Raw genomic sequence first — 144179 nt, forward strand, 5'->3', positions numbered from 1 at the left:
CATGTACATGTACAATGTACAATGTTGCAGATTGACATAATTTACAAAACTACAGCACTTTGACTGCAGCATGGTGTTGACCAGGGTCCCATTTCATAAAACTTGTTATCAGTGACAAATGCCACATTTCTATGACAAATTTGCTCTTAGCCAATCAGATGCAAGGATTTCAGTAGCTTATAACAACCTCCGGTATGACAACTTGTCACTTCTGACAAGTTTTATGAAACGGGGCCCAGAATGCCTCCACTTTCTCAAGCAATCGCCGTATGTTGTTAGAAGTACACTGACCTTGACCACTGACCTCGAGAATTGACCATACCCCTCCACGCCTTTGTTTGTACAAAGGAATTATTTCTTAATTCCATTATCCATCATGCCAAATCTTTGGAATTTCTGTGCACAAATTATTGCCAGAAAATGACATTTATGCCTAAATTTAGTAAACCTTTGATCCTTTTCAGCCCTGCATCTGAAGACATCTCACTGTTAATGAACATCTCCTCAGCCTTCTTGCCAGATGACATCACCATTGACATTCCCAGCAGAAGCAATGGCTGGTGAATGACATTTTCAGTTACTATATAGCAATATTTGACCTGTCATGTCATGAAAACAATTGGCTATGTATTACTGAAGTTATTGCTGGGAAATTGCATTTTCAGCCAAAGGTCAATGATCCACCACCTTTGACCACAAGGGATTTTTTTATTTATTTTTTTTTAAGCTTCATAAAAAAATGTTTACCTAATGTTGAATACCTGGCCCAGGTTTTATGAAAATCTATCAAAGAGGTTTTCTTAATCATGCTAACAGTATCTGAGGAGCATGGAGGGATGGGTGTACAATGATGTATGCACCAAAATCAAGTCACTTTCATCACTCTTTATTGTGGAGGCATACAAAAAAAAAAAAATAGTGGCACATTGAAACAGATTATGAGGACTGATACCAGTATTCATATCTAAGCAATAGACACACACATGCAGAATATATGCCATACCACATAATACATATCATGTCCCTGGGACTAACCATGGAGCTACAGCACAAATCAAATAACTACATAATACCAGGGACATGCAGAAGAGAACAAGTTACAAAGCAAATACCCTGTGAGATACTACATACTCATCAACAAAGATACTCATGGGTATTGTAATGGCAGTTGGAACACCCCTTATAAGTAGCGCATGTTAGTTTGTCAGTGTTATTTTGGCTGCGAATGCACATCATTAGTGTATCTTGTAGTGTGCACCTCCACAAATCTGACTTGTGGTGCCTTACCACTTGAAATAAGCCTAGCATTCAAAATTTGGCACCCTATTGTTTACAACAATATGCATAACCTCTACACTTCCATTCTTCTGCCACCGTAGGTTGACAAAGGCAGTAATCAAAATTTGCTTTTATAATGAACTCATAAGGCCCAGATTTCCTACAACTGAAAGGAACTGTAAAAAGGTATCAGAAAAGCCCATGTCATTTTTTCTCTCTCTGAATTACAAATTACATAGCTGTAACTCCATGCAAAATGCAAATAAACAATCGTAAAAAGAAGAAATGAGAGAAGGTAATGTCTTTCAAAAGGACAATAAAAGTTGTTAAAATGTTTTGTGGGCCAGGGAATCACAGAGCTAACTTCTTATCCCACTCTAAGTTCTGATTGGAAATCTAGATGATAAGTGTCAGCATGAATTTAAACTCACTAATAAAGAATTCAGTGTAAACAGTGTTGACTGGAGATAGTCATAAGTAGGTTTACAAATGGATTTGAGCTTATCACAGGTAGTCTGTAATGGAGCGTAGGTACACCTATTTTCTCCTTGTCATTCTTGTTGTCTTTCTACTGATGGTGTAAATACATACCTGTCTGCCAAGCATAATTATCTGCTAAATTTGTTTAATGCTACTGTGTCTCCTCAAGATAATTAAAACATACCATTCAAAGGGCAGTGGCGGATCCAGGCGGGGGTGCACCAGGCACCCTCTTTTATTTTGTGCTAAAACAAAAGAAAAAAAAAATGGGGGGGGGAGGGTGGGGTGTGCGTGCCACCCTTTAATTTTGTAAAGGCGCCCCCCTCTTTACAGAATTCCTGGATCCGCCTCTGCAATGAGCCCAAATCATATCATGAAAAGGTTTTTGAAAAAGTTTTTGAAAAGGTCATGAAAAGGTTTTCCCATGCACTGCTAATGTATCTGCACCTTGTTACAAATCATTGATGAAGCAGAAGAGGTAAATCTCACTACAATGTGGCCTTGCTTTGGTCTGCTAGATAAAACAGAACAAACAAAACAGATGCTCAAAAAGCACAAAGCTACCAGCAAATATAAATGCAAATAATGGAAATAGTAACCTCTGTAATTCTTTTCAGACACTTTACAGCTTTATCTTTTCAGGACTAAATCAACTTTGTTTGAAGACAGACAAGTCTTACACATAACACTTCTTTACCTCAATATGAAAGTAGAGTGTGGTGGAAAGTAAAAAGCAACAGAACAAAACATAACAAAACAAAACAAAATATATATTTGGCAAAGCTGTAGGGATTAGAATTCTAATTGTTTTGGGTATTTGCTTGTCAGTGAAAAATTGGCCCCTATTACCCAATAATATGTTAGAAATAGGAATGAAAGTGAGTTAGTGATATTGTAACTAAGGCGTGAAATAGGAAAATGAGGGCGTGATAAGCGAGACGCAGAGAAGTGTAGAGTCCGCATCCTACCTTATTTAGACATTTTAACTTCTGTTTATTCTATCCAGCCATTATTTACCTGAACAGAAAGCAGCATGATGGATAAAAATGCAAAATGATATCATAATATGTGATTGCTACAAATTACTATTTTTTGTTTTGTTTTGTTTTGTTTTATCATCATTACTTCAGCATTTGAAAGGCCCTGGTATAATGATACAGAACACAATATGACGTACTTGCGTAGTATCCTACAAATACACTGCTTGGATTGGAACACATAAACATTGCTTAAGATAATCTTTGTTTTCCTGGATTTGGGGCAACATTTGAAATAGAAGAGTTACCTCCCTGCTACTGAAATGTGGTTCACTTATGCTGCTGATGCTGTAATTTTAGACCTGTAAACATACATTGTACGCTTGCATACATACATGTAATGAACAGAAATAGACATCTGGTGATTAAATTCAAAAGGAAATGTAACTGCTGAAGATCTCCGAATAAGAAACTCAAAACCAAACCAGAAGAACAAGTTGTTGCCCTGTGTTACCTAGGACTATAGGACAATAATCTGATCAATACATCAAATCACAATGGGTATTTTCCACCTTATCATGTGTCTCCAAAGACTAAAATTCTGTGTCATGCAGCTAAAATTCTGTATCATTTGTCTCCAAAGACTAATATTCTGTGTCATGCAGCTAAAATTCTGTATCATTTGTCTCCAAAGACTAAAATTCTGTGTCATGCAGTGAGTGCATCACAACAGACGACAAAACTATGACACTCGTCATCTCAGTAATATCAAACATTACCAACTACAATGACATAAAAATGACACCTTTTGAAATGAATCATTAACAATGGGTTAGTATGCTCTCATAAAGTGTCAAAAATACCTGTCACTTAACAATTTTATCCTTGTTTGATGCCAAAACATTTGTTCCAGGCTGACAAATTTGAAATTTAGTAAGAATCCACCATGAATCTTCCTAGGCTGGACTAGCAGTGATATCTGAACTTCTGACTATGAAATATTTAACCTGTGCAATAATGCAATATAATATGACCAGTGAACGTAGATGAGAGTGATCTATCACTGCGAAGAACTTACTCTAGATACTACAAGGGTTTTGCCCTGCTATGTGAAGAATATTCGTACAGCACTTGCAGGAACATCTTGCATTGGATAATGGTGTAATACAGTATACTAACAGTCACTTGTGTATGAAGACACGAATGAAATAACACTATCGCATGCATAATGTTGTCATGACTGTTTCACGTACAGACAATGAAGGTAGAAGCTACAAAGACAAACTATACAGATCAACAGAACTGAAATGAAGCACAGAAAGAAACAAGTGCAAAGGCTGGATGAATCAGTCCCAAGACAAGTCAGATATTCATCTTGAAAACACTCTTGGATTACTAGAAGCAAACATGGTATGGATTGCTCTGAAAGTCTCCAGTGGTAAGAGCAGACTTTGATGGGTTACTGTACGAGCTGAAATTTTTGCGAATAACTACATATCAGACATTTTCGCTTGTTGTTAATTTTGCGGTTGCGAGGGGTTGCTACTACACCTTTAACAAAATAAATAGAACTAAGTAACAAGTTAAAATACTAGTCTGAATGTTTTTACTTCAGTGATTCCTGTATGTAAAAAGCAATGAGTTCTGCATTTGAAGTACTGTACATGGCTTTATTCACAAATTTATCTTTTAGAGGATATGTTTTTGCACGTTGTTGTTTTGCCATGTTTTTACATTCGTGGGTTATTATTTTTGTGGTTCAAAGGCAATATGCAAAATTTGCAAAAATAAAACCACCACAAAAATTTCAGCTCATACTGTACTTTTCTGTGACAATGAAGCACTGGATGACATCTGACGGTAAAGAGAGCTATGCAAATAAAATCAAATTGATGCATTTCCTAACTTTTTCTAAAAACTTGCACCGCTGTCTCGAGGAAATAAAAAAAAATCAACACTTCCACAAGCTATTTTTGATTTATGAATTATCATTTCATACAGACAAAAAAAACCCAAAACAAACAAACAAACAAACAAACCAAAAGAATATTAGTATTTCAGACAAATTCATCTGCAAAGAGCCTACGGCAGAAAATCAAAATGCATTGTTCTAAACTGGGGGAGGGCAGTCATTTACATGCGAGACATATACACCATTAAACTCTTCAGAACCACATCACACAGACAAAAATTGGAACCTAGAAAAGAGCAGATAAAGACAATTGATATATTGTGTAATTGCACATTACTACTGCATAAATACATGTAGGTGGTAGGAGTAGTATCAACAATGGTGGTGGTGGTGGTGTGAAGTGGCAGGAATTCTGGCAGCAGGAGTGGTAATGATATGTGACCCACTACAACAAAAGGATCCGAAAGTTGGTTGATTTTCTGAAAATTGAATGACATTATTCCCTTACTCTTCCACTTCAATTTCATATATAACATGACTCATAAAAGTACTCAGTTGTGGAGATATTGATGATTTTATGAGAGTACGTCGAGTGAGTGGTCTTAAAGAAATGAGTGTTTCGAGAAAACCTTCAAAGTTATCTTTCCGATGCATCATGTTCAAGGGGTAGCAAGACATTTTTCACCTATTGACAATAGAAGGTATGCTCGTAGCAACCTCTGCAATGTTCATTCAAGCTTAGCACAAGCGCTCTATGCACAACCAATCAGTAACCAGGATGCCACGCACTAACCAGATCACTCCCTCATGGCTAGGGGTAGAGTCTATCTGCAGCCCTAAATCCAAATCTTTAGACACGTTTCTGTTCCGTTAAAAGTCGGAAAATCGCGGCCCAGAAAAATGCTAATTTCTTGCCTTTCCTTTGATCATTTAGCCCCGAAATTTCAGCAGATGATAGACAAAACATTACATTACCAAATTATGCCAAAAACAGAAATTCGATGGTTTTGACTGATTTTGATAATCTGACATTAAACTTGATTTTCTCAGCTCAGCCGTCAGTGACTTTCAGATCCTTTTGTTGTGGCGGGTCACATACAACAGACATGATAGTATTGGTAGCAGTGACATTGGTCAAGTGGTAATACAAGTAATTTGGTAGGGGTAGCAGTGGTAGTAGAAGCAGTTGGTAGTAATAGTAATAGTAAAAGTAGTGGTGGGAGTAGTAGATATAGTAATAGTAGGAGTCAATGTATGTGTGCTATCTCAATTGGGGTAGAACTGGGTCATTTTGATATCCCTATATTGTGTACGGGGTATCATCCTATTTCAAATAATGTGAATTTGTGCATTATTATTATCAAAGACTAATTTTGCATTTTGCACACAGCATCGACATTTAAATTTTGTGATGTACAACAGGATGTCATTGATTTGCTACTTTCTGTATTTTTAATTTATTGTTGTACTTTGTTATTCTGTTGCAGGGCTCCCAAGAATAACAGAGTATAAACCACTGAAGGGGTTACCGTGGGAAAGGAATAATGAATAAATAAATAGATAAATAAAGGCTGAGAGATGATGGTAGCAGACCCTGTAGAAGTAGCAGTGGTAATACCAGCGAGTGCAAAAAGAGAAAGCAATAAATTTCACTTATCTCGGATAGGTAGTTCATCAAACAGCAACATCAGACATGCTGATAATTAGCCTAGTTTATAATCAATTCAGCTAGCAATCGTAACAGAAGTCTCTAGCTGTGTTCAGACAGAGGCAGTTTTGGTCGGAGTAACTTCGGAGGATAGGTCGGAGTAGTGCCCGTCTGAACAAGGTCCTGGTAACTTCCTCCGATCGGAGGAACTTACCACGACATCTTCCTCCGAACGAGATACTCCTGAGTTTTCTCAGGAGTATCTCGCTACCACGATGAGCCGGTCGGAGTAAATTGCCCGTGCGGACAAGCCCTCGGAGTATCTATGAACTTACATGCCTTACGACCTAGGTAAAACTTCCTGGGTCAAGTCGCAATTTTGACATTTTGCGACTACACGTGCGCGTGTAGAGCAATTCTAACCTAGTCGATCGCGACGATGAAGCTAGCGCTCACGCAGAAATTTCCATCAACAAGAATGGAGAAGACAAATGCCACTGGTAAAAAACAATCGCATGGTCGACGAACGTGGCGCTACCACTTCCGGAAGTTACACCGACCCTTGCACATAAATTGGTTGGAGTTTCTTCCCACGACCATCGTGTGGACACAAGGTTCGTGGTAAGATATGCATTAATTTGAATATTTATTGCTGTGCCATAAATTTTTACTCCGACTAGAAATACATCTGAATATGGCTACTGTATTCAAAGTATGTAAACAGGTGGGACTAGCAAGCTGGTCCCACAAAAAGTCTTTAGCCAATCAGTATCTGAACACATTACTCCTATCTTGCACAGTCTCCACTGGTTGCCAGTATTGTCTTGTACCAAGTGTAAGGTTCTTACACTTGTACTAAAATGTTTTCATGGAAATGCACCTGCCTAACTCAGTGAACTCATCAAGCCATATCGGCCCAGTAGTAAATCTACTTTCAAAGTCAAGAAATCTCTTCCTTGAAATTAGTGTGAAATCCAAGATATTTGCTGATAGCACTTTTGAAAAATGGCACTATCATGGAACGATCTACCCTAAACCTTACACATATTACAGATTTCGATACATTTAAATTTGAGCTAAAAATTTATATTTTTTATAATTGTTGATTATGTTCCCGTTATACGAACATTTGAAATTTCGGTATGATTTTGTTTCCGTATATGCGCATACAGACTATCTCATGGTATTATGCGTGTCTGAGAATTGTGTCTGACAATTGAAATGTTATTATCATTAACCTGTTGAGGACAAGGTGATTTTGTTATAACACATGTTTCCCATAGACACCTGTCCTAGTATATTCGGGACTAGTCTTCAAGGGTTAATCTTTCACCTGCATTGTGGTGGCTGGGTGCAGCTGGTGGGGGCACAGAGGGCTGGTTGGCAAGGGACTGGGTCAGGTCACGGAGTAGCTCCTCCTTCTCCGTCTTACGGGCAAAGCACAGGTCAACGACCTTGCTCTGGAACTTGACCAGAATCTGGGTCAGGTCATTGTAGAACTGAGAAGAAGAAGCCAAGAAGAAGAATACAAATTCATTTTGTCATCTCCATTAAGAAACTGAGCACTTGGGGATAATTAGGGTCTGGTTATTGAAAAAGCACCACAAAGTATGGTAGGAAAAGAAAGCTTGCAATGATTACATCATGTATTATGCATTACTGTAAACGCAGAAATTTTCATGTTTTTCGCTCTACCTCCAGCTTTCGCAAATTCTAAAACCTGCGAAAATATCTTACCCGAGAATACCGGGTATGTTTTTGAGCCACTCAGCGCAAAAAATTAATCACATGAAAATATTGACACTTACAGTGTACATTATACAATACACATGCAAGCAAAGAATATAACAAAAATATGAGGAGTTATTCTAGTGGCTTCAAAGTGGTTTCAAAAGTCATTCTAGCACCAAGGTATGGCATTCTGCCTTCTTTGAATAGTGAGTTTGTGGATGCCATAGCAAATGTTACATCTATAGTTCCTTACTTGATGGAACATTATCAGCTATTAACACAGATTCTTTTCATAAGCATGTCACATATCATAACAACTGACAATCACAATGAAATCCTGAGTCCAAAATATCATACGACAACACATTGTACATGATATGGAGCACAGAATTAGAAAATTCTCAATATTAATCTCCTGATGTAAATAATTGTGTAGGAACAAACATACCATGACAAATATTCAACTATCTCTTTTTGCCAAGAATAGGTCTGTACAACACATTGCTAGATCAACTGCCTGTTAACTCTTTATGTGCCACGTTTGCAAGCCCGACTCAGTCGACGGCGTGCCAACTTCGCATATTCTGCTCAAACGCACAAACCTGCCCAAACCAGTAGATAAATCGCCAAATGCCACACTTCAATGAAAGCATTTCTCGCCATTCCGTTCCTCTCACATAAAGCTTCCATTTTATGTGGTGATTGACTAGCAAGCGATGTTCACTACTGGATTTGCCTGTGTTATTCTCAGTTTCTGTCAGTGCTTTGGTGCAAAAGTCACACCTTTACAGTAATGTAGTAACTGGTCATTTGAAAGAAAGACAATCATAGATATGTCATGCAATTTACTAAAGCAAAGCTTAACATTTTCTCTACAACATTGCCTACTACATGTCCAGCTTAACAGAAATCTAAAGAAGTTACTAGATTTGAAAAGCAGAATGTTTCCCCGAAGCATGACTACATTGCTTGAATCTCAGAATAATGTAGCGCACAGAGGGTTTACACCATGGCACATAAAGAGCTAAATAAGCTGATGGCAGCATCAGCACCTACTTTGTATCCCTACAAAAGTTATATGTTTCACAATGTTGCCTCTAATTTTTGAAATTTTTGAAAGACCCTACCTTTGTTCCCTCCTGTAAGTTGGAAGTCAGCTCCATGTAGCTGTCAAAGGCTGTTGCTAGGTTACGCAGCATCTCCTCGCGCTCCTGGCCGCCCGCCTTCGTCTCCTTGGCTGAACAAAACCTGGTGTTTGCGTCCTGTCATTACAGCACATGATCACAATATGTGAAGAAACTGTGTAATATTGTGACAGTTCAATATAAAAAAATGATAACACTTTGCACAAACAAATTGACCGCCACAGTAGGAAATTTATGTGATAACAGGTCAAATTTGTAGTAATGGCTTCTTTTTCTGTCAAATATTTTTGCTGAGCTAGATGCAGTGACTTACCAACCCACTCTTGTCTTTACAATTCAGTTCAATTTTATTTTTGTATTCTGCTTTCAATACAACAAAATAAAATTCAACAAAGTGTCCGCATAACAGTATGAACAAAATAGGATATTGATTGAACACATTAGTATCCATGACACAGGAAAGCAATATATTTGCCATGCACAATCCATGCACTATTCTGACACATGAAATTCAGCAAAACACCTGGGGAGAAGACTATGATTGAAAACACGACAGAGCACTGACCTGCACGTTATTCAGTACTGTCTCTTGGCGACGCAGACTCTCCTGCACCTGCTGTATGAGGGCGCCATACAGCTGGTCTAGGCTGGTGTTGGAGATTGATTCCTCATTGATTGCACCGTCGGCTGCCAGAGCTTGCATAAATTTGGGCCCTGAGAGGGGGAAATAAACAAATGGCATTCACACATCACTGTGGGTATGGTCCCCTTTGCTTACTATTAAACAGAGCATGGGAGCTGCAAAATGTCACTAAACCTGTTAAGGACATGCTGATATTGCTATACTGCAAAAGTGGAAATTGTCACGCATTTCCCGCAACCAGAAGCAACATGAAAAATAAAGGCATGCGAATATGTTTGGATGCCATATGTTCCAGTGGTTTATTTCCCGATTCCACAGAATTAAAAACACGCAAAATTCATCTTACCTGACCAAGAGTGAAAAGATATATCGCTACGGCTACTGATATGCCTCCGCCATAAGGCCAAAAAAAAAAATTGTTGCATTGGCGTAACCCGCCCGACCCTAAAAATTCCGCCGACCCCATGTTTTTTTATTATTTTTTTTTGCTATCGATATCAAATATCTTGTTGATTGCGATCGCGATCGCACAAACCCGGAAGTGGAAACGGCTCTGGGGATATCGGATGTACGTACGAGGGAGAGATCTAGCGCCTCGCATAAGCCTTCCTTGATCAGTACGTCATCTGTTTCCAACACGGACACGTACTCTAACAAGATTTATTCAGTGTATACGTAGCATTCAGACTGCGATGTATTGTGCACAGTTTCGCCATAGGTTTCTTGTGTGGAGAACTTACACGAATCTGTATATGTGGGACTGTAATAGAGATCGCCGTGTGCGATGAAAAGATCGTACATATGGGTCAATTTGCATCTATCTTATCTAAGTCAAAATAGTAAAATATGAAGTGAAAACATTCAGGATAGGGATTTCAACATCTTTAAATTCTGTGAAGGGGTATAATTCCAGTAATATCGGCCTCATAAATGATTTGTAGAATAGATGAACACAGCACATTCGGTGCAGCAGTTGTAACTGTTTACTGAGCTGAGCACGAGTTTTACACGTAAAATGCAGGTAGCAAAAAAAAAAAAAAAAAAAAAATCCGCCCGACCGACCCTAGTTGAAAATCTCATGTTACGCCAATGCAACAATTTTTTTTTTTTGGCCTAATGCATGGTTCTCCTAATAGGTCTATAGTACAATGTCTTGACAATGTGTGATGACAGTTTCACACAATTGGCAAAATATTAAAATGACAGGTTTGACACAAATGTGCTGAATGTTCACTTTCCTAGAACTAGGTTCAATTGGATGACTGATTAAAATGTCAGAGTGCAAGTATTTGGGGAACTGATGATTTTTACTTGACTTTTGACCCTTTTATAAGTTTATGCATTGAGTAATTTTCAAGGTATTGAGAAAAAGTATAATTTCAGTATCAAATGGGAAAATAGCATTTTATCTAAACCTGGCCTTTGACCTTTGACCTCACAGTTCCAAAGATAATCACTGTTAGGTTGAACATGCATAAATATGTAAGTTTCATGATGATACCTTGAGTTACTTTCGAGATATGGAGGAAAAAGTGCAATTTAGCACTTTCACTTGACCTTTTACCTTTTGACCTTTGACCTTTTGGCAAGAAACTTCCCAAAAAATATATATTGGGTAATACATGCCATACATCAAGTAAAAAAAAAAAAACCTTCAGGCATATTGCATTTTAAGGAAAGTAGTGATATTTTGAGGTATTGACCTTGACCTTTGACCCCCCTGACCTTTGACCCATGACCCCCAACTTCCCTAGATAATCACTGCCCATCGGTACAAGCATATATACTAAGTTCCATGAAGATACCTCGAACCATTTGCGAGATATGGAGAAAAACATGAAATTTCAAATTTTTTTTTCACAAAATAACCTGTGACCTTTGACCCTGTGACCCTAAAATCCACACAAAGTATTATCCCCCAAGGATATACCCTCATACCAAGTTTGATGTAAAACCACAACACGGTTCTTGAGATATCGACAAAAACAAAACGGGATGGACGGACGGACGACCCGAAAACATAATGCCTCCGACCACTTCGTTGCGGAGGCATAAAAATACCTGCGTGAAAATATCCACTTTTACAGTATCTCGAGTTTCCCGTAGACACTTGCCTGAGTATACTCAGGACTAGTCTTCAACGGCTTAATACCCTACTAGGGAGCCAAAATTTTGTCCAGGAATTGTTGGTAACAGGGATCATGTGAGCCTGACATTACCAAAGCCAGTTTAACCCTTCTACAACACTCCAAAGAGGAGTCCAAGTAATATCATATGTTATTGTAAAATCAAACAGTTAGAGTAATTAATCATATTAACTCCATTTCATACAGATGTGAATATTTTGATATGGAAGACAACAATAGCCTCAACAGCAATCGTTTTCGAAAGTAGTTTTGATGTACGCAAAACCCTTGTGAATGCCGTTTGCATTTTAACCACCAAATTAGCTCATTAAAACATTAAACAAAGTTTATATGATCACAACAAAATAATGCTTGTTTGCTCTTTTTCTTCATGGGTATGAGTTGACTTTAATTAAAGTGAGAGGAACAAGACAAAAGTGAATAAAATGTGGAAACTAGGAGCAAATGCTGTCAGAATTTCTGTTGCAAAAATGTTCTACACACATCGAAATCAGTTTGTGATTCATTGGTGAATATACAAGAAGTAAACTTACTGATGTCAACTGTGGCGCTCTTGATCTCATTTTCCAGAACTTCCCGCACAGTTTTGATCTCATCCACATCCCTCATGAGCTGACGAAGCTCCTGCACCACAGGAGTTCCCTGGAGGGCTGAAGCCCCACTCGCTGAGGGGAGATCGGCAGCTATCTCTGCCTGTAACAGGAAGTGGATACATTTATACATAATATGTCATTTCACATTGGAAGAGTTTGATTGCAAAACGAGTTAAGTCCACTTGTGCCAATTTTAGATATTTGCAATTGAAGCTGCTAAAATGAAAGAAAATAATAAGAAATATGGGGTATTGTTAATCATACTTTCAATATACAAATGATACATGGGTGTGAGTGTGTCATAGGAATTGTGTGCATGAGGTAACTATGGAATGCTTAAACTACGAGGTGAAGTCAGGTGGGCTTAGGCTAAATCCCATAGTTACCTGATAAAATAACTGTCCTGTTTTTCCATCAAGGTTTATCATCTTAGCCAACCTTTTGTCATTCAAGTATAAACATGTCTGGCTATCACATTATACTTAAGTTTATTCTTATGTTTTTGCACTGTGGAACAAAGAAACACTTTCGGGAAGAGCTGACTCAGGTATGCTGTTGACTTATGCCACGTCAGCTTATAAAGATTTGAGAGTATCACACAGAAAATGCTTCTAAAAGCATTCCTAGATGCAACACGGGTATGTTGGAGAACATACAGTTGCTCTAGTCTGAGTTCAAGTTCCCTCCTTGGTAAACTCTTTTGTTTTCCGATGAAAAGGCCACCAGGCGACCACCTTAGCACCTGGCGTTTGTTTGGTAAACAAACCCCTTTCTTATACCTGAGAGGTGAATGAACCTCATCTGGCGTGGGTCAGCACAAGTTCTTCACTTTGCAGAACTGTTTTGATCAAGCCAGATGTGCTCTTCCCCTGCTCTCTACAAGTGTCATATCTCACAAGGTTATAGGGACCTGTTCTTGCATCAGCTCCCCCTTCTCCCTTTTTTTGTTGAGTGAACGCCCCCTGCATCCCCTTACCCACCAGCAGGCTACGACTATACATTATAGGAGCAAGTGCGCATAAAATTGATTTTCTTTTCACAGTCTTTTCCTTTGTTACAATGTTGTATTGGTTTTGTGCAAGTATACAATGTATATCATGCAAATGCTTTTACTGTACATGTATGCATTTTTGTTGGAAACAAAAATAAATGAATGAAATGAGAGAAATGAATCTAAACCAAGGCCTACCTCACTCTTAGAGAGGATGATAATAAACGGCCGATTCTGGCTGTACTTCTCCTTCACGATGTGGTCAGCTTGGATGGCGTTGTTGAGGATAGTGCGGTACTTGCTGGCCTCCGTCCGCAGCGAGGTGGTCAGCTGGTCAGAAGGCACCCTGCTCCACTTCTCCTTGAAGCGTTCTCTCATCTGATTATCAGAATCCTTCTCCTCGTCCATTTGTCGCACCGCCTGGGCATGAAAAAACGATATCATCATAATGGTATTGGCACAATCATCTGTTGTTAGAGTTCAACTGTTCAAGAACTGTTTAGCTTATGCAAAAATTAGCTGAACATAATAATTTCATAACTAATTTTCATGCAATTTCAATCAAATTTTTCTACTTTTTGTTTCGCTCTTTTTTTAAACAGACTAAACTTTTAACTGAGCTAGAATCCCCCTTTAAGAAACATATTTTCTCCAGTTACCCCATTAGGCATCTGGATAACAGCCCAACACTTTTCACAGGCAAACGCCCATTCATTTCACTTGCTTCCCCAGCTTGATGTTTTGGGGGAAGGTCCGACAAATCTCAACAACAATGTTCACCTCATAAGCTCTTAAGCAGTCACGTCTGAACAGAAAATGTTGTTAAATAGGTATATATTCAATTCAAGACTAGAAATCAAAAGAAAATCTACTCTCACACCACACATATAAATTCTAATTTGTCCTCTATTTGCAAAAAAAACAAACAAAAAAAAACAACAACAACCCATGTGCTTCCTAAAAACAATGTATCCCCAACAGAATTCTGCTCTCAAACCACCAAAGTGGTCTCTGGTCTCATCGCTACCTAAATGAGAAGGAAAGACCTCTCACCTCGTCGAGGATCTCTCTATTTCTTGTGAGCAGATCGGGAAGCTCGTTGAAGAGCTGGTCGATGCTCTGTAGACCTCCCTTGTCCTTAATCGCCTGAGATTTCTCCAGGACAGACTGCGGCACGCTGTCTCCTTTCAGATCTTCGATTGATGCCGGCAAATTTAGCGATGCCAACACACTGATAAACGGGAAAAACAGAAGCGCAAACATTTAAATTCTACCCATCACCCTCTGGTGAGTTTGATAATTTGGTGACAACAAAAGAACAACAACAACAAAAATCACTTGCAATATCTTCACGATTGACAGGCTACGATTTGGATACAGCTACAAGTTGTACATTCCTCTTTCCTTGAAGTTTCATATGCGAATATGTTTTACTCCCTGGCGTATAACGATCATTGATTATAGGAACACAGTGGACTGAAAGTATTGTAGAAGGTTTCGAAATATGGCCTGAGACTTCATTTAAGACCACAAAAATACATATCACCCTGAATCCAGATCCTTTCTTTATTCATTCACTCCATAAAGATTGCAAGACTCCTCTCAGGATACTGACTGAAGAATACACTTTAATACAAAAGCTGATGTCGTACATGTCAAATGTACACCTCAGCTTTTTGATCACAGATTACATCATTATGGAGCAACTTGGAAAATATTTACAGGGTAAAAAAATTGAAATCTAATGTTTTGTGGACTAAAAGTGGCTCAATTTTCAAGAGTGGCTACATGAGTTTATACTATATCTCACCTGTTCATCAGTTGTGTCGCCTCCCGTAGCTTGCCCACTTCTCTGTTGACAGTCTCTGCTTTGCGGTTGTCGTAAGCAACTGCAGCATTGTGGACGCTAAGAGGGACTAACCTCTCAAACAGATCTGGACAGGATATGAATAAAGTCTCTCCATTTAGAACCCTGAAAACTTCCATCTCTACACAGAATTCTACACAGAACTGGATAATTTTATTTGTTTTACTTGTTGAAACTTTGGTAACTCAATACATTTATGCTACATTTTCTATTCTTTTACATGCACAAATCATCTCATAAATACTGTGCTAGATTCACACAGAAGGGTGCTAACATATTCTAATGTAAGCTCAGCAATACAACAGCAAATCAACAAAATTGAATGATCAAATACATGAATTAAATTCTCTGAAACATGTAAAGTATAGCACAACCATCAGCAAAATATAAAGAATTGGAACTAAACCAAAGACGAGCCCTGGAAACTTGTACAATCAAATTGACAAGATACTAGCACCTGTAAACAGGAAAGAAAAATCTAACCAACAGATCCTGATGACATGGGTAAGGATAATTCTGTGAGCTTGGCGATCGGGGCAGTGCCCGTCTTCGGGAGTTTCTCCAGGCTCGGGACGACATCATGGTAGATGAAGTCATTGTCCTTTTTAACAGCCGCGAGTTCTTGGGCGATGCGCTTGGCGAAGTCCTTGACATCGATCGTCTGTCCACCTTTCCTCTCAACCTCCTTCAACAGGTCACTGGCATGCTGGGAGGAGGGAGGGGTGAGTGGGAAAGACAGCAAAGAAATGCAATGACATGGTAAACACCAGCATATTCTAGTATAGAAAAGATACCAAGGAACAAGAAAATCAAACAGTGGTCGAGATTTACTTTATAATAATTATAATGACCACTTATAAGGTGAGATTATCCTACCCTCTGCCCTGACAAACTGTGATTAATCAGGTGTAAAAAAGTTTGTTTATGTTAACCCTATCTTAACCAGGGGGGGGGGGGGGGGAAGCTTCTTGACTCCCCCCCCCCCCCCCAGTAAAAACTTGGTCTCAAATAGCCCAGTTAAAATAGGGTTAAACTACTCTTCTTATTCTGACCTCCTGCTCTAGACCCATGACCTTCTACCTCACTCTTAAGTGTGGTATAGAAAGGGTCTGAACTTAAAACTCTTCTTCTTGTTTTGACCTCTTGCTCATGACCCATGACCTTCTACCTCGCTCTAAAGGTGTAGTATAAAAAGGGTCTGAACATGAAACTAATCTTCTTTTTCTAATCTCCTGCTCTTGACCCATGACCTCTCTCATCTCTCACTCACAAATCTTCTGAGTTTTTTCATTAGTGGGCCATCCCACACTCTACACTGACCACTGTACTACAAGCCAAAACAAAGGCTGTCCTATCCATACAGTCTCACAGTTGTCATATTGTCTTCAATTTCCACGCCATTCTGTATACTGTAAAACAGGACATTTTGGTGGTGTGGAAATTTCTGTGCATTGGCGCAACCAAAAACTGGTGCAAAAATGAAAACAAGCAGATATCTTCACTTGTTATATGTAACACTATTTAACGTCTCAATTATGCACAATTAAAAACATTGATCCTACCTGCATGAATGCAAAAAATAACTTTTACAATGTAAAGCAACCCTAACCCTCTTCTTCCTTGACCCGTTGAGGATGGACTGATTTTGTTACGATATGCATTTCCCATAGACACTTGCCCGAGAATTCTTGGGACTCGTCCTCAACGGGTTAAGATTATAGCAATGCAAGCTCTGGAGGATAACACTCCAGAGTCACACCTACCTGCAGTCTGGCGATCTCCGGGCCATATGACTTGGCACCTTTGCACACCATGGCCTGGTGGTACTCTGAGATGGCGTGCATGTAGTACTGTTTGCCCAGGACCGTCGGGATCCACTCCTTGGGCAACACCTCCTTCACGTGGGCCACCGCCATCTGCTTGGCAGCGTCGGCGTAGAACTCGCTGGCAGACATGGCCACTTTGGACACCACAGCATCCTTCATTTTGTCTGTCAGTAGTAGAAAGAAGTAAGTTCATGCATGAGTCTGCATCATACTGCCAATTAACAACCCAAAGGACATATACCGTACACTATAAGCACCTGCCCTCTCCAAAGGTTTGGGAGTTTATGGCATGCCCTTTTGATTCTCAACCAGATATGTGAACATACTGCAATGTAGACTGTTTACCCATCTCCTGGTGCAGTGGTCCGGAAAGACAACTTGTTTACTAACCTTTGCACTTCATTGATGTACAAATAAGAATTCACAAAAATATTTGTACACTGTAGCTTCTTGGTCCTAAAATCAACCAGTTTTAATTCAGTATTAAATGTATTATAGATTTCTGGGACAGTGTAGGTATGAAACTAAATCATTTTGATAGCTTCAGCTGTGGCACATCTACATGTGTGCCATTATATCAGAAAGTGAAATTATACTGCTTGTGATAATTTTCTGTAATTGTTAAATTAATGACCTTATCCGCAAAGTATGTAGGAAATAAATAACTTCTTGTTAGCATTTGTTGAGATAAAACTCTCTCTTGTTATCAAGTTACTGAATCACCCCAGATTACCAATGCTGTATGCATGACAATTATCAAATAATATACATTTGTATCACATCACATCACATCACATCACATCACATCACATCACATCTGATCACATCACATCACATCACATCACATCACATCACATCACATCACATCACATCACATCACATCACATCACATCACATCACATCACATCACATCACATCACATCACATCACATCACATCACATCACATCACATCACATCACATCACATCACATCACATCACATCACATCACATCACATCACATCACATCACATCACATCACATCACATATTAGCCACATCAACTGAGCAGACATGCAGCCCTATGTACCGCTGTACAGTGCTGCAGTGCTAGCTGCACACATCAAACTTAAATCCATCCCCAACCTCTCAGCCAGCATCAACCTCACCCACCTTGTCTGGCTTTCCTAAGGAAGCTCTCCTGGGCCTGGGCCAACATGAGGGCGCTCAGAGCTCCAAGGCAGTCGGGCTGCATGTCGTATGTTCGGATCTGCTGCACAGCTGAGTACACATTGCTCTTCACGTAGCTGAAGAGACCAGCTGCAGCCTGGGAAGTACAAGAAATTAAGACTTCGAGTCATATAGAGCCTTAGATTTTTTTTTTTTTTTGCAACCTACACAGATAGGGGAAGGTCTGAATAACTGTTAATCCTTCATATGCATATAGAGATATCCCAAACTTTCAAATCTGTTTATTGGCATGCTGTTAATGCCCCCCCCCCCCCCCCCCCGAACAAAAAAAAAAAAAAAATGGCTGTAAGTTCAAGACAAAACATAGTTTTTTTAATAAGGGCTCAAGCTTCATCTTCCACCATTTAGAGTCTGCTTCTAATATATCCAAAGGGTCTGCCAAGAAACTTGTCTGGCTGAAGCACTTTGCCAGGGTAATGATTTGTTGTGGAGTATTTAGAGATCAAAAGTGCAAAACATCTTGATCGTAGGAGATACACAGTATGGTAGTATGCAACTTTTATTCCTGAAAAGTCCTTAAAGTAAGAAGAACATGACGTGATGATCGATCACGATCACATCCTAGCGATTGTATTTCCCAACAAGCTGCATGTGATCAACCCTCGCGCAGAAGATCAACGAATACGGCTATTGCCTGATTACAAAACATTCTTTACAATGTAGCAACCATGATCGAATAGGTTCTCAGATTGCAATTCCATCCCCATCCCTTTTTTGGCCAATATTTCTCATTTTCATCATTACCCAACCAATATCACAGCATTATTTCAAACATTTCTTATACATATTTGTCCAATTCATAGCAACAATTGAAAGTCTCTGCAGACACAGGAGAGCTACATTTTGCCTTTAAGATAGTCAAACTCAAAGCCCCCATGTGGTATAACAATGAAACACTCCTGCACAAAGAGATAAAATACTACTGTATTCTTAGTTTGAAAGACTCTTTCTCACCTGAAATTGCTTTGCTGCATTTTTGAGGCCATCATCGTCATCTGCGCTCTGGAGGGCACCGACCTGGCTGTTCATGGCGGCGATGTTGAAGACAACGCAAACCTTCTCAAAAGCAGCAGAGGGAGCAGCTGCAAAAAGTGGAAGAAATAAATGCAGAATAATAACGTGTGAAGACAGTTTGGGAAAGAATGTCTCTCCACATCTACCATTGCTATCATTTCTTAGATAGATTCAGTTTCATTCAATTCAGTTATTCCACATGCTAAAAAAAACATAATTTCACCTACATGATGTATCACTTCACAGTTTTAAGAGAACAGATGAAAGAGAGAAAAAAAGTATAGCACCCAAATCCAACCAGTGAAGGACATAATACCTATTGAGCCTATTCCCTTACAAATTAGTAAGATGCAAATCACAGTCAACAGTGTTTACTTCTACAATTACATCTCAATACTGTTAGTCTGAAGGAGATACTTCCAAGGCATTACTTCACATAGCAAATTATTAAGTTCAAAGATATATATATTTTTTTCATTTTGGCCTTTATTTTCTCTTACTTTGTTTCCTTGCTCCTCCAAGGAAAGAACCTTTGTCAAAAGCATCTTGCCAGCCGAAGTTAACTGCAATCTAACGGAGACCAAAAAAGGACAAAAATATTTGTTAAATGTATCAATGAAAATATGTCAATCTTAACAGAACAAAAATCTTGACAAGATGCTAACACCTGTAAACAGGAAAGAAAAATCTAACCAACAGATCCTGATGACATGGGTAAGGATAACTCTGTGAGCTTGGCGATCGGGGCTGTGCCTGTCTTCGGGAGTTTCTCCAGGTTTGGGACGACATCATGGTAGATGAAGTCATTGTCCTTCTTAACCGCTGCGAGTTCTCGAGCGATGCGCTTGGTGAAGTCCTTGACATCGAATGGCAATCAGCACTTTGTATATCAGTCTCATTCATAAAGAACATTGACAACAATCTATGGGGCTGAGCAACCACAGACATGCATTTATCCTCAAGAGAAGATTTACATAGAAGTATCTTTATCTTGCATGGTGTCCAGTTGTGAAAATGTGTTGATGTTGTTACACATTATGCCATAATAAAGTACAAAAGACCCTTTACAAGACATCATTCTTTTATCACAGTTGATTACTAGTAATCTTCTTTTGCATGAAATTTTGCCTGAGAATAGTGCAATGAAGCAATCTTTTAAGCATGTAATATACATGTACATGTATTCACTGCTTGTTTTGGGATTATTTGTGTTTTTCTTTTAATATGAAGAAGTCATTCAAATGAAATACATGCATGTGCTTGTGATAATGTAATCTCTCTCTTTTTCTTTTAGCAGAATATGCATCTCTCATAGCTTTGCAGGTTAAACTACAGAAGTGGAGACAACTCGTCAATCACAAATTTAAAATGTTAGAAGATGCATAACCAAGCAAAAGAGATATGTTCTATAATCTACTTACCTCACCTTATTTGGCTAAAGAAATGATTATCTTAATGACCTATCACATGTCAACATTGTTGAAATATCATTAGTTTTACTCTGAAATCTCTAACTTAAAACAAACAAACAAACAATCTATCAATACTTGGTAGCAGATTTAATGGCCACCTTGGTACCCACTTTGTGTTGCTCATAACGAAAAGAAAATGTCAAATTAGGTCCAAATATTTGAAGTGAGGTTATTCTTTTATCTGTGCAGAGAGATGGTGTATTTGGGGGATGTCTCTTCAAATTCTGGAGCATGTATTTCTACAGTCAGGCAGCTTGTCAAAGATGGAATGTATTACCTGTCCTTCCATGATGGGTAGCTTCCCATCGATAGCCACAAGCTGGTCATAGTACCTGCATAAAGAAAGCAAAGACTGATCACTTAATAGGGTTAACAATGGATGCATATCAATTGGTTAATCATATTAAATAGCTCTACAAATATAGATCAATTATATCAGACTAAGAGTCCAAGACCTCCTTGTTTTAACCTCCTACTATCCCAATGTTGTAAATGGGAAGCACCAAAAGCAAGCCTCCCATAATTCGACCATAACACCATCCACCAGGATTCAATTGCCGGCTACATGTAAAACATATGCCTTTGCGTGGTCGAATTTTGGCATGGGAGGTTGAACCTTGGTCTGGTGCTGTTTTTGTTTTTGTTTTTACCTGTACATGCATAACTTATACTCTATCATCCAAAAAAGATATACAGCTCCCTCTCTTGAAAATGTACAAGTAGATTATCTAGTTTCATTTTGTAGATTTGTGTTTCTGACGAACACTTTTGAGGGCGACACTAACTACACGCAGCCGCTGTCGCTTCGCGACAGCGCTGCACCTCTATTCCTTCGCAGACTTTGTTATGGTTCACTGTTTCCTTCATGAATATCTTTATTAATCGTGGAAAACTAAAATATAAGGAATTATCGTAATCTATGACCATCAATCAATAATCGGTATGCGATTTTTTGTTTAATTACGTCAAAAACTTACCGAAATCTGTGGCTGAAATCAGGTCTGTAAACGTCCTTACTGCTTCACCCCTCATCTGCGTGTTATATGAATGGCATTCACTCTCGTATACTACAACGTAGGTAGTCGGGGCGGAAGTGATGAGATAGTCGGATGACCCCGACTAAAAAAGGTCAAATCATTGCCGGTGCAGCACGCGCGGATCTACTACAAGCTTTACGTATCACATGAAACGCACGGGCGCACGGGCGTACGTAAAAAGCAACCACTTCTGAATGCGCATGCGTGGTAGTTTGTTGATTTTGTGAAGCTCTCGAAGGAAAATATGCCACCGCACGATCTACTCCGAAAAATTCAACAATAAGGTCTGGATACCAACAAAACGCTGAATTCAACTCAACCATCAGGAAAATACGCTGTAGGTAAGTGTTGCAAATTATATTACTCTTAAAATCATACAAAATAAAAGGTATTTTATGTGATTTTGCCGTCAATAGTGACGGTCGTTTACAACGTTGAAACACTAACGCATGTCAGACCCTGTGCGCAGCACAGTGTCTGGTCAGGCTAAGGGCGACACTAGGTTTAAATCAAGCTCTCTAGACCAACCTTTGCAACATGGTTCTGCAAGCACGTGTCGTAGGTACTCTACTTGATAGAACCCTACTGAAGTACTGGGGCCAATAAGGCCAGGGGGTGGGTAGCGGTAGATGCAGCATGCATTAAATACGATCAGGTCAGGGCGCTAGGGCCAGGGCGGCAGCCGGCAGAGACAGACAGCGACGGGGATAAACTTCACCAAGAATCCCCCAGATTCCTGTCTTTCTTCTTCAAAGGATACATTTACAACTTTAGATGTTGCCAGCTAAATATTACTCCGGACTGAGAAGGGTCTAATACACTAGCTAACTGCAACGCAAAAATCAAAATGAAAATGGGAGTGGTGATGGTGTAACGTTATTTATTTACAACATATTATCCAGCATATGGGACTACACGATTACTTACTTTCCCAGTAGGTCGATAGAATTGGCATGTTTGTCCAGTTTTCTGCATACTGTGTTGGTCCTTTGCTTTGAAAATTCTTTCAGTTGTTGAGAAAAGTCTTCTCCTTCTGGCAGATCAGAATATGTGTTTTTAATAAAATTCTGAAGTGGTCTCTGAAGCTCCACTTCAGAACTATTCTTCAGCGGAACTGCCAAGAACGTCGCCATTTTGTAGTCTCCTTCCGTTCAGCCGTCGTATGGTACGTACGTGTTTGGATTTGGTTTACTATCAGCATCGACATCCGCGGCATTACATGCGCTATCACCGGAACTCTAAGTGTAATTCAGCCCTCGCTAGACTACCAACAGAGCTACTGCAATACCTTTGATGGCCATTGTTATTATGACAGGAGCGTTTGTGGAATATGACGTCATTTAGGCCATCACCGATCACGCGGGCTTTACTCAGCGCATACTGGAAACAAAACAGGGCCAAACAGACAAACGTCCCACCTTAAATACGAATGACATTTGTGAACGTGTTTGAGAATATAATGACACTCAGGCCATTTGTTATTTAATCACGCCGCATCAGTCAGGCCTACTAGTCTCCACTGTTCAATGGAAGCCAATATAACACACCCTCGTTGGGATTACTAAAAGTGCAACGCGTTTGATCTCGATCATGCTTTAAATAAAAGATAGGCCCTAAAATAACAAAACTGGTTGAACATATATATATTTTTTCTAACGCAACATTGACGATTTATCTACAATCTGAAGAGGTTATGCTTACACCGGAAGTAAAAACAAACAAACAAACACAAAAACATGGTTTGCAGGTGTGTTCGTAACATCTGGGACCCGTAGCATCTGACAACCAGGAACTACATGTAGATATCACGCAACGTTGCATCAATGTCAAACATAAATTCACACTTCAAAAATAACACAGTGCAAAAAAAAAAAGAAAAAAAAGAAGAAGATATCAACAAAAAACAAACAAACAAACAAACAAACAAACAAACAAACAAAAAACAAAATCAAAACGCCCCTTTATTGACCCACTGCAAATGACATTATCGATAAATGAATCAAGTGAATGAATAATGGCATACTCAGTAAACACATCACCAAATTAAGAAATAAATAGGCGAAACCAAGAAAACAAAATGAGTAGAAAAATACCCCCTTCCCTCCATACCTTTTGGCCGAACAAGATGCAGAAAATGATTATGCTCTATTGGGCCCAACAGGCCTACTTTATGTGGAAGAAGTTAACAAGTGTGGTGGTTCTGGGCGTCCCACACCCCACACTCTCTTCCGACCTACGTCAACATAAACCGGTCAGTCGCCTATCCCCCAAACACCACCCTCTGACCATGGAGGTGGGAAGTCATCTATGTCACATGCGCTACTCATTATTTAAAGATTCAGTTATATATCAGGGTCCTTATGCATGATATTCTATCGCTAGAGAAATTAAAGCATCAAAATCTATAAATGATTTCAAAATTAAATATAAACGATTTCTTTTGGAAGACTACACACAAAGCTAATTCAAGGCATATTTTGTTGTTGCTGTTTTTCGCGTTGTTATCGTCGATACCTCCGTAGTTTTGTTTTGTAATGATTGCATTGTTTGCATTTTTAAATCTGTCAAAGGTATGTATGTTGCAGTACATGGGTCAGCTACTCACAAGTTTTTTTTTTTTCCTTTCTTGCTGCTTCACCCACCAATGGCATTGTCTTTGTATGTAGTCATCATTATACCGCCACATTATTTCTAATTGTATGTTGTATGATTTATGACATATTTTTTATTTGTATCTCATCGTGTACCTTCTTGTTTTATTGTATGCTCTGTATACTTTTAATGCTTGGTGCAAAATAAACTAAATTGAAACTGAAACTGAAGTCTCTTCCTACAAACGAGTCCCTGGCCTGACATTGTTTGATAAGTATAGGCCTGCAACCCGTAGGCCTGCTAGAGTACTCCCCTACATTAATACTCAGTAACTAAATTATATGGGGGATGTAGTTTAGCAGTGATAGTACGATAATCAATCAGGGAAGTGTGAGGACATGCTAAGCAATACATGTGAATATGAATGTCGTTTTGGCGATGTATTGTGCAGATCTTAAAAAAAAAAAAGAAGGAGAAAAAAACCGTCTGCAATTTGATTCATGGCCGGCGTCACAGTCGATCCGTTCCGGGTTCCGGGGGAACCGATATACCGGCCGAATCCAGTCGATTAGTTCCGCGGAACGAATATACCGCACCATAGGCAGTACGCAAAAACGTTCCGCAACCGATCCTATCCGGGTTGTGCGAGTAGGCCTCATTAAAAACAAAATAATATCTGTTTATTGTGGATGCCTATACCAAACCCCCCAAAAAATCTAAGAAAGCTATTTCTTCATTTTTTAAATGATATTAAGGACAAACCTATTTTTACGTTCTGATAATTTCCCTTTAAATGAATCATATTATAACCTCGTACAAGTGGTGCGAAGAAATGAATTACTGTAGGGCCTATTAGCTAAATAGCATGCACAAATACGTACGAGTCGATCATCTGGAGCCGTTGCACAGACAGTGTACAATTAGCCTTTATTTATAGACAAAACTTCATTTTTAGTTGTTACAACTGAAAAAATAATGAACCAAACGAACATAATCATATGACATCGGCGATCATATTGGTCGTTATATCACACTAAAATGATTAGACTCTGTGCCCTGAAAATAGACATTAAAATGAAGGTGGACTATTGAGCTCATAGTATGTTTAATATGAAGCTCCTTGTATTACAGTAGTTAACATGAAGCATGCCGAACATCCCAATTACAGTTAGTCATTCGGTTATTCTGCTCAAAATAATTCAAATCAGAGAGAGGTTGGCATGACCAACGTCACATCGTGCAGAACTCTACAGAGCAGAGTTCTGTGACTGTACCATGGCCACCATGACGACGAAAGAGATAAGGGAGGGGAAAAAAAGGAATCGCTTTGTAGTCCTTGTTTCAAATTGGCAACTTTGTTTGGTTGGCTGGTCAGAGAGATTTGGAGAAGTTCATTGGCTGTAGAGGAAGACTGGAAGAGTACATTTTACTGAAGGGGTGTTTCCCCATTACCACTTTGTATACATTGTACGGTAGAGACCCGGATCGAATCGGCGGTGGGGGATCTTATCGGCGGTGAGGCAAAAATCCCGCCGATTGGATCAGGGGGATCTTATATACCGGCCACAGTCCGCCGATAAGTTCCGGCGGAACTTATCGACTGGCCGGAACGGATCGCCTGTGACACCGGCGCCACGTTTTCAATAGTGGGAGCAGGGAGGTGCACCTCCCTGGTGGAAGGTGGGGGGAGGGGGGGGGGGGGGGGGGGGAGGGGGAGGGCACTTGTGGGTTTCATCAGGTAACAAGCAAGCCGGCCCTGTTATTTATTTATATCACGTCGTTTCTTTTGCTCGTCTGGACGTGGATTGAATGCGCTAGTATTTAGAAATATTATGTGAAATGGCTGGTCTTTTCCATTTCTAATAACAGAGCAATCAGTAGTGGAACTTTGTTGTAAACGTCTGAAGTAAATCTTTTGTAGTACTTCTTGAGAAATACCTACAGATCAGGATAATAATAGTGAGGAAATGTTTGGGTCTATAACTCTAAACCATAACTCTTGTCGCGCGACTTACAGATCAGTATAGACAGGAAAGAATGCAGAGCGCACACTCATGATATACTCCATTTTGTTCATCGTGTGTTCATAGCAGTACGCTTGTAATGAATTTGAGTATCGATGTAAGTGACGGATGTAAGCACTTGAGGGCTATTCGAACTTGAAATCTCTTCAAGTTACTCTGGCATTATCTGGAGTTTCTACAATGTATCTATCTAAAAAGCGTAATGTTCCAAGATCTAAATCTGGAAAAAAAGAATGAGATAATGAAACAAATGAGAGGTTTTTGTGCCATTTCCTTTCATTTATCCCATGACTCTGTAATACATGCACAGTGGATGATAACAAATGCTGGTTTGATAATATTATCTTTTGAACGGAAATAACAATCTACTAATTCTCCATGACCTCCTAAGTAAACATAAATCAATTTTTTCCAATTTGTGAGCAATGGGAAAAGCAAAAGCTATTCAAGGAGAGGGATGGGGAGGGGTTGGGGGAGGGGATGTCGTTCCGATAATATTAATATTGCCCCAAATGAAAGAGACAATTTGATTACAATCTCACTTTGGTATAAGTGTATACGCATTATCGAATGCAGATCATTATTATATTGGTACAGTGTGAGCTTGTGTCTTGTGTAAAGAGCGCCACCCTGCGGCTGCTTACGCTGATATTCTACGTGGAATCTTCACCATGTCAGTAATCGGTCAGATTAACAAAATAACAAAACTGAGCAATATCTTTAAAAATCATGAAATGTGCAGACTGGTAATTTCTTTACGCAAACCTCCTTAACATCTGTGAGAAATATTTTTGACTTTTAATTTCCTGTTCTGCCAAATGCGAAACGTCGGATATGCAAGGATTTCCGATCATCTTTCACCACCGATAGTCTTGCCTGTAATATCCTTGTGAGCGTGTGAAAAGTCAATGTTAGTTCCTTTAGATAACACCATCTATGTTTATGGTGATGTTACAATGTCAGACTTGCTTCCGTTAATCTTTATCGTGCAGCGAGCTTTGATTTCTGTGTATTTAATTATGTATTATGTATTATACATCTGTATATATATTATATAATACATAATATAATAAACATATATAATATATATATATATATATATGTATTATATACATATATATATATATATATATATATATATATATATACACTGTATATATGTATATAATGCACACATATTATACATATATCTATACATATATAATATCTCTATGGGTTAAAGGAGTTTCATCTCTGTCTCACTTTATGTAACTGTATTCACACACGGGCAGACACACACACTCACACACACATACATGCATACTCATGCATACATGCATACACAGTATTATACGCATAATTTTATATGCATATCATATATACATACATGACGTATATATATGATATGCATGAGTATAATCAAATTATTAATGCTTATGTATGTATATATATATATATATATACATATCATTTCATGTTATAATGACGTTATAAAAAGCTGCAGACACTACATTGCGTTTCTTGAAATTACGGGAATAATTATCAGTCATTTTTTTCTATTTCAATGTTTGTATGAGGTCATTCGAAATCAAAGAGTACAACATTAAATACGCGTGAACCTGCAGTTCGATTATTCATTATTTCACTGAATGCATTGTTCTCAATTTTAGGGTGGATACACATCACCAAGCCCTTGCCAAACTCTACAACCTTTGAATGCTGAAGTTAAATTGTGGCTTACCTTCAGTTACCTTCCCAATTAAACGCAATGAACTTTCCTACCTCCCCATATAATGATTCCTTGTGTGATAATTTTGTTGTTGTTTCTATGATTATTTGACCTTTTCCTTGTTTGGTTGGTTTAATCTTTATCTGACGACGGCAAACGAGTACACGGGTTCAACTTCATCGACAGAACCGCTTGTCGAGATCAGCTGGTGGCGACTGCGGTTATGTGGCTGCTAACACAGGAAGGTAACATTAAAATGCCCTCCACCCAAACATGAAGGGAAGGACTCGCAGTGCAGCGATTCTCCTCTCTTTTATATGTTTTAATTGTTAAGTTTTCTCAAGGGCATCTACACTTTATACCAGTGGAAATAATTATGCACTGTATAAGAATATAGTAATAGTAAAAGCGAGCTTTAGACCTGCGACACGAACGCTAAGACGACGCAGCCTCCCGGGTTGGACAATGGGGACATCTGTCTCGAGCATGTTGTGCAGAACAACGCACACACACACTACACACACACTACACACACACACACACACACACACACACACACACACACACACACACACACACACACACACATATAAATATATAATATATATGGCTTATATAGGCCTAATATCATATTTCACAAAAGCGACTTCTGCAGTTTTATTAATATTGATAGCAATGACAATTGTGGTTATAATGAATATGATAAGAATTATCACATGCAACTATGATAAACGTTCAATTTATGTTGCACTCCGACTATCGTTTCTATACGATTAAAAAAAAAATCTCTCAGTCTTAGCACTGATGTCAAGTAACATCGACCCATTTCAATTTAAGTCTTTGAATACCAGAAAAACTTTGGGATCACGTGCTAATCTTTGATAAAGTTAAGGCTTAATGAAACCGATGATTGGATGATATTGTATGCCCTCTGATGCTGTTAGGTTAAAGCTTTTGTAGAAAAGACAAGAAACAAACCAACAACCTAAAATGTCAGTGATTCATGACCCTATACCTGATGAGCATCTTCGTGTGATAAACAAAGAGCCCACAAAAGTTGGATGAATCACCCGAGGTGTCTTAAAGGTCATTGAAACAAAAAAGAAAGAAGAAACAAGTTTTGCGGGACAGTACTTGGAAATGATGATTCGTGAGAAAAGGCAAGGGCTGTTCAAGTAATATTGACTCATGCTGCTTCCATTAACGTTTATGTTATAATACAGTACTTGATCATGGTATAGTATTTCATCACTGAAACTTACTCAGAGCCGGAAAGAATATACATTGCTCTGAACTTTCCTTTATGCCAGCGCCATCAACGGTGAGAGGGATGTTATTGACGCTCTGTTGGTAAAGCCATGTGACGTCAGACAATGTAACAATACCAAGGCGGAATCAACAACATTCACACCCACAGTAACTATGTTTGAACCATTTTCATAAACCATGCGACAAAAACTACACTTTTAAATGTCTGTTATGAATTTAGATATTCTAAAGATTTTACAAGGTAACCATAAATGTTGAAATGCTCCTTGTCGATAAGTGCCACATTATCAAAACACGACTTGGGTCAGTATGAGCTTAATTTTATCTATAATTTTTGTTGGTTTTTTTTTCAGGACTTTTTTTTTTCTAAAATGAAGCAATTAAAGAGCAAACAAGGTGGCATTAATGTTTAAATATAAACACCTTGGTATTTTCTTTTTATCTGTGTGACTACTTACCAGAGGACGATGTTTAATTTTCTTTAAAAATATTGCCATAATAAAGACGTAAGTATGGAAGCGATTCGATAAGAAAATATGGACTGACATATGGACTACAGCCAATATTGCTGATGCTCATGTATTGCTTATCTTTTGACATTGCGTTTCATGATAACCAAAGACAAGGAAGAAGAAGATCAGCAACAACCAAACAGGATATGTGAAATATGTACAAGTTTAATCAATCATTTTCAAATGGATGGACTATACAAAATAATACAACGTCATCAGATGGCTGTATAACTCGAGGCACAAACACTTGGATTTAGAACCGCAATCTTTTAATCTTACAGATAAGTATTCATCCTCAGAGATTGAGTACAAAACCGAAGAGTTAATGCAAGAAAACGTGATAAATCGCGACTAGTTTTTTTTTTTTTATGATGATGATACACCAATAAGCCTACACATAAACATTACGTCCTAATCCTGATCTAAAGGACCTTTTCTATCAGCACGGAGGATGTCAACAGATTATGTGACACTACCAAGGCAACAACAAGAGGTATGATGATTATTAAAAATACCTTTCAGCTGTCTTCAGACATGCTCTTTCTGTTGTCATCACTAGCAAGTTAGGCTTATTTACCCTATACATGGACGGCATAACTGCAGCTCTTGATGAAAGTCCTAGTTTTGCCCACGCTGATTTGACAACATTGTGCTATCATTATTAAGAGCAGATTGGTGTTCATCAAACTTGAATTAAACAGGGAGACACACGTTCGTTACAGTAAACAATACTGTTGACTTTTTTTTTAGCACTGCGCAGCAATTTGTTGCCGATTTAAAAAAAAAAAAAAAATTGAAAACATCTCTCCAATTCAGTTATCTCGGCTCTACACACGATATAACTCGATTGTGTCTGCCCTACGCAGGGTATAGCGCTTCCGCAAACTCCACGTGGGTTTGCGTGAGTGTGGTTGCATGGCTGTTACCTTTGCCTCTTTCCTGTTAGTGGCCATGAGCAATACCCAGATATCAGTGTCACCGGGTAGGTCCTACACGAGGTGAACAATATCACCAAGAGGCTTGTGAAATTTTATCAAATATTAATCACGTAGAGTCAGAAAACCTAGGATGAAATGACTTGTAATATTTACCACTTCCCTTACTTTGATAGCATAAAATCATTGTATGGATTCTTGTTATTCTTCCAAATTTATGCTGTGAATTAAAAAAAAAGATTAAAGAAAGAGAGAAAAAATATCATCCCTTATTTTTTACGTATTGCATCATACACGATACTGGTTAGTGGTGACCTTTTAAAAGGCACACACTGAACTCGATCTCCTGTTCTCTTTTATTTCACACTAAATATTGAATATTCGTCTTTCTTCTAACTTAGATTAGCTTACGCCCTGACATACTAGTACAAAACATACATATCATTTATAGCGTCTATCCTATCGATGCTGATATTCACTTCATTACCTTTATTTGGATCAGCCTGGCTGGCGAGGATGGTTTACTGAGACTTGTGAAATAATTATTACTGTAATAATATTTTCAAATGGATCGTGTCTGGGAGATATCTGTAGCCAAGCCATCCAAGAATGCTCATATTACAGGCCCATAGCACTCATAAATACACTTCATTTGATGAGGTAAGTGATAAACGGCCAGAAATGATACGTGATGTCAGCATTCATCTCCTTAATCAGTTTTTCCCTGCAACGAAACGGCCACCTATTTCATCATTCCCTCGACCCATGGCCATGACTTCAATTGCACTCCCACTTTTGGGTTGTTATTGTTTCCTATTCCTTGTTCTGATCTCTTTGATTCAATCCATGAACCCCTCGATGATACTGCGTCACTGTTCCTCTGAGTTGGGCGGCATGTAGGCGTGATCGAACGGCATACCGATCATAGGATCATGGGATGATTGTCTCTGGTTGTTTGCCACTCGACCTACCCCAAAGAAAGAAAAAAGAAACAAAGAGAGGGAGAGGAACGAAATAAAGGAAGAGAAGAAGAAGAAGAAGAAGAAGAAGAGAGAGAGAAAAAAACCTCATGAGTAAAACATACATAGACGAACGAGTGTTAATCTTGTGCGGTTTCTGTCGTTTGATCATGTTTTTCTTTCTACTCAACAAAGCAGGAAACATGCCGAACAATATCTAACGTCTCAGAAGAGACAAGTGCAATTTTAGTATTCATATTAGAGGGTATAAGGATGAATTACATTTCTTCAAAACGTGCCAAATCGTGAACTTATTGTCACTTATAGCGAGTTTAGTTGAGCGGTATAGCTTGAAATATGGTTGAATATATTGTTCATTTAGATTATGACCTTTTTCATGACTATGCTATATTGCTATCATATAAGTATGGGAACGTCAGGACCATTTCTTTAAAAATGCCACTAATATTACTTCTATATGCACAAACAGCTTGCGGATGGAAATGACAGAGTAATACGGTTGACAGCTTCCACACAAGTAAGAATCTTTATTTTTTTTCCGTCGATGTTTCAGAAATTGTTCAACCCTGTCTTAGCTCAGCATCGCTCACGATTATCTTGGCATCCTTGAGAAATTGCAATTTCCTTCTTTGAATGCTAGTGCCTCTGATATTCTCAAGGTTTGATGCCAAACTCGTCGCGAAAAGACTCAGTGTAGGGTGTCTATCTATAATTTACGATGAGTAATGAAGAAACCGCCACAAGATGACTTCTTTGAAGGAAGACTTGTTTGAAATTGAAATGGGTATTGTTGTGAAGTTTTTCAATGTTTGATATTGCATGTAACAATGCTTGACGCCGAAACAACAGCATCTCTTGAAATCTTGCTAAAAAATCCGAAAGGTGCAAAGTCATGTGAATGCGTCAGTCAGTGAATTAAAGTAAGTATCAAATACATTTTTAACAACCACCAATGTATTCTTATGTTACGTAGATAAAACAAAGTATCTTTTCTTCTTTTCTCTGTCCCATCTTTCCACCCCGCGCAATTAGTGAATAACAGATATAAAAAGACCTACGAAGTTTGCAAACTCTTATGACATGCGCTCTTAGGTAATTTTAATGCTATTTCAAGATCTATACGGGCTATTCATGTGCCGGTCAACTAAATCTATATTCACAATTGACAATGACCTTCTCGTTTTGGGAATGTACTTTGATATGTGCTGAATTATTAGGAATATAGCAGTTCTCTGTTGGTGGGTATGCGCAATAAAATTGTTTATCAAATTGATTACCATCGCGATAAAAGGCAAAGACTCGCCCAAGAACAGACAGACAGCCAGACAGACAGACACACAGACACACGCACAAACATACAAACACAAGTTTTATCAGATGAAAGAAGCAAGAGACATTTCGTAGGAAACTTATAGCAGCAGCTGCGACAAGGTTTTTCCAATGGAATCAGTTAAGACAGCTCCCTGACGGATATCAATACAGGAAATTGTACAATTCATCGGCCAAGCCATGTTGTCTGTCTGCGCTGGGGCTCGAACGCCAGGTACCGGCTGGAATCAAGCCAACCTGTCGCCAGGGGTGGCCCTATAGACTGCTGCGCATATCTCTCTGTGACCTTACAGCTTATCTCCCTCGTATGGTCAAGGTCATGGGGGCGCCCCTATTTCGCCAGGTACGTACTTCGAGTATGCTGACGGATCATGACCTCGTGAGAACACCTTTGGGGCGAAATGCTGCGGATTTCACGCCGCCGCAGTTCATATCATAAGCACATGCTATGCTAATAATCAGGTCGCACTATAATTTTTTTTTTTTTTTTTTTTAACAAGCGGGAAGGTTTGAGAACCTGAAGAAACGCAACTGAACCAAAGATGACAAGTTCTGAACAACATGGAAGCTTGTTATGTCAGATATCATACTCTACCTGGTCTTCTGTTGAAATTGTGATACCGTTGATCATATACTGTAACACACCGTTGATGTAAAGCAGAATATATTAGTATTATAACTGGTTACATTCAGGACTTAGCTGCAAGACAATCACTACAATTAAAGGCACAGTAAAAACATACTGGAACGAAATTCAACGAATGTTAATCCTCTCTTTCCACAGAAAGAAATTGATTTGATTTGTGGTAGGATATGTCGACGTTTCATAATTTGTTCTATCAAATTTGCCTCATTCGCTTTAATCACACCTCAATTTTCAGGCAATCAATGTTCTTTTGTTCGTTTATGTATGACTCACGAGGAAGCTCTCTTGGAAATTATGATGAGCTGCACATCTCGAGTCATATTTCCTGTACCTGTATTCATTCATTATAATCATTATCATTTTTTTTATTATTAAACGTATATCAAACGTATAAAGTCATTGAAAATGAAACTCTGCCTAATACTGTCTGGTTTCGTTCTCATTCGAGGGGGTCGAAAGTTTAGTTCAGTTGACGGAAAGAGGCTCAGAAATCGTCCTCGTTGACTGCAATCAGTTCTTCTCATTAACCTTGAGACTGAAAGGATATCACAGTTCGGCTAACCCACATGTCTTCCGCTGAATCTATTTTATCACATGAACCCTATTCCGTATCCAAGCAACAGAATATAAAAAAAAATAACGTTTATACAAACAGTATACCGCAACGCAAGGTGGTTATATCATGTACATGTACCTTGAATTGATATTAGTCATCAGTTACCTTCCAGAAAAAATGCAGGGGGATTTTCATATTCTAGACATAACAAGCTGCTGTTGGTTATTGTTTTTATTGTCGTTATATACAGCAAATATTGCATATAGTAACAAACCCTATCCAAATGACGACTGTAAAGGCTTATTATATTCTTGACCGGTTTAAAGTTAGTCTGGAAAGAAAGAATAAGATTTTATAAGCACAACCACTAAAATTTGACTCCCACCAAAAACAAACAAACAAACAAACAAACAAACAATTTCATAACTTTTTTGTTTTGGGTTATACGCATGAGTCAGCCTGGTGATTGGTGCCCATCTTATAAGAGTTCCTTCAAACAAACAAACAAACAAACAAACAAACAAACAAACAAACAAACAAACAAACAAACAAGCAACAACAAAACAAACGGTTTTTTTTCTTCTGCTATAAAAGTGCATGTGGGCCTATAACAAAATGTTATTCCGGCTAAATTACTTCAAAATATTGATCACTCTAATCAAGATATGAGACTGGGGCCTAATTACATTTGAACAAAAAATCTGGAAATACATCGCCATGCGTAGGAAACCTTATGGCAAAGTTTGTGACAATTAGATGTGACACCGTTAAAGGGGAATTCTACTGACTTCTTTTCCCCCACTGGTGAGTTAGAACAGTTCATTTGAGGGGTGTTGGGAGTAAGCAGACCTGAGAGACCTTTCTACGAACCCTTCTCGACAACATTGTTTGTGACAGGCGTTGTTCATAAAAACATGTTCTACACAGTCACGTGGTTTCATCATGTCATCATGTCACGTGACAACCTTTTTCTCATTGTTCCCTTAGTCACACCCTTTCGAGGAATGGTGCTTTATTCAGTGGATTTCCCCCGTTATAGTGTGAGATTATTAGATGGCGAAGCACTCAAGTTCAGTTATTTTTTCCCCTTGCTCTCCTAGGTGTGAACCATTTCTTTCACGTCACAATTTCGCTAAGTGAGCACATACCACGACTATGGTAACGGGGAGAATAACTCATAAAGTCAACGCAGGAATAAACGATCGATGAATAGGTCTATCCCCCTATCTCCTCCTCCCCCTGTCTATCTTCCAGTCCATCTATTCATATATCTGTCTATATCATCTACTTATCTTTCTATGTATCCATCTCCATCCTTCATAAAAATGACGATAAACAAAAAACCAAATCGTTGATGTACCTGATATATCTTTTTCATGCAAAGATTTGAAAAATACAGTTTTTTGCCCAATTTGAATAAAACTATTTCTCCACAATGGAAAAGTTAAGAAATCAGATCCTTCTGCACGATATAAAGGGACATGGCAGAAAATACATCTTTCCAAAGTAGATTTGCATTGTATAGCTTGGTGTTCATGATGTACTCATCGTGATCTTCAACGTGTCACTTTAGAACATCCTTCCCTGTAATTAGCGACATTAATCCACAGTAGCATATATATGAATATTCTATTTCAATTTCCCTTTTTAGTTAAAATTTCAATTATTCATAACACTTTTTTCAAGGAATACAATGAAAATACGAAAGCACATTAATGATGATTATGCTCCAAGATAACTCTGCGTTTACTAAACAGGCATTGCCAACTCTTTTTTTTTTTTACCTTTGGATTTCCATGAAATTCATGGGTGAACCATTTTGTCGAAGGAATGTACCATGCACGGAGCAGGATTCGAACAGGAGATCCCCTAGGTGAGAGTCCAAAGTCTCATACCACAGACTCCCCTACTTTCAAAAGTCTCGTAGCGGTATAGGCATAACACGAGAGAGTGTCAGAAATGATTATGGGTTATACGCATGAGTCAGCATGGTGCTTGGTGCCCGTTTTATAAGACTTCCTTCAGTATAGCAAATATCAAAATAATGTGATGACTTAGATGATTTTGCGAGCCCCACTGATTGACCTAAAAAGAAAAAGAAAAACCAAAAAGACAGGATGAACACAGACGAGCTCACATACATCGTCATGCGTAGGAAACTTTATGGCAACGTTTGTGACAATCAAATGTGACACCGTCTACTGTTCTAACTCACTAGTGGGGGAAAAGAAGTCAGTTTGCCAACTGCTGAACATTTTGTGAGTTAACATTCTGTTTAAGTTTTTTTTTTGTTAAAATAGCCTCCATGCCAAATATACGTCTTGCTTAATTCATCAACAGCTGCAGCTGTGACTTAAGCTGGGACTTCTAGGGACTGCTTTGGCCCCCACCCAAGAACCGCATCTTCATCGTCAGTGGGTGGGTCCCTTTCGAGCGCGCCCTCTAAACTGTGAATGTGAACATTCGCTTCATGTTTGAGTTGACTTTATAACATAGAATAAGTGACAAAAATCAAACAAAAATTGAATGGATGAAGACTATCATTAACAGGGGCGGATCCAGGAATTCCGGAAAGGGGAGGGGGCGCATGGTCCCCTTTCATTTTTTCCATTTACTTCTTTTATTTTTAACAAAAAAAAAAATAAAGCGGGGGCGTGCCTGGTGCGCCCCCTGGATCCGCCACAATCAGAGATAAGGAAAAAAGCTATGTCAAGTTTCATGTGTTTTCACTAATTGGTAGAATCATTGGTCGTACCCATAAAAGTACATATGAGATAACGATGCGCTGTCGTCCTTTGCACACCTTTTTGTCAATGAATTGTACAACCTTTGTCCCCATTCCCATGCACATGAATGTTGAATCATTTTACCTCTATAATAATTTGATGTGAACGATATAATTTCGCCTTCTTGAAGTGATGATTAAAAGACGATTTAGTGAAAATATGAGCCAAAGTATGTAGATAAGAGACTTTATTGGGAGATTGTGATATTTTCTCCTCATTGTTATTATCTCCTCATCTTTTCAGTTGATTGGGACCAGCGTCATCATTATTTTCGTGCAAAACATGCGCACTTTTCATATGCCATGAAATTTCGACAAAAGTTCTACCATTTTGTTTGCTTGATTTTACTTATTCAGAATGTTCGTGAAAGTCGCTTAAAGATGGAGGAGGTATAAGCCTGCTAATGGCACAGCTTGCTGTTATGTGTCGTATTGTTACGTTGCCTATTGTTAATGCAAGACACCCCCCCCCCCCCCCCCCCCCCGCGGCTACCGTGGATTTCACCCTCACGATCTGATATCACCATGGGGGATTCTTGCCATTGACTGGTCTTCGCACTGTGCAGCATAAAACGTGTCTGTTCCATAATTCAACTTCCTCCGCACTTAATATGAACGTTCAAAGACAACTTTTTCTCCTTGGCGGAAGAAGGGGAAGGAAAAAAAATGTTGGATGCCGTACAGCTTCACCTGGTGAAGACTGCTGACTCAACGTGCAAATCAAATTACGGTCATAATTCTAGTTTGTTTGACTTTAATGCATAATGATCAAGGAACAACGGGACCAGTATTTCTGCTTTGAAGGGAAAATCCAATCCAAAAAAGTTAGTCTGATAAAAAAGAGTAAAATTTTACGAATATTCAATGCTAAAAATCGGATGAAAAATAAGGAAGTTATGAAATTTTAAAATGTTGCTTATTTCTGCAAAACAGCTCTTTTACAGTGGATATGAATATGCAAATGAGTGAGCTGACCATGTCATAACCTCACAATTTTCCATTGATCGTGTACAAAAATGACGAAAATTCAATGTTTCTCTCACTGAAGTTTAAAACATGATGTTATTCCTGATTGAATAAATCAGAATAGTGATCAGTTAGATATATCAGGATTTGAGCCTCGGGCATAATTGCATTTGAATGAAAAACTGGAAATTTCAAAACTTTATGTACAAACTATATGGCAAGTTGTGAGGGTATGACAAGCTCACTTTGCTATTTGCACATTTATATCGACCGTTCAAGAACTGTTTCCTGAAAAATTAGCGAAACTTCAAAATATCATAACTTCCTTATTTTTCTGTTTTTCACCCGATTTCAGTCGAAAATTTTCCGTTGAACTTATAATATTTTGCTCTTTCTTATTAGACTAACTTATATTGGCCTGGATTTCCTCTTTAAGTCCCACGTGATGGATTATGCAATGATGCTTAATAAGCGCCTTGCGTATGGGCATTACCGTTGCTTCCAGCACTCGAACCACAGATTTCATATAATGAGAGTCTCGTTCTGTCTAGTTTTTTTTTTTTTCCTCGAAAGTCATAGTTTTACATTGATCACCGAAACAGGTATACATTATGTGGTAGAGGTGCGTTATAGGTACTTCACTAGAAAAGACGATTTGGCGCTCTGACAAGGGGGAAAAGAGAAGATGAGATTAGAGTTCGTTGGCATTTCGGAAGGTCATGTGGGACCTGAGCCAGCTGCAAAATGATGTATGGATCATCTCCACTTTGTGTTCCCTAACCTTTAAAAAGCCCCCAGTATTCCTTCCTCTTGTGTTTTCTTGCTTTATTTCTTCCTTCATATTATTATCTCTCACTGTACACCATATCCCCCTCTCTCCCCTCCCTTTTCTTCTACTTTTTTTCTTTTACACTGTCTGTTGCCATTCGTCAGACTGTCTGTCTGTTAGTCTGTCTGCACGCAGTTCTCTACCTCCCCATTCCCATCCCCTGTTCATGATATTTCTTGCGAGGCTCTTATTTCCTTATGAGAAAACAACATAACCGCATTCCAAGTAGCGGGCTCACCACGAACATAATCACGAGGACATATTTTTGTCCCTCAGGAGTGAGAAAAGAAAAAAAATATATATATATATCAGAGAGGGGAAGGGAAGGGAAAAAAAGGAGGGAGGAACAACTTTCAAACTCATCACAGATCTTGCTGGTGCGGGGCAGAGGAAGACTTTCCTTTCGATACGAACAATCAGCTGCCAAGATAGCTGAGCTCAATTTCCGCAAAGGAATATTGGGACGTCGCAACGGGTCCACTTCTCTTGCTCGATTTCACTTTTGAAATCAAATGCGACATGATTTCAAGGCCGCAGTCATGTTAACCTTAGTCGTCTGGCATTTCGCGCTGTATTCTGTATTCTTTCTCAGTACTGGTAAAAGTGATAGCCTTAACTCTTTTTTTAAATAAACAATAATAGTCATCCATATCAATGATGATATTATTCTGAATAAAATCAGCTATAATGGAAGTTAGTGAATAGCAAATGGTTTTCAGCACAGTCGGATAATCGTCTAGAAAATTAATATTTACACTGTTTGATTTTCTTTCAAATCACCGCTACGTCACCTGCAGCTTGTGGTGATGTAATTTTGTTTTAGGACTTTTTATTCATATTTTGATAATCCCATTGTTCAGCATATTTTAAAGATTTCAACAGTTCTCTCTGTTCAATATTATGCCAATTTGTGTCAATTTGTGTTATTATGTCAATTTGAAGAAGGTGGGATGGTATTTTTCCTGTTTATCGTTAAAGTCCCTTACCTCTTGATAATTGCAGTGTTCCCTCAGCTACGGCTTTATCAATGGATCGTTGGTAGAGCGGGTTCAGCTGCCCGCTCCGGACTCTGCCATAAGGATACCCCTGAGCTTGGTGCTGCTGCTGCTGCTGGTGGTGGTGCTGTTGTTGTTGCAGGTACCGTTGGTTTTGCTGTTGCTGCTGTTGTAGCATGTACTGCTGTAGTTGTCGCTGGTAGTTCTCCTGTTGTTGCATGTATTGCTGTCGCTGTCGCTCGTACTCCTCCTGCTCCCGCTCGTATTGCCGCTGCATCCGCCAGTTCGGCTGAGGCTGCTGGCGATACTGCTGTCCTGAGTAGGGCTGGTAGTATTGCTCCGTACTTTCATCCTGTCGCTGCTGCATCCTCTGCTCTTGCTCCTGCTTCTGTCGATGTCGACGACGAATCTGTTGTCGCCTTTTCTGTAGCAGGACTTCGACCTCGTTGGATGACAGTCCCGCTGCCAGAGCATTCTCCGACAGCGTCTTCCGTTTACTTCCCCGTCGTCCCGGCCGCCGGATGCTCTGGCTGCCCGACGAACCGCTAGAGCCACCCTGTCCTCTCTGACCTGTTCAGATGAGTAAACAGTGAGCTTTGAGTTGTGTTGATAATACATGTATTACAATTGAACTTCTCAAAAGAGCGTTTGTTTTGTAGTGAATAGAGTGCAGTGTTTTGTTCTTTTTTATATTTGTATCACCTCTATGTTTGAATTGATTTTGTTTCGTTCTATATCTTTGATTTGTTCTGTTTATGTCAAACACGTTGTTCACGGCCTCTCTGAAAAACAGCATGTTGGCTGATTGCGGGCGATTAGATAAAATCAACAAACAAACAAACAAAAAAAAACAAACAAACAAACAAGCAACAACTGCACGCAATAAGTCAATATTGTGCCAGTATTGTATAAAATGTTACACTGGCGCTATTTTTTCCATCGTTGTTCATTCAAATTTAGATGTAGACACAACATCCAGTTGTCTTTCTTGTTCATGAAACTGCGGTCCCTGATGATAGTGAGATTTGATGGCTCTCCAGAACTTCTTATGTCATACTTTCCAAAAAAAAAGAAAAAAAAAAGAGAGAAACTTTTGAGGGTATTAATGTCTCTATCTGAGGACACAGGTTTACAACCCGGAGGAAAGGAACGAGACTTCTGCTATCATAGATACAGGTGAACCAAAACTTTGGCAGACCATGAAAATATACACCTGTTATGTTGTCCTTTCGACAGTCCGCGTATCAGGAAGTCGACTAATAACCAGTTTTTGGTGTTCATGCGCACCTCGACACTGCAAATTACTGGAGCCTGTGCTAAGTATACGATTGTGTAATTTTATCACTCTCTACTCATTCAAAATAGGTTCACTGATTCCAGGAACATTTTGTGTGTTTTGATGTTAGCAAGTTTTACAACCAAACACATTTTGGAACATATTGTAGATATAAAAGCGTGTAAATTAAATCTGTTCGACTGGACTAAACTTATGAAAATAAGTAAGTCCAGCAAGTCCAGTCGAACAGATTTGATTTACACGCTTTCAGCATACTACCTGGATGAATCAAAATCTACATCGATATAAGATTCATGTATAGGTCATGGATGAATGCCATGAATCTTCTGTACCTATGTCATTCATGTCATTTCATCATTATTTTTCCTAATATTGCTGCCCTGTTGAGCAGTTCAAACCAGTGTTTGGTATGTTATAGACAAGATAGGGAAAGAGAGAACGTGAAATATGGATTTCAAAATATTTGCTGGTCATGTAGTTCCTCCAACACAATTCTACATCGATCAGCATAGAAACTTTTGAGTTGTCCACTCCGAAACTTTTATCGATATGTACACACCACTGCATACTTATCACACATTACACGCAGTTGACATGTTTCAAGTGAAATGCAGAAAAATATGATAAATATAATATTATATCATAATTATATAATAATAATCTTATGATGTAAGTAATATGATATAATATGATATAATATAATATGATATGATATAATATAATATAATATAATATAATATAATATAATATAATATAATATAATATAATATAATATTTATAAGATTATATAATGTGCAATGTCATGTAGATATGGAAATATGGAAAAAAATGGAAATATGTTGAATGTTCTTTATTCTTTCTTTATATCGTTGTGACATCACAAGCTATAGTAGCCTTTTCATCCAGCCGTGACTGAGCAGAAACTTCAAAAATTCATAACATTTTGACGGATTGTCCGATTTTGCTCAAACTCTCACTGATGTGTTCTACTAATATTGCTGCATTCACTCAGCCCACATGTCTATGAGGTGATCTTGTCCTTTAAATGATAATAATGATGATAATAATACTAATAAAATCATCATGTTTTGATGGTTATAGTCACCTCTCTGGTTCTGAGCCGTCTGGAGAGACTGGTGGACCACTTCGTTGGAGCCGGAATCCTGCGGCCATCCGCCCACGTACGACAGAGGCATTAATGTGACGAAACTCGACCTCATGGTGAAAGTATCACCGAACGGTTGTCGAGACGGTGGTTGTGTCACTTCTGGCCTCGATGTGGATTCAACATAGGATGGCCAATTCGTCAGCCTGAGTTTTGGTCTTCTCGTTGGCCGGGTCGTTGGCGCACTCGCCGTGGTGGCTGTCGGGGTCGCAGTCGCCGCGACAGTGGTTGTCGGAGTGGTGGTTGTTGGGGCGGTAGTGGTGGGACTTGGAGGTGCTAGCTTAGGTTTAAGCTCTTCAGAAATTACAAAGAAGGTATAAAAGTTATAACGTTAAAGTTGCAATATCCTGATGATATTAGCTATTACTTATTACATCACATGTAGGCCCTAGATAAGACACTTCAGCCTATCTCTCTGTATGCCTCTGGCTCTTCGTTTTCATATTATTTTCCATTTCACATCTCGAAAAAACCTAATGTGCATGGTTCTTATAACACCCACGCAAATATAGATATAGGGCTTTCGAAGTAAACGACGAGTTTTACACAAAAACAAAGAATACTATACAGCAAGCACATTGCACTCGCAAGAACACAGACAATTCAATAAATTTACATGTTGATTCCATCATTCTTTCATTTTTATGTGGAAGTGAAAAGAGAGTTGTGTATTCCGGTTATTTAGCTACAAGTAGCGAGAAACTATTTCTAAGCCCTTGCCACCAAAATACGTGTAAATAACAGTATGAAAATTATACTACTTTTTATGTAGATCAAACCCCGTTCCTCAAGAAGACGAGAAGACGTTGTCACGCCAAAGCAACAACAAAATAACCGCACTATAGGAAATCAAACAAGTTGTTATCAATTTTGACGGCACCGCTATGTGGCATTTTGAATTCAATGTATTAAACATAATGACTTCAATACACAGCTATTTCCCCCTCCAAACAAAATACTGTGGATTATTTTTCCTGGTTACCGTAGATGGTAACTGTTGTATATCCCCCGCGTGATCTTGTGTTTGGCATGGGGCTAGTTTGTAGCTCCATGTGTTTGGTAACAGGGATTGTGTAGTGGGGAACATCTGCTCTTGCACTGATGAGGAACGAAGGGAAATCGAGCTTCACAACACGTTTCCTACCATAAAGCGGCTCCTAACATGCCTACGCTTTCCCATTCTGTCAAGCCTTGAGCACTGAGGAGTGAGGAACGGCAATCGTGTGGGAAGGGTTGCCGCGAACAGATTAACTACTATAATTTACGGCTCAGACGATTGGACCGGGCGAAACATCAAATCGAATTTTCCCGACCGGAAGTCGATATGTTCACCGAGCCTTCTAAGCAGAAGCCTGCGTCATACAGGAATTCATGTCGTCATTTCCGGTGAAGTAAAAGGTTGTGGTAAAATGGCGGGAAACAGGGAGCAGACAACTGCCCCTCACATCATGTAGGTGCCTTGGAAAGGACCCTGGGATTCTAGTCTTGCTTCTATAAAGACTGAAAGGGGGACATGATGACCCCACTGAAATGAGAACTTTTGAGAGCGACATAGCTGGATGAGCTATATAGTATTAAATGCTAATCTACAGTCTGATCACAGCTCCATGGTCTGATGTTTCTGTACTCTCTTTGTACCCGAGATGGATGGAAACCCTTGATAGGGAATAATGATGTGGAGTTCCAATTTTAAATTGGAGATGACTGTAGGTAATTCCCACCTCCCTGCTGTAGGTATCAATCAACATACACTCGTCTGCTAGTGATGTAATAAATGATGTTTGTTTGTGATTGTGATGGCTTACACATTTTAAGACTTTACCAACGAGTACTTTACGGCTGTGGATTTCGTGCCAACTTCTCTTCCTTTAATGATGGGAAAAATCTGCAATCACGAGCCGGATTTGTATAGCACGATTCTTCCGTTTCAAATGAACTTTGATTTTTTTTTTTTTTTATCTCTCTCATTCAAAATATCATTGACAGAATCCCGCCAAAGAAATGTGCTGGTTAACTGCACTTTTGCACGGTAAAAACGAAAGCGATAGTCAGAGTCAAGTATCATTCTCTGTGTACTTTGTTTTGTTTCAGGTTGTCAGCATGTAGCCAATGGACTGTTCTTTTCATTATTAACTCCCACTTTGACCAGCGAGTATCTCGCCAGTTTTCACTGTCACAGATTGAAATACACAGTAAAACCAATGATACTGATCACTTCCACTTTTTCCATCATAATACACGATGGGTCCCCTAATTGCGGACTTGAAGAGGAAATCCACCCCCCCCCCCCAAAAAAAAAAAGAGAAAAATATTCCGTACAGAAAATGACAAATATCGGATAAGAAAGAAGATTATATTTTGAAATCACACATTTCTTTTTTCGCAAAACACTTCTTGACCAGTCCTTTATGTATATTCAAATGAGCGAGTTGATGATGTCATACCCTAACATTTTTCCATTGTCCCAGAAACCCGAAAAAAAAATGGTTTAATTAGAGAGCGACGCCAGTGCATAATCATATCATTGCGTGCTGCTCCATAAATGAGTCATTTGCTATTTACTTTCCTCTAAAGGTCTAAAAAGACATTAAACTTTTAATTGATTAGTATAACGACAGTTGTTTCCGTGAGTATTGTAAATATTTAGCCTCCCTTCCCCCTATAGCTCTTTAAAAATTGGGTTGTCTGTAAAATCATCCTTAAATGAAATGCGGTTGTCGTGTTAGTTTGCTGGAAAAAAAAAACACATTTTCCTTTCGTGATCTGCCATGCACTTCTCTGACAAATTCAGGGTCTTACTAATTCATTGTATCGCATGTGATGTAATTCTTATTTGTTATTTGTCGGGTTTAATGATACCAACTATTTCTTTCTCGAAAGTGAAAGGAAAATTCGGCAATCATTTCCCATTTTTCCTTGGAAGGAAATCATTTAAATCAACCTATAACAGTCCCATGGACGTTTGAGCAAAGTTAGACAAATCGCTACACTGGGCAAATTTTCTTTTCAAGTAGGTCTCTCCCAACATGGCACAATGACTGGTAATATCTCTGTCTCTGTCTCATACAAGTCGAGAACTCTTGCTTCCTTTTTTTTTTTTTTGAAAGATTGGCATTTTATTACACATGTATTAAAAAAGAGTATATACTCGAGTATTCATTGAATTTACATAAACACAGAAATTTCCTACTCTCATGAACATGATTGAAGATTTGTATCAATTGGACACTGCTTTCCCACTATCCATCATGACGAAAACATGTATTCGAGAAAATACGAAATCGGGACATTTCGAGGTCTAAAGCAAATAAGCAGTATACTGTGTTATCAAGCAGGCGTGGCAAACCTAATTTTCTGAACGTGCCCACTGACATGACTGATTTTTTTTTTTTTTTTTTTTTGTCGAGATGAATTCATAGTCACTGCATTCTTATGCATCGTAGAAGTATATTATGTGTGTAAGCAAGGAAGTGAGACGAAACGCAACTCCCTGGTGTAAGTATAGATATAAGTTGATCAACCATAAGTATTTGTTAAACTTGAAACTTTGCTTGAAATGTGTATGTATGCTTTCCCTTTTCCCTTTTACTGATGAACACAGGTGGGTCGGGATAATCAATCTATCACGGAATTGCTTTGTTCTGAAAATGAAAGGGAAAAATCCTGGCAGAAGTAAAGCTTACTTTTGCATCTTGGTGCTGAAACGCATCCGGTGAGCGAGTAATCGTCCGGGTATCCGCCGAAGAAGAAGGGGACGTACTCGTAGTTTTCATGCCTCGGCTTATCCGCTTGGTCAAAACGCACGCAGATGAACCGCATGTCATCGCAGGTTAGCCCCGTGGCGTCGAGGTTGAACGGAATGTTCTTGAACTTTGGGAACGGCTTTCCCTTCCGGTACTTCTGGGCTCGCTGGTCTGATGTCAAGACATTCTTGGTCACGCTGTAGGCGAAACCTTCGCCCTGTCGGTTTTCGCTGGCCCATACCGTCATGTTCCAAAGGTTGTGGCCATGCACACCGGTGGTTCTCTTGTTTTCCTTGAAAATCATGGAAACGTTAAGGCTGAGTTTGTTCGTTCGCCCCGGAAGTATTTTAGGGGTCGACAATATCTTTACCGTGGGGGACACGCGGCTTACATTGACATCTGAGAGAAAAAAAGAGGGAAAAGGAAACATGATAATAAAATGCACAAAGCTATTTCATCAGCAAATTCAGAACAATGTTGGTGCAGTAGTACGTTACTGTATATCTAATTACCGTTGTCGACGTAGATCGGTCCAACCTCACCTAAAGGGAATCAATCAGCAACATGATAATAAAATGCACAAAGCTATTTCATCAGCAAATTCAGAACAATGTTGGTGCAGCAGTACGTTACTGTATATCTAATTACCGTTATCGACCTAGATCGGTCCAACCTCACCTAAAGGGAATCAATCAGCAACATGATGATAAAATGCACAAAGCTATTTCATCTGCAAATTCAGAACAATGTTGGTGCAGTAGTACGTTACTGTATATCTAATTACCGTTGTCGACCTAGATCGGTCCAACCTCACCTAAAGGGAATCAATCAGCAACATAAAAAAACGGATGAGAGGAAACCAAACGTGCTTATATAATAGTGATAAACTGAATTCATCATTGAATTTGTAATAATGCAATGAACTAAAGCAAATATGTGGCTATCCTTCCCATGAATCATGACACAGAAAATACCTGAACTTATCAGTATATCTCTGTACAGTTATGAATGCATTATTGACGCAATGGCCAAATCTATGATCGCATGAAACCAAAACAGTGACTTGATTTTATATATCTACCTACGTGTATGAAAAAGAATATTCAGATTGGACAATAAAGATAAAATTGAAAAATGAAATTGATAATTTAGAAGCTCTCCTCAATGAGCAAAAGTATTAATGTTATTTTTGGAGGATGATACTTTCTTGGATCGCCTCGAATCTACTGATACAGTATGTACATTTATGCTGGTTTGCTCATTTACGCGATCATTTAAAAGTAGAAACGCTCATGAGTACGGATATTGGCAGTCAGGAAACAAATCATGTGATCGGATGCTGCTCTGAAAGTGTGAAATATGATGATAACATCAGAGAGAAGTTATTACGTATGTCACGAATGTGTATTCATTAAGGAGAACATCATAAGCAGCATGCTAACGCAGGACTTACGTACAAGCATGTCCGCGAAGAGGAAGAAAAAACTTCTTTTATCAGAGCTGAACCGAATGGCTGTGACATTTAAAAGTGTGTCTTCCTCAAAGACTAATATCAAACTGTGCCTTTAACCTGAGACATGCCGAATTCTGAAATTTCCATAGATTTAATACACAGACAGTCAGGTCCCCGTAGGGAATGGGTTCAGTCTGATAGAAGGTACAGGGAATACAGCGGCACGTTCCACATAAAATTTATTGATGAATGCAGTTGGTCTCTAGACAATGGGTATGACCAATTAACAGTGATGACACAAGAAAGCTGATGAGAACAGGTCCTAACAATACACATGTACTTCAACAAGTCCATTTCTTGTACGCACGCACTGATCCTTTAGCTCTTTTATGATGTTTGTTGTAAGCAGACAAATAGCCAGAACTCACAGTAAAATCTCAAAGACGTTAGAAAATTCAAAAAGATTTTCTTTGACAGTGCATTTATGCGTTAATTCAACTTCAGTTGTTACCTTACTTATCTGTAAGTTATGTTACTGTACTTGTGTTCTTTCTTCACCATTTTTTTTTACCTTGGCTCTATAGAGCGACATTGTCTATGACGATCGCGGTAGAATTTGAGAAATGATAGGATCAAAAAGTTATGATTTTTTTCCTTTGTAGATCTAAGCATGAATCAGGATTATTGATTAAATTATGTATTCACTCACTTATCTGTTCGTGTATAATGCTCATCTGCCCATCGATTCATTCATTTATTCATTCATTCATTCGTTTATACATTCATTAATGCTTCTATGCATTCATTCATTCTTTCTTTCATTCATTCATTCATTCATTCATTCATTCATTCATTCATTCATTCATTCATTCATTCATTCATTCATTCATTCATTCATTCATTCATTCATTCAGTCATTCAGTCAGTCAGTCAGTCAGTCAGTCCGTCCCTATTGCCGAGATTTTACGCGCTGAAATGGAGGTTCTCACGACAACGATTCTGGGGTGGTTGCCAACGAATGCTCCAGCGGGGAACAATGACTTCGCGAAGCCAGAGGAAACGAGGATTCAAAGTGGCGAAGAAGAAAACTGGCCAGGTATGAGAGAAGACGTCGCGCATTCCGGATCAAGCGGTGTCCAGGACAGGCCGTATTAACCCAGATTATGATCGAAACCTCGTGCGTTTTGGCACAGATCCGTCCGTCATGGTTTCGCAAAGGATTCGACTAGAACGAGTTGAAAGAATGAGGCCGCCTAATTCCGACACCGGTCACAACTTTCTTTCAGCGTGACTCGTGTGTCGAGCAAAATTCCCTAAGAAGCGCAGATTCATGGCTATTTGCTGACTTACCACAATTTGACTTCATACTTTTATTTCCTCCTTGGAAGAAACAAGATTAACTCTGTCTGACCACCTGCAACTGTACGGCATAAGATTCCATTGGAAATTTGACGATAATCTAGTCTAGACTTGAGGCAAAAGTAGGTTGCTGCTTAAGGTAGTCAGCAGCTTGACTGATAAAACTGGGCAATCAAGACAACGTGCATGATACTTATACAACGTGCGTTTGCATGGATTGTTTGAAAAGGAAAATATAAATTTTGCCAAAAAGTTTTATACTTTCATTTTTCACTTCAGGCACACTATATCAAACAGAATTGGTTCCATTTCACATAGTCTCCGAGTAAGTAGGTCCCCACTCCTTCTTTATCTCGTCTTATCGCAATTGCTACTCATTTTTTCGTTTTTGTTTTCTCTTTTAATCACCCACAATAAAGTACGCTGATAAGAAAAAATGATGTTGATACTAATGACAGGAACAATTTCGACAACAACAATGAAGTAGTAATGATATCGAGCATTGATAAATCTCAATGAAGATAGATTGAATAATAAAACTCATAATCATTTTAATAACAATGAAAGCAATATCATTTTACAAAGATAATGGATCAACTCTAATTTCCTATACAGTATACTATTACGGCTTTAGGAGAAGGTGGAAATACTTACTCAAGTGTACTTATGTGTTTGAAGAGTTTAATCGCAAAACGTGTTAAGCGCCATTTCTTGACAATCTAAAGTAAGTCCACCATCAGAGAACAAAATTATAACCTTCCCAATGATATACTTCACTTTTTGTACGGCAAGGACTATTCTTGAAGTAATGCTTAATATTCCATATTTTCTTATTATCATCTCCGTTATTGTAAGCAAGTTTAATCGCACATATCTCAAATTGACCATAATGGAGTTAACTCGTTTTGCAACGAAACTCTTCGTTCGTGTCTGCGTGATTGTATACGTGTTTGGGATGACGAACGACGGATGACGATGCAGTGGCAGCTGAGAACATACTGCAGTGGATCTCATTTTAGAGTCACGATTGACCAGGCGCGTGCACGTAAAAGTGGCAGATCGTGATAACATAAATTTTTTTGATTGGATAATATGAGACTACGTGATAAGGCTCACCTCCAATTCATCTGCACGTAAATCAATCAGGGATATGCAACCACATAAATTGTGACTCAAACCTTTAACATATCCTGTTCATGAAGAAAGAAAAAAAAAAATCAAGCTTCGGAGTCATTTTCTGCCTTCCCATCTCTCTATGATCCCCCCGAGTCTTTTTAGCTTTTTAGCTATCTATAAACCTATCTCCCCCTTATCCCACCCTCTTCCTCTCTCTCTCTGTCTTTCTTCATTTCGGTATTCTCCTTATGTCTCTTTAATTCCTGCAGTCTGTCTGTCTGTTTGCCCCCCTCTCTCTATATATGTATCTTTCTATACCCATTCTATCTATTTATGTATATATCTATCTACATGTTGTACCTATATTTTTACCTATCTATCTACGTATATCTATACCTATCTATCTATCTATCTCTATCTATCTATCTATCTATCTATCTATCTATCTATCTATCTATCTATCTATCTATCTATCTATTTATTTATTTATCTGTCTATCTATCTATCATCTATCTATCTATCTATCTGTCTATATCTATCTATCTATTTATTTATTTATTTATTTATCTATCTATCTATATTATCATCTATCTATCTATCTATTTATCTATCTTTCTATCTATCTATCTATCATCTATCTATCTATCCGTCTCTATCTATCTATCTATCTATCTATCTATCTATCTATCTATCTATCTATTTATTTATCTATCTATCTATCTATCATCTATCTATCTGTCTATATCTATCTATCTATTTATTTATTTATTTATCTATCTATCTATCTATATTATCATCTATCTATCTATTTATCTATCTTTCTTTCTATCTATCTATCATCTATCTATCTATCCGTCTCTATCTATCTATCTATCTATCTATCTATCTATCTATCTATCTATCTAAATATCTATCTATCTATTTATTTATTTATTTATTTATCTATCTATCTATCTATCTATCATCTATCTATCTATCTATCTATCTATCTATCTGTCTATATCTATCTATCTATTCATTTATTTATTTATCTATCTATCTATCTATCTATATTATCATCTATCTATCTATCTATTTATCTATCTTTCTTTCTATCTATCTATCATCTATCTATCTATCCGTCTCTATCTATCTATCTATCTATCTATCTATCTATCTACCTATCTATCATCTATCTATCCGTATCTTCAAAGCTGTCTGTCATGCTGTCTGTATATTAATGTCTCTCCCACGTTTGATGCGATCCGGATCGTGAGGGAGAAGGATCCATGATTTTACACCCAAACAACTCCTCGTGTCCCGGATGTTCGAATTACGACCCCTCCCTCTTAAATAATGTGCGACCTTAACGCTAGATGTCACTTGATGTGTCGCCCGTCCTTTAAAGTTTAAACCTTCAGAGTATGATGTTACTCAGAGGAGGGAAGGGGGAGGGAGATGAGGGAAGTTATATTTAAGACACCCTTTGATCTTCTGCTCTATTCAAACATGTTACAGGGCCTATATTGGCATGCAGTAACCATGGGGATGAAGCTCGTACATACTAAGATTGTTCAATAAGTACACACGTACTCGTGTAGTAATGTGCAATTTGTTATATCAAGATTAATTGGTTGAAGTTGTATAAAAAAAAGGGGGACAGAAGTGAACGCGAAGAGCGTTTGTATATTAAAAGGGGTTTAAAAAAGGACTTGTTCTGGTAAGAACAAGTTGAAATATTATAGGCACAGCAGTGACAATTTGATAGAAATTAGGTAAAAAGTAACGAAGTTATAAAACTGTGAAGTTTTACTAATATTCACAAAAACAGTTCTTGAACAGCCAATATTAATGTGCAAATGACTAATATGATGCTCGATCGCATTACAACTGCCATATACAGTAGTTTGTTTATAAGGTCTTGACATTTCTATTTTTTTTTTATTATCACCCTGTATCAAATCATTATAATGTTTGACTGATAATGATTTTGAAATTGTTTAGACATGAATAACATTATAAATATGCTATGCAACAAGTTAATATTTTTCAATGTTTTGTCCACGATCAGTGGAGGTCCCATATCGTACAAGCTTTGCTTTTTAGTGAGACCCTCCATTTCTAATTCCCATCCTTAAAAAAAAGGAAAATTGTGAGGAAACGACATTATCAGTTCACTCTTTGCAGATCCATATAAACTGCTGGAGAACTGGTTTGGCAGATATCTATAAGTGAAATTATACAATACTTATAATTTCCCCATTTTTATCGGATTCTGATCAGATTTTCACTGTTGAGCTTATGAAATTTTATTCTTTCTTTTCAGACTACTTTTAACTGGTCCGAAATTCCCCTCTTTACCACTATCTTTACTACTCTTCGTATTTGACTTTAGTTCTACTATATTTATGAATATTCCACTGTTTCGCCCCTCCCCCTTTCAATTCAACCCTCCAGTCCCCCCCCCCCCCACCATTGACGTCTCTAAACCCCATAGCGGACATCCTTTTGGGATATAGAAATACATAGTTTCATAGTTTGATCTTTCACGGCTTGCACTTGCAAGATAGATAACGAGGAACGCAGCTGTCCGTTCTAAACCATGTAACATGCAGCACGTGTACACACGTGAGTCAGAGTACACCAAGCTTTCCAAACGCTTTCCCCTAACAATCCTAAAATTGGCAATACTTCTATATAGACAGAGCAGCTAGTGGCCAAAAAAAAAAATGTATTTCACGTAATAAAACAAAATTACATGGTATTCATTCTCCACATAGGACCACTCGGCACTTTCCTGGCTACTTATGAAACCCTGTATGATAGATTTATATGAAAATATTATCATATTATCATCATATCATATATTATCATCTGCCAGCACACAGTTATCTCTACTAATACATACATATATATCATCTTTTCCAACTACAGGCAAACTCTTTCCGTAAGCTCACTCTTGCTGATTTCTGTCTTTGCCATTTAAGTTTAGCGTGGGGCCTACCACGGAGAACCGAGGAGATATACAGTCCTGGGTTAATATTTAAAGAGGAAATCCACTTAAAAGATAAATAAACTTCAAAAGAAAGAGAAAAAATTTCCTTCCAGAACGATACAAAAATGACTAAAATCAGATAAAAAACAGTTCTTGACCAGTTTCTATGAATATTCAAATGAGTAAGTTGATGATGTCATTATAATACCCTCACTATTTTTCATGTATGTTATATATGAAATCAGGATAAAAAAGTTATTTTAGCTAGAACAAGTAAAAGCATTTACTCATACTAAGATATAGCGAAGTTAACATTTATTCTTTTTTATTTTGGGTGGTTTTAAGGCAAGTTTTGCATTAATAAGCCTACAGCTAAAATGTGAGATTTTTTTTCATTTCTGTATACGAAATGAATAGGAAATTGTGACTGCATGACATCTTCAACTTGCTCATTTGAATATTCACAAGGACTGATGGTCAAGAAATGCTTTCCGAAAAAAAAAATGTGAAATTTCAAAATGTCATATATACCTTCCTCATTTCTATCCGATTTTTGTCAATTTGGTATACATCGTTCTCTTTCTTTTTAAATTTATTCATTTTTGGGGTGGATTTCCTCTTTATGGACTATAAGATGTGTTTCGTCTCTATTTCTTGTATTTGGAAGAACAATTATTTTGTTGGGTTTTTTTTTTTTTGTCATGCTGTCCTCGCATATTGACATTACCTTAATTTTAACACTTGCACGCATTCAGTGTGAAAATAGCAAGGGGCCATTGTAATGAAGTCTCATTATCCCCAACCCTATAAGATTAGATATAAAATGCCATGAGCTGATAGCATTTAGAAATCCATACTTTTAAAGATGCGATCTCGTGTTCAGATGTCAGCCTTGATCGTCGATAAACTTGTCTTATCTACACGATCTCCAAATTACTAAATTTAATGAGTGGGCCTACCACGAGACGAGCCGAGACGGGCTCTATGGTCGACATGTGTAGTTTATTTGTATGCTATCATTGGAGATATCAATCTGATGTTGTTTAAATGTGGGGCGACATGCAGGAAGACAGAGGGAAAATATGACTCAACTTTTTTATATTTCTTCCGCAAGCGTCTGCCAATAATTTTCCCCGTAGCGGCCGGACTGGGCTGCGCTTTGGTCAGACACGGAGCAGCTGCGGCTGCCAAATCGAGCTTCGACCCCTCGTCTACAGGAAGGGGTGGAATCATCTCCATCTTAACATTTTCTTTAAAGTATCTGCCGGACATTTCCTCCTATGAAATTCCCTTGACAATCCTGTCCTCTGTAGCGATACTTTAAGATTTGAATTCTTCTGGAAGACGTTTTTAGGCGAGCTATAAAAGATCTCCAGATTATCAAAAGGTCAAAGTATGTCCCAACTCAGAGGACACTCGAGGAGGGGGTTATAGAATCTAAAGTCAACAGACTGGATGACTAGGAGGTTTTAAAATACGATGATAAAGGGCACAGGATGGAGTTAACCTGAACCCATCGTTCCTTGTCTATGCTTGGGTACTCATTCAGTTTAAACTCACGTTCAAGTTTACTCCATTTACGGCAAAACATGATCACAGAATGACATTAAAGAAGTATAATTGTGTAACACTCTTATTTTTGGATCGTTGTTGATGGTAAAGCGTGGACTTGTAGGCGAGTGTTACTATGCAGTTGCCACCACTTGTAACACTTTTAAACTGAGTGTTACACTGAAGTATAAGTATAGTATCCGGATCAGTCCACAATGGTAATAATGCGAAGTGACGCGAATGAAGTCCAGCCAGAATGTATATTTCATTTTTCGAAATACAGAAAAATACGTGGTGGAAGTACAATTATTGATATAAACACTTGGCACTCCATGTCGAGCTCCCAATCGGGGCTGGAGTGTATCACAGATGAACCCTCTGCCGGGTGGTAAGAGGACTGGCAGCACCAGTGGTTCGGCTGAACTAGAACCAAGAACATGGGTTTACAGGAACATTTATACTTAAACTTGTGAATATATTATCTTTGGTACTTTTTCATAAAATGAAAGAGGAGATTATTATTTACTAATGTATATGCTGGATATTTCTAAGAAGGGCCATCCAAATTTGGGAAGGGGAAAGTTCTTATACCATTATTTGGTCATAAGATTTTATGAATGAAGTCACTACTCTGTTGTAGTGGTCGTCAGCACAGTGGAATGTACTGGTCTAGGAAGAAGTCAAAAACAAAGGGGTACATGGTGGGTGGAATGGGTCAGTGGGGACTGACCACTTTCCGAATAAACCAGTGCGTCATGCGTCATAATGCACTGCAAGGACGTTTGAAGGAGGCAAGTGAGGAGTGGGGAAAAGGACACAATTTTGGGTCTTACAATAATTGTATCAAAGAACAAAGTTAATAACAGTCGTAAAAATGTAACGATGCTAGTGATGATTACCAAAAGAAAATTGAACAGCAAAGTGATATGTTCTAGAGTAATCCTCCATTTCTACCTTTTTAATTCCTTGTAAAATCTCACTGTCACAACACTTATATACGGATAAGATGGCATACCTCTGTGTATATCTCTTCATGTCCACGGAAGTGCTAGTTTGTATAAAGTTATGTGCGGTTCGGCTGAATCTTATTGCAGACTAATATACGGTGGTATGATAGAGAAATCTATCATGATTATCACGCTGCATCGCCACGCTCCTGGTTCAGGTGATGTGTCAAGGGATAGCTATATCACCTTGGGCCTGTTTCATGAAGAGTTGCGATTGATCTTATCCTTGATCTTTTGAGCGTAACTCAGCGAATCGAACGTAAGATCAAGCCTGATCGTAAGTCTGCTTCATGAAGATACTTACATTTGATTTAAAGCACAGATTTAATTGCAGATTGAGCGTAATATAATATAATATATATATATATATATATATATATATATATATATATATATATATATATTATATTATATTTGGTATCAAACGCGCGAAAAGTTTGTTATTCCGAAGGTTTTAGTTATTCCGAAAATGAAACAAGGTTTGCTATTCAAAAGATTTGTTAATCAAAAAAACTTTCTTTGATCGTCTGATACACACTTCTCTCGTTGATATTTTATCAATGCCAGCTTGAGCATATAGTGTGGTTGCTACTATGGTTTGGTGATTAGCCCTATCCACCACACCGTGACATAATCGTGGTGTTGACTGTGTGATCGGTAGACCTCATGTGTCAGGTGGGTTGCCGATGATGACTTGCCCGGGAACAGAAGCCTGGTGTACCGTACAACTGTAAGTATTGTCTGTTCGTTAACCCTTTCACTCTCAAAGGCAGGAGCTGCAGCTTGTTAAACACTGCTTTGATTTCAAGAAAGGACCCTGCGAGTTGATGAGGTCACGAAACAGATAGCAGACAACAGAAAGAAGTGTGTTCAGGAACACACACGCAAACACGTTTTGACAATGCCCACTTCGTATGACTCATGACAGATTGTATGAAATACAAAAGGCTTACCTGGATAGAAGAGTGCATTGTTCTGAATGTGTCGCCAAGAAAATGAGAGAAGACTTTAAATTTAATCATTGTTAATATGACTAAGCAGAACTTCACAAGAGAATACAGACCAACAAAAACAGTCGGGAGTGTGTTTGAGTGATGCAACACACAGATGCCGCGGAACGTATCCCCCCCCCCCCCCCCACCCGCGCGGGGGCGTAGTAGTAGTACTTGTGGTTGAGTGGGTCAAGGGTTCAACGTTCAGTTAATCGTTATGCCATTCTCCTGATATTACTGCCAGTAGGCCTAATTGCCAGCAGTTGCGCCCAGTGCGCCCCCCTTAATTTCCAAAGCGAAAAAGTATAGCTACAAACGGCAGTTTTGGGACTGTAAAATGTCCAAATTTTCAAGTTCGCTCGCTCCGCTCGCTCGCATTTAATCGTTATGTCATTCTCCTTATGTTGCTGCCAGTAATTGCCAGTAGTTGCGCCCGGTGCGCCCCCTTAAATTCCAAAGCGAAAAAAAAAAAATACAGCTACAAACGACAGTTTTTTGGACTGTACGTCAAACCTTTCAAGCTCGCTCGCTCGCTCGCATTTAATTGTTATGCAATTCTCCTGATGTTGCTGCCAGTAATTTGTCGTTTCACACCGTCATTCCATAATCCATGTAAGGAAAACTTACAATGTTGCTCAATGACTGCGCTGTGGAATGTATCACATTCCGTTATGTATTGTAGTCCCCATTAAGTTTGCAGACTGACAGCGCACGCACACACGCGCACACACACATACACACGCACGCACGCACAAGCATACACACCCTCAAAATTACTTTTCCACGAAGTGCCCCCCCCCCCAATGTCTTGACCCACGGTACGCCACTAGACATAAATATCACAAACTTAAAAGAAACCAAGAGAAATGTGGATTGAGTGAAAGCAGCAACATTAGTAGAACACATCAGTGAAAGTTTGAGGAAAATCGGACAATCGATGGAAAAGTTATGCATTTTTAAAGTTTAAACATTTTTCATGAAAATTACACATTCCATCAGCTTGATACGTAAGGGTAGCAATTATTCCCCTGCTTTCTGAAAGCGGTTAGTCAAGTGCTCTTTTATGCTGTCATTATCCTAGAAAAGTGATTTTTGTGGAATTCTCTTTATTTTTTCTTTATTGTCCACAAATGACGTCATAATCTCTATTAGTCTCCTCACCCAGCAGTTCCAAAACCAAAACTTAAAAATTCATACCTTTTGCATCGATTGTCCGATTTTCCTCAAACTTTTACTGATGTGTTCTACTTATGTTGCTACTTTCACTTAATCCACATTTCTCTTTGGGTTTGGGTTCCCTTTAAAACTGTGCATCATCCGCTTTTTGCTCAGAGAGCTATTTCTCAGCTGTTAAAGTAGTCTCATGGGCACAATGGGCAACACATTCATGTACTGTACAATGTCAGTAGCATTCTAGAATGGTGGTTCTGGGAGGGTTCAAACCAAATAGATCTGACAGCAATAGTAAAACAGTCCATCCGTCGCACACTACGACAATGTAATGATTCAGTGTACAATCGATCATGACAATATCACCTCATTTGATTAGCAACTGCTTAGCTCTCTCTAATCAACTACCACCTCAACCCCCCTTCTCTCCATTTCTTTTTCTCTGTCATGTTTCTCATCAGGGGGGGACAATGATCAAGCTAAAACATGAAGAATATCGACACGAGTCTATATAACAAAGGAGTGAAGCAAAGCAGGCCTACATCGTATCGATTCGTCATTCACCATTGTTCACGGAAAGGGATATTGGAATGATTCGTTACCCAAGAAAGGTGCATATCGTATTGGTTCGACACTCGGGAAAGAAACATCGTATTGATTCGGTGCTCACGAAAAGAGCACATCGTATCTATGGGTCGCTACTCGGGAAAGAAACATCGTATTGATTCGGTATTTACGAGAAGGGCACATCGTATTGGGTCGCTACTCGGGAAAGAAACATCGTATTGATTGATTCGGTATTAACGACAGGGGCACATCGTATTGTTAGCTACTCGGGAAAGAAATGTCGTATATTCGGTACTACTCATGAAAGGGGCACATCCTATATTGCAGGGGCGGATCCAGGAATTCCGTTAAGGGGGGGGGAGCGCACGTGCCCCCTTTTATTTTCTTTTTATTTCTTTTGTTTGAACAAAAATTAAAGGGGGCCCCCGGTGAATCGGTATTCACGAAAGGGGCGTATCGTTTTACTTCGTTACTCGGGACAGAGACATCGTATCACTGTTTGATTGGGTACTCACGAAAGGGGCACATCGGACAACAGGCTCCCGGCGGGTGAATGGCGTCTTCACACTCGTGCGGCGGGCATCCCTTGATGACGCACTCGATGGTAGCGTTGGTACATACACATGTACTGCAGTCATTGATGACCCATTCTTCCCCGTGCTCGTGGGGGATGCCCCGGTAGACGCAGGGAAGCAGATAGCCTTCCGAACTCATGAAACTCACGCTGGAATAGTCCTCTGTGTTGAGATATTAGGAAAGATACGATGCCAGTAAGCCAGTTCACAGTTAGCACTAGCCGGCAATGACCTCTGGAACCACAGACTTAATTGAATAATCTTTTAGAAGAGCATTTGCAAAAAGCCTTGCAGAAAGTGTTAATTTAGTACAAGTATTACGTACTGCATGAAATTATGTTGTTAATTTTGTTGAAAACATTACACATTCATTTGTATATTAAGACATAGTACACCTGCTTCATACATGAATATTCATAACATAATTTTCATGAAGACCTATGCACTATTGAAAACTCAGTTACGCTTGGAAATAAGTCAATTTCGAGAATGGTCTGCGATAAGCTTTATGAACACATGCTCAGATTATATTCAGCTATGTGAAATGGTTTACTGCAGTCTGCGTTTCAATGATGAGCTTGATGCAGTGCTACTGCTCAGACTGTTCCCACTTGGCCGAGTTGGAGTCTCGAGTTGTGCCGAGCTGCGCGAGCTTGAACTCGCGTGAAATTTGTCAATTCAATGAGCTGCGCATGAGTGATCTACGAGGCAACATCGAGTTTACTACGATAGCTGTACGAGTGATACGAGTCACACCGATCTTGGTGTGAGTTGTGATGACCTGTGTACGACTTAAACCGAACTTTCATCGAGTTATAAAGAGCTTGTTACGAGCCCGTTACGAGCCCGTTATGAGTTCGCGCAATCCTTGCTGTTTGGTTTGGCCTCCAGTGGGGTCTTTTCTCCCATTTTCTTCTACTGGGATCTGGTCTTGTGGGTCTTGTTTAGAGGCTTGGTCTTCTGACTGCCTCTGTAGCTCATCAAGGATGATCTCTTTTGTTTCTACTGTCTCTTCCTGCTCTTCTACCTCTACTTCTACCATTGCTTGATTGATCTCCATTTCCTTCTTCGGTTTTTTCTTGGATTTCTTGAGCCGAGGCATGTTTTTTGTCTTAATTTTTAAGTATAGCCTAAGTTCTATAGAAATGTAATGGCAATGACCTATTTGTGCACGTGCACGTGCGTTTAGGGTTGAATGAATGTCTCCTGTCTCGAAAACGCTGGCAAAATGTGAATAATTCCATATTAATAGGTCAGTGTAATGCACTCTGAATAAGCTAATACAAAACTCGTAAGTCGCAGAGCTCGATCTAAACTCGCGCTTAGCTCGAGGGCAATTCCCCCTTACACATACTGGTAGTAGAGTCGTAGTGCTCGTATGGCACTCTTCAAAACTCGAGCAGAACTCGCCGATACACTTGATGGTGGCGAGTTACGAAGAGTTCATCGCGAGCTTCGTACGAGTATTGAGAGTTTGTTACGAGTAGTACGAGTATATTACGAGTTTAAAAGAGTTCAGCACGAGTTACTTCGACAGTACTGCTCGAGTTAAGGAAAATTTTGAACATGTTCAAAATTTTTGAAACCACTCGCGAGTTCACGGGGAGTTTTGCAGATTCACTACGAGTTACGCGAGTTTTCGCGAGTTATCCCGAGTTACATGAAGAGCTTTACGCGAGTTATGCCCCTTTGAGGCAACTCGCCACAACTCGCCAAAGCTCGGCACTGTAACTCGGCTAAGTGGGAACCCTGCTTAAATTTCAATAGCCATCACTAGCTATTACAACTAATATCCACAACACATATAACAGCAAGTATCACACTCGACTGCTGCTACTATATACTATGATACAAGTTAAGCTACTAATGAAAATAATGCTGCTGGAGAAATGATATGGCATTAATGACGATATCAATCGTAAGGCTAATATCACATTTAATGACATGTCACTGCTTTCCAACAATACAATTTGCTTTCCTTTGTGACGATTTGCAACAGATCAAACATGCAGAGAGGAAATATAGATAATAATTCCTTTGCATCACATTGGCACAGTGATATTTAGAAGCTGTATGTTTCTATCGTGATAGAAATAGCCCCCCCCCCCCCAGAAAAAAAAAAATCCAAACACAAGCAGGTAAGAGTAACTCAAGGACATGCAGTGAACGCGGTAGAAGTTTCCATGTAACAACGTTACAGCCATCGATGTTATATTCACAAATTTCACCTGCAGTTAATGATTCGTACCAGACAGGCATGAGCCAAATTTATGATATATTCTCCCTCGGGCCCTTGAACATCGATCATTTCCAACATGTGTCATTGTAAGTATTACTGTCGCCATACCAACACACAGTTGTCTGCCAGCAACTAATGTACTATTTTCGGATGTAGAATCATTTTGACACACAACATTTTCATCATTTATCGTAAACAAACACGGATCTAGTTTGGCGTTGACAGGTGGTTTTCTTCCATAAAGTTCCTTTCTTTTATTTCGAGGCCCATACTGCCGGAAAGGGTTATGTTTCGTTTCTTCTGTAAATTGCGTCCCATTTTGTTTGCTATTCTTTCACTTTCATTCAAGCTAACGGCATTGTCATTTGTCCTATTTGATTTGTATATTTCACGAAATGAGATTCTGTCTCATTTATAATTTTATGTGATCAAAAAGGGATTAGTCATAGACGCTGTGAAGAATAAACAAGATATAGTACCACAAATTTAGTATTCAATTTGATTTCCCATTCTAAATGATTGTACAAACTTTGATAGTTTGTACTATTTGGACGAAATCGTTATCTTTACGCGGAATTAAATGGGGATTTAAAGGGCTGGTGCAAAAGAGGAAAAGCAATCTTTAACGCGCTTTACGGACAGATGAAGTGTTGGATTGATTTTGACGTTATATTACACATATGCTAATGTTGCTTTTGGTATCACTTAGGGAGAGTAATTACTTTGAACACTGAGTAGCTTTATGCGTAGTAAAAAAAATCATAAAAGTGGGGTTATTGTCACGAGAGCCCGAGTTGGCTGCTGTGGTTCTGCTGGTAAATCACTCTAAAACGAACGATTTCCTCCCTTCGACAACAACTGGGTTCTCGTATGTCTTCATCATCACATACCTAGGACTTAGAATTCCCCTAATTAAAAAAAAAGAATGTCTATTAGACGTAGAGAATGACTCTATAGGAAGTGTGTTAGCAATCTAGGTTCATCAGTCGACGCTCTCATTTTATTCACGGCCAACTATGTGGTGATGGAATGGTGTGTTGGAAGAGCTGATACTGTTTAGTGTGTTTTAGTGCGCTAGGCGATCGAGCGAGAGTATTTGTACTCAACAAGACTGTGTAAAGCTTTACACATTTTTAATACATAGTGATCAGGAACTGGGTCTAACGTCATGTGTAAGCATATTTGTTTTGTTTTATGTTTCCTTCATAAAGTGCCACAGAGCATCCACTATTTCCCTCATTATGTGAAGATGTAATTTGTGAAAGTATTTTTTTAAACTATATGATGTGCATTGTATGCGTTGCCAGAGAGTCTATCATCAATATAAAAAAGGTTGTGGAACACAGGGTCAACACTGGTCAATGGTTTAACGACAAGTTGAAAAAGTATAATTGTATTTTTTTTTTATTATTATTCTCAGAAACGGTTCAAAATATTTCATGTTACGTTTCAGCCTTTTGGTGTTTTTTATTACGTGAGATCAAATTTTGGTGCAAAAATGTGCAATAATATGATACAGAGTGTTGGTTAGATACAATAGTGTATATTTGCCGGTTAGATATACGAGAGAGTGTGCGTATTAGTGGAATGACAGTTAGAAGAGAGAGAGAGGGGGGGGGGGAGAAAGTGAGAGAGATAGATGTGCAAATATCAGACGCTATTTTCGTATATACATGAGTGTTATAATAATTCGAATATATAGTATTTAATTATTGATTGATACAGTTCATGTGCAATACTGTGTGCATAGGACTTTATAATCAATATGTAAATGAGCGTATTTCCACAAGTCATAGAATGCAAGTTTACATAATATAGATTGACGCGCTACAGTAGCACAAGACAAAACTGAATTTCGGAAATAAAAGTAATTTAGAAATAAGAAAAGAAAGGAAACTTTAAAGAAAATGTAGATGTCATGGCTCAACACAAAATTTGTCTCCTTGTGAGCATTTTGTATTTCGAATGTGGCGAGAGCAATAGAAGGTTCTATAAGCAATTAGCATGTAGGTTAATTCTTTATTCCAAGGGGATTGTTTACACTGGTAAATTACCAAGTAAGAGGTATCAAACTTGTCGGGTAATCAGGGAATTGAAGTAGGGTCTACATATTATTTGATAATCATTTTTCAATATCCAGGTAAATAAATTGTACTTGTATTTGTATAAGTGGTTTCTTTCGCGGTGGTTTTATTTTCGCGCTTTTCGCGCTTTGAGGTTGAACCGCGAATTTAACATCACGCGAAAATGTTTTGAAACCGTGGGTTGTTACAACGACATCATTACCGATCGCGAATTTAAACACACGCGAAAAAGTCGGCACCGATGGAAACCGCGAAAGTTTCTGTACGCGAAAGAAACCACTTTTACAGTATTAGAAAGCTATTTCTTATGATTATATGAGGTTCCAACTTAAAAACACATATGAGACTTCATTCTAATGTAATAACTAAGTACATCTGTGTTTCAAGGAATGATATAGTATATTGGTGGAGATGAAGATTGGGCTTTTGACTTTTTGTGAGATACCAAGAAACCACTCATGAATAGTATAGAACATACTATTCTCATAGGACTTTAAAGTTTATTTGATGGAAATCGGTTTTGGAATGGTTGAAACATCCGAAAACGAAGTAAAACAAAGCAATCGTAATAAAAGGTGGGTCCCACCTTTTATTAGGATCGGTCTTTTGGAATATCTTAGCCATTTCAAAAACCAATTTTCATCAAGTAAACATTGCTTTCCTCTTGAAATTACATGCTCTTTCATATTTCTAAGAGCTTTCTCATTATCTCTCCAAAAATGATAGAAACCTGAACTTAGGTTTCAACCATATAAAACTATACAATCCCTTTAAAGGACATAAATTATGGATGAAAATAGATAGATGAATTTGAATTTGATATCAAGTAATAAAACCCAGCGTTATTCGCCTTCTGGAGGACTGAACTGACGAAGCATCAAGACAGATCTGTAGAAGGTAATTGAAAATTAGTCGTGGTATTCTCTAATCAGTAGATTGAAAAGGTGAGTTTTCAGTCCAGTGTGATTATCTGAAAGCTATGGTCGTAGGCAGGGCTTGCGACGATCTTTTCAGAAATTGTTTTATTTTATTGAAGATATCCATATCCAAACAAAGGACTGTCATTTAGTACTTTCACTTACCGTCCTGAGCCTGGCACACAGAAATAAAGAAGAAAACTGTAACCAATGCTCCGATGATCTTGAGGACTCGGAGGCTCTTGTCGCCATGGTAACTCCTCATACTCCTCCCTGCCGCCATTTCCAAGTATTTCCTCTCGTAGGCTTCTCTTGAGTCGCCGTAGCGAAATCAGTCTAAATGTACTTGCTCCTTACTAAGCCTGTTATCCTGTAATTATCATCCTCGGATTCCTCCCTTCGCTGTTCACAGAACCTCTCTTCATCACCTCACGGTGCGATCTGGCGGTGGTGTTGCCTACAGTCCCCGTGACACCCTACGCGCCGTGGTAACTCTAATCCTCTGCACAACATCCCGCACGTAAAAATGGGAAAAAACGGTTATCCGTGCGCTGAAAAAATACATGGCAGCTGGCAAGAATCCAGGGACCAGTGTTTGTGTCCCTGCTTACTCTGAAAAGTTTTCTAAACTAAACTGCACTAAGTCACAAATAAGAGGCATCCTGTTTTGGATCTTTGAGGTGTTAGCTGGAATTCTTCCCTTCTGTCTATTTTTTAATCCATCTACCTATCCATCTATCTGTCTCTATGTCAATCTGTCTTTCCATCTCAGTCTGTCAGTAGTTATGTTAAGATGATGTGAGTGATTGTGATACCATGTGTACATAGACTGTTCCACCCGCAATTTTTTCACAATAGGCCTACTTCAAATTACATCAAACCAAAAATAAGATTTTTATCCTCGAACCGGATTTTTCGTCGCGTTTCAATTAGATATATACTGTAAAACCAGACATTTTCGCGTGCTTGAAACTTTCTCGAACCTTGGGAGGAGCCAAAATTCGCGAAATTAAAATGCATGCGAATGTTCTTATCTACACTATACTTGTCTGCATTGAATGCCTACGGCAATTCGCGAAATTTTCATGCAGCAAAAAAGGTCGTTCGTTCTAATTCGCGAAAATTTCATACCGCGATTATTTCTGGCTTTACAAATAGCGAAGATGACTGTGAAAGGGAAAATTCGCAGTCGCTATTTTTATTCATTCATTTTTTTTCTTTTTTTTTTAAAACCAAAAGCGTTATCATTATGACGTAGGGCCTACTTACCCACAAATCAATAGGAGAGTCGCAAATTGATGAAATCCCCTCAGGTGAAATAATTACTGGACTATCTCGACCATTGTTACTACCAGATGAAACATCTGAATCTCTCTGTAGTTTTTTGGCTCTTTGAATTTTTATCTTCATGGATTATTCGTATACTACTGTCTGATCTTACACTTCTTTGCACTTTATATGAAAGTTCAAGAGGTTGCAGTATCGTACATAAGGTTAGCTTGGTTTATCTTAGATTAAATAAGTTATTTTTCACTAGGTTTTCGTCGTATTTGTTGTTGGTTTTGATTTACAACACTTCTGAATCATCTTATTTCGGTTTTATTTCAAAGGTTGTGATGTGGTTTAAGGCTGAACTGAATCTAAATTTTGGTGCCAATAATGTTTAGATCTTTGTAAGTGAGATGTAATCGAAGTTATGGCCCGGTCTTATTCATTTCCCGTTTGTGATTGTTTATTTGTTTGCTTGTTTATTGTGTCATCAGAACCAAAAGGGTGGTACGTAATTAACTGACTTCTTCTTCTTTTTTTTTCTTTTTTTTTTTTGTTTACGATTCTGGCAACACTCTGGGTTAAGCATTACGTCATAATCATGATTATCATTCAAGGCGAACAACAATGTACCGAAATGCGCACATTGTTCCACGTGACACATATTTTTTGTCTCTATTCATTCACCAAACTAAACATAGATAGCCTCGGCTATATCGGGATAAGGTATAAAAACATTTTAAAACTATTTCAGTAACCGCACTACATCACTTCTTACTTTGTTTAGTCGACGCCGGAGTATATTAGCTTTGATAAAAACCGGAGTACATTAGCTTTGATAATTATTAATCGTTTATCTAATGTGTGACTGGACTGACATCGCGACGTCTGCGAAGATATGCGTCACCTGACAACAGAAACGTATACTCCTAGAAACATCACATCATAAAAGTTGGTCTTTTTTCCTTTTTATCCCTCCACATGGCATTTATTGACATATTTGTATACTCACCTAGTCTAGTATTAATCAATACAATGATAACAGTTAACAAATGAATAAGAATCAATAAATGACAAACAAACTCGTCACGTGTGTAAAACTAATGATGACCAATTTCATATCTGCCGTAAATAGATAGAAATCACATCATGCCAATAATGCACACAGTAATATTATTCATTTTGTACACGAAACATACTTGACAGCTTAACCTTACCTTTTTCTTCCTCTATTTTTGCTTTCTTTTTAATTTTTTTTTCTTTTTTGGAATGCTCTGCTCATGGTACAGTCATACGTAATTCATTGACAGGAAGTCAAAATGTTCGATGTTTAAAACAGGGCTACTCATAACCTTCATTTGTAAAGTTTTAACAGACATTCTCCCGCTCCTGAACTTAAAAGGAGGAAAATACGTCAGGAAAGTGGAAGTGGCTACGACTAGGAAAAAATGTGAAAAGCAGATGAATGGCACAATTCACCTCAGTGCCTGTATCAATCCCTTTAAAGGGCATAATTTTCTGATTTCACAAAGTTTGACAATTTTGAAGGGTATCCATGAGTACAGTATGTAAGATATCATTTGGATATTTAAGTATGTAGGGCCTACACATTCACAAAACACACACAGTCATACACGCCTAGACACACACACAAACACACACACACACACACACACGCACACACACACACTTGCACACGCACACACACACACACACACATAACATATACCAATAATTCGGGTATGTAAAGGTCCTTTATGCAAAAGTATCTCCGTAGGGACTTCCGGAATGCAGGAATAAAGGTAATGTACTTGCTACTCCCTGCCCTAACTTCATGAGTGGCTCACGAGAATCGGTTTCCAGGATTTTAGCTGTTATTTTGCCGCAGCGATCTGTGTGGTTTGAGATAATCCCTGTGGCAAATGAGAAGTATCCTGTTCTTCCTCCCCATGCACTGCTAGCCAAAGAGACGATGAGGGCGCACTTTGACTTTCTGTAAAGCAGAATCAATTCTGTTAGCAGAAGATGTTGAAGAAGTGACTATAATACTTTCAATATGCATAACCAAATGAATTAACCTTACAACTTGCAGTGTATAAACAAATGATATTATTTGCCGGATATCCGACATTTTCAATCTATTTCTTACCAACTCTATTTTTTTCCCGTGAAAGTGCTCAAAGCGTTCGTATCAACTATTTATAGACCACAAACTGAAGTATAAAACTCGTCATAATTCATCAATACTAAGTGTTGAAAAGTTTTACCACACAAGGTAAATTATAAAAGGCTATCAAGATTAAGGTTCAATGAGTGCCTTATTGGACTTCTGGGAGAAAAATGGAATTCATGCCCCATCCCGGTTCAACAATGTATACATTGAAAGCAGAAGAATCATCTCAGTAAAACACAATTCATGTCAATTATTATTCAACGTAAAATTTAGTAGTGTCCACTTTGAGCCATCATAGTTTAATCAAGAAATGATTGCATACAACGAAAGATAGGCCTACAAAGTATAATGCACTAGTCATGCCGTTCACAGGAAATCAATTTAAGAGCATCAATGGCTCTGATTGAATAGTTTACTATGAAACTTAATCTTTCACCGGATGTTCTGATAGAGTAATAGATATATCAATACCTCAAAGAATATTCAGTCTTTTCTACACAGTAGGATATTTCATTTTTTTTGACAATGTATGAAGATAGACTGCCCAATCTGAGGCACAGTTAAAATGAAATGTTCAAGATTAATGTGTCCATGACCCTTCACATTGATTCTCACTTTGTAATAGCATTCGAACACCATATTATAATCCATGATGGGTATTATTCGTCTGCCTGTTTCGGAGTATGTATGAAACGAGATGACAATAATGACCGATCTATTCAAGGAGATGATCTCGGCAGGCATACTAATGTCTGTTCTAACACCAGTCACTGCATATTTGGTCATTTTCTCCCAGTAGGAATGCTTTCTTTCTCATTTAATACCGGAAAATACGTTGTAAATGTTTACAAGGTAATTTTGTGTGCAAGATTCTGTGCTTTTTGTTCTGTCAATTCATTTCAATTCAGATCAAACCTCATTTCCAATATCACATTTTTCCGATGCCATATGGATGCAGTTGAAAATTATAAACTTTATAGGAAACTATTTGTTGAAAATCATTGTATCATTAGAAAAGAGAGGCCCCTGTAAAAGACATCAATCTTATAGAGATATGGGCGTTGATATACTTTCACTTTGGTATAGCTTACACAACTCATGTATTTCGCCGATTCATAAGGAATGTGCTAATTGTTGTGAATCTCATTCGTCTTCTATATACTGACAGGTGCATTGCACCTGTTTGTAGAGACAGGTGCGATGCACCTGTTTGAAGACAACAGTTTTTGATTTCGATTTGATTTATTTGTTCCTGCAATATCGTTGTACATGCACATTCATGTACATGTGTGTATACATACACATTGTTAGTACCATACTGTTCACAAAGTACTTTTCTCTCCACTGGCTTTACAATGTGTAACAGCGGGTATCAGCGATAGTATACAAATAATGATTAACCCAGAAGGGCTATAGCTTAAGCGTAGCTTGATTTGCTTGCAGCCCTCATTATAAAATTATATACAATAGGCTTACATACAGAAAAGAAAAGATAGAAGGGAGGGATTTACTTTCGTAGAGATATGATAGAAGAATGAAAAAAAAAAGGAAAAGAGAGGTATGTTTGCTTTCATCAAGGTTTACACAAAGTTGTATGCCCCGGATCACTGATCAGCAAGGCATGACAAAATATTTTCTCCCCCAGGTACATTTATCGTTCATTGTTATTGCTGTGTATAGTTTGGAAACATAAAAATGTACTGTATTTATTAGAGTTAAGAGATTTAATGTCTATGCAAGTACCTCTTTAAATGATTATGAAATTCAAGAACAGATTAGTTGATTACATTGAGTCATGATATAATCAGTCTATGGCAATTTTTTTTAATTCTCAACTTGCTGATCAAGGAACGATAATCTTTACCCAGGAAATACCCTTCATTGGTGTCAGACTATTGTCTGGAGGCCTGTTGTGCGTTAATATGTACTTTTAATGTGTTAGAATTCATATTTAGAAGATGCAGTCTGCACAGGAAATGTCATGGTGAGGTTGAAAGACTCATTGATTATGACCTTCGTCAGGCCGTCATTCAACTTTCTGCAAAGGTCGAACACTGGGAACGTGAGGAGCTCTTGCCGTAGGAGGCGCCCTTCAGAAAGAAAAGAGATGGGGGGGGGGGGGTTGGTGGTTCCTGTCATGCCTTCGTAAATGAGAAATCCCCCAAACATCCGTCCTTCCCTCATCGCGATTGAACAAATGACATGGTGATTTGGGAGTGACGCTCATTTGACCCGGAAAGAAAGGAAGAGTGAGGGGAGGAAGTGACGTCACAGCGTTCACCATTCAAGGATTAAAGATAATACTTTACGTCATGTTCACGTCGATTTTAATGAAATGAGTAAAATAAAGCAAATTGGATAGTTAACCCGTTCCATACAGGAACCTGGGTGCCTGTGTATTAAGTCTATGGAGATTTCAGAATTTAGTATGGAATGGGTTAAGATTCCATACATCATATATGAAATATAAAAGACAATTTTCCCTTTTATTAACTTTGTACAACTTAATAGAAACGACGACACGCCATCATTTTGCTATTGGTTTTTGCATAAAAGTATAAACAGACATGACATTTGTCGAAAGGTTCCCAAAAGTCATCTGCTTAGTTACATTTCATATATTAACATTTTTTTCCTTTTATGTGTTTCAAGATATATTCTACTTCATTATCATAACCCAAATCTACTAAGAATTTGTGTGCAGGTGAAAGTATGTCTTATGAATTTAAATGGAATTGTGGATTTTACTTTTTTTTCCAAATACAAAATATGAAATAACAGAACATATAGGAGACATTGACATGTCATACTTCCTAATAATAAAGCCAAAATCTTTATATTGTGTTTTCAGGGGAAATTGTGTGACAAAAAGAAAAGCAAGGACAATCGTCCTTTGTTTACATTTTGTCCGTGGTTACACCGTCAGCATGACGCTTATTTCTCCTCGGTCATGTCTGTTAATACTCGAAGCTATGCGGCAAGGTAGTACCCATATACGACGAAAAGAAAGCAGTTTCCATTCTTACACACACACACACACACACACACAAACACACACACACACACACACACACTCACACACACACACACACGCACACACACACGCACACACACACACACACAAGCATCATAATCACGATTATCTCTTTTGACCTCGGGACTGTACATGAAAATTAGATGTCAACGTGGCGAGATATAGAATAAATGAATTTTGTGAATAATCATTACTTACGACTTAGTAATCATTAATCTTCTCTTATACGTGAATACTCGCAATTTTCATGAGAATACATTGAAAAAAGAAAAATAACTGCACACTTTCTGAACTCTCATTCGTTGCCAAGGCATCCAATTCAATTAATGAGGAGGTGCACTTACACAGATGAAATGAAGTAATTCTGCATTTTATATAGAAGTTAGAATTCTCTATGCCATAATAGTATGTCTCTAGATCTGCATTCAATCGCCATGAATTGCCATCCTCGGGCTCAACGATTTAATCATGAGCGATTCTCAACTGTACGAATTTATGCACACAGACGTCGAATAGTACGACGTCGAAGAGTACGTGGAAGGTGATTAATGAGGCGCTCAAACATAAAAACAATACTGATCCTCCTAAATATATTTCAGTGGACGGCCGCCAGATTAACGACCCGGTCAATATGGCGTAATCTTTCAATGATTATTTTGCAACTCTTGGTCCACATCTTGCCAGTAAAATCCCGAAATCATCAACTGAATTTTATAGATACTTAGGTAATAGGAATTCTCTATCAATATTTTTTGAACCTATTGCTGAAGAAGAAATTATAGATATTATTAAGAATTTGAACGATAAAAAAAGTTCAGGATATGATGGAATTACAAATTTTCTTTTAAAAAATGTTTTAAACGAAATCATTACTCCTCTTACATACATTTTCAATCAATCCTTATTTAATGGCAAAGTCCCCAATAAGATGAAGGTCGCAAAAGCTGTCCCTATCTTTAAGAAGGGACAGAAAGATTTGGTGAATAATTATCGACCAATTTCTTTGTTGACTTCAATCTCTAAAATTCTCGAAAGGGTGGTTTACACACGATTATTAAAATTTCTCACAAATCATAACATTCTGTCGGATTCTCAGTTTGGTTTTAGAAAACATTACAAGCACAACCCATGCTTTACTTACTTTTATAGACAAGGTAGCTCATGCTATAGATAGTTTTGAACATACAATTGGAGTTTTTCTTGATTTTTCTAAAGCTTTCGACACGATCGATCATGAAATCTTGTTTTATAAATTGTGTCACTATGGAATCCGCGGTACCCCCTTAGAATGGTTTAAGAGTTATTCAACAGAAAGAAAGCGATTTGTTAATATCAATAGCCATGATTCGCAATTAAAGCCTATTTCATGTGGAGTCCCGCAGGGCTCCCTCTTGGGCCCACTTTTATTTATAGTATACATAAACGATCTTCCAAAATCATCGCAAATTTTGTCATTCATTTGTTTCGCCGATGACACAAGCTTGTTTTTTTCACATCGAGACCCTAATGCATTAATAAATATGATGAATACTGAGCTCAGGTCCGTGCAATCCTGGATTTATGCGAACAAATTGTCCTTGAACATAGAAAAAACTCATTATATGGTATTTAGTAATTCTTTGAATGTTGTTCCATATGATATCAAAATAAATGATTTATGTTTAAAGCAGGTTAATAACACAAAGTTTTTAGGGCTTTGGATTGACCAAGAATTATCCTGAAAAACTCATGTTAATTTTGTAAGTAAAATTTTGTCTAGAAATATTGGGATTTTGAATAAGCTAAAACATTTCTTTCCTGTTCATATTTTGCAGAGTATATATTCTTGTTTAATATCTCCACACTTCAATTTATGGAATTTTGGCGTGGGGAAATGCAATTCACTCATTACTAGATTCCCTTCTCCGTATTCAAAAGCGTGCAATAAGAATCATAAACCACGCCGGATATTTTGCCCATACCAATTGTTTTTTCCATCAAAACAGAATTCTGAAAATTTCAGACTTATTTTATTATAATCTCGGAATTTTCATGTATAAACTAACAACTAATGAATTACCATCTGTTTTTATCCACATGTTCAAAAGGAATCGTTCTATCCACTGTTATCCCACTCGCCAGAGTGACGCCTGTCACCTTCCCCGTACTCGCACTATTTTTGCAAAGAAGACAATTATATTTACTGGACCCAGATATTGGAATGATCTCCCTCTAGATATCACTTCTTCCTTATCTTTATTCACCTTCAAACGCAAATTAAAACAGTTATTACTTAGTGGATACACACTACCAAGCCTTTAGCAACCTTTTTATGCTCCCATTTGTCCTTGTCCGCAGCACGAAGTTACTTAAGTGATTTCATGGTACCGATACATCTTTTAATAATACAGCATTTTTGTTATTCAAACACTGCGAGATTTGTATGCAGTCTGGTTTGTGCGATATCTATGTGGTTCATTAGTTTATTACTCATCTATTTTTTTGTACTGGTGTAATTTTAGTTGGTCAAGACAAACATATCCGTTCTCCGTGTAAAATTATATGCCTATGAACTCGGGAACCTACTTTTTTACAAGCTTTAAAGCTTTTATGTAGGCCCCATCATATTTCTTATACTTACTAGTGACATTTTCATACGATGTGACCATGTACATTTGTGTCAAGTATATTTTCTTTTTCTTTTTCTTCTACAATCAAAAGACATGATTGTATATATTTTGTACTCTTGTTTTGTTGTCAATAATTTTGTAATGTCATCATTGAGAAAATGGAAATATGAAATAAATTTGAACTGATTTGATTTGAATATACGCATGATCATTTGAACATTTTGACAGCAGCTCATTCATAAATTCTTAACTTTGCGATGGATTCTTCGATTTTCTATAAAATTCATTGATTCGTTTTAGTAATAGTTTCGCATTTGAATCCTTGTTGATTATGGGTTTGAAGCGAACTCCCCCCTTAGGCAATGAAAATCCAAGCGCGGTTTCTTTTCTCGTATGAATTCTATACATAATAGATTATGAACACCTCCAATGACAAATACAATAGGCAAATGCAATATACAATAACATATATAATATTATGTACTCAGATATAGTCAAATTAGTTGTATATGTGAGTTTTTTGCGTGTGTCAGTCCTCATCATTTCGAATACTCGTATTCATCGTAATCATGTACTCAAAACGTTTTCATGCATCATTCTGACAATATTTTATGTAATTCTTATATCTCTAGCAATCAAGTAACCTTCTTAACCATCGGTTTATTACAGTATTATGCGAATGCGTGCACTGATGGTGTAATATGACTAGTATCGCTCTGGATACAGACAATAAAATTTACCGGTATCATCAATATCATGACAGATCTTTTTTTTTAACACACAATCATCAACACAGTATGTATACACGCTTCGTATCTAACCAGAGAGAAAGAGAAAAAGACAAATATGGCGAAGTATACTACTGTAGTGTTTGCATGTTGAATACAGAAATTGGTTATGATTATACATATTATTCCTTATAATTTATACTAGATACAGCATTTGATTTTGTGACTTATTGTGAAGCGCAGAAGGAAATAGCCAGAGCGAGTTCATTATTACGACATGTGAATGAGATATTATCATGAACGTTGATAAACATACAAATGAAAACGAGAAAGGAGAGATGAATATGCATGTACATTGTATATGATAATCATGTACACATATGTATACAATATGAACAAGTCTTAGAATATTCATCTAATTAAAACCCCAGGAAAACGGCATAGAGATAACAAGTAGGTTAATTGGAGATACAATCGCAGTCTCCCAGGTTGCATCCTGACATGTCTGAGATATTTGTTTGCAGATTATCTCTCGAAAGAGAAAAAAGCATTGTCAGAATGTGTCTAGAAATCGAAATTTTCTATCATTAGATCCACCCTCTCACCTCAATGAAAAGACGTCAATGTCAGCAATAAATTCGAGCAGCTATATTAATGAAAAGTAGCAGCTACAATTCGTCATTTTGATACACAGACTCATAATAGCTACATCCTGGGTCAACCTCGAAATTTCCAGGGCCATCGTCTTTCGTACCGCTGTTCAGCTCGCATACATCAGCTTTATAGTTGAAAGATGAAAATTTGGAATTCTTTAAGCATTCTCCGGCGCATCATAAAGACTTGATCTCGTCCGGGTTGGAGGTATCGGTTCCGCTTAAGAAGTTATAGAAATGAGGCAAAGAAATATTTTGTTTAATTCAATTTTGTGTATCAAAACTAAACATTTAGACTATGGCTATGTCACTTTAATCACAGGAAGTTAAGCGATTTTAACAAGCTTTTTTTTTTTTTCGCGTTTCTGTATCCTATGTTTTCCACACGAGCATCGATAACAAGGCGTGCAATCAATGATACATGATGGAATTTTCAAATGAAGTTTCAGAGTCCCCTCGCTTTAACTAACATGATTTTCTTTTTTATCACAAGGCCGATGCGGACTTTTTTCAGTCAGTTAGGGGCACTTCACTCGTTTTCAGAGCAACATAATTATGCATAAGCTCTACGTAACAAATGGGATTCATTAACTCTGTTCAAACAAAGAATCGATTTGCGTATCAGACCAGATGACCAGAATGATCCGTAAATTAATGGCTATATGGGACTAACTATGATAAGTCGCTTCAGAACCGGATGTGACGTTACTGTCAGAGCAAAGGTGTTGGAGGACTGTGGCTTAGATACGTTTCTTGTTTTTGTTTTTGTTTTACAACCACTCTTGAACATTCTGTAAGGATCTCCAACCTCTAGGTTCCAGAGCTTTACCACACACCCTGACTTACTGTCTATTTTTTTGTTTTGTTTGTTAGTTTGTTCATTTCCATCTGAGAAGATGGCTGGATAGCCCATATTCAGCTATGCTCAGCTGGTCTTCCATGGGGTCCAGTTGGATGTGAGGTGGGACCACTTCACCGGGTTAAACACCCTGCTCTTTGCGATGAATGAATGAAGCGGGATCGTAAACTTGCATGAGTTGTGACTCTCTCATACACGGGACCTCCATTTTATGTCCTATCCGAGGGACAGAGTGCTTTGCCTCTTGCTAGAGGGGACGGTATGATTATACACACAAAATCGCTCAGTCCATACTCGGGTTCGAAGCCGAGTCCTCGGGATCGTGAGGCAGACGCGCTACCGACTTAGCCATGTCACCGCCCTTATACAAAATGTATTGTTTGTAATGTCTATGTGCATTACCTCATTTCTAAGAACTTCCAACAAAGAACACTTGGCCACAAAATCATGACAATAAATCTGTGCTTTACAATGTATGTATCAACTTCATTTCATTTCATTATTTATCTATTTTCATTTTAACACAGAATATAGGGCTAGGCCCTATACAGTATAAATCATACTATTAAGAGATGCCAAGATAAATATTCTACAAATCGAAATTTTAAAATATTGACATAGTAAATTCAGATGTTTAGATATTAGATATTTATAACATAACGTTGAAAATGTTGAAAATGTTGGAAATGGGGGGGGGGGGGAGGAGCTAGAAAGCAGAAATTAAAAACCCTATACAAAGTCCTTTTGATACACGCTTCCAGTGTGTCTTGAAAACATACATGATACATAATACAAAGGAAGTATCATACACACAAATGAGTCATAGACACATACATGTGTGACGGGAACCCTCCCCCCCCCCCGTAACATCAATGCATTTTGTATAAAGAATATGTTGTAGTTGTTAGGATGTTAGGATTTATGAGAAGGGTGTGATTTTATTTGCAAGCTATCTTTTTTTTTGTAGTACATTGACTAATGAAGGTCATCGACCAGTTCTGCACTTACTTTCACAGAGAGCGTTTATAGGTGAACAAAAAGTCAGGCGTACACGGAATGTTATTTGGGACTTGCAAAGGGAAAGCAGGAGACTTGGTAGCGCAGTTTCGACTTGTGTCGGGGCTCCATCCTCCATTCCAGTCAACTGTCAATGAGAGAATTAAGATTAAACATGGATTATCATACTACAATCACCACTGGTATAGACAGCACAGGGAACATGCATACCGCACACACACACACACACACACACACACACACACACGCGCGCGCGCGCGCGCACACACACACACACACACGCACACACACACACACACACACTTTTTTATTTGTCTTAATAACGCTGTTATGTGTTTACTATATACCAGTCCTTCTCACGCGTATACCTGTTACATTTCATAATATTGATTTTAATTTTTTTAGTTCTCTTTATCTTCTTTTAACACAAAATGGTCCGTTGTTTACGAAACCTCTGCCTACATCTGTATAATGACATTATGTTGTTACAATAATTGAGCCATTATGGTGGGATATTGGCAAACACGTGATTGGCCCTCGCACCCCTACCCCGAAGTTTACAGGAGGGAAGGACGTACGTATCACGGAGCGCACCTTCAATCGGAAATTATTGCCGTGTTCTTTTGTGTGTGCGGTTTTTTTTTTTTTTTTTATAGCTAAAGCATCACCTTGTGCAGAATTTAATTACGTGGGGAATTCAAAAGACGGGTGAAAAAAAGTGTATATTCATTGCAAAATTTGCACAGTATATCTGTTGTACTACGCGTATATACATTTCACTTTTTTTGTCGTAGTATACAGAATGCAGCAGGGGCATCAATGGAGGGGGCAATGAAAATATTGAGTGGGCAAACATACCGTTTTGCTCCCTCCTCCCCCCCAACAATTACCTAGATGTATAAATGTTTCTCCTCCCCCTTTTTTTAAATAGAAAACTGTTCAAATATTTCATCTATAACAGTCTGCGATCGCACGACGTCAGAGGATACGTAAATAACGCTGGACGAGTCCTGAAAGGTGTAGGAATATATTATGATCATTATCGCGCCTAATTTAAAGGAACTCTACTGGTTTCCTGTGTCAAGAAGAATCGAATAAAAGAATCTGACACTGGTCCATAAAGTTCTCCATAATGCAGCCCCTACGTATGTCAGGGATTTTCTTATGATGAGGCAGAACAACTATCCATCAAGATCATCGTCATCAGCTCGCTGTGTTTGCCCCCTCGAAGCCGAACAACCCATGTTGGAGGACATGCTTTTACCTATGTACCACCAAACATGCGGAACAGACTGCCTGGTAGTATGGGGAACATCGGGTTGGAACATACAAAACTTCAAGACTTTGTAGTCAACCTGATGTTTCCAAAGGAGTACGGGACATCCTCATTTACATCGTACCCTACATGTGTGGTTCTGCTACTTTTCTTAGATTATTTAACTTACTTATCTTATTATGTTTTGATCTAATGTTGTTGACAGGTTGAGCAATCATGTATCATCGTAGCGCTTTGGGTGACAAATTGTCAGAAAGTGCACATTAGAAATATTTATTGTCATTATCATTACATGTATCATCCAAAGAGTGCAACGGCTCTGTCACTTCATTTCTAAAAATGGAAATTTTCTCTCACGTTGAAGGGGATACACCCTTTTAGTCAACCATTTTCTCGCTTGGTTCCCTTCCATCGTGTCCATTTATAGATTTTATACACTTTTGACATTCTGTTCTGTTGGGGATTGGCAATTACCCAAAGTCCATTAAAAATGTGTTTATGAGATTTTTCATTTTAACTTTAATATGCTAAAGCTATCTCGTATATATGCAGGAGCGTCGATCCAAGAGGGCAAGGAGGCAAACATTATCATATTGCTCCCAAAAAATTTTTCCTGAGATGAGGAAAATTTTAGTGCATTTTTTTTTTGATAAACAACTGTCCAAATATTTTACGTGCAGAAAGCATCCGAGAATTTCAATTTTAAAAATGCGAAATGTCCTTTGCATGGGAGGGGATACCAGTTCCCCGCACGTATACACCTACTGTTATGCCCCCTTCCATATACTTATTAAATGACATGTGGATTGAGTGAATGCAGCAATCTATATCAGTAGAACACACTGGTGAAAATTTGAAGAAAATCGGACAATCTGTTCAAATGGTATGAATTTTCAAAGTTTCTGTCCAGTCACTGCTGGATCAGAAGACTACTGCAGTTTATGCTGTCACATGCGGAGAACGATATAAAGAAAATAATACAGAGAATTCTATTTTTTTTTTGAAGTACACATTATTTTCCTCGACTTGTTACGGACGCATGTTAAGGTTAATATTCCTCTGCTTCTGAAAAGGCCAAGTCTTAAATATAATGAGCAAAGTGAAAATATGTTGAATTTTCTGTATATTTTCTCTTTATCATTCTAAACATGTGACATCACAAGCTATGTAGTAGTCTTCTCATGCAGCGATGCCGGTACCGAAACTTTAACTAGAAATGTCGCTACAGCGACTGGTTATACCCCCGCCAAACAACATTTCATAAGCTTTGGTCAAAAAACTGAGGAAGTGGTTAAATCCGCAAGATCTTTCCTTGATCTTCTGCCATTAATATGCCGTTACCATGGCAACGTACTTTCGGGTACTGTCGAAAAATGCGTCTTGCACATCTACAACCAAAGGCACACATCTGTACCAAATTTCATGGAAATTGGGCAAAAACTGAGGAAGTAGTTTGCAACACAAAATTTTCCATCATTTTGGCTCATAATATGTGAGCTGTTACCATGGCAACATACTTTTTGTCACTGTCAAGAAATGTGTCATGCTGACCTATATCCTAAGACAAACATTCAATATGAATTCCATGAGAATTGGAAGAACACTGATAAAGCAGTTTTGCCATGAAGCATTTTGCCCTATATTTTACCAATAACATGCCGTTACCATGGCAACGCACTTTTTGCCACTGCGGAAATATGTGTCTTGCACATTAACATATTCAGATGAACATCTGTACCTAATTTCATAAAAATTGATCAAAAACTGTGGGAGGAGTTCGCGACGCAAGATTTGTACCCATTTTTGCCCATAATATGCCGTTACCATGGCAACGTACTTTTGGGTACTGTCAAAAAATACGTCTTGCACATCTACAACCCAAGGCACACATCTGTGCCAAGTTTTATGGGAATCGGTTGAAAACTGAGGAAGTAGTTCGCGACGCAAGATTTGCAACGGACCGACCGCCCGACCGACCGCCCGACCGACCGCCCGACCGACCGCCCGACCGCCCGACCGACCGCCCGACCGTCCGCTGATTCCTACATACCCCCTTCAAACTTCGTTTGGCGGGGGTATAAAAATTCATAGCTTATAAAAAAAGATCGTCCTTTTTTTTCCTCAAACTTTCACTAATGTGTGACATTGCTGCAATTTCAATCTTCGTGTACAAGGTGAACTTGTCCTTTGAACTTCGGTAATTGACAAATATCCGAATATTTCATTGAAAAGTGCTCACCACATTCTGTCATGTGGTTGGGGATATCTTCTTTTCCAGATCCATAGATTAATGGTACACTTCTTTCAGTTGACAATGTAACAAATCCAATCCTTCATATGTATGCGAGGAACATTCAATTCCGTCGTTAAAATGCAAAAGCTCCCTCGTATGGAAGGGGTTGGGGACGTCCCCTCCACACCCCCATGTTATGATATTAGACCCCGTTTGCAGTGCGGGGCTGGGCCGAGCCGCGGCCGAGCCGCGGCCTGAATTGCGAGGCCGGGCCCCGCAATTTTGTCCGTTTACACTGCCGGGCTTGGCCGCGCTTTTGATTCAAACCTTTCAATATGTTGTCGTAGTGGCGCTCTGCTTGTAAACAAATGCAATTTGGTATTGTCTGGTTTTCAGACCCTTTGCCAAATGAATTCCGTGGCGACGAAGTCGCCGTTCAGGCAAAGGCCTTTGCCGAAGGAAAAAATCCTTTGCAGCACCGCACCGCACTGTAAACGGGGTCTAAGGCTACACTGCATCACAAATGCCAGGTGCACCAGATCGTTGAATTGCATCCACTATGAAGAAGTATAAGCTAGACCCCGTTTACAATGCGGGGCCGGGCTCGGCCGCGGCTCGGCCGCGGCCGAGCCCGACCTCAATTGCGCGGCCGAGCCCCGCAATTTTGTCCGTTTGCTGGGCTCGGCCGCGCTTTTGAATCAAACCTTTCAATATTTTGTCGTAGTGGCGCTCTACTTGTAAACAAATGCAATTTGGTAGTGTCTGGTTTTCAGACCCTTTGCCAAATGAATTCCGTGGCGACGAAGTCGCCGTTCGGGCAAAGGCCTTTGCCGAAGGAAAGAATCCTTTGCAGGACAAAACCACCTTAAACTATACTAGTTTTCGACGTTGAGGGGGTTAATATCCTGAATAGCGAAAGATACAAGCGGAGGGTTTGGAAGCCAGACTAAAATTGGCCGCGCAATTGGCCGCGCATTTGGCCCAGTTTGCGTTTACACCAAGAAAAGACCACCTCCAGAGCGAGGCCAAATGCGAGGACAATTTTGGCCTCTTATTTGGTCTTTTGCGCGTTTACACTGAAGCGGGGCTGGGCACGGCCGCGGCCGAGCCGCGGCCGAGCCTCGCACTGTAAACGGGGTCTAGCTCTCTTGTTTGGGAGAGGGATGCCTCCTCCAATATCGTTCCCCCTCTTGGTCTCCCTTCATTGATGAAAGACTTACACTTTTCTGACATGTCTGATAAAAATTGCCAGATATTCCACCAAAACTGCAATTCTCCCCGCTCCCACGCACAGATCTTCCTCTCCAATATTTGCACCCCCCCCCCCCCCGACGTGAAAACGGATCGACGCCCTTTGAATGAACATCGGCCGAAATTTGCATTGGTGAACGATGTAGACTAAACTACCTATGGTAGTGATGAGTCATTTGATTTGATGTTGATGACGAAACTATTGCCTGCCAAGAACAGGAGGTACTTTAATGACTCGAGAGTTTACCCTTTATAGAAAAGCGTTGCAAAAGAATTCAGTTTTAACACGGCATCACAATTATATCCAGAATGGGTGAATGGGTCATCGTAAAAGTAGCGCGGCTCTGCCATAGTTACTGAACGCATTTTTTACTGCTTGGCGCGGGCTAAATATTTAGCTCGGACCAGGAGCTGGCCAAAAATGCATGAGAAGAGACGTCTCTAAACATGGACTGGTAGGTTATGCAGAAGTCTACCACAGTAAGCTCACACCGTCTAATGCCCAAAGTAAAACCAAAAACGGCCTGAATGCTGTGTACGTTCAAACATGTCCATCAATTATGAAATGTTGACAATAAGGTAAGTTTAGCCTACAAAAGCCAAACAAAACATTTTGAAGTTCACCTTAACTATTTATATGTACATTCGCAGTCGATTGAAAATTCATTATTTCCGCTGTTAAGTACAGGCTTTTCATAAACAAAATGCTATTGGTATTGGTTTTCCGCTGTAAGAAGACAGTAACAGAAAATACGCTTTGTTTGTGTCCATACTCACATCGATCAGATGAAACCTTTCCCCTAAAATTACACATAAATTTACTCAATTTATGATGATACTATAAGCCCGCAAATGTTAATTCAAAAATTGATTTTACTTTAAGCTTGCTTGACGTCATCTCCCAGATATTTGACACATGAGTATGCAATACAGGCTTCAAAATTAAATCTTCCATATACTTACTAATTGTTATTGCAATTACTGTCAATCAGGTCTGGTGAGAAACACACACACTGGAATGAAATTGTAACATTCTTTCTTCTTTTCTTTTCTTTTTCAAATATAAAAATGTCACATGCTTATACAACGAAGTACTACCCAAATCCTACAGATACTCTTTTTATTTCTTACCGTCAGCACCTTGATATTGTGATCCATCCTCACACTTGAAGGTTCCTTCGACCTCTCTGTCTGTACAGCCAATCCAGATGGATTCCGAGCGCTGCTTACCGGGTGTAACGTAATCTGAACTTAGTACTGCTTTTGCCTCCTCGTTGTCGTTCATCACCCACGGGTAACCCCCTGTGTCATTACATTTTGTCACGGCCGTGTCATAATCCACGGCGGAACTGGAAGCATACTTGTAGCATCCCTTGCCTATGCTTTCCCATCCATCAGGACACGTACCACTTGCGGCGTCTAAATAAATCAAAATTTAAAATGATATCACCAGTTACTCTTCTCTCAGGAAGAACTGTTCATGTGTACACACCATGCAGCATTCTGATACAATGCTTTTCAAACACTATAAAACAATCCACTGCGGCAAATCGAAATGTTGCATGTCTAACATACAGAGAACGTATTTGCAGACTCTATTAATGGTGCTGCGTGCTGTTTTTTTTTTCTTGATTTAAAGCGCCAAGTCACTATTTTTCTTTTGTGTTTTTTTTTCTCTAGCAAAATGTGTTTCGTGTATTAAGATTAAGAGTTTTTATGAGTACATATATAATTGGTGTTGTATTATATTGATATCACATATTCAGATAGGGCCTTATCCATGTCAAGCTCTGCTTATATGATGACGGTCCCCTGTATTGATTTCTCCTTTGTTAATAGATACAATATGCCTTAATATGTTGTTTTGATTCATATGTCACTTCAGACTGATGTTGTTACGCAAATGATATATTTTTTTATTTGTATGTTATCTGTATCATTCTGTTTTCATTTGCAATTGTATTCGGAGAAAGAAAATGCAGAAATAAACCAACCAACCAAACAAACAAACCCATAAACACACACACACGCGCACACACACACACACACACACACACAAACTCACACATTCCAAACTCCTTGTCAAGGCACAGTACTTATTCACATACATTGTTTCTATGCACATTCACGTGTAGTTCTTCTCGAATCCAATTTGGCCTCAACCTAAGAAAGCAAAGCGCCAAATTTCATACCATCATATAGTAACTACGATTATCTTATTTTTAAGTATACCATTGTCACTTCATCATAATATGTTACAGATTAATGAAAACATAAGTAAAAGAAAAATCACACCATATCTTTTTATTTTTGAATTTGCTTTATTGATGAGACATTCACATGAGATTGTGACAATGAATAACACAAAGTCCAGTGTACACAATCACCACTGAATTAGGTTATCATTAAAGTTGATGACACTATATGCCATGCACTTTTAAATCGTAGGTTGACTCTATTGAGGGAGGTCTAGTAGTCTGACCGTTTTAACTTTGAGGAGATGTAGGATCTGTGATATCGAGCAAGAGCAATTTCATCAAAGATGGGTTGATAAGATTTGCAAGTTTTCGATATCATGAACAATATTCACTCCAGACAAAATATGTTTGTTTGACCAGGTTCATCACACTCTGGTTGAAGAAAAAAGTGCATGCACCTAATGCACAAAGTATGGAAATGACATCATCATGTTTGGTTATGAAGTTGGATTAAATGCTCTTGAAGAAAAGAGTGATTGAAATGACCATCTCCTATCCATTTTAACGACAGACTGCTTGCCAAGAAACATGATGTAATTTAGGCAGCCAGTATTTTCTTCTCGCAGACGAAGTAGTACTTGTTGGTACCCCTGACGTCATTAGCGTTTGAGTTGCTGTACATATGAACGTTGTTCTCGGCACCGCCGGAGTTGTTGGGTTCATTTTTCTGCCAGAAAGCTGCGGATGGAAGGCTCATGCTGGTTCCATCTTCCCACCGCCAGCCGCCGCCGACACGTTTGAGTCCTGCGACAAAGAGTTGGAGGAGCAGCAGCGAAATCAAATATGACTCTAGAAGAAAACAAATGATCCCCCTCCTCCATAAAAGAATAAAAGGTAATGAGTAATTAGATAATGCAAACGCAAGACGGTAAAGTTTGCAGACAAGGAACAAAGTGGTGACAAATATCCTACTTTTAGACTGCTAACAAGGTGATTTGATGACGAAAGCAGATACCTGATTGTGTTTGGCCTAAACGCATTTCTGGGCATGGGATAAAGAGAATATAAGAGAAAAAGTCAACCAAATGAATACGTGGTTCCGGGTGATCTTTGTTATTCCGAAGGTTTGTTAAACCGAAAATGATATAGGTTTGTTATGCCCAAGAAGATTCGTTATTCCGAAACACACAAATTTCCTATACCTAGATATTCGTTAATTCAAAAATGGAATAAGGTTTGTTATATTCCGAAGGGTATTTAAGCCCAAAATGAAATAAAATGCGTTATACCGAAGGTTGGTTAATCCTTGATTTGAACTTAACCATCATTCCTACATTAATTTCTATAGCGGATAGCGAAGAAATAATTTTGCGTGGTTTGCACCAATTGCATTTACAAGCGTCAATACCACGCTCGCCTAATTTTGATTTTGATTTTATTGGTGTAGTACATGAACGAAAGTCAGAAATTACATGCATTTTTTGTATAATTTTACAATTCCAAAGAATAATCCTGCATAATTGTGAAGAAAAACACAAATCTTGCCTATTTAGGAACGAAAGTATAACGATGTCTTTAAATTAAATTATTCTAAAAAAAATGCAGAAAATAAGTCAGTAATTGAGAGGCCTGTGGCAGGCTATAACTAAGCGACAATCAGAAGGAAAAAAATGACGTAAAACTGAGATAAGATACCTATCCAGAACTGCTGGTAGGGTTTGGCTTGGTCGTAGACGTACTGCCAGACGAAACCATACTCTTCCATGGTGTTCAAACTGACGACCTGGGCATCGCTCTGTTGGCAGGTGCTTTTTGCGGCACTGTAGGTTTTCTTTGTCTTCACGAGCTTGTAGCAAGATCCGCTCTCAGTATTCTTCACCCAACCGTTCGGGCAATCCTTGACTGTAGCGTGACCGTTGGCACACGACAAGAATAATCATTCGAATGTAAACTCTGTTGAGCTCAGGTTATTATGTAATGAATGAAGGCGCCCGTCAATTATTGGCTGAGTTTAATATATGGGATGACATAGGAGAGAACACATGTCATACAAACACGCACACAAACGATTACAGATCATTACTCCGAAGGATCGTTACTCCAAATATTCGTTGACTTGAATAATCCCGAAACGAAATGAAGTTCGAAATTCCGAAGGTTCCCTAATACGCATTTTGTTTTAGTTCTCGGAAATATGAACCTTATTTCATTTTCGGATTAACGAACCTTCGGAATAACGAACATCTTCCCATACAAACTCACGCACACACACACATTCCCACACACGCACACACACACCCACCCAAGTTTCATATTTCACCAAGCGAATATCGCGTCCTCTGAAATCAAAGAGCACGGGCGCATTACCTTTTTTTTTGGGGGGGGGGTCATTGTAATGAAGATTGGGTGCTTGTAGCCAATATTGAAGCCTTGTTATCTCTTTAATTACAATGTCATGGGTCTCATTATTGTTGTTGTTGTGGTTTTTTTTTTTACAATTTTCCTCTTGGAGGAAGAATGCAACGAATGTGAGAAGGTGCCCTTCTAAGCCTCTGGCATACATCTTAAAAGATTACATGTGTGCGATGGGGCTGATGAGTGTTTATATTATGTTATCTTTCGTTTGCATTAGGAAAGTGTACAACACGTTCCTTTACACTATGTTTATGATTACAATTCGGCAAAATGTTAAACTAACATCAGAACAGTCTTATGAAATCGGAGGTAAGAAATTTTGATCGGAAGAACGGACGCCAATAGGACGAGTCGATGACGTCATCACCTCTAATCTCTCCTATTAGTTTTTACAGAAAACTATATGATATAAACCATGTTTTGGGTTGATGGTTTAGCAACTACAACCCTCCCCCCTCAAAAAAAAAAAACGAAAACAAAACAAAGAATGATAATTGTTGCTAGATTTCCCAAGACTACAACAGTTAGATTCGACAGATGCAACTTATTATTTTCTTTAATCTCATGTCAAAAAGGAAATCCGGTTAAAATTAAGGTTACAGCTCGTTATTCCGAAGGTTCGTAATTTTGAAAATGAAGTAAGGTTATACTTATTCCGAAGGCTCGTTAATCCGAAAAACGAAAAAAGGTGAAAATTAAGGTTACAGCTCGTTATTCCGAAGGTTCGTAATTTTGAAAATGAAGTAAGGTTATACTTATTCCGAAGGCTCGTTAATCCGAAAAACGAAAAAAGGTAAGCAATTCTAAAAGTTCGTTAGTATACAACGCATTTTTTTCCTTTCATTTCGGATTAACGAACCGTCGGAATATCGAACCTTATTTCATTTTCGGATTAACATTACCCAAAGTGAATGTACCTGTCAATAAGAGCTTGCGTGGCTCCTATACTTTCATCGCTGTATCGTGATAACACATGAAACCATAAATCATGTCTAATTGTGATAAAACCTCTATGTGGTTAGTCTGGGAATGGACAAGTCATTGAAGCGTACATGAGTTCTGTATACCATGCATAGAATTAGTACTTTCTTTTATCAAATGTCTTTTCTTATGATAGTCTACCATGTGTCAAACAAGAGGGGTGGAGATGTTGACATTCAGAAAACATTATTTGCCTTTCGATAAATTATCATTGAATTTAAATTCAATATCAGTAATACTGAGAAGCTGACAAATGGAGCGATCATTTTACCTTCACGACAAGTTTGGAGGAGTTTCCCTACGGACTCGGAGAGGCTACACTGCTCGGCATAGGCCGTGGTAGCCAGGAGGAGAAGGGAGAGAACGAACATCTTGGGACACATCTCGGAGACCGGCTTGACTAGTTGCGAGCAGGGTAGATAGCACATACACGACAGCAGCCAGGGAATTTATGTCAATTGAACCACTTCATACGGTTTATATGCGTTTTGGCAAAATTCAATCACAGTCTTTATTTCCATTGTATTTGACTGTTTTTGTCTTTGTATGTTGATATTATGATCTTCACTCTCCCTACCCATCATCGGCATTTAAGATGTCATTAATTGGTGTTACATGAACTTTGACTATACAACCACTTCGATCACACGTGTTTCTTGAAATTTCATAAGAAATATTCTGGCTTTCAGGACATATTCATAGATTGAATTGTTTTGGCCTCTATCGATTTAACAGTGATGTTGCAATAAAGTGCGAAATTGTGACAATGTAAAATCAATATCAAATCAAGATTTGCAATACAGATAATTTATGTATATATCCATTTCTATCTTGACGTTTGTCTCCTTTAATCACGTACTGACATATTGATTCTTTACCAACGAATTAACGCCATGTGGCAGTTACTGCGCTGTCGATGGATTGCGGTTCTTGGAATGATGAATTAAAACAGGGAGAAATTTTACCCCGCACTAAAGCATAGCCAATTATATACCACAAATATAGAATCCTCTCATTTGATTGGTTGAAAGCGGAGTCATGAAAATAGCTGTGCCCCATTTTTTGATTACTGTGCCCGGCACCGGGGCACAGTAAATCAACTGTGCCCTGTAAATAGGTTTGGAGACAGTCGCGACCCATACACATAGATCGCTCATATATGTACGCACCAATGATACGACCGCCGCGCATTCGATCAGCGAGCTGTAAAAGAGACTAGCGGTCACTGCGCCCTGTAAATAGGACTGGTTTGGAGACAGTCGCAACCCCGTACACTGTACATTCATATGTACGCACTAATGATACGACCGCCGCGCTGTCGATCAGCATTGATTACAAGTGCTGTAAAAGAGACTAGAATCTATGTTTTCGGTATCTATATTTCGGAATCTATATTTTCGGTATATAAAACAAATAATGACTGCTTGATATTCGGGGCATAGTTAAAACAATGTAGGCCCTCAGTGATGTGAAAACCATAACCATGCCCTCAGCTTCGCTTCGGGCATAGTTATGGTTTTCACATCACCTCGGGCCCATAATTTTAACTGTGCCCCTCATAGCAGTCATTATTTGTATACAAGTGACGTGTCACTATTCAAATCCATTGGATTTCACAAGACAACCCCCCACACATGACACAAGTTTTACTAGTTCGTGCACATGGTTTAAAATGGTTCACTTAATTATTACACTTTTTGGTCTAAAATGGTTCACTCAATTATTACACTTTAAGATAATTTCATGTTTCATAACAGCTGATTTGTCAAAACAACCGCAAGCTAGAGAAGATTTGCCTGTTGGTGAAAGCGAGACCTGTGAATCGAAATTTATATGAATGGGAATGATTTTTAATTATGGCTACTGCTCAAACACTGAATAATCGGTGTTCAGTTTCTTCGATGAAGGGGAATTTGACGATCAATTGCAATCAATGCATTGTGTACATTGATACGTGTCCGGACTTTTCACATCATGAGCACGAGGCTTTACTTTCTCATTGGTTACTACTAGAAGCTACGGGGCAAGGTAGTGATTCCCACATAACGATGAAAAGAAAGCAGCTTTCATAGTCACTAATCCAGGTAGTTGTGGGCAATATATAGCGGGTATACAGGGAGAGGGAAGGGCTGTTTCATGATAACTATATCGAGGAAATGTGTATGTGCTTGTGGAGGCATGGCCCCGTATATGACATAGGCTCGGCTGATAATAGATTTTCAAGCTGAGAAACAGGGTCGATGGGCAGAGTTGGAAAGCCTAGGGGCTGGCTGGCCGGATATCACTTTTAAGACAGAATCACAGGTGAGTAATTTGTATTAGATATAAAAAAAAAAACTAATAAAGGTAAGGAAGAAATCGGCCTTCTTGTGTACCTGGGGAAATTGAACAATGGTAACCTGCAGAGTTGAAAGAGAGAGTTTAATACAGTGGGGTGATGATCAATGCGCTATAACATTTGATTTTTTAATGATTGTCAACCTCTGTGCAGATGTATTTGAAGGGTTTTCTTGCAAAAGGGCCTAAAATCCACAATAACTAATTCCTTCCCTGCTTGAAAGAACACAGTGTCCCACAGTGTGAAACACTGTGTGAAACACAATGTGAAACAAAATGTGTAACACAGTGATAGATCTCTTCACACTCTTAAATTCGAGCGTTTGAACATTGTGAACACATTATGAATCATCAATTCACAGTGTGAAACAGGACATGTGAACTCTCTGTGAAAAACCACACCCCAGTGTGAAATCATCTTCACACTGTGAGACAGTGTGTTCTTTCGGGTTGTAAATCAAGGTCTTTTATTTCACACAATTCTATGTTTCCATTTAGGAAGTTCTTCTATTATGTTTAAGAGTCATCACCATAGGTAACAAAAATGACATTTAAAAAAAAAAATCTTGCAGATGTCCTTAATTCTATAGGAATGTTTTAAATATATATATTTTTAAATTAGCCCTGTTGCAGGAAAGTCTTGAAGGGTAGTAGCTATACACGCTTTAAAAGGGTTTAGCATTAACATGAAAATCTTATCCCCAACCCTTCCACCATCAGTCGATTTGCTTAAACTGTTCACTTGGCTATTGGAAACCTTGCCTGATATAGCAAACAACTTAAGATTAATTCAAAATTTTAGCTTAGGTAGCCATTTATGCCTTAGTGAGGTCGTTTATTGCTTGTACCTTTGATATCAACATTCATCACCCTGTCCGTATTACCAGAAAGCAGGCTTGCCCTACATAGCAGCAATCTCTATCAAATGCAATGTATTGAACAAGTTCATGCTTCTTAACCCTTCGTTTTGTCTTGTGTTCAATGGAAACGCAGCAAAAGTCTCAATTTTTCGCATCGTGACCCAAAAGTATTGCTCGAAACAATAAACACGGAACTTATTTCAGTTGGAATGTGGTGACGGTCAAATAAACTAATTTTTTTCTGTGAATATGAAAAACAATAACAACAACAACAACAACAACAACCAGGAATGTGTTATTTGGTTACACTGTTTCCACTTTACCTTATTCATATTCGATATTCATTTTGACAGTGTACAGCTTGAACTTGTTCAATCAGCTAATCTTAGTCATTTAGTTAATTTTTGTCATCAAGAAATGACTGAGGTAATTTTTTCCTTGTAATAATGCTCGTATTATATTCTACCTTAATTTCACTTACCTTACTTACAGTATTATTGCCCGATTCATTAAGGGGATATCATAATTCAATTTATGATTCAGACGAGGATTATTTGTCATGTTAGTAGACCTCCTATCAAATGTATTACACTATTTTGTAACAGTTTAAGAATCTTAGAGCAGTAAGAAATTGTAAGAACTTTCAGCAGCATTATCTATTTTGTTTGCTAGAAATGACATTATTCTTTCATCATTATCCACACGATAAAGCCTCAGTTGAGAACCCAATTCATGCAAAGAACATTAGTTTTCAATGGCCCCTCCTTATTTTGGAATTCCTTACTATCTAACGTAAAACAACCCCAAGTCTGTTTTCATTTAAGAGCAAATTGAAGGATTAGTCAATGTGCAAAGATATAGCTCTCTTTCTTTCTCTCTCTCTTTCTCTAGTTGCAAAGCATGTTGACGTTTTATTGTAATCTTTTATTTTTCTCTTTTATCATGATAGTTATTATCTTCATGAATATCTTGTCGACAGCTGTAGTAATCTCAGATGAAAATACTTTATTTCAGTGTATTTATAATTATGCACTTACAGTGAAAACTGAAAATAAAAAAGAAAATATTTTAGTAATTATCATGGATTTCCCACATCTCTGGCCACTCTTACGTCATTGGTAACCTATACTTTACGAGCTATATTTCTTTTAGTCTCCCGCTATAATAAGTTAGTGTATCATTTTTGCTAGTTTATAAGAGCTAATGTGAATTGTTTACATATTGTTATTAATGTTGTGTATGTCTCATATCTACTATATCATTTATGATCCTTATGGAAAATAAATCAAATCAAATCAAAAGAAATTAATGGGTAACTGATGATTAAGTCAACGAGACATATTCAAATGTTAAAGTTAGTGTTCCTGTTTCAAATCTGAAACATTTTTCTGATTTCATGCAGATTTAACAAAAATATCCAATTCCCCGCATCTAATCTTCAATGTAAGAAAACGCAGTGAAATTCAGTTTACTGATGACAAGATCAGAATTTCTGCAAGAAAATCTCCCGAGGACTTGATAGTTTAAAAAAGGAGCATATGGTGGCAGGTTGTTCTGACGGGTGCACGTCACGAGACCGACACCCACGAGTCATACAGCCCATCATGCGTCGTACTACCCACGAGTCATACAGCCCATCATGCGTCGTACTGCCCACGAGTTATACAGCCCACGAGTCATACAGCCAATGAGTTCGACATTAAGCAAACAATGCCCACGAGACCGTATTGCATTCATTCTTTTCTATGTTATAAACCTGGGAAGGATGAACATGTTTTTAACATGATTTTGACTTGAAATGAATAAATGGTGATTTAGTCGTAAAAATAAATGTCTAAATTTGTTTAAATGTAACGTTACCATAGTTACTAACCGCGGAATTGCCCAGAAGCTGAGCTCTTGCTGGGTAAAGCCAGATAACCTTTGACCTTTTGACAGATTGATGAATATTACTTTACACTGACATCGCGTCTTGTTGATGTATCGGCTCCACGCTTCTAGACCGCTCTTCCTTGTAGATGTGCAGGTGTCTACAGCTGCCAATGACGTCTACCTTTTATGTTTTCTGTTTTCAGTACGGTACACAAAACACACGCAAACTCACACATCGCACACTCACACACACACACACACACACACACACATTAGCACATTTCCAAGATATCCTTGCATATCACCTAAACGCCTACAAGTCATACGAGCACTAGATTAATACACACACACACACACACACACACACACACACACACACACACAAACTTAAACATTCCAAACTCCTTGTCAAGGAACAGTACTTATTCACACACATTGTTTCAATGCACGTTCACGTGTAGTTCTTCTCGAATCCAATTTGGCCTCAACCTAAGAAAGCAAAGCGCCAAATTTCATACTATTATAGTAGGCCTAACTATTCTCATTTTTAATATCATTGTCATTTCATCATATATCACAGAATAATGAAAACATAAGTAAAAGAAAAATCACACACTATATTTTTTTTTTTGAATTTGCTTTATTGATGAGACTTTCTCATGAGGATGTGACAATGAATAACAGAAAGTTCATTACACAATCGCCATGCACTGAATTAGGTTATAAAAGTTGATGGCACTATATGCCAAGCACTTCTAAATCGTAGGTTGATTATGAGGGAGGTCCAGTAGTCTGACCGTTTTAACTTCAAGTTTAAGGAGATGTAGGATCTGTGATATCGAGCAAGAGCAATTTCATCAAAGATGGGTTGATAAGATTTGCAAGTTTTCGATATCATGAACAATATTCACTCCAGACAAAATATGTTTAGCTGACCAGGTTCATCACACTCTGGTAGAAGAAAAAAGTACATGCACCTAATGCACAAAGTATGGAAATGACATCATAATGTTTGGTTATGAAGTTGGATTAATGCTCTTGAAGAAAAGAGCGATCGAAATGACTGCCTCCTATTCATTATAAGGGCAGACTGCTTATAGCCAATAAACATGATGTCATTTAGGCAGGAAGTATGTTCTTCTCGCAGACGAAGTAGTACTTGTTGGTACCCCTGACGTCATTAGCGTTTGAGTTGCTGTATATGTGAACGTTGTTCTCGGCACCGCCGGAGTTGTTGGGTTCATCTTTCTGCCAGAAAGCTGCGGATGGAAGGCTCATGCTGGTTCCATCTTCCCACTGCCAGCCGCCGCTGACACGATTCAGTCCTGCGGCAAAGAGGGGAAGAGGAGCAGCGAAATTAGATATGACTCTGTGTGGTTTAAACGTGTGTTTAGAACCCCCCCCCCCACGTGAGTTAATACACGACACAAATTGGAGAAAGAAGATGTATCGACACGTGACCGGATGTTAAAAATATCAAAAATCTTCACATGGGCAACACAAATCATAATTTAAGAAAATGTATTTCGTTTATCTTTTACAGATTTTGTTTTTCATTCGTTTATCTTTAACGCATTTTCTGTCCATAATCTACTAAGAGCGGCTTTTCCCATTCATTGAGATATCAAGCGTGTCAGCTTCTGGGAGGCTGGGAAAATTATAAATGGATAATTGAAAAGAACTCGTGGGAGACAGAGTGCATTTCTGCATTAATTTCTGATATGTTGTACAATGTAGTGTAGATTTGGGTGTTTTCAATCAGTTACATTTAAGGGGAACAATATCATCATTGTCTACTATCTATTCCAATCATAGGCGTACCCAGGATTTTTTAGAGGGGGGTGTTCAGTGGCGTACCGTGGGTCAAGACATTGGGGGGGGGCGCACCTCATGGCCGGAAGCAACATCAGAATTGCATAATTGTACAATTAAATGCGAGCGAGCGGAGCGAGCGAGCTTGAAAATTTTGATATTTTACAGTCCCAAAACTGCCGTTTGTAGCTATGTATAATAATATATGTATATGTATATATATATATATATATATATATATATATATTTGCTTTGGAAATTAAGGGGGTTGCACCGGGTGCAACTGCTGGCAGTTGCTGGCAGTAACATCAGGAGAATGGCATAACGATTAAATGCGAGCGAGCGAAGCGAGCGAGCTTGAAAATTTTGACATTTTAAGTCCCCAAACTGCCGTTGGCAGCTATATTTTTTTGCTTTAGAAATTAAGGGGAGGGGGCGCACTGGGCGCAACTGCTGGTAATTACTGACAGCAACATCAGGAGTATTGCATAATAGTATGCGAGCGAGCGAAGCGAGCGAGCTTGAAAATTTTGACATTTTACAGTCCCAAAACTGCCGTTTGTAGCTATATTTTTTCGCCTTAGAAATTAAGGGGAGGGGAAGCACCGGGCGCAACTGCTGGCAATTACTGACAGCAACATCAGGAGAATTGCATAACGATAAAATGCGAGCGAGCGAAGCGAGCGAGCTTAAAAATTTTGACATTTTACAGTCCCAAAACTGCCCTTTGTAGCTATATTTTTTCGCTTTGGAAATTAAGGGGAGGGGGCGCACCGGGCGCAACTGCTGGCAATTGCTGACAGCAACATCAGGAGAATTGCATAACGATTAAATGCGAGCGAACGAAGCGAGCGAGCTTGAAAATTTTGACATTTTACAGTCCTCAAACTGCCGTTTGTAGCTATATTTTTTCGCTTTAGAAATTAATGGGAGGGGCGCACCGGGCGCAACTGCTGGCAATTACTGACAGCAACATCAGGAGAATTGCATAACGATTAAATGCGACCGAGCGAAGCAAGCGAGCTTGAAAATTTTGATATTTTACAGTCCCAAAACTGCCGTTTGTAGCTATGTATAATAATATATGTATATATATATATATATATATATATATATATATATTTGCTTTGGACATTAAGAGGGTTGCACCGGGTGCAACTGCTGGCAGTTGCTGGCAGTAACATCAGGAGAATGGCATAACGATTAAATGCGAGCGAGCGAAGCGAGCGAGCTTGAAAATTTTGACATTTTAAGTCCCCAAACTGCCGTTGGCAGCTATATTTTTTCGCTTTAGAAATTAAGGGGAGGGGGCGCACCGGGCGCAACTGCTGGTAATTACTGACAGCAACATCAGGAGAATTGCATAACGATTAAATGCGAGCGAGCGAAGCGAGCGAGCTTGAAAATTTTGACATTTTACAGTCCCAAAACTGCCGTTTGTAGCTATATTTTTTCGCCTTAGAAATTAAGGGGAGGGGGCGCACCGGGCGCAATTGCTGGCAATTTGACAGCAACATCAGGAGAATTGCATAACGATAAAATGCGAGCGAGCAAAGCGAGCGAGCTTGAAAATTTTGACATTTTACATTCCCAAAACTGCCGTTTGTAGCTATATTTTTTCGCTTTGGAAATTAAGGGGAGGGGGCGCACCGGGCGCAACTGCTGGCAATTACTGACAGCAACATCAGGAGAATTGCATAACGATTAAATGCGAGCGAGCGAAGCGAGCGAGCTTGAAAATTTTGACATTTCTACAGTCCCCAAACTGCCGTTTGTAGCTATATTTTTTCGCTTTGGAAATTCGGGGGGGGGGGGGGGGGGGGGCGGGGGCGCACCGGGCGCAACTGCTGGCAATTACTGGCAGTAACATCAGGAGAATGGAATATAACGGTTAAATGCGAGCGAGGGAAGCGAGCGAGCTTTAAAATTTTGACATTTTACTGTCCAAAAACTGTCGTTTGTGGCTACATGTATATATATTTTTTTTCGCATTGGAGGGAGGGGCGCCCGGTGCGCCCCCTGGATCCGCCACTGGTCGTCAAGGGTGTCGGTTTATGTTCATGATTGGGGGAGGTATGACCAGCGAGCTTGAAAATTTTGACATTTTACAGTCCCCAAACTGCCGTTTGTAGCTATGTATAATAATATATGTATATATATATATATATATATATATATATATATATTTGCTTTGGAAATTAAGGGGGTTGCACCGGGTGCAACTGCTGGCAGTTGCTGGCAGTAACATCAGGAGAATGGCATAACGATTAAATGCGAGCGAGCGAAGCAAGCGAGCTTGAAAATTTTGACATTTTAAGTCCCCAAACTGCCGTTGGCAGCTATATTTTTCGCTTTAGAAATTAAGGGGAGGGGGTGCACCGGGTGCAACTGCTGGCAGTTGCTGGCAGTAACATCAGGAGAATGGCATAACGATTAAATGCGAGCGAAAGTCCACTTGATATGCTTTTTCGAGCACTTAAAAGGTTTTTTTTTTTTGAGGGTGATATAAAATCTGATAAATTTAAGAGGGGTCTTTTGAGGGTGATTTAAATGTATAAATAGGCAACCCTAAATTTTGATATATTTTGGCGAGCGAGCGCAGCAAGCGAGCCGAAAATTTTTATATTTCAGCTTTATACATAACATGGAATTCTTGTCATTTTTGGTTATTAAATCTTCAAATTACAATTCTAATCATAGTGACGGCCTTATAGATAACGATTTGTTCCAACAGTGTCCAACCCCATCCCGGTAGGGACTTAAAAAAAGTCCACATGATGTGCTTTTTCAAGTACTTATAGAAGGGGTCTTTTTGAGGGTGTTTTAAATGTAATAGATATTGAAGAATTTTGGCGAGCGAGTGCAGCGAGCGAGCCGAAAATTTTTGTATTTCAGCTTACAAAACATGGAATTCTTGTCATTTTTGGTTATTAAATCTTCGAATGACAATTCTAATCAAGATATAGTGACGGTCTTATAGATAACGATTTATACCAACAGTGTTCAACCCCAATCCCATCCCGGTAGGGACTTTAAAAAAGTCCACTTGATGTGCTTTTTCGAGCACTTAAAAGGTTGTTTTTTTTGAGGGTGATATAAAATCTGATAAATTTTGATAAATTTTGGCGAGCGAGCGCAGCGAGCGAGCCGACAATTTTTGTATTTCACCTTACAAAACATGGAATTCTTGTCATTTTTTGGTTATTAAATCTTACAATTCTAATCAAGATGGGATAGTGACGGCTTCATAGATAACGATTTATGCCAACAAACTAAGGACTTGGAAAAATACTCTAAATTACTACGAGTGAGTGACCCGAAATTTTTATATTTCCACGTCATCATTACGTTTTGTTCTTCTTTTTTTTTTGGATAAATTTTGGCGAGCGGGCGCAGCGAGCGAGCCGAAAATTTGTATATTTCAGCGTTACAAAACATGGAATTCATGTTTTGTTTTTATCTTGTTTGATTTGGTTTTCTGTTTGCGCGTCAGCTTCGCGCGCGGTGCAGTAACGTAGTATTAACACGTACTGTACACGAGTTCTTTAGTGCGTATGATATTATGTAACTCCATAATGTATCATCATCCACACAAACATTAAAACAAGGAAGAGAGAGAGAAAAAAATGAACGCAAAAGAAAGGAAATGCGGAATTCAAAACGGAAATAAAAGCGGTAAAGACAGCTTTTGTTTCATTTGTCAACATCTAAGCATTGCTGAAGAGGGGTGTTGAATAGCTCAAACACCTCCCTCTTGCCCAAGGGGGGTGTTTGAACACCTTAAACACCCCCCTTTTGGCAAAGGGGGGTGTTTGAACACCCAAAACACCCCCCCTCGGTACGCCCTTGATTCCAATCCTGCATACTTAAACAAAGTAAAATACAATGTACCATCATTTGTACGTGCCAAGAGAATCTGGAATAACTGTAGAAAATAGCTGAAGTCCTGACCATTTTGAAAGCAGGACAATGCCCTTTTCTCATTAAAAAAAGGGGTGGGTAGGGCCTACTTAGTCTCTGATTTAACTCTAATCGCTACGAAAAGAAAAGCCCGCAGAGGAACATGATCTGCCAGAGCTGTTCGGAAGCTCCATGGGGGAAAATGAACGAACAAAAATAAATACCAATGAAGAACTGCTGGTAGGGGCTGGTTTGTTTGAACACATACTGCCAGACGAACCCATACTCTTCCATGGTGTTGAAACTGACGACATGGGCACCCATTTCAGCACATTTGCTCTTTGCCTCGCTGTATGCTTTCTTTTCCTTCACAAGTTTGTAGCAAGATCCGCTCTCAAGATTCTTCACCCATGTGCTGTCCGGGCAATTCTTCACTGTAGTGTTAGACACAAGGCAAGAAAATAATTTGAATGCAATACCATGGCATGTAGTTGGTCTTGAGCGCCAGTGAGGGAGCCCGTCAATTAGTTACTAACAGTACCGTATCGGGCTCACACGGGTAAATAATTCCCCATAGAGACGTGTGTTAAAATTCAAAATTAAAGCAATTCTGCAAAATAGCTGGGAGAAATGAGATGTTTCATTTTCGGCGACCTGGAAAAGTGAGGTGTACCCTTTCACCCATCAAATTTTCAAGGGGGCCGGGTCCTTCAGCTCAAACTCTGTCCAAGGGTCCGCAAAGCCAGACTACGATTCTTTTCACTATTTAAAAAAAAATCGCATATTTTCCGTACATGCACCCAATGAAATAGTCCCTTCAAATTCCATGAGAAAAACTTTCATCTTCCAACCAAAATGCAGTTTGTAGAGGAATTCATACTCAATACATGTATCTGTAGCTATTCAGTGTTTTGTTTTGTTTTGTTTTTTTCCAAACTGTGTTTTCTGTTTGTTTTATTTTCTATTGGCCAATCGCAGGCTTCAAAACTCACAAGCCGAAAACCGAGTTGGCCATACTCTCTTTATAATAGTTATACTGCACTGTGTTACTAAAAGTGTGAAAACCACATACATAATAATATACACATACAAATAATAAGTTTTACATTTTCGCAAAGAGATTGTGACGTACACGTCTTGTGGATTCAAAACGCACGGGCACAGTGCGATTAGATGCGAGGCAGAATATTATGAATCGTGTGAGAAGGCACCCTACCACAGGTGTAAACCCCAGGGGAAGCAACCACCCCCCCCCCCCCGCTCTTGGGGGGGGGGGGGGGGGGGATGGCCTGTACAAATATTTCCCCATCCCGGAAATTAATACAGAATAGACAAACTATTACCATGGTCGGGTGATGTTCAACGCGATCAGTATACTAGTATGCCCCTTTGTGCATTTGTCTTTGATAATTCATCATTTCTACACATTTTCCTCCTGTTTCCTCCATACCTCAGAAGAATTTATAGGCGTAGAGATGTAACATTTTCAGTCAATGATCAAGTGATCGTCCGAAAAGCCACACAAGAAGGAAAGCTATTCAACCTGGGTGCACGTCACGGAACCGACACCCACGAGTCATACAGTCCACGAGTCGTACAGCTCACGAGTCATACAGCCCATGAGTTATACAACCCACAAGTTATACATCTCACGATTCATACATCCCATGAGTTTGACACTAAGCAAACAAGGCCCACGTGACCGACACATTAAGCGCCGTGTTGTATCTGTCGAACTCGTGGGCTGATTTTACCTAGTGACGAACTCATGGGCTTTATTTGCCTAGTGTTGAACTCATAGGCTGTATGACTCGTGAGCTGTATGACTCATAGACCTTTTTTCAATGTCGAACTCGTGGGCTGTATGACTCGTGGGTATCGGTCTCGTGGGATGACTCCTTTAACCTGCCCTTTCTCTGGGGTCAAAGTGCTGTCAATCATGAACGCAGGATTCTCATTGGCTCCTGATGGATTTAGCATATTTTGGAGCAAAACTAATTTTTGTTGCCTGAATTTTTCAATTTCCTCACAAGAATTTCAAGATTCTGAAGAGGCTACTGTGTGTGACGGGGGAAAGTGACAAATTTCCTTTTAAAACAAAATCCAATTTGATATTTAACAGAGGAATTCAGACCCCTTTGGAAAAAGTACGTTTCACATCATATTTAACTTTTATCAAACCTCAACGATTCTATTGGTCTAGTACTGGGCGATTCATTAAAGCCAACATTCTGCTGCTAAGTGAGGACGGTATGGAATTGCGGTTTTTTTTTATTGTACTTTTTTTTCCCCTTCCACAGGGTTCCTTTATTAAATGATATCATACACACAACTATATACAAAAAGAGATATGTATGTACATGCAGATTTAACACATGATATTCTTGGCCATTCTAAATACAATAAGAACAGCAAACAGTTACAAAAATCAATTATAAATTGCAAATTCTTTTCAAAGTGTCAGAATTATTACCTTACAAATCATTTCATAAGAAAACACAATCAGATTGTACTTTCTCAATATAGTATGTGTTACAAAAAAAAGAAGAGATGGAGATGCTATAACATTTAAGAAATATCTATACATTTGCCTTTCCTTTACGAGTACTACAGTATAAGGTGAGACTGAAAAAAAAGCTGGAGCAATACTTTACCTTGACGACAAGTTTGGAGGAGTTCCCCTACGGACTCGGAGAGGCTACACTGCTCGGCATAGGCCGTGGTAGCCAGGAGGAGAAGGGAGAGAAAGAACATCTTGGGACACATCTCGGACACCGGCTTGACTGTAGCTGCAATCAGGGTAGATAGCACGACAGCAGGTAGCGATTTAATGTCATTTGAACCACTTCAAACCGTTTATATGCGTTTCGGCAAAACGCAATCACGTTCTTGATTTTAATTGCATTTGACTTTTTATGTCTTTGTTTATTGAATTTAAACTCTATACTTCGAAAACATCACCCATCGTTATTATTAATAACACGTCATTGATTGGTGTTACGTGGTATTTGACTGACAGCTTTGATCAGACGTGGTTATTGAAATTGCAGAATGAAAATTAATGTTCTGTCTTTAGATTCAGCGAGAGGAACGAACTTTTCAGCACTTCTTCATCGATCGAACTATTTGGCCCCGATCGATTAGAAAGTGATGTTGCAATGAACTGCGAAATTATGACAATTTTAAATCGATATCAAATCAAGAATTGTTATATAGACATATTGATATGTCCATTTCTTTCTTAACGTTTGTCTCCATACGATATAAACTCAGGTATGGATTCTGTGCCAACGCACTAACAACCTGTGGCGGTAATTGGATTTCGGTTTATGGAAGAAATACATAAATGAAACAGGAGAGAAGTTTTATCAAGCCAGAGTACGCAGTGAAGAATTTCAATAAATGACGTGTAACACAGCCACCGGGAGTCACGCAATACAAAGTCCATAAGTTTTGCTCGTTCGTGCTCACGCTTTGAAATGATTCGATATGAAGCTGTCATCCCACGGGCTCTACACCCACGAGCTATAAGGCACACGAGCTTGACGTTGGAAAAAAAAATGGTCTACGAGTCATACAGCCCACTAGCTCAACACCAAGTAGAACCTGCGCACTAACTAGACACTGAGTAAAACAGGCTCATGAGCTCGACATTAGGTTCATAGATACCATGGGCTCGATACTATTCCCAACGTGCATTAAACCCAGTAATGTAATGTCGAGATTGTGGGCTTTTTCTGGGCCATTGTTTGCCTAGTGTCTGGCTCATGGACTGCATGGCTCGTGGGCCCATTTTTGTGGACGTCGAGCTCCTGGGCTATATGACTCATGAGTGTCGATTTAGCGACGTGCACCCGATCCAGACACGTACACCCTGGCCTTGGTCCCGTGTGTCCGTGTGGTAGAGACTTATAGTTCGATTTGAAACTAAGATATTCACGGAAGTTCATCTTGCTCTCAGCTTACAGCTGTTTTTCAGGAAGTCCATTAAAATACGAGATGTATATTCACAAATATAACATAAGTTATGTACGTGACGTATAAATGTCACAATGCAAAAGTTACGAATTTTTAAAGTTTTGGTGTTGGAACCGCTGGATGAGGAGACTACTAGAGGTTATGATGTCATGTGTGGACAACAACATAAAGAAAATATAAAGGGAATTCCACAAAATTTCATTGTCTAGCATAAGGAAAGAACATTTGACTAACTGCTTTCAGAAGGCATTGGGAATATCTGCTACCCTTAACATAAGCATGTCAGTATCAAGTTGATGAAATGTGTAATTTTCATGAAAAATATTTTTTTTTCTTTGGAATTCTCCTTATATCTTCTTCACATTGTTGTCCACACATGACGCCATAACCTCTAGTAGTCTCCTCAATCAGCGGTTCCAACAACAAATTTTGAAAAATGTATAACTTTTGCATCAATTGTCCCGATTCTCCTCAAACTTTCACTGATGTGTTCTATTAACGTTGCATGTGTTCACTCGATCTACATTTCTCTTTTGGTTTGGGTTTCCTTTAAACATACTTTGTAAGTCAAGCTATCACGTTCTTGTTTTTTTTTCTGTATTGTTGGATTTCAATTGTCATCGAGGTTTTTAATACAGTCTGTAGTCATAATCGTTTTGGACTGGGTGATCATAATTTTGGTAGTCATTTCATAAAGTGACTGACTACGCTTTCTTCACGAAATTAATGCTCTCGTCATGCGTCTATCAGCAACGGCAGTATGGAACGACTGCACACTTCAAAGACATGAACTGACTCAAGTTTAGGCGGGAACTGAACGCCGCACAAATTAATGTTTATATGAACATGAGTATAAACTTCTCAAAAAGTCCTGCAATTCCATTTTGATGTATCATATTTCTCTGAAAACTATATCATTTCATTCAAATGTGACATCATAAGAAAGCCTGATTAATTTTCTTCACAGCGACAACTCACTTGTTTACATTATGCATTCCTGGAATGACAGTATGACTGAGTATGAGGAAAGGTCAAATGTGAAATGTTGCAAATAGAGCAAACGTGTTATGCCAAACAGTATAATTCCCATTTGCTTTGTCGTTTTAGGGAGGAAGGAATGCGCTTGAACAGAATGCTTTGTGAGATTATCATAAGATTCCAGGCTTCATCCATGAATGAAAACTTCAGTAGTATCTGCAGATTAAAATTAAACATAAGGGTTGACCAAACAGTCATCTAATGTCTAGGAAATGGGAGCTTTTGAAAGTGCTCTCATTTCAGCATTGCTTATTCCAGTGGTCTTTTTTTTTCACCAAAACTGTACATTATCAATAGCAGAATTGTTGCGACTTTTCACTTTTGATCTGTCCCTATACTAAGCTGTTTTGCACATTCCAAGAACACCCAGTCATAGCAAGTGAGGTGTCATTTTAAAGATAATTAATCAGGCTTTCTTATGATGTTATATTTAATGAAGAAAATGTGGGTATATGAGAAATATAATATATCAAACTTTAATTGCAGAACTTATTTTGAGGAGTTTATTCTAAGCAGTGAAGCCGATCACGGGAGGTGATCCAATCAATCCAATGCAATCCTAATATAACAATTCCCACTATCGACTGTCAATCACTCTAAACCACGCCCCGGCAGCCTGGCCAGTCCTTGCCATTTTGTGTTAATAGTTTGGGAGTGCATGGACTGCGTTATTTTGAGAAAACACGCACCTGACGACCAATCGCAACCGCCGAAACCAGAAGGCCGTCACGTATTACCATATCACGTGATACTTTCTGCCAGATGACTTGTCTGCCTATGTTTGCCTACAGACATATGTCGTCGTTGCTGCAAATATGTAGGTGAGGTTTATATTGATTTCTTTTTCTTCTTTGGCAAGGGATATTTTTTTTTTGTTCATCTATTTCTCTTTCTCTCTCCGTTGTATCTCTCTTTCTCTCTCTTACTTCATATCCGTTACATTATTGTCTAAAAACTGACTAGTGTATATAATACTTAAGAGCATTATTTGTCAAATATGTGGCAAAACAAGCGAGTGTCCAAATGAATTGAACATGCTAAATGTTTAATAACTTTCATCTTTCGCTGTCATATTCCTGGGAAGTATCTGCATTATTCAATATCCATGGCGTCAGTTTAATGGAATAATATCGATGTATTATTTCATTTCTTTGTACAATGATTGATTAAAAAGCACCTGATACTGACATTTTGGCATTATATTAATTGACTGAAACTTCAGTATTTGCGTACCTTCTTTTCTGCATTTTATGTGTGATATTTTTTCCTCGCTATGATTTAATCCTGGCAGAAATTCTGACAAAGTAATAACGTAAAATTATGAGTTGTGGCAAAATGAACAGAGATTTTTTTTTTCATTTTGAATATGTTTAAAAGCAATACTAGAGATCGCTTATCGAATGATTAATGTTCACAATTGCGGAAATGTGACTATTAAAATGGCAGAACTGCAGGTGTGTGTGTATATATATACATATATATATATATACATATTGTGTGTGTGTCTATGTGGATGTGTGTGCTTGTGAACAATCCATCTCTTTGTTTTTATCGACAGAAGGCGTGCTCTCTTTGAGACGTATTTTGTTACAGCTATACCCACAGACGGATAGTGGGAACGTGGAATTGTTACCCAATAGTCACATGAAGACATCACATTTTTGCTTTTCATTTTTGTTTTCTCTATTTTGGTCCTACGTTGCATCCGTGCCCCTCATCTGTATCTTATTCTCTGTTCAAAATTTGGGACCTACGCTTAACAAGCTCGCTTTTAAGTAGGTTCCATCATATTTCTTTAGCGTTATACATAGAGCCAAACTTACGAAGATTGACCGCTATGTTTTATATGTTTACATTAATTTGCTGTGCATCCAAGCTTGATTTTATGATTCACAATACATTTTATTATATTTGATGTACATTCCTTCATTGAGAAATGTAAAAATAAATTGAAATGAATTAAAATGAACTGAATTGAATTGAATCGAATCGGAAACTGCTGGGAATTGAACCTTCAACCTCACCTAAGTGAGGGGCACGCACTTACCACGGGACAGGGGCCGTTAGCTGAGGACAGTACTCGCTTATTGGGTATACACACGGCTCAGCGAATAGTGCATGTAAGTTGGATATTGATAGATTTGTCTGAATGTGTATTTTTGTGCTTTAAAATAACTCTGTTTATAATGATGTTAGTTACTTATGTTTTGGAATGATCAATGCTTTAAAAGGCTTGCTTTTTAGTGAACCACTCTTTTCCATGCTAACTTTTTTTTTTGTCAAACTTCAATCAGTTGTATAACTTATTTATGATCTTATCATAATTCTGCGATCCACATTGCCCAATGTAGCTATTTTAAACTGATCAAACAATAAATTATGATTGTGTAATGCATGCTTTGCATTTTGTTTTACTCTTTGTTGGATGGAAAATAAATAATTACAAAGAAAAGAATCTGACAGGCATTAAATTACAACATTTAGATAACATAATGAAGTGACTCCGATTATTACTATACAATGTTTAAATGTGTGTTATCTGCGCTGTCTGACTTTGAATCGACTTCTGCCAGTGTTCTTTTGTCAAATCATTTCTTCTTTTGCCTTTCTCAAGCCTATTCCTATCATAGAGTGCTCCTATAAGTAATTGCCCTTCTCTTTTCATAGATATGTAATAATCTTGCCCCATCTTATCTTAAAGATTTAATTTCCTTCCGCTCCTCCACTTCAACCCGTTCTCTTCGTTCTTCCTCCGCTCTCCAATTATCACGTGGTCCCCGCACCTGTACACGTTATGGTGATAGGGCCTTTTCAGTTATTTCCCCACTTCTTTGGAATGAACTCCCTTTTTATATTCGTAACGCTGAAAATGTTGATAGGTTTAAGTCATTGTTGAAAACTCATCTGTTTACACAACCTTAATTTTGCTGTTGTTGTTGTTGCTGTCGTTATCATAATATGTACATAATGCTGTATTTTGTTTTTACGTTATATATATTATTTTTCCCCGATTTGATGCGCTTAGAAACATCAGTATTAAGCGCTATATAAATGTTATTCATTATCATTATCATTATCATTTTCCACCATTCCTTTTCTAGAAAAGATCGCCTAAGTTCCAAGCACATGAGGTTCACACATATATCATTTGATATGTTAAAAGGTTCTGAGTTTTAGTGATTCATCCATGTGGTTGATTTCTGATCCAAAAGGAGATCTATGAAAAAAAATACGCCGTGCTAATAAGCTGTTTACCACGTTTTCTTTGGAAACACTGTACTGTCTATATAAGAAATAATGTATGGTAAATGTATGGCAAATTAAAGTCACACACAAATTTGCACCATTGTTTTCACCTTCGTATTTACATGGTATTAAAGACTGTGAAAGTAGAACCATGAAGCTTTGATTTTTCAAAACTAGAAAGCGGTGTAAAACAACGCCTTCAATACCTCTACCCCACCCCCTTCGACAATATTATACATTCAGACTGACTCCCTGTGCAAAATTAAGGGAATCACGTATACAATCAGTCGCCTTCAAATGCCTACCGAATTGTGCTCCTAATTCAGAAGCCAATCTCACGCTACCTGTCTGAAACACAAGGAATGCGGTTTGCCAAAGACTCAACCCGCCTATTTATCCTCGGGGACTCTTACTCGTACACTGGAGACTTCAATTCTTCTCAGCTGCTGCATCACGCCTTTGGAATCAGCTCCCCGAGTATTCGGAAATCACCATCTCTAGCGGTTTTCCAGAATCAATTGAAGACTTTCCTTTTCAATTTTATAATTGACTGATGAATTAAATGTATGTACATTCCTGCTGTCATTGGTTATTTTCCCAGACTCCCTCAATGTAAGTTTGATATCTATGTGTGAAGGTGTGTGATACTACTTGTCCATTTGTTGTAAAGCGCTTAAGTATACATGTATAAGGCCCCTACCTATATTGTATTGTGTTGTATTATACCTAACAGATATTTGACTACAATAATAAGCATTCTCCAATCGTTTAAGGAGTCCAGGACATGGACCGCCCATAATGAAAACCAAGGAAAAAATTAAGCGTTTCCATGTCAGGATAGGGAGCTTATAGATTTGCGTTGACCGTTCTCTCCCTGAGTCGTGTTGCAAAGTAGCTTTAGATTAGGCGGAGACCCAACCTATATAATGTGAAAGGGTGGAGCCTAACATTATGATCACTGTATCAAATAGCTCTCCGCGCAAGCGCAGAACAGTATCCCCCCCCCCCTTGAAAAACTACAGCTCCCTAATATCGTGTACCCTGGTACTAAAATTTTCGACAAAGTACTACGCTCGCCCACTTCGTTGATCAAAACTATGTAACAGGTGATTTAAGCCGTCTGTGGTTATTTTCTTTCTGTGTGTTCGTGAGTATGTGTGTGTGTGTCACTTTATAGTGTGATCACGCAGATGGACAATTTGCATGATTGTCCATCTGCGCGATCAATCGAAAACGAAACTTTTCATATAGAGGGCACAGTTCATTCAGCCACATGTTTCAAACAATGCTTTGTTTTGCTTCCATGATCATTACATGCAGTGCCGACAAAACGAAAGATACATCGTTCACTATCCTGAAACGCTCTCGAGAGGGAGTATACTGTAATACCGTCAGCTTGTCGTTGGAGAAAATCATGGGCTTACACGCTTGTATAGTTTCCATGACAAAGCTCTTCAGTCAAAATAAAACAAAAAAGTAAAGAAAAAGGGGAGGGTAGAGAATCACTTTTGTTAACCATTCGAAATTGTCGATGTGTATTGCGTTTCCTTCCTGAGTTTTCTAATCAATAATTTATCAAAAATTTGCCATTTTTTTCCTTAAACTCAAAAAATGTATATAACATATGTATATATAGTGTGATGATGCTGATATTCCTACCGTACGCCTCTGTCATCTTAAGTGCAATTATAGTTGAGACAATGTAGATAACAGAAGATGTCGCATATATATATATATATACATATGTATATATATATATATAGACATGCATAGATTATGTATATATATATATATATATATATATATATATATAATTATATATATATATACAATTATATGAATGGCATCTTCAAACCAATAAAATCTCTCCTATATACACGCATGGAATAGTAACATATAAAAATGAAATGGCTATCCATCTTTGTCTGTCTGTCTGTCTCTCTCTTCCTCTCTTCTCTCTACTATCAAGAATTAATATTTCTGTGCAGTTTAGATGTTGTTGATAATAGTAGATTTGCATCTATAACGACGAATTTTTAACTGGCAGCCGTGCACCAAGCCCTTTCCAATTTCCAAGCTGACGCTACATTTCAGGGAGTTGAAGTTAAGAATAAAATTATGGTCTCTTCATATACTGTCAGCTGAACTCAATATAAACAAAACATGTCTCATGATAAAGAAGGTGTGCGTGCAATTCTACTTAGAATGAAATTTATTGCGGTGCAATAGTCAATTATTGTCCCTCAGTAAAACGACACTAAAGAAAATGCTTTTCCAAATTGCAGATGAATGTATAAATTCGGAAAAAATATAACATATTATCGAACATAACTATGACATAGCCATTACTTCTAGAAAACTTTTCATTTGTTTTACAAAGAAAAAATTTCTAGGGAGCAAAACAATGATATTAGTCAATCTTAGATATTCAACAAGAGGAGATTTACGTCTAGTGAGATGGAGAAGGGCGTTATGGCGCCTTAAACACCATGGCTTTAGTGGCAACTTAACGCCCTTACCATTCTAAACTGTCAACCACACCCCTTGCAATAAAAAAAAACACGAAAAAAACAAACAAACAAGCAAACAAAGAAACCAGCAACAACAACAAAAGAATATTAACGATTAGTGACCCTGCATCGCAAAACCAACAAAAAGCCGCCAGATATGGATGTTTAGTTAAGGGCAGATTATGAAAAAGCAGACTCCAAGCTTGAATATGCTGTATTAACTCGCTATTATTATTATATCTAAATATTATTATTATATCTAAATATCGGAAAGAAAGCACACACTCTGGAAAGGTACACTGTATGTACTGAGAAATGAGGCTCCAAAGTATAGGGTCCATTCAAGCGCTTCAACTTACAAAACCGTGCTAGCTGTGCAATGATTGATAAACCCCCTCCCAAAGAAAAAACCAAACAAACAAACAAACAAACAAAACAAAACAAAACAAAACAAAAACTAGCCTATTAAACGCCTTAGAAGCAACAATGTAAGGATTATCAGATTAAGCTGAAATTTATAGGTATGTTCTATTAAGATATTAAATCCACTGCTAATAAAAACTTTCAAAGCAGTGGCATCATCTTTTCAAAAGTTATTAGAGTTGAAAGTGAAGAGTGTGAAAAGGATTTCTATGAAGTGAAAAGGAGTCTCTAAAACAGGCCTGCACTTTTCTACCAAAAAGTGTACTAGAAAAAAACTGCTAAAAACACAATTTCCCATTCGTTTTATGATCCTAAATTTCAGAATAACGTAGAGGAATCGCTCTTTCAGAAAATATGAAAACGTAAATATTGACTATAGGTTGACCCGTTTCACCGTTTTTGAGTCCTCACATGAAATCAATGCGTGCGACGTTTTGTTGGTTTTGTGATACACAGGTATACAAATAATGACTGCTAAGAGGGGCACAGTTAAAATTACGGGTCCAAGGTGATGTGAAAACCATAACTATGCCCGAAGCGAAGTTGAGGGTATAGTAAAGGTTTTCACATCACCGAGGGCCTACATAATTTTAACTGTGCCCCGAATATCAAGCTGTCATTATTTGTTTTATATACCGAAAATATAGATTCTTCTTATCTGATTGGTTAAAAGGTTACCCAAATTAAACAAGGACTAAAAGCTATTTATTTACAGCACTCGTAATCAACGATGATCGACAGCGCGGCGGGCGTATCATTGGTGCGTACATGATATTTTGAGCAATCTATGTGTACGGGGTTGCGACTGTCTCCAAATCTATTTACAGGGCTCAGTTGATTCTATGCCCCGGGCACAGTAAATCATGACGTCATTTTAATTAAAAATGGGGTGCAGCTATTTTCATGACTCCACTTTTAACCAATCAGATGAGAGGAATCTATACATGAGGTATATAATTACATATAGAGAATGACTGTATACTTTCAATTGAAAAACTGTATGATATAATCATAGTGTGCTTGTTTTCCTTTAAACAAGTCATGCCCAGGTAGTCGGTATAAGCGATTGTGTCTCTTCTTTTTCCCGCACAAGTGTGCACTCCTATACATTCTTTGTAACAGTAGTAAAGTATATACCGTACTATAGCTCTCTCACAGACGATTCTCAGTATTTGTGTAAAGCAATTAAAGTATTTACATTTGTCAGGGTGGAGAAAAGTGCAAAGATAAAGAGCAAGAAGGTGATATATTGTCTTCTAACATACCATGATTCCTAAACATCCATTATTAAATAGAAATGTTTTAAAAATTACGAATATCATATACTTAGAGCTGAGTTCTAGCAGACGTTAAACGAGAAATCCAGTCCAAATAGAAGTCAGTCTGATAAGAAACGAGAAATCCAGTCCAAATAGAAGTCAGTCTGATAAGAAAGAGTAAAATATTGCGAGTTCAACGGTGACACTTTGGTCGAAATCGGGTGAAAAATAAGGAAGTTCTGACATTTTCGGTCAATAAGAATATGCAAATGTCAAAGTGAGCATGTCACACCCTCAAAACTTGCTTTACAGTTTGTACATACAATTTTGAAATTTTCAACTTTTCATTCATACGCAATTATGCCCGAGGTTCAAATCCTGGTATATCCAACCGATCATTATTTTGAAGTTATTCAAGTAGGAATGATATAATTTTTCAGACTTCAATGACAGAATCACTGCATTTTCTTTATTTGAGGTTATGTAATGGTTAGCTCACTCATTTGCATACTCATATCCACTGTACAAGAACTGTTTTGCAGAAATTAGCAAAACTTAAAAATGTCATAATTAACTTCCTTGTTTCTCATCTGATGTCAGTCAAATTTTCACCATTGAACTCGAAAGATTTTACTCATTTTTATCAGACTAACTTATGTTTGGACTGGATTTCACCTTTAAGAAGAATATTTGCAATTACACTGTAATAGAATTAAAACAAACATAACCTGCCATCAATTGTTGTTATATAACCTCTGATAAAGTAGCAAAAAACAGATATCTGAGTAAACGCAGAATTGACTTTCCCTGAAATTTGCCAAAAGGGAAGAATAAACGGCATTTTGATACTCTATCCCGCATTTTGAACAACCCCTACCTTGCTTTCCAAGACTATGAAATAAAAAGAAAAGATAAAATAAAGCTCATTTCTCGCGACACGTTAAAGTTCTTACGGAGTCACTTTGCCTCTTCAAATCCAATGTCGATTATCTCAAATATGTCTCATACTTCTTCTTCTTCTTCTTCTTCCTCCTCCTCCTCCTTCTCCTCCTCTTCTTCTTCTTCTTCTTCTTCTTTTTCTTCTCCTTCTTTTGTTAGGTAAAACAATGTAAGTATATATGAGGATTGAATTGCATATCGGGATAATAATGTTCTCCGTTAAATACCGGTCATTGATAGGGTTAGAGTAAAGATTAAGGTTCAGGGTTAGGATTATGTTCAGGGTTCGGATTAAGGTTAGGTTCAGGAGTAGGGTCTTGGGCGGGGTCTTGGGCTTACGGTATAGTAGCTGTAATTATCGAGGGGATAATTTTCCTATAACCACTTGATTTGATTTGATTTGATTTGATTTATTCTCTGTATGCCTTTTTTCAAATATATGAATTTTCTGAAATTTTATTAACGTAGTACAAAATAACAGTAGTATAAATATTTTCAACAATTATCATCATTTTCATCAATGATGCAATACATCTGTAATATATAATTATATGAGTTACATTTTGATTTGCATACAAAACGATTGCCAAGAATGAGCACAGAACTTGGCCTTTTGGCAACTGATAACGAATAACATTTCAATGAAGAACAACAAGATGGTCCAACATGATGCTCGAGGAATAAGGGTTAGAGAGAGAAAGAGAGAGAGAGAGAGAGAGAGAGAGAGAGAAGGGAAGGGAGGAGATGATAAACTTATATATACATGTACTTATAATATACTCATATAAACGTGTATATTATACTTAATATATACCTAGATACATACTTAGACACTTAATTGTCTTTTGAGCTTGATGGAGCTGCAATGAGAAATTTGACTTTGACGGTCATTTTTACACGACATAATAATGATGCACTTTGTAACTATCAACTTTCATGACTATCAAGAAAGAATACAATATTATGCATGTGATAGTTGTCTTTGATGGGAACACAGGACGATCCATCCAACGGGTTTGAAATGATACTGAGTGAGAATATAACCCTATCGGAAATATATCAAACGAGGCTTTATGCGTTACACTATGTCAGTTTTCTTTCTTTTTTTTTCAATAGAGCTAACTCACGTACGGTTAAAGGCATTATTTACAACTTGAAGATGAAACGATAACCTTGCTTTACTGCTTCAAAATAGTTCTAAAATGTGAGTTAAGCATGGAAACAACCAACATGAAATAAAATCATCAGTATGATCAATTTTCAGTATTGTTAGATACACAAAAAGTGAACAATTGTTATAATAACATAAATTCTAGACCAAAACGTCTACAGTTATCAGTGGTTATGGTTTATTCACATAGTGGTACATCCTTCAATATTAGGCTTTATCGAAAAATCTTTATATGTAGGATGTATTCTGATACGACTGACCTACATATCTGCATCAAATGTGATAACTTGATTTTAAAAAAATCTCTGCTTCCGATGGTAAACAATACTTTTAAAAGCATTACATGTATTCACCATTTGAAGTGACCCTACTTTCCTATATAATTATAGTCGACATCGTCCCATACATATTATATAGGCCCTTATTATTGTTGATTGTATGAAATGGTAGTGCGTATCTTGTATTCATTTCGCTATTTGATTTCTCAAAACACTTTGCTTTAACCACGGAGCAGATTCTTGCTGAAATGGACTAAAATTTGCTTTGAAAGGCTTTATCGGAAGGTTACAAGTCTGTCAAGTTTCCGCAGGACTGTAAACTTTTCTCCATAGCGAGTAAAACATTTATGTTTACCTACCGGCAAAATTTGAATGTTGTTAAAGTCATCATCAAGGAATTCTTTTACTCAGCAGCGTACAGCAAAACAAACTTTATGTTATGCTTAGAAATGATAAATGCTCATCGTCATAGTAAATAGCCGACCTGTGTTTCTCAACTAGAAAAAAAAAAAGCAAATAGAAAAATTAAAAGGCACGTGTACAAAGTTTTGTTCCTGTTATGTATTATTGAGTATATGTGATTATACATGGATCCATCTTTCCATAATATTGTTAAGGGTTACTCGCAACTTGCATAACAGTTTCTCTTGCTAAAATAGAAGCTGAATATAGCAGTGCAACCAGGATTACACGCAAAAACAAGATTAAGTTCAAAATAGATCACAAGCAAACTTTGCGAGCTTTTTGAGATTCCAATGATTTGTAGTAGGTGAGAGCAGAAAACTGTAGGGCGCCATCAACCAGCTCTACGGCCAGACGCCTCTTTTTACCTTGGCTGTCGTAATGTAGATCTGTCAAAGGAGGACAGATGAATACCTTTTTTTTTTTTGTTAATAACAAATCAACATATCTCTAATGAGTGCAAAATAATCAGTTGGTGGCACATTTTACGGAAAAGCTTTGCAAACAGATTTAAAGAAATAGAATGCCAGGAAGACATGCGAAAGGCTGCAATGCAAAAAAAAAAAGCAAAACAAAACATAATTAAATAAAAGAAAAAACAGAAACAGGCAAAATTAACAATAACAACTATAAGGGAAATGTAAAATACTCCACAACCAATATGCATTCAATTATAGCAAATAATGAGAATCAGCGAACGATTTTCAATATCCGAAATGGGAGGGGTGATGAAATATTTCACCTTAGCGTTTTGTTATCACTTATAGTGGAAAACTGCATCCCTCAACACAAATAACAAAACGTAAATCTAACCAAAGATTACTGATCATAACACTTGATACAGGCATATTTTCCCCAATGTTCTATTGTAGACACACTGTTATGCCAAAATTTCTTTCTAATGAATCCTACAGCGATAAGTTTCAACAGCATCTTGTCTTCTCCATTCGACGTGGGCCCCAAAACTGGCATTTTCGTTTTTAGCGTGGAAACGTACAGTACATGTATAACTAAAATCACTTACTAAGAGGCTGGTCCGCAAAGAGACAGAGACTGCTCAACAGAACACTGTTGCCGTAAGGAGGATACCCACATCGCCAGTCACCTTGTCTGCTGGCGCCCCCATAGGTCCATGATGTCTGACCCGACGTCCAGCAGCACGTGCAGTCCAACCAGATGAGGTCGTGATCACCACAGTGGTCTCTCACTGCATTCACTATGTCGAGGACGTAAGACTGGTTGGCAGGGATCGGCAAGGTTTTCCCATCAGGACACTTTATATTCTCTGTGTCGCAGGTGATGTCAATGGAGTCTGCACCAAGAGATAAACAATAAACACAGACAAACACACAAACACAAATAGAAATAATAAAATGTTAATGGAAATCTAAATGTTATAGAAAACCATAAACACTCATGAATATATTTTTTTCATATAATCTTATCGATTTTACGAAGTACGACTGCCATGGTTGCAATTTAGGATTGACAGCAAATTAAATTATTTTAAGGCATTGGTATGCGGCATGTGCCTGAAGCAGACAAACAAACAAACAAACAAACAAACAAACAAACAAAATACGTTACGGGCGCATTATGCATTTCAGTAGAATTAGCTAGATATCACTACAGTGTGATAGGTACTTGCACTGTTTAAACACATTTGCTTTGTCCTTCTAGTAGACCCCCGTTACGAAGCCGCGAAAGACACAAAACAATGCGTATATATGTCACTGTGTATAATTAACACGATCTATTCGAACTACAAGATTAAGATGTGACAAGGTTGTAATTGTCTACAGCCAGAAACGTAAACATGCACGTATTTCTTGTTCCTTTGTTTTGATTGGCTTTGGGTCATTCTTTTTAGAAAGCAGGCAGAATTGAGAGGGACATACATCAAGCATTTTTTAGTCAGAAACACTGACGACAAGAGTACGAGTGTATCAAAGATGTCAAATTCGTAAGTTATACCGCGTACATAAAATAAAAACAGTACCATATATGCTTTTAAGAATTCGAGGGATCCTGATGCTAGCTTATCACGCGTAAGTTTGTAGGCTTATATGAGGTACTTTTGACTATTCGAGTATCAATATCATTCCCATTAAACATTAATTTCAACTTTTCACATAGTATAGTATTAACATGATATAAACTGGAAACGTATAATTTGGAACACAGAAGGTTAAAAATGCGTGAAAGCTAAAGTTGCAAACGAGTTAAACAACTTACATGAATTGAGTACCTCATGTAAACTTGTGTGTTCTTACCATCTAATTGATACAGGCACAGTTGGTGCCGGATTTACTTATAGAATGAGCTGTTCATCAATGTGCACATTTAAAGATTTTGAAGTCCATATACCACAGCTTAGATCGACACTCTCTTTCTGTGTCTTATATTTGTATACTCTACCTCGTCTAGAAAAAAAAAGGCTGTTGAATGATCTAGCTCAACAAAAGTGAGAGGAAATACTAGATAAAGGTGTGTAGGATGATAAATTAGGGATGATATAGTGAAACGCCTATGAATTACATTTGTGGTAGCAACCACGGCAAACTGTTACCGAACATGCGTAATCATGGATTAATTCGGAAAGTTTGTAATATCACTGAAATCTGCGTGCGATCGCTTTGATAATGTGAAAAGAAAAGCAAGTTTATCTTAAAGGCATAATTAACCATTTGCAGATGAAACAAAAATCCAGCATTAGTGCTTCAAAATAGTTTTAAAATGTAAGTTAGGCATAGAAACAACCAATGTAAAAATTTGAATCAGTATGATTGATGTTGTTACAAAATGTGAACAATAGTTATAATAACAATGTTTCCAGACTAAACCGTCTGTAGTTATGGTTGTTTGAGAAAAATAGTATGAGGATATCCTTATATTTTAGGCATTATTGCAAAAATTTTATATGGTAGGATACTTTGCGATTCAACTGACCTACACAATTCATATACATCAAATGTGATATCTTGAAAATTTTTAAAATCACTGCTCCCAAAGGTAAATAGGACCTTTTAAGGGACTGTACCGTACTGGTTGATGTGAGGATTCAGGTTTATAACAGTTTAAGTCGAGGTAACGAGAAATCTCTTATGAAATGTAAAAGAGCATGTAATTTTAAGAAGGATTCAACGTTTGTTTGATGAAAACTGGCTTTGAAATGGCTGAGATATCAAAAAAAGTATTCCTAATAAAATTGACAGGCCAATTTTTGATTAGGATCTCTTTGTTTTTCCTTGTTTCTAGATATCTCACTCGTTTCTAAACCGATTTTCATCAAACTTTTGATTCCCTTAGAAGTGCATGCTCTCAACCATTTCATAGAGTGTTTTCTAAATATCTTGCAAAACATTACAAGCTGAATCCTCACATCAACCAGTACTCTACAATCCCTTTTACGGTGAAGTTTTCCCAATGTAACAGATGGGTTGTGTGAATGCAACCCATCTGTGTTTGCTAATAATACGTTTTATATGCTGGTTTTTTTTTTTTTTGATGCTGTTTTTGTTGTTTTGTTTTTGTTGTCCTATATCCCTTGCACGGAGAACCACTGGGTGTGATGCACCACTTGAATATAAAGCCCTTTAAAACTTCACGGACTCCTCTCTCTGTAACAGTTTTCCACATGCTTTACTTCTCTCAAAGTATTTAGACAAATTAGGAATAGGAAATGTCGTTTGTATTGAGTGATAATTATATTCTTTTAACGTTTAAAGACTGCTCTGTCAAGAATCTGCCCTTATATAAAAATCCATACGACTTTTTGTTGGTTTTGTGATGCAGGGTTACAAAGTGTGTTGAACATATTATCCAATGTTGGTAAAGCGTATCACTTCTTTTTTTTTTTTAATCCTTTTCGCGTATACATGTAGAAATGTATTGAATGACTAGACTTGACTGTTTAGACATGTATGAGAGGAGAATATGAAATTGAACAGAGAAACAAACAAAACAAACAACAGCAACGGAGTGTTGATCATTCAAACCTGCTGAGATATGAGAAGTCGGTTCGGCTGTAGACGTATCAGCGCACCCTGTACTAGAGGTACCGGTCTCCTGAATGGTTGTCTGAACCGTCGACATCCGCTCCGTCGTCGACCCGGAGTGAGGACTTGGCTGGCTCCCGTCAGGAGTTGTTTCAGACACCGTTCTAGCAGTGGGTAGGTGAAGAGTCTCTGTCTGAGTTGCAGAAGTCTGTGTCGGAGAAGAGGTGCTCCGTTCATCAGTGACCTCAAGTGACCCATCACTTGTAGACTCTTGCAAGGCGTTTGTCGGTTTACCTGGGTCGAAAATATTTCAAGTAGTCATCCATCACCGAGTAGATATGTCTTTTGAAGGTTAGGTGCTGCCATGTATGCTTGTTAGCCGATTCATCAAAAAGTGAGCAAAAATTGTCAAACAGGTACTCATCAATACACCTCGTGGCATTACGTTTCAATATAGCTGTGAAAAAAACAAGAATTAAACGAAACCTACAGACCATAACAACAATAATTTCTTCAAGTAGCATTCACCACGTGGGATTTAATAATTTACTGTATTTCGTATCTAAACGATTTTTTAAGTGTAAATTTGTACATTTCTTTCAAAGAATCTCAATTTGCCTGTGTTATTTCAATATTTTTTTTTGGTGGATTGCATTCTTGAAATAAAAAGTTGCAGAACTAATTTAGAATTGAAATCAAAAATTGACAAATGGGCATAGCGCGACATAAACATTCATCGACCCCCATCTTTGTTGTCAAGACCACGTTTCAGGCGACAACGATGATAATGCAATCTTTCACACTTCTTCTGCAAACACACCACGCTTGCCTCTTATCATTTGCATACATTCTCCTACTCAGATCCTAACAGCTCATCAAACGTCATATTATGTGGTGTGTTTTTATATGGATGAGAAATACATTGAATATCCAGTATCAGGATTATGCAGTGCATATATGCACGCCGGAAACGTACATGTTTAAAACATTAGAATTAGTCTAAACAAGCAACTCATTATGCATGGATACGAATCAAAGGTTTGAAGACGTATTTGCCTTATATTCTTGTTTTTGGTATCACTCACTCTAATGATTGCATAATATATTTTACCAAACATACAGAGCGGAAAACAGAATAATTCATTGGGCCTTGAGTTATAATAGGGAGCTTTAGATTTCGACGCGCGGACGTTTGAGCCGACGCTTGCGCTGGACGTTCTCCTCTCCCTGCGTCGTGTGGAAAAGTAGCTTTAGATTACGCTGGGACGCAACGTATAAAAAATAAAATCGCGCCCCCATATGATCAGTGCATGAAGAAGCTCTCTACGTCGCAAACTGTGCGGACGTGAAAATAGCCCAGTACGCGTAGTAAACAACTCAGGCGACGCAAGCTAAAAATAGATTGACTTTACGCGCGCTACTGCGCAAGCTCAGAACATGTTTTTTTCCTTTGAACGTCCGCGCGTCCAAAATCTAAAGCTCCCTAATAACTCAGGTTGTAACTGCGTTGTAACTTGAGTTACAGCGCAATTATGGAGACATGGGTCAATATTCTGAAAGTGTATATTTTCGTGTCCCTATAGTTCCGTGTAATATAATTCATCAGATATTGAGCATTTAACTTTGAATTTTCTGTATTTATAGTCTTGAACATGTATTAAATAAAATTGTATAGTGCAATTGTGAAATTATCTTATTTTTTTAAAGGAATTTCATTAGTCTTATATCCAGACCCCCCCAAAACCCCATGTCCCGATGCAAAAAATTAAAAAAGGGCCTACATGACAGCATTTCTAATTTATGCTGGAAAGAATTTTTCATTTTTTTAATGCGTGAATGATGTAAATTGTATAATCTCATGAAACTAATACCTTTAAACTCGAATGCCGGGTGAAAATTGACATTTTTAATATGGTTCTTTCCTGTCCCGATGTTTGGCATCAGCTCCGTCACGTTATGTTATTGCGCCACCTACGATTATCAATAATCGAGTTATTCGAGTAAAACTATCATGGCGGGTCCGCGCAGTCCTCGCGGAGCGGAGTTTTCTTCAAGGTTCCTGTAATATCTACAGGTAGGTGTGAAAAATACCAAATTCCTTTCAAAAGTCTGTGCGTACCTTTATTCAGCGTCATCTCCGAACATGTACTTTGACATATTAAATTATGCTTATTGTATTTAACTTTGATTTATTCCGAAACCGATCAATTCCCACTGCAACCACACACAGCCGCTTCGCGGCTGCTATACGCTAACCCGTGCTTTTCTCCCCGCGAGTCGCTCGGGCATCAGCTCCGTAACGGTCAGCTCCGTCACACTCCACAATCTCCGTCGTGTGACGGAGATGACGATTGTGTGACGGAGCTGATGAGATATATTTGTTAAATTTCATAGATTGTTAATTGTTATTCTGTAGGTATGACTTATGAATAAAAGTTTGACTAGAAAAAAGTAGAAGTTCACCTGTGTCATTATTAATACAGATTTGTTTTGTATCACCTTGTTTAATATTTATAATATATTAAACAAAATCCAACAATGTAAAACAATTTTGAAGTTAAGAATTCGTATCAACAAGATGCAGCTCATTCACTGTTACTGGAAACTTAATGTTAGTATTTCAGCCTTCCGACCCCTGAACTAAGGCCTAGAAATGTAGAAATGCATAAAGTTTTTATTCTTTTAAGGCCACTCATTGTTACATACATGATCTTACCATGAATTAATTCTTAATGGGTAAAAACCTCAAAATCTGAATGATAATCCAAGGTATAATCTACTGCACAGTATGTTCATCCACAGGTGTGTTGTAGGACTTCACATCAGACATTCCTTAAGCACCAGTTAATTCAAAGTAATTAAAAGTGTAACTAAAAGTGTAAATTTCATCAATTTGTTTCTTTCAGAATGGCTCTCACGGCAGCTGAGAGAGCCAAAAAATATCGCCAAAAGATCAATCTTGATCCCACCAGAAGAGTGCAGTACCTGGAAAGAGAACGCAAAAAGGAAGCGGGAGGCTTACAAACCCATCTGTGAAAGGACTCAGCGCTCCCAGAGGTTAAGAAGGCGGCAGTGGCGCCAAAGTTCCAAAACGTACAGGAAGAACCAGAGGGACTGTAAAGTTAGCAAAGCAAACACCCCTAATTTAAACCCCTCATTGTCACTTCCTTCAAACCCTGCAAATTACCAGAAGGTATCCGGACGTAAAAAGGTAAAAAGCGACAGGGCAAAGGTCTACAGACACTTTCAAAAAGAAAAGGAAGAAAGATTAAAGCAGACCACATTACTGGAGAGGTGGAAAAAAAGGCATAGCAGATTAAAACAACGGTTTAACAAGAACAGGGCTACTCCTCGCACGAAAACTAAACAACTTCTCAAAAACTTGTATGTTCCAGATTCAGTAAGAAAGAACTTGTTCCTGCACAATGTATTGACAGAGCAGTTAAGGGAGAAGTACATAACCAGCAAAACGTATCAGGAGAAACGTAGAGTGAGGGAAATTGTCATAAACAGTGTAACAAAGAAGTACAGATGCAAGTCACAAGTATCTAAATTACTTGGTGCCAATCCTCACCGGATTGGGATGGAAGGTAATGGTCCCACAGATAGGAAGAGGAAAAGCAGTATAAATTATGCTACTGTAAATCGTGTGCAGAAGTTCATGGAGCGAGACGACAACAGCCGGCTCATGCCAGGGAAAAAGGACACGATAACCCGCAAAAAAATAAAGAAACAAAAGCGCCTGCGGAATGACAGTTTGAAGAATCTTTACTACAAGTTCTTGTCAGAAAACCCCGATATCAGCATGCATTATGCCACTTTCTGCAAGTTGAAACCGTGGTGGGTGGTGAAGCCCTCACAAACTGAGACTTGCATGTGTAAACGTTGTTCAAACATACAACTGATGTACAAAAGGTTGAAATTCGAGGAAGTGATTACATCAAGCTTTGAAGACTGCATCAGTTCCCTAGTATGTGACACAAAGAGAGTGGAATGTATGTATGGGAAATGTGAGTCCTGCAAAAGTAGAAGAATAGAGTACACTGAACTTCCCCGACACAAGAAAGTAAGCTACCAACAGTGGGTGACCAAAGAGAAGACTTATGGGGATAACAAGACAACAAAGGTCACAGTGAAAGAAACGGTGGAGACTGACATCGAAGCTTTAGCAGACAAATTTGAAAGTGAACTGAAACCTAGATTTCTGGCACATAGAGTGAACATCACGCATCAATATTCGGAACTGCGTAAACTGAAACAAGACCTTGATGACTCAACAGTTGTAGTCCATGTTGACTTTAGTGAAAATTATTTGTGCAGATATGCAGAAGAAATTAAAAGTGTGCACTTTGGTGCATCTCATCAACAAGCGTCACTTCATACTGGTGTGTGGTATACAAGCAAGGAGACCACCCCATTTTGTACAGTGTCAGAATGTACCCGTCACGATGCGTCAGCCATCTGGGGACATTTGGAGCCCGTACTTCGAGACATAAGAACTAAATATCCGGACATTACAAAAGTCCATTTCATCTCAGATGGTCCAACTACACAATACCGCAACAAGGTGAACTTCTGGTTTGCGGGTATCATACCGAAGAGCCTAGGTTTCATCACTGTGACTTGGAACTTTCTGGAGGCTGGCCACGGGAAGGGGGCACCAGATGGTGTCGGAGGTGTATTGAAGCGGACAGCTGATGCCCTTGTTGCACAGGGAAAAGATGTATCTTCTGGTAGAGAACTGTTTCAGAAACTACAGCCAGAAACAACTGTACAACTCACATTGATTCCAGAGGAGGAAATAACAAAGTTTGATGAAGAGGTCCCTTCTGAACTTGTTCCAGTGGAGGGCACCATGAAGCTCCATCAGGTAATGTGGGGATGCTGTAGATATACATGTGCATGTATTACAGTAGAATTTTAGGTCGTCCGAAGGAAAGACCTTATGCCATCATGTTTGTCCGTCTGTCTGTCTGTCTGTCAACAATTTGGTATCCACTTTTTCATCGATCTATATCTTGGCTCCAAGTTAACCTAACAAGTTCATATTTGGGATAGGTATCCTTGAGGACCTTCCTGATATCAAGCTCATTTTTGTTTTGAGGTAGACCCTCTGTCTGTCTGTCAACAATTTTGTATCCACTTTTTGGTATCCACTTTTTCATCACTTGGTATCCACTTTTTCATTTGGTATCCACTTTTTCATCGATCTCTATCTTGGCTCCGAGTTATCCAAAGAAGTTCATATATGGTATAGTTATCCTTGGAGACTTTCCTGATATCAAGCTCATTTTTGTTTTGAGGTTGAGCTGAAAGGTAAAGGTCAAAGGTCATTCAAGGTCACATGGGTCATAAAACATGAAAATGGCTCTTGCAAAATCTCAAGAACAGTTTGGGCAAACAACTTCAAACTTGGAATATGTATACCTATGGAGGTGACAATGATCTGTGACCTCAACCTTTGACCTTGACCCTTGACCTTAATTTAACATGAAAGTAGCTCTTTCTCATAATAGCACAAGAATGCTTTGGGCCAATGCAAGCAACTTCAAACTTGGTACATGTGTACCTATGGAAGTGACAATGATCTGTACATTTATAAACATTTTGCAACATTTGAAACATTTTTGGGGGGCTTTCTAAATGAAAGCCAAGTGCACTGAGATCAAGGGTATGCCATAATACAATACTGTAGTCCCAACTATAAAATATTTGAGTTAATGTGTATAGATGAGGTGTCATTTCTGATTATTCCAATGCTGAAGCATCGGCCGATTATGGCTGACCTGAAAATTCCTGAAAATTAAAAATATGGTTGTTTTTTCTTTATTCATTTCGTATACAGGTTCTGTTCACTGATGACCCAGAAACCGTGAAACGACGTGACCTGACCTGCTTTTGTTCCGACACCTGCGAATGCTACAACAAAAAGAAGCCAGACTGAAGAGAAAATCGAAAACACGGACCAAAAGCAAGATGGAAACGTCCCAAAAAGAAATTGACTTACCCATAGCTGTTGAGGGTTCAATTCTTGAGCCACTCAATTACAGTAATGCAAAGGTCAATGACTTTTGTGTTGTGAGATATGATGGAAAGCCTTATCCAGGGAGGATAAGAGATGTGGACGAAGAGGAAGTTGAAGTAATTTCCATGGCAAGAATAGGGAGAAACCGTTTCTTTTGGCCTCGGTACGAAGATTGCATATGGTACTCATATGACGACATTTTGACATGGATACCAGAACCAAAAAAAGTGACGAATAGGCACCAAGAAGTGGACCCTGTAATTTGGGCAGCTATTGATGAGGCGATGGGTGTGGAATTATAGGTTACCTGAAGTCAGGTGAGCCATTGACAGCCTTTTGCCAGATTCATTATTTTTGTAGGTTGTGTGTTTTCTGTAATAAGTGGAACCTTATTATAAAGAGGTTGGATGTTTATGACAAAACCCTCTTCTAACAAGCTCTGTATAACCCATTTTTTTTACCCTGATATAAAAAAGAAACAATCATTGATTGTTCTTGATTGAAGGGGATATTTTGATTGATTTTCAAGTTCTTGTTGGCACAAGAACTCAAAATTGAGAAATTGTTATGACTACTATACACAGTAGATCCTCATTATTAACAAGAACCGTGGGACATTGGAAGTTCCTTCCATCTGGGTAAAATAAAAAAAACCAAAAAAAAAAAAACAAATATAGAGAGTTGGGAGTAGCAAAATGGACTTTATATGAGGGTTTTGTTATATCTGACCACTTCAAAATAAGGTTACATTGTATATAACTGCTTAAAATACACACACACACATGCGCGCACACACACAGAGAGACACAGATTTACACTAAAACGTGCACACACACAGACACAAACACACACACAGACATAAACACACACACATACACACCACACACATGCTCTTTCACCAATACTTACAACTAACACTAATATCTGACATACTTATACAATGTATAATGTCTCTTGGACTCAATCTAAGACATGCAGATGTATCATGTACCTTGACGATGTATGTTACCCAAGATAATTCTGTGTATGCATGTATAATATTCAATTATTCATAGATAAATTCAACATGCATACATTTTTATAATTGATAATGGAATTATGTGATAATTGATATTGAATTTGATTATGAAGACTGGTAGCCTAAACACAATGCTAATTATACAATCAAAATCTTTATGCATCACCAATGATCAAATAATAAAGTGTTCAAAAGAAGTACTGATGTCATCTCAATATAACACACAGATAGATATGTTTTATTGAACAGTTAGTTCTTTATTATGAATCATCTTCCAGTTTTTAAGATTCACAGTTTACCTATACTTTATGGCTTTAGGAGACCACTTTCATTTGTCATCTTATGTAATCACAAAAGTGAGTTGCATAACCACTGTCCTCAACTCTGCTGCCATGTAAGTGTTAGTGGAACTCACTTTTATGAGCATAAAGATTTAAGACAATATTTAGCTTTATTTGAAGAGTATGGTTCCATTATAAACTTACTGAACAACATGCATGAAACTCTCAAATAAAACATGGATCGAATATATCTAATAGGTACATATTGCATGTACCAAAGTATTTTTTTTCTTGGTCTCAATCCTCAGAAATTTGTATTCTATTTTTGGGCCATTTCTGATATAAGAACAGTTCAATATAACATAGTAAATATAAACATGTGTAAATATGTTTGACCATTAAAACACATGAAATAAGGTACTGTTTGCTCCTGCTTTGAAATGTTATAAATAAAGTGAGACTTAAGTCATGTTTCTGTTGGGTTTTAAGGTTAGAAAGTTTAGAAGAGGAGTTGTGTTCTGTTGCACAGTGGATTCAGTCTTATAGTTAGCTGTATTTTGAAAATATGTCTTTGTATTGTATGTTCCTGTCCGAATTGAATACCAAAAAAAAAAAAAGTTACAAGTTCCTGTTTAATGTTGAGAACAAATCTTAAGCAGATGACATGGGTATTCATTGAGTAAATACTATTCATTGAGTGAATACATGTACAACAAAGTCATAACAACATGTGGATATGTTTGACCATCAGTACACATACAATAGGGTGCTCCTTGCTCCTGTTGTGAAATATCTGAAATACTGTAAGCCGAGACCTTAGCCATGTTTTGCTGGTTATTAACGTTCCAATCTTAGGAATATTTGATGAGGAGTTCTATTGTACAGTCAGTTGGTTCAGTCTTATCCTGAGCTTTGACTGTACTTTGAAATATATATATATATATTTATATATTTGTATTGTATGTTCCTGTCAGGATTGAAGACAAATAAATAACAAGTTTTGAGGTTCCTGTTAACTGTTGGAAACATTTTATTCACAATATTCGCAGTAATCGTAAGAACGTGTAGATATGTCTGGCCATCAGTACACTCACAAGAAGGTGCTGCTTGCTCTGTTGTGAAATATCTAGAATACTGTAAACCGAGACCTTAGCCATGTTTTTGCTGGTTATTAATGTTTCAAACTTGAGAAGATTTGATGAGGAGTTGAGTTCTCTGTTGCACAGTGGTTTCAGCCTTATAATGTACTTGGAATACCTTTTGATGTTCATGTTTTGATTGAAGACATGAAAAAAGATGATTTTGAAAATACTAAGTATTTGTATTGTATGTCCTTGTTTGGATTGAATAAAAAAAGATTTTTCAGATTCCTGTGCAACGTTTAGAAAACAAAATTTTAAATGATATGAACTGCTGTTCATGCTGCCAATTTGTTGAGGCACTTGGGTACATGTATTACCTTTTCGAAGAGTGGCAAATTTATTAATGGACAGGTTTGGGTAATCAAATTTTTTAAATGTATTGATTATAATTGATAACATAATTTAAAGCCTATTCCACATGAGCTTTGAATTGGTATCAGAAGAAAGAGTAAAAAATTTGATGAAAATGTTAAAGTTTGAAAATAGGGGAGTTTAATTTCACATTTGGTTCACAAAACGATTCTTGAACAGATGACAGGACATGGATTTTCATTGAGTAAGAAGATGTCATACCCCAACCTTTGTCTAAAAGTTAGTTTCAAATTGATTGTAATTTATTTGAAAAAAAAAAATTAGGCTACCCACAATAACGTACTGAGTAATGTAACTCCGAATGCGATTAGCACAGTGTCAAAGGGCAAGCAACCACAAACTTAGGGCCAAATATGTCATGGGCCGATTGCACAGTCCCATACGTGCAAAATCATGGGGCATTTGTTGTCAGTTACATGTATTCATTTTCCAAGATAAGAAACTTGTTTGCAATGGAATTGTAAAAGTTACATTGTTCATGTACATCAGAGTGAATAGCAGAATTTTGAATAAATTTGATTTATCATGAAGTGAAAAGTACTCTATTTATTCATTTATTCATTAAAACTAAGCAAAAAGAAAGTAATTACAAAATGAAACTATAAAATTTTTAGAGTGATTCATGATTACATAAATTCACACGAAGCAATGATCATATATGTACATGATTGCATAATTGCATAAATTCACACGAAGCAATGGTCATACGTTTTCAGGTTTCAGGTTTCAGGTTTATTGAACACTTCCATAAAAACAAGTCAACATATAACAGAAAACATTCAGCATTACAATCAATTAGACTACACAAAAGCATTATCATTACAACAACATTCATGAGAAGTATAACAAAACAAAATGATTTGATAGTGTTAGGAGACAAGCAGAAAGGCACAGCCTTATATTTAAGCCTGTCTCCAGAAAAAAAAAAAATGTACACATATATTATAACAAATCATATCATGGAAATATTTTTGATAAATATAAGACATCTCAATTTTAGCAAGTTGAAACATGGCTGTACACACCTATCAGATACACACACATACACACATACGCACGCCTACACACAAACGGCCTAACAATCAGAAAATTCAATGTATTGATTTAGAAGGTATAACTTGTATCTCCTTTGGAATAATCGTAATGATGTGCTGCCTCGAATATCAGGAGGAATTCCGTTCCATATTTTAGGTCCATTGACAAATATCGATTTTTGAGACGGCAAGGTTCTGGCAAAAGGAACACTATATACGTTAACATTTCTCATATTATATCTTCTCTTAGTATATAACTTAAAATAATCTAATAAGCTTTTAGGAATCATATACGTGGACAGATGCTACAAAAGCCAAACGCCAAAAGAGAGAACAAAAATTATTTAAAAGAGAAGGGAGTACATTGTAAGTGTAAGTTAGAATAGATATTCTCATTGAGTCTTCAATGGAAAAATAAGTCATGTTGCATGACCTGCCAACTTCGTCATCTCCGTCACACTGATGTGCAACTCCCCATCATCTCCGTCACACTGATCTGCAATCCCCCATGCATCATCTCCGTCACGCTGTGTCAGCTCCGTCACGGTGGTATCTAATCTTGAAAAATGTGGTAAAGACTTAAAAGACTGACAAGATTTCAATTCACAAATTGAGATTAAAATACCACCCTTTGATTAATTTATCAAACTTTTTTCAATCTCAATGGCATGTGCTCATGAAAGTGAATGGAAAGACGTTTTTTTCGTAAAATTCGCAATTTAGTGCTGTGGCATGGTTTTATATCTACGTAAAAGATTAACAAACAGAAAACTATCGACCGTGATATGATTACGTCTTTATAGAAGTACATTACTTTCTGTACATGAAATGTAAGGAATGTGATGTATAAACTGAATTATAAAAACAAATAAAAAAAATTGTGCAGACCTTTCGTGACGGAGCTGACTCAAATTCAGACAGTGTTGTGAAAAGAGCAGAAATATAGTAGCTTAATCCCCAGAGATAGCGTGCCAAACTATATTTTCCATTTTCAGGGATAGGTATCAATATAAAAACACTAATAGGAATCATGGGTGAGTCGTTTGGATTTCCCTTGGTACCTATCTCTCAAAATATACACTTTCTGACTATTCACCCACATAAGGTGCCAGATCGATATCAACTGTATCAGCGCTTTCCATATCAGAGGTATCCGTCTCTAATTGATCGATTGTCTGAACCGTCGACATCCGCTCCGTCGTCGACCTGGAGTGAGTACTTGGCTTGATCCCTTCAGGAGTTGTTTCAGACACCGTTCCAGCAGTCGATACGTGAAGAGTCTCTGTCTGAGTTCCAGAAGTCTGTGTTGGATAAGAGGTGCTCCGTTCATCAGTACCCTCAGGTGACCCATCACTTGTAGACTCTTGCAAGGCGTTTGTCGCTTTACCTGGATGAGAAAGTATTTCAAGTAGTCACCCGTCACGGAGTAAGTTTGTCTTTTGACAATATTTGGAGATAATGGGGCCGCCATATATGCTTGTGGGCAGATTCTTCAAGTAGTTATTAGAATATATTATAAACCATCGCATCAACTGCTGTTTCCATCTTATAGCTGTGAAAAAGAAGGAATGAAATGAAAACCACAGATCACATAAACAATGTTTTTCCTCGAGGGATTTAACAATTTCCTTTATTTTGTATCTAAGTGAATTTATAAGCTACCTGTTTGTTAGTTAATTAGTATGTTTAACATTTCTTTAAGAACAAATATTATTTTGCCTGTTGTGTTTTAAATTTTGTTTTGTACATTGTATTGTGGAAAAAACCTGCAGAATTAATTTGAAATTGAAATTGAAAAAAAGACAAATAAAATTAGCATAACATAAACATATATTTTACAAGGCCTTGAGTGACAACGCAGCAGGAAAGTGTTGAGACATGAGATGAAAGATCGATAGCATCTGTATCAGCGCTTTCCATACCAGAGGTCTTCGTCTCCTGAGCGGTTGTCTGAACCGTCGACATCAACTCCGTCGTCGACCCGGAGTGAGTACTCGGCTTGATCGAAGGAGTTGTTTCAGACACCGTTGTAGCTGTCGATACGTGAAGAGCCTCTGTCTGAGTTCCAGAAGTCTGTGTTGGAGAAGAGGTGCTCCGCTCATCAGTGATCCCAGGTGACCCAGCGCTCGTAGACTCTTGCAAGGTGTTTGTCGGTGTACCTCGGGGGGAAATACATTAAGAGTTAACTTTATCGGTAGTGTGTGTGTGTGTGTGTGTGTGTGTGTCTTTTAACAAATCCACAAATACTCTCATTTAAACTGTCTACGTATAGGACAATCAATAAGGGTGAACAATATGCCAGCAAAAACTTACAGTAAATTTGAATTTGGAAACTGTTTTGCCTATTGAACATGCTTAATTAAGCAGAAATGCATTCAATGGAGAGAAAACAAATCTAAACGGCCCCTTTAAAGGTACCGTCTTCTTTATTTCTACAAAATAACGACAGAATGACATTAACATGAGCCATCATGTCAACATGCGAACTGTCATGATAACCTGTTAGTGAAGAAATTCATGGATGTAAAAGGATGTTTACATTATTTGTATCTCACGATGTTTTATCAATGAAATAAAAATAAATGTTTCTTCTTACGAAAGAGACATGAATCGCCGCTAAACCCTTCACCACAGTGACAATGGAAGTTAGTCTCCGTTTCTTGACATATGCCATTCTTGCACGGCTCCCTCAAGCAATCTGTAAAGTAAGTTGAAGTGAAATTAATTGAATCAGACTTACACATATTAATGCATAGATAGGCATGGTGTGCTCAGACAAAATAATGCAGAAAGACGAAATACAGACTATTCATGATTCAAATATTTATGTATGCATACAATTATGCAGGCATATCTATGCATTTATTAACGTACGTGTGTATCATACTATCAGAAATGGCATACGTTAGTGTATCATTCATGCGTTTGAAAGTGTATTTATCGGACCCTGAAAAGACAAAAAGTCTTTCGACTTGGAGCAGAACTGCATCTATAAAGTGAAACACCCCTCAAATCTGTCAGATCTTCAAGATCCTGGAAAGTAGCTCATGATAGCATTAAGCTCATAATAGGAAGGCTTACAGTCTATTCATAAATTCTATACTCTCGTAAAACAATTTTAAGTTTTACCTTTCGCAATTATAGTCAAAATCAGGGGAACAAACTAATCTAAATGGATCATAGTTTACAGGTTGGTTTACAATCATCATCATGTCCTTTTTTTTTCCTAAATAAGAGATACAACTCGTAGTAACATTTTGTAAAAATGTTGCAAAGCAGTGAAAACTAATAATAAGCAACTACAATACGTGTGTAGACAATCCGTTTCTCAGAGCCTTGAATCAGCACAAACATACTCATAGCAAATTAATTATTTCCATGCATTGAATAGATACTATTGATAAGAAATGTCAATGGATGATTGACATTAGGGTAAATAACAAGCCAGGTATGTAAAACGGGTCATTGTCAAGTGGCACAAAAGAAGAATGTGAAAATGTATATATACTTATATATATATATATATATATATATACACTTTCTGATTTTTTCCTCAATATACTTGTTATACAGACAACTACTGTGCGATAATTTGTTTTTATCGAATCAACTCCCTCTCAACATATGCCTTTGCATTAACGTTCTTTTTTCTCTTGCTTTTCATTCTCAAGGGAGAACATGTTTGATATACCAGTAGAAAAAATCCGAAGCGAAGTAAAGCTAACCACAAAATATCTCTTGATAAGTTAGTCGGCGGTGTATTCAGATTTCATTTGTTTATTTGTTTTTATGTTTTTCTCCTCTCATGAGGAAAAAAGAAACTAGGTGTGTTTTGAGACAGGACATGAAAAATACACCTGGAAATAAGATACGGAGACGGCTTATATAGCTACTTTAGACAAGCGGTCAATCTGACGAATCTCAGCGTAATCAAATTTCATCCAACTCGACGAGATGAACTAAATGACTATCAAAATCTGCTTTAAATTCCACTCGGTAAATGTAAACTTACCTGGAATTCGACAAGTCCATTGTTCAGGCTCAGTGCGCACCCTAGTATTGCCATGGTTACTCTTGCTGGAGAGAGCCCCCGGTAGATCAATTACCTTTGGGATGAGTTGGATTGGGCGCCGTTGAATGGTATGGTCTTGCAAATGATGTTCATTGGAAAAGAGTAGGTTACATTGTACCTGCTCCAGAATCCACCATGGACTGCAAATGCAAGGACAAAATAATTAGTTCCGTTACTGAATTTGTTAAAGAACAATTTAACACACAAATTCCAGCAAGCTAGTTCTCAGTACGTTGATTTTCTGATAACTCAAACTGTCCGGCACAAAGATGATAAATGAGCCCTCATATATTGGAATGATTTCCAATTTACAAAATCATATGATGGCTCTTCTCTATACACAGGCTCACTCAATCTCTGACCCCCCCCCCCCCAACATATCATAGCTTGATTTCTTCCCCATCCCTTATCTCTAATTCTACTTAAAATCATAATTTTCCTGTTAGGAACCTAACTTTAATACATTTGCTACTGTTTTGTTATTTTGTTGTTGTTAGCTTTTTTCTTTTGCAAAGATAATACATGTACATGAAAACCTTTGCTACGCTATATATATCAGTACTAACAGCTATCATGTTCTTGTTGAAACACTTTCAATTTATGTCATCCGTGTAGTGATTTCAAGTCAGTTAACTAGTTGAGAAATGTGCGGCGCTATTTAGCGAAGAAATAACGAAAATTTGTAGGTTCTCATCACACTTTAGGTGTTGAATATCAAAGACAAGATAAAGTGAAGTTCTAAAATGAGAAATTATGTTTCTTACATGTATATTGTTGATTTGTTTGCTATTTCAATACGGCTGACAAAAAAAAATATAGTTTTTTATTGGGTCCGTCATGTCAGTATATCAGCATGAAACAACATATTCATAAACATAAAGATATTTCCAACAATCTTAAAGAGAGACAATTTCGGTAAAGACAAGCAACAACATAGTTTGACTTAAAATATAAGAAGGACGTATTGAGAGCACAAAAAGAAATACAGTATCGTAGATTTTAGATCCTACTACGTGATGTCATGTAAACGAATGGAAAAAGAAAAAAACATTTAAATGAAAGGTTATAATTGTTTTGAACAGATCTGTATAGACCTAATTAAAATAGGATATTACAAGATGTTTAAAATCGTCATGAAAATAATAGAACTATTAAAAATAAAGATTTAATTTCAATATCTAACGAAATATGATAAGTGTTATACTTTCAAACTAGAAATACCAAAAGTGTTACATAGCCATAATTACCCATCATGGCGCTGACAAATAGCACAAGAACCAGAAGGATGGTCCGCTGGAAGAGAGAGGAAAATGAAATAGACAATGCCTGCAAACAGCAGTAACTGAAGAAAATCAAAATGTGTCACGATCACAACTCAGGGCGGCGTGTGGCCGATTGTAGCCTAGCTGCGCGGTCGCTGCGGAACGATTATTATTATTTTTTTTTTTTTTGAGAAGTCGAGCGGGCTGTAAAGCCCCAGCGGCTGTGATGACCGAGCGATCCCACCATGTCGATTTCCCGTTGGTCACCGGTCGAATTTTGGTCAAAACTTGGCGAAATATGGGGGATTTCTCCAAGCCGGGTCTGAGCAGTCACCGGGTGGTGACCCACCGGCACGGGGACGAATAAAAGTGAGAGAGAGAGAGGTAGAGGAAAGGAGGGAGAGGGGGAAACGAAATAGAGTGGGGAATTGCTAATGATGAATTCAGAGTATGACGGCAGGCCAGACTGCAATCTGCAGCTTGTCAAGTATGTTTGATTGGAAAAGCATATACAACAATATGTTACATAATGCATTGCTAGTTTATTCCGTGTATGCAAAATATGCATTCAACCAAAAACTCTTATAATTTGCGTTTGAAGTAATGTAAAGACGAGCAGCTTGTTATTTCGGGGAAGAGGTCATCCCAGTATCTAGATCCCGTATGCATCTTTTTTTTTCGCGAGATTAATTCGAGTACGCTGAAGGTAAAAATCAAAATGCGTCACTTAAGCGGGTAAGTAAATGCAATACATGTAATAACGACCCTAGGCCCGAATTCACGAAGGTGGTACAAATAAAATCATGGTTTAAACCATTGACAAAAACCAAGGAGCGCCAAGTGTCGCACGGAATATTTCGTTACGAAACCAGTCATGAAATGATTATTTTGTAACGAAATGACAACATTTTGTAACTAAATGAACATTTCGTCCACGAAACTGTCATTTTGTCGACGAACTCACCAACGAAATTTGTCTTCATAATATGGTAATCATGTCTGTTATTCAGGGTCATTGTAAGCACACACTCACATACACGTCATTGGTGCCTGTGTAAAGCTCAGTTTTGTACAGAGGGTTCAAATTTGACCAAAATCTGGAACTTAACTTAAGAATTAATCACAGATTTAAAACAACTGATTCATGCTCTCATATTCAATCACCTCCAACTATAAAATTGTACACTATTCAGCTATTACCCATATCAATGACAGTATTATCTGATGTATAGTATCTAATGTATAACTATTTAGGACCAAAAGTGAGAAATGTTTATTGTAACACCCAGTAGTTGTCAGTCTTATCATTTGTCCTTTGTTTTTCTTCTTCGGCCTTCCAACGTGCAGCATAACATGTATCCATCCATTACACGTTGTGCGATTATCGAGCCAACAATTCAGATTTCGCTCAATGTCAGTTTGCCTAACTGATATATTCGTATCTCATATGAAAGTCAATTGGCGACACAAAGTTACCAGTATTTTTTTTAAAAGAAATGTTTGTTTTGGCAGTACGAACACTGTTATCATGGTTGTTTCGTGTACCTTCCCCATTGCCCCAGAATCGAGTCACCACGTTTGTTTGTTTTTCAAGTGATTGCAAGAAGCAGATACATCATGATGGTAATATTTCAGACTGTGATTTATATTTGTGTACATACCTTGACATAGGGTAAAACATAGAATTCTTCAGCGGAATGTACACATAATAGAATTCCAAACGAAGAAACTCGAGGAATGGCCAGAATTTGTAGAATGTGAAAGGGAATATGTACTTTATCAGAGATTTATGCTAGAGCGGAAACCCACCTGTTTTGGAATGTGCCTTGCTCGGTACTTTAGATTGTCCTGGCTCCTCTTTCCCATGCAGTCCCTTGGTTTTATTCTGTGATTTTATCAAATTTATTTTGACCGTTTTTTGATTCCTAAAATCACTCGACGGCGACATCGGGACTGGACGCTATTTTGGCCGACACCCGTTCTCGCTTTCCCCTATAGTGCTATAGGACGGGGTTTTTTTTTATCTGATTTGGGCATGCGCAGAAGCAAATTTTGCACACGGCATGTTCAACTAGTGGCCGCGTGTTCGTCGTGCTCGCAAAAGTTTCCTACTATAAAACTCTCCCGTAAACTTCAGCGGAGACCGAACGATACCCTAAAAATCAATGGTGCTCGGTCGGTCACCGGTCGATGCCCGGCCAAAATTGGCTAAAAACTTGCGGCTCGGCCGCCGAGCAGGATAACTTTGGGTGTTGTGAACGTAGCCTGTGTGTATGATATAAAATATCGCTATCATGTCCATTAAACTAATTAGAGTCGTCTTTGCGGTGAGTAAGGTTGGCTCAGTCGGTAGCGCGTCTGCCTCACGATCACGCGGCCCGGGTTCAAACCCGAGTCTGGACTGAGCAATGTTGTGTGTAAGCATACCGTCCCCTCTAGCAAGAGGCAAAACACTCTGTCCCTCGGATAGGACATAAAATGGAGGTCCCGTGTATGAGAGAGTAACTACTCATGCACGTAAAAGATCCCGCTTCATTCATTCATCGCAAAGAGCAGGGTGTTTAAAGGGCCGTTCACACTGGAGCGGTTTTGCGGCAGCGGCAGCGGCAGCGGCTTGCCGCAAAAATCCCTCGCGTGTTGTTCATGTACAACCGTTCACACTGGAGCGGTAGCGGTGACTTTTCAGAGCGGCAACCGCAAGCGGTTTTCTCGAATCGCTCCGCAGAGCGATTTTTCTAGTCTGCCGCTGCGGCGAGGTTGCTATTGACCAATCATAATAGAGTATAGTTCGTGACGTTATTATGTGGGTGGGGTCATAAACTTAAGCTTGAAAAAGAGTCTCGCGAAGGTACAACACGTCGATCGAAGAGCGGAACGAAGACGTCCAGAAAAGACAACTTTTGTACAATAAACTCAATTATGTTCACAAAAACCCTCCTGAGGAAAATATCGAATTGGAGACCATTGGTGATAAAATCGGGCTAAATGGTAAGTTGCTCGCTTGGTTTTCTCAAGGTTTTGCCATTTGTTTCGACCCTTGACAGCGGTCACTCTCTTGCAGAGGCTACATTGCAGATTGTAACTTTCCACGTATTTTGCCATAGACGCAGACTCGCCAGCGAAAGAAAGCAGTCTATCAATATCACAGTCCCATACACGCGTATCTATGTCTAGGGTATTCTGCCAACGTGGTAATGAAGCCTTGAAGTCTAGAGTAGATCTAGAACTACTAGGTCCAGTAGGAGCACTCCTACTATCCGACTAGTCCCACACCTACTAATGACCAGTAATGTATGGGGTCCATAGATGGGAAGGGCTTCTCATATGATAAATGGACCACAATATGGTCGATTGTATACCGGTAGGCAGGCGGTAGGGCCTGGCCCTAACGTCCTCATTAAAAAAAAAAAAAAAAAGTTAAGTAGACAGGCGTATACAACATGTTCAACGTTACAATATGCTTCTTAGTAGACTAGACACTCTAACGTGAGATATATTTGATATCATAGAGTATCTTTGAATTATTTCTAATGAAATTAAAATAATGTAGGCCCTGCCTAAGTAGAGGGATTTTTTTTTTTGGGGGGGGATTAGAAAGTAATTCATACGTAAAAATTTGGCGTTAATTAGAGCTAATACGGGGGAAAAATGGTCAATAAACGGCAAATAAATTCAAGTAAAAACAACAGAAACACCTAGCCTCTAGGCCTGATACTGTTATTGTTAACGTTAGACATAGTTCTAGACTCTAGTCTAAAGTTTCTAGACCTAACGTGCATTAGGCCTTTTATGTTAGGTATGTTCTGGGTATTGACTCTGCCTTTATACAGGCCTAGATCTAGGTCATGTACTATGTAGGTGTTTTTGTGCTGCCATACTGCCACCGCACTGGTATAAATGCATACACATAACCACAACTTTGTCCATTGGCATTGGCATGACAAAGACAATCTACTTGAATTTACTTGCATTCAGTCTCGCATCATCAGACAGGCAGTGAAGTAGGACTGATTTGTCTTGTTAGAAAGTGAATCAAATCCTCTCATGAGTCTCAGGCTGAGTCTGACCAAGTTAAGGGTAATGTTTTAAAATCACTTTAACTGTAACTGTACGGTAGCTGGTAAGCATACGTGTGCATTATCTTGTCTTGCCTTTCCAAAGATGCCCACATTTCCCACAAACAATAGACTTGGACGGTTTCTTCAATGTATGGTAAGGGTACCAGCTATCGGCAGGGTACATCAACACCCTGCGTATCATGGCTGTTTGCGTATAGAACAAAAAGGTACGCGTGGGATTAAGTGCCATTTTATAGCTATGAAAACAGTAACAAAGAAACGAAAATCAAGTCAACAAAACAAACTAAACACGTTTCAATTACACATCCACACAGTAACAACGCATGACTATGAAATTCACATGTATTACCTATGGAGGGAAGGGGTGCAGATCGTGAGGTACCTTTTTTCAGCCACGCGAAGAAAATGCATCGCACGTACTAAAATTGCATCATTTTACAACAGAGATTTGGAATCAACAGAACGGTCACAAGATTTGAAACTGCAGTATTTACAGCTTATTTGAGGAAAAACTTTGGTGAATTTGTTTTATACTTTTGGAATAAATGAGCTGCTAATTCATAGGGTGCCGATAGGTGGTACCCTCATTTATACAATTTAAATGCCAGTGATGCAGTGGTTGGTTAATTGCTGACCCTTGACATATTGTATCGAGGGTTGAAGCAGCCATTACTTCTTTTGGGAGGCTGTGCCAGTCCTTTGTGTTCCTTGGTAGGAAAGATGACCCTCTGTATTGTGTTCTGCAGGTAATTCAGTGCGTTAATTCATGTTGGTAGTAATACCAAATGTATATTTTCATGAATAGTTTCATGAAGCACTTGGCATTTTAGTAGCACTTACACTGTACTGCAAAATGAGCAATTTAAGAGCAAAAAACAGATATCAAAAGTTCAGGCAATCAATTCCTGCATGTGGTGTTGGTTATGGGAGTGAAGGGCTAAGGGGCTTTTTAAAAGAGACCTGTTTATATTACATTTTCTTTGTGCTGAGTAAAAAGTTCCCCCATTCATGTAAGGAAATAACGTTATAATGCATTGTACATGTATAACACATCATTTGTATAACACCTCACTTGTATGAATATTATTTACCCTCAGGTAAACAGTGATTGAATCTGCTTCCCTCCTATTCAGCGAATGCAGAAAGACCAGGCAAAGGAGGCTGCATCCCTGACCAGGGGCCGTATTCTGAGAGCTAATTAAGTGTCTGATTAGCACTTAATTACCGAATTGGTATTCTGAGAGCATGATTAAGTAGGGGGTATATTAACTACCATAGCAACAAGCGTTTTGGCGGGAAGGACTTACGCGTTTGCGCGTATCAATGCGCGTGCACCTCTGAGAGGACTTAATCACAGAGTTAATTACGAATCGGTATTCTGAGGGTGTAATTAAGTATGAAAGTTAATGGAAAACTTAATGATACCAAAGAGTGTCATTAACTACTCCGATATCACGCAATACATCGTGTTTTCTCTGCCACAACGATGCTTACCGTCTTCGGTAACCGAGGAGCGGTTGAATGTTGTTATCGTGGTATCCGTAGAATTCAGAGAAAAAAAAGAAATATAGCCGATCTTCGAGGAATTTTGTCATTTTATGTGAGCAAAGAGGTTGAGATCTTCGCGTGCGTAGGTGAGGGGTTGTAATCAAATACCGGAGTGTGCGCACGGAGCTCTTGGGTTGTAATTACAGGGGGCGTGGGGGAGCGCGCATTGAGGGCATATTTGCGCGTGTAATCATAATTTTGGCTTCTAACAACGCGTCTGATTGGATGGAATAACAATTAGATGGGAGGGACCTAAGATAATTACAGGGGACTTAATCATACCTTAATTACGTCCTCAGAATACCGATTTTGCCCATGATTAAGGGGTAATTAACTTCACGACTTAATCACGAAGTTAATTACAGACTTAATTACGACCTCAGAATACCACCCCTGGCTTTGATGCAAGCTCACTCATTGACTGGAAAGCTGTGAGTTTCAGCTTTCAGGATTTACTAAAAGTGCATTATTCAAAAGATTGACATTCTAGGTACATTTATACCATAACCATTGTTCAGAACTTGACCTTACTCCTGTGGAAGGAAAAAACAACAACTTTATTTTTGGAAGTGATGGTACATGTATTGTACCGTACCTGATAATTCTAATGACAACACAGGTACATTATTTTGTATGTCACCTAGAACTAAAGAGTGAACTTAAATTAAGAGTGAAATTTCTGTGAAGGCACATCTTTTGATCTTTACCCTGCCCCTTCATTCAAGGAAATGTACATGTATGTAGATTCTTCTCTTTCTTTATAATGTATATGGCAACATCCCATACATTTGACAGGTATGACAATATGCAGCATGGACCAATCAATCATTTTAATAGTGTATATTATAGTGTACCATAGGTGCCTAGGTCTAGTAATTGGCCCATACCAATTCAATCAGTTTCGGAGGACATGAAAATGCATGTCAAATATAACTCTGAATGTAAAATTGTCTGTCACTTTTATTTTATTTATTTATTTTTTTTTTGTGGGGGGGGGGGTGGTCCAAAAAATTGACTTAAGACAAAGTTACACTTCTTTGCAAAGACAGTTCTGGTTTGTAATTAAGCTAGACATGGGAAAAAACAAACAAACAAACAAATAGCACCATGAAGGCCAGAATTGTGTGAATTGTTCTGTTGTGATCTGTAGCTTTCTTACAGGCCTGTACTACCTCCCCATTCCCTTCTGAAACAATTTTGTCCCCTGTTTCCAGATATCATGTTTGACTCACTCCTGCATGTGCATAGTAGATCTTCAGCTTTAAAGAATGACCTTCTGATCTTGGTCACTCTTGCTCCTAGTTTGCTGGAGTTGCTAGTAAATATATGATACAAAATTACTGGAAATATCATGTGTATAAAGGCATAAGAAAATAGTGCACATCAATATGTCTTAAAATTTTTTACACTGTTTCCATATATGCCTGCCTTTTTTGTTCTTCCAGGAAGGACTGTTTTAACTACTCATATGTTGTCGACACAGAACATCCGCAGTCACAGCCCTTCATCCTTCTTATTGGAGAAAGCAAATTATACCCTCTTCAGGTACATGTATCTGCAGTTGTGGAGCATAGCTAGGGCACAGTCCTCAAGGCATTGTGGGTGCAGCTGATCTTGTCTTCAAGTTGATCTTCATTCTAAATCGCAACTACTGGCCACATTGCATGGCGGTGAGACCATTTTAAAAGGGACTCCTGTACAAACAAGGAGGATTTGAAACTTTGGCATCCATCCCTTATTTTCTAAATTTGCCGAGTCAACCATAATGCAACCATTTATTTATCATCTCCACCCTTCCCGTATCAAGTCTGCATAATAAAACAGCATTTGCTTGAGAAGTACATACAATGTTATAGGGAAATAGGCACTGACCCATTAATTGTGATCTCCTCATAACAGTGACCATGTTATTTCACCAGCCATTTGCCATTTGGATATTGTTGTATTTTGACTATACACCTGTACCATGTATGAATGATAAGGTACCTTTATATTGATACTATTAGTGGTTAATGCTTCTTTGAAACATGTACATGTATTCACTTTTCAAGGAGTTAGTTTTACTTATGATAATGTAGACAAGTATCGAATATGTGAAAAGCTGCTAATTCCATTATTACGCACCATGCCCACACATAGTGTGTACAAGTTGACAAGGGATGTATAGAGCACCAAACTGTGACATTGCCATGGAGACTAGTTCTAAATGACCTCACCTGGCCTAATTATCTGTCAACAGTATTGTTGCTAACCATGCTTGCACCTGGTTCCAACCCAAGTTACAACAACTCTCTTGCTTTTTCAGGAGTTGACTTAGAACTTGGCATATGTGGCTACTATTACAGGTAAATGTGGTATGTAATTAATGTGTTGCCATGGTAATGAAAAAAAATCTATAGAAAATTTAACCAAGATATTGTGGATCAAACTACTTTCAGTCTTTATAATGTGAATGGTAATTTGAAAACACAAGATGTAATTGTCTTCAACTTGCATCCTTCATGTATCACTTGAGTAGTGAAGATGTACCCCACGCAATTTCATCTATATTCGTAAGAAGTGATCAAGTTCTTCATGATTATCATACAAGGCAGGCTATTGTGTATCACTTCGCAGTTAGAACTCGACTCAGGAGAAATGTGATAGCATAATACATGTACAGGTCCACAACACAAGAATTCTTTGCATTGCTCCCAGGTAGGCCAGTAGCCAACATACTATTAAAAAATGTGATGAAATTCCACCTTTTCACTATGTACCTACGTAGTACCTGTCACATGTGTGTATTTGACTTTGGAGTATGGATGCAATATTGTATTATGCTGCATGGCAATGAGTAAAATGATTAGCAGTAGACCAAGCACTTTATAGTATACCTGAAGCATGTTACTACAGATTTTTGAAAGCTTCAAGTTTATCTTGAAACCCAAATCTATGAATGTTGACATGGCATCGAATATTATTTTCATTACATGTATAATCTTGAATACTCAGTTTGTACCTTCTTTGCATTAAATTAGTATTTGATGTCAGACAACTCATAGCAGGTCATTGCATTATATGCATAATATGTTGCTATTCTGTTTGCTACTTGATTTTGTTATCTGACTAGCTAAATTGAACCATGTAAGCACCTAGGTGCCCATTTTTGTTGTATTCCTTTGCTTATCCTGATTTTCTTGTGTTTGTGTTTGTAACTTCAATACATGTCCATATCATTGTAAATCTCAAGCCTCATCCACCCCTATGTATCCGCTCTTTCTTGCTCACTTCATTTGATGAACTCTGTACTGCTCTTTTCTCTCAATCCTATTCTCTCCTATATTTTTCCTGTCCTACATGTATGTACATGCGTATTCGAGCAATTGCCCCAGAGGGCAATTACCCCCTGGCTAAATACTGGTTAGTGGTAAGGTTAGAGTAAAGATTAGAGTTAGGATTAGGTCAAGGGTTAGGAGTTTGGGTTAGGGTTAGGATTAGGTTCAGGATTAGGATTGTAACCAGGGGAAGGGTCCGGGGTAATTGCCCAGAGGATAATTGCCCTAGACCCATGTACATGTAATACAAGTACTTTTTGTTTCTTATTACAATGTACTTAGAAAGATTGGTCCTTATGAGGTTTGAAAGTGAAATGTAAACAACTGATTTGTTTTATGCTGTAAAGTATGCATTTCTGCTAGGAATTTGCACTGAATTAATTCTTCTTCTTTTTTTCAGATGTAGGAGATGAGAATACTATGCTTATAGAAAATTGGTCCAAGATACAAATTACATTGGTGTTAATTATCATACATGTACTTCAATCATTCATAAAATCCAGTACCATACTACCATTACTGTATTGTTTTGACAACTCATGTCTGTCCATTCAGATTTACAAAGTTGCTCATACAGTGTCAGATCTTGTAAATTTTCATTTTACATGTGAATGTGCTATATTACTTCCCTTCGCAAATGTTAACAGTATATGTATACACTGTACTTTATTTCTGCAACAGACTGCCATATTAGATCACATCAAATGAGATTGTATGTTGGAACAATTGTCCTGAATTAGTGTCTCAAGTGCTAAATTTGACATGTGTGGTTTGTATTAGTGTATGTACATTGTTTGACGTGTATTTCGAGTGATGTTTGTCGTTTACCGACATAAGTTGGTTAAAATTCCTGTTAACTAATGTTTTCATTCGGTGGTTAAATTTCGAAGAAAAGATTTAGTGCAATTCCACAAAACTTGCTTAAGATAAAACCGACCTCAGTTGGCTTTTGGTAATCACTTTACCCAACAGTTGTGTGGTTCACTTGGAAATCGACTGCCTGTTAAAATGCTATCCAGATTTCTGAAAGTGTAGATTTGATGGTGTAATGCAGATGTATGAATTTGACATCCAAACTGACATCGTGTGTGTGTGTGTGTGTGTGTGTGTGTGTGTAGTTTTTGTTTTTGTTTGTTTGTTTTTTCTAAGAGGATGCAAAACTGCCATTAATTTCTTCCCCATGCATAATATAAGACACAGTACCATGTTGTGGAGAATGAAAATGCTACTCTTGTTTTTCCATATAGCTGGGAGTACAGTATGTGGGTGAGTTTATTATGGGCCGTTTGTGGATTACATTATACTCTACATACGTAGATCTAGTAGGTTTGAGTAGGAGAGTGAATGGTAGGCATATTCTCTAAAACATCCCCTCACCTTTGTAACTACACTTCCAAAAAGAGCATGAACTGACATAAATCAAATCAAACATTAACATTTCATCCATATAGAGTTCATCAGTAATAATGATAATAATGATACAGTATACATTTAATGTGCCAATTCCACATGACTAACGTGCTCAAGGCGCAGTAGGAAAAGTGAGTTATGAAGTACAAAAATCATTACACAAACATGCACATGAAAATGAATGACACAATCATGCTGATCTAAAAAAAAAAATTATATATATATATATAAATATATATATATATATATATATATCATAATACCGGTATACTATTCTATGGTAAAAGATTGGAATGACAAGTAAAGAAGTATGTTGCTGGTTTTTCTTTTTTTTTAAGAGCTCGTCTTTCATACAGTTGACTACTTTGAAATACCGAAACCAGAAAAAAGAAATATTAGTCATTTTCTCGTAAACATGAAACAAGATAAGATATCATTACTTTGGATGCTGACTAATTTTGTAAAAAGAAAAGAAAAGAAAACAAAACAAAACAATAAAACAAGAACAAGGAAAATGTGACATTCGCAGATCATATTTGAGATATTGAGGTGTTGGATGTACACATTTTATGTACCGCCTTCTCAGTATACTTTGTATATGGCAGTGGTCCGATGCAATAATTTCTGCATGCATACCAATATCAGTAACACAAGGAATATTTTGCAGTTTCATTGAACAGTCTGTGTTGAAAGTGTTCTTTTTTTTTTAAGCAAAAAGTTGAAAAGCTGAGATTCCAGTACTGATTGTCCAATAGTCTTCTTGCGTGTTACGCATCCTTGATTTCCTTTATTGTTTGTTTCGTTTTGGAAAAGTGATTTTGTAAATTCTCAGATCCATGGGAAATGTATTCACGGTATACATGTGCATGATAATTATGTAATTGATGGTAAACTGCAGTGCCCAAGGGCAACAATCTAATTTGCATATTACGCGCGGCAAACCGCTCCAGTGTGCACAGCGTGCCGCTGCGGCAAAGTTTAGCGGCAAACCGCCGCCGCTGCCGCTGCCGCAAAACCGCTCCAATGTGAACGGCCCTTAACCCGGTGAAGTGGTCCCACCTCACACCCAACTGGACCCCATGGAAGACCAGCTTAACGTAGCTGAATATGGGCTATCCAGCCATCTTCTCAGATGGAAATGAACAAACAAACAAACAAACAAACAAACAAAAACCATCTACAGAGCGTATCAAAAAAGGTAATCCAATTTTGGAGGGCTACCCATTCTTAATTGTCAGCTATGAAGAGGGCAATGTTGGTTGTGAGGTACGGGGAACTCGTCCTCTTTCCATTGATACATAATTATGCTGACAAACATCATGCATGACTGAGCACATGAACTTTAAAGACAACAATAACAAATTGCACTTTTTCCAAGTTTGCGTGTTATTGTGCAGGAACAATGCATGTCTCACTGCATGGATGAGATCTGTCAATGAAAGTTGTCAAATAGGCCAGCCTGTACATACGAATGCAGATTTGTGTTTAGGGTTTGTCTTTAGGGTTTGTGTTTTGG

General features: G+C 38.1%; 3 protein-coding genes across 3 annotated transcripts in view; all 3 read right to left on the minus strand.

Moving 5' to 3' along the window:
- The window catches only part of LOC139722820 (programmed cell death 6-interacting protein-like), a 24286-nt gene extending 1164 nt beyond the window's left edge, over positions 1-23122 (minus strand). The window contains exons 1-14 of the mRNA XM_071634115.1: positions 22917-23122; positions 21230-21284; positions 19981-20050; positions 19421-19548; positions 18389-18542; positions 17176-17402; positions 15896-16118; positions 15356-15479; positions 14599-14776; positions 13744-13965; positions 12495-12654; positions 9737-9885; positions 9154-9288; positions 7629-7794 (exon numbers count right to left, since the gene is read on the minus strand). Coding sequence (XP_071490216.1) covers positions 7629-7794; positions 9154-9288; positions 9737-9885; positions 12495-12654; positions 13744-13965; positions 14599-14776; positions 15356-15479; positions 15896-16118; positions 17176-17402; positions 18389-18542; positions 19421-19548; positions 19981-20050; positions 21230-21284; positions 22917-23122 — 2197 coding nt within the window. The remainder of the gene's footprint in view (positions 1-7628; positions 7795-9153; positions 9289-9736; positions 9886-12494; positions 12655-13743; positions 13966-14598; positions 14777-15355; positions 15480-15895; positions 16119-17175; positions 17403-18388; positions 18543-19420; positions 19549-19980; positions 20051-21229; positions 21285-22916) is intronic.
- An 8776-nt stretch (positions 23123-31898) lies between these two features.
- Positions 31899-60186, minus strand: LOC139722821 (uncharacterized). Its single transcript, XM_071634116.1, has 6 exons — positions 59931-60186; positions 59025-59246; positions 46261-46719; positions 42518-42871; positions 40107-40685; positions 31899-31996 (listed from the first exon to the last, which is right to left on the minus strand). The coding sequence occupies exons 1-6, from the start codon at positions 60184-60186 to the stop codon at positions 31899-31901; spliced, it is 1968 nt and encodes a 655-aa protein (XP_071490217.1).
- Positions 60187-83690: 23504 nt separating this feature from the next.
- On the minus strand, positions 83691-87467 carry LOC139722784 (hepatic lectin-like). Its single transcript, XM_071634074.1, has 3 exons — positions 87292-87467; positions 85320-85526; positions 83691-84428 (listed from the first exon to the last, which is right to left on the minus strand). The coding sequence occupies exons 1-3, from the start codon at positions 87446-87448 to the stop codon at positions 84223-84225; spliced, it is 570 nt and encodes a 189-aa protein (XP_071490175.1). The 5' UTR covers positions 87449-87467; the 3' UTR covers positions 83691-84222.
- Positions 87468-144179: the final 56712 nt, after the last annotated feature.

This window comes from Diadema antillarum, unplaced genomic scaffold, assembly GCF_040938485.1.
Source record: "Diadema antillarum isolate AM-2024a unplaced genomic scaffold, OU_Dant_1.0 scf00000172, whole genome shotgun sequence".
Taxonomy (NCBI): domain Eukaryota; kingdom Metazoa; phylum Echinodermata; class Echinoidea; order Diadematoida; family Diadematidae; genus Diadema; species Diadema antillarum.

Bases quoted from the DNA above. Each gene is read 5' to 3' on its own strand.
- LOC139722821 (XM_071634116.1), bottom strand. From the start codon at position 60,186: ATGCCTCGGCTCAAGAAATCCAAGAAAAAACCGAAGAAGGAAATGGAG. The intron at 42,872-46,260 runs GTAAGCTTTACT...TAATTTCTGAAG, and splicing joins TTCAGCACCAAGATGCAAAA to AGCTTAAACCTAAGCTAGCA. The intron at 31,997-40,106 runs GTAAGGGACTTT...TCTTTGGGGTAG, and splicing joins AACACTGCAATTATCAAGAG to GTCGAGTGGCAAACAACCAG.
- LOC139722784 (XM_071634074.1), bottom strand. From the start codon at position 87,448: ATGTGCTATCTACCCTGCTCGCAACTAGTCAAGCCGGTCTCCGAGATG. The intron at 85,527-87,291 runs GTAAAATGATCG...GTCACGCTACAG, and splicing joins CCTCCAAACTTGTCGTGAAG to TCAAGGATTGCCCGAACGGT. The intron at 84,429-85,319 runs GTATCTTATCTC...TCTTTGTCGCAG, and splicing joins CTACCAGCAGTTCTGGATAG to GACTCAAACGTGTCGGCGGC.